The sequence below is a fragment of the Durio zibethinus genome, chromosome 6, assembly GCF_047325235.1.
Source record: "Durio zibethinus cultivar Kanyao isolate XHJ-2024 chromosome 6, ASM4732523v1, whole genome shotgun sequence".
NCBI lineage: Eukaryota > Viridiplantae > Streptophyta > Magnoliopsida > Malvales > Malvaceae > Durio > Durio zibethinus.
In genome coordinates, this window is record NC_143167.1 from 4,381,381 (window position 1) to 4,515,477 (window position 134,097).

Sequence of the window (134,097 nt, forward strand, 5' to 3'; positions counted from 1 at the left end):
ACAAGAAGATTTATAAAAGAAGAATTTTAAGATAAAAGAGATTTTTAATAGGTAAGTTTGACTTATAAGAGAAGAATTTTAAAAAGAAAGATATTCTTAATAGATAAGTTTGACTTACAAGAAAAGAATTCTAAGAGGAAAGGGATTCTTAATGAGCAAGTTTATATGGTTATAAATAGGTGAAGTCTCTATAGGGTTAAGTATGAAAAAAAAAATTATAAGATTTTGTGGGATAGACATCCCATAGAGTATTACGTCTTATGAGTGTGTATGTTTGTTTGTAAGTGGACTAGAGGATACTGAGAGGGTCAACATAGGTATGATGTATGGAAGCATATGAGTACGTATTTGGTTATATTGAAAAGGTGCACAAGGGTTTGGGTTTGTATTTGTTTGAGTTAAGAATATTTCATATGGGTACGTGTTTGGTTATATTGAAAAGGTGCACAAAGGTTTGGGTTTGTATTTGTTTGAGTTGAGAATACTTCATAGGATTAGAAGAGATTGAGAGTGTCTTATAAATTTTAATTATTGAGTGAGATTGATGATTTGATGTATGTTTGTAATTCTTTACAACTAGTGGATCTTATTTTTTATTCGTTGACGTAGGTTGATTGGACCGAACCATATTAAATTATTGTCTTTTGTATGTTTGATTCATTGTTTGATTTTGCTTCCGTTGGTGTGATTGGATTGGAGGCTTTTAGCCCAACAAATGGTATCAGAGCTATGATGTTCCCTAACAAGTAGTATCAGAGTTGAAGGTTCGAAACATGAAAAGAGTTGAAGATTCAAGATGTGAAAAGAGTCGAAAGTTCTAGATGTGGAAGAGCTGAAAGTTCGAGATGTGAGAAGAGCTAAAGGTTTAAGATGTGAAAAGTGTATGATTTGAGACATGAGAAGAAGTAAGTCCAGAAGAACTCGATTCGAAAAAAGAGTTCGAGTTTAAGTTTTGAAAATTGAGGATTAGTTTGTATGAAGCGTGAAAACACAAGAGAATAGAAAATGACTGTGAGACTTTCATTATAGATTGAGCCAAATATGTCTAGCATGAAGAGAGATGATTTGATGAAATTTGAGTTAATGTGAAGATTGTTGAGAATATTGACTTAAATCTCATAAGAGATTTGTTTGAGATTTGTTATATATTACTTGATGGACAAGAAGACTTACAAAAAAAGAATTCTAAGAGAAAGGAGATTCTTAATAGGTAAGTTTGACTTACAAGAGAAGAATTCTAAAAGAAAATGGATTCTTAATAGGTATGTTTGACTTACAAGAGAAGAATTCTAAGAGGAAAGAGATTTTTAATGGACAAGTTTGTATGGTTATAAATACGTGAAGTCTTTACAGAGTTAGATATAAGAAAAATAAGAGAGTTGTAGGGTTTTGTGGGATAGACACCTCATAAGAATATTGGTTTTGTGGGATAGACATCTCATAGGAATATTAAGGCTTTATGTCTTATGAGTATGTATGTTTGTTTATGAGTGGATTAGAGGAGACTTAGAAGCATACATATATGAAAATATATGTGTATGTATTTGATTGTGTTGAAAAGGTACGTAAGGGTTTGGATTTATATTTGTTTGAGTTAAAAATATTTTAAGGACTAAAAGAGATTGAGAGTATCTTATTAATATTGATTATTGAGTGAAATTAATGATTTGATATATATTTATAATTTTTTATAATTAATAAATCTTATTTTTTATTCATAAATATAAATTGATTAAATTAAATTACGTTAAATTATTATCTTTTATATATTTAATTTATTATTTTATTTTATTTTTACTGATATAATTAGATTAAAAATTTTTAACCAAACAATAATATTCACCGAGATGTGTCAGCGCATGCGTCCTTTTGCCCCTGAAATAAGGCATCTCTTGAATAAAGTGCCATATCACCATTGATAGAAACTGGGTACCGATCATTGATTTTGGCATAGACTTATTTGTTTTTCTTTGTTATCTTTTCAAGAATGATATTGGTTCGTACAATTCTTTTGATGTAACCACACAGTTTTGGACCTCCGGAAAAACAAAAGAACTAGTGCCGTTTGTGTGTACGCCATTTAATGTGGGTCCAGCAATAATAAGGCAGCTTTATACGACTATCACATTGGCATTTTCATTTCAATTTCTTCCGATTTCTTCTCTTGCTGTCACTCTTCTTGTTTCAAAGCGTAGTGGAATAAAAGTTAATAATGTCAGTCATTTCAATCCCATTAGGTCTCAGCTTATTTTCCATTGTGTTAGATCTCTGTTTTTGTTAACAAAAAAAGTCTAAGACAATTGTGTTCTGAAAAATAAGATTCCTCAAGTCAAAAAAATTTATTAGTTTGCAATTAAATAAAAAATTTTAAAAATTAAATATTTTGAAACCGTCTTTAAAATTGGCAGGGATCTAATTAGTTGAATGATTGAAAAAAAAAAAGATTGTATAAAAATCATTATTCAATTTTCGCTTAACAGCTTAATCTTTTTTTTATTATATCGTGAAAATAAAATTTTAGTATAAATAAAAAAAAATTTAATTTGAAATTAGATTTTTGATGTCGATTCAAATATTTTTAGTCACTAAATTAAATTTATCTATACTAAATTTATTTTATTTTTATAGTTCTATTTTAAATATGCTAAGTAATTGAATTACTAATAAAGTTTATACTTATAAGTTATTATTCTTTTTGTGTTAATTTTTAGGAAATTTAAGAAAAAATTTTGATTTTAATATATTTAATATTAAAAAAACCCATAAGTTTAAAACATTAAAAAAAAAATTGGAACAAACGGAATATAAGCTTATAACTTAAATTATTTATAAGTAGAAGACAAATTGTTCATCACCACTCACCGAACTGTTAAAGTTTTAAGTCAGATTGTCAATGACATGATCTGTCTGATGCAAAAGTCATTGAAGCAAAAAGTTAGTATCTGCCTGCTAGATTTTGCTTCATTTTGAAGGATGGTGCAATGATTCTCTCACTGTTATTTTGTCGTTGAACATTTCGTTCCACTGCTCAGAAGCATTAAATAAAGCCTACGGAAATTTTTTTTTTCATATTCCAAAAATTAGTCTCTACAATTAATTATTTTTTATTTTTAAATTGGAAATTTTAAAAATATTTTTACTCATTATATCTTTGATTACAATTTTTTATTTTTACTAAATATCCTTGCATCCGTTTTTCCATTTCTTTCTTCATTTTTATTCAATCTCTACCTTCAAACCTATCTCTAATCCCAAAAATTATCCTAAAAACTTCAATTCAAAATTGAAAATCACAGGTTCCAAAATTAATCAAGCCACCAAAGCGTGCAATTTTGTTTGATTTTAATTAAATATTGATTAAATTAAAATATAATATTGATTTTTTTTTTTACGTGAAATGTTACTTCATGATTTATTTTTCAAAAGTTTATAAAATCTTCTGGATTTATAGTTTAGAAAGATTTTTAAAATTTTTAAATTTTCATTTTCTATAGCAAAAACTTTTATAACCTTTTGAATTTATGTTTTTGAAAGCTTTTAAAAATACAAATTAAAAAAAATTTAAAATTTTTCAAAAGTATAAATCTAAAAATTTATGAACCTAAAACGCCAAACTCAAACTCTTCATCTCATGGTTTTTTTTTCATTTATTTTTACAATATATTAGATAATAATTATAATTTTATGATAGGTATGAATTGATGAAAAAAAATATCGGACAAAAAAGGAAGAAGAAAAGAAGAAGAATAAAAAGAAAAAAAAAATAGAAATTAGGGTAGGGCTTATAAAAAACGTTAATTAAATAATTTTATCTAAATATTTTTACAATAAGGTGAAGTGAAAGTGAAATTGTTGTCAAATTTCATCGTTAAACATTGTTTGTACAGTGTTTTTTTTTTTATAGATGTTCGAGCCAGCCACATAATGAAGCGGCAAGTGCGAGTCTGTAGCTCACGCGACATGTCAGATAAGTTTTCGATCAGGGTTCAATCTCCGTCTGAGCTCTAACATTTCAGCCAATCGACCAGAGAACCACTAGAAAACTTCCAGGCGATGGAATCACCCAAACCAGAACTAACCAGTAGATGCCATGTGGTGGCCTTGCCTTATCCCGGTAGAGGCCACATCAATCCGATGATGAACCTTTGCAAGCTGCTATGTTCCAAAAGCCCTGACATTCTCATAACCTTTGTTGTCACTGAAGAATGGTTCTCTTTCATCAGTTCGGAAAACAAGCCGGCCAACGTCCGGTTTAGGACCATCCCCAACGTAATCCCATCTGAACTTGTTCGAGCCAAGGACTTCCCTGCCTTCATCGTAGCTGTGCTCACGAAAATGGAAGCTCCGTTTGAGGAGCTCCTTGATCGGCTGGAGCTCCCAGCAAAGGCCATTATAGTTGATACGTATATGGCTTGGACGGTCGAAGTAGGGAAACGAAGGAATATTCCGGTGGCTTCGCTTTGGACCATGTCGGCATCCGTGTTGTCGATTTTTCTCAATTTCAACCTCCTCGTGGAAAACCAGCATTTCCCAGCTGATTTGTCAGGTATCTCTGTATTCTTGTTGTGTTTTGATTAAAATAATGCAGTTTTCATGCTTTGGCCTTATTTGTCATTGTTAGTTGCACTATGTTCCCAAGAGATCTGCACTGAGATTCGCCTTCAGTATCAAGCAAGCTTAAAATTGAATTCAAGTCACAAAAAACTGGTCTAAGTTTAAATCAATATAAAAGCTATTGTCTGTCAAATGAAGGAAAACCTGGTATCCTTTTAATCACATGAGACATTTTCCCTAATCTTATCTTCCCATGGCAAAACACCCAAATGAGTTTGTATAGCCTGGAATTGGTGGGGAGTATTGAAGTAATAGAGACTGACATTTTGAATGAGGTTTAGATACGAATAATATAAATATCAACCCATAACTTATATGGCATAAAGCTAATTCATCTTTGCCTGATGATCACTGTCTTTCAGTAAAAACTTTAGGATATAATTGTTACTGCCACACTTTCAGTGCAAGGATTTCAAATAGCTCCTTTTTAAGTGACGATGTTAACTTTAGGCTAGTCAAGCAAGCCTTAAAAAGACATAAGGAGCAAGCTTTAAGAAGACATTAGGTTGGGATTCGACCCCAGTCTCTCTCCCCTCTCTTTGTTGTAGGGCTCTGCCCCTTGCAACCAAAAAAAAAAATGTTAACTTTAAGCTAGACTTGACAATTCCTGCATAGGTATTATGTTCATATGTATAAAATATGAAATATTATTATATAAAATTCATGTCCAAACATAAAACATTTTTTTAAAATTTTTGTCATACTGTTATATAATTGACTAAAATTTTAAATCATATTATTTTTATATTATTTTTATATTATTTTCTTATCATGTTTAAAATTATCAGGTACTGTTTAAGTGCGTATAGGCAGCTTATTTGTTTTTGCCTTATCAAGTTACCAAGCTGGAGCTTTGACAATAATAAAATATTAATGGGTGTAATTTGCTCTTATCGCATCCTTTTGTCATATTAGAGCAGGGAAATGAGCTTGTGGATTACATCCCTGGACTTACTCCGATACACCTAGCAGATCTGCCAACAATTTTCTATGGAAATGGCCTCCAAACCTTGCATCTTGCTCTGGATTGTGTTTCATCAGTGCCCAAAGCACAGTATCTTCTCTTCACCTCTGTCTATGAGCTTGAATTCCAAGTCATTGATGCTTTTAAAGCAAAGTTACCTTTTCCTGTCTATGCGATTGGCCCTAGCATACCGTACCTTGACCTGAAAGAAATTTCTTCAACAACTAATAATCCTGATGGTCCTGACTACTTTCAGTGGCTGGATTTGCAACCTAAAGGTTCAGTCCTGTATGTCTCCTTGGGAAGTTTTCTATCAGTTTCTGCTGCCCAAATGGATGAAATTGTAGCTGGGGTGCAAGAGAGTGGTGTTCGGTACTTGTGGGTTTCACGCGGGGACTCTTCACGATTCAAAGACTGCTATGGTGGTCAGGGACTAGTGATTTCTTGGTCTGATCAGCTGAGGGTGCTATGCCATTCTTCTGTGGGAGGATTTTGGACGCATTGTGGGTGGAATTCCACTCTTGAGGCTATATATGCCGGCGTTCCAATGCTGACTTTTCCTATATTTTGGGATCAAATTCCGAATAGTAAGCAAATATTAGAAGATTGGAAGATTGGATGCAGAGTGAAGAAGAACAAGGTAGGTGAACATTTGGTGATGAGAGAAGAAATTGCAGAGCTTGTGCGAAAGTTTATGGATTTTGAGAGCAACGACGGGAAGGAAATGAGAAGAAGGGCTAGAAAAGTTCAAGAAACATGTCAAACAGCAATTGCAAAAGGCGGATCCTCAGATCTTAATTTAGATTCTTTTATCAAGGACATATCGGAAAGGCACACTCATTAGCTATTCTGAGTTCTTTACTGATCTGTTGTTCCAATTATGTAATCACTGCTCGTTAGGTCAAGCGGATTTAATATTTTCCTCAAAAATCCTGGTGGGTAACATTGAATAACAAAAAACACGTGGTTGTGTACACATGGAATTGCCTTCTTTGCTGGTGTAAAGAACTGGGTTGTTTTCTTATACAGTAAGCTTAAGCTAGGGTCATGCTATGGTTCACTAATTTGCGTCTTGAAATGCTAAAACCGATGAACTGAATGATGGCGCTATTTTTTCTCATAAACAAGCAATAAAACCAATTCAATCACCGAATGCTGATCATAGAAATAAACAACCGTCCGTATCCCAATAGTCAAAAAACAAAACTTTTCCAAAAGCCGACGCGACTCACTGAAGATATACAAATGCACCGAATTTCTTGTGGGTCCTGAATCCTGATGAAGCTCACCCCCAGTGATTCTAGCAATAAAACGACAGGCGTCCAAATAATCAGCTGCAAGTCACATTCAAGCTCTGAAACAGGCAATAAATTCCCTGTCAAAAGATCAAAAGCTGGAAGTTTAGCGGCTTCATCCTCTGTTGAAAGTACGATCTGATCAATGGTTTTTTCTTGAGAAAAAAGAAAGGTTTATCATCAGATTCATGCATGGTTGATGAATCTTTGCAAGTTGCTATCTAGGAAAAAAGATGATGTTCCCATAACTATTGTTGATGCCTTCTTCAGGGCTATTTCTAGTCACCTGGCCAATGAAGCATGTTAACGTATTTATATTGGATTTGTTTCATTCAAGGAATTTATGGATAAAAAAGGCTCTAAAATAGCACTTTGAGAATTGGTTTATCAAATTCCTTTGACTGGAAAAAAAAGAAACTGTTTTAGCAAATCACTGCCAGCTTATCAATTATATAAACCTAATTCTTTCCCTCTATTGATACAGATTTAGCGAAAACTGGACAAGTGTTTATGACAAATAAAGCATGCAGATATTTTTGTTCCATGTGTAGAATTTATTTTCCTATTCTTTTCTATCAACTAGGAAGCAGCATTTAAAAGAACCCTTTCACCATCAACAGTATTCAAGTTATTTGTACAAAAAAACTTGTATTAAACTTCTGCAGATAACTAGGTGAAATGGGTAGAAATTTCCTGCAAAATTTTAAACAGCGAACATCCATAACATTTAAAGCAATCATCATATAAAAAGGGCAAGTAGAAAGAAGTTGCCCTCTATAATTAAGTTTTAAAAGTCAAAGTCAATCGAAACAATTTTTGCTTTGGTCCAAATGGTTACCACTTACCACCAAAATAATATGTACAAGATGGATAAGTTCAACCTTAACTTAAAAAAAGTTGTATATATATAGTATAAACCTACAAGTGACAAAAATAAAAAGCTGATTTATTAGGTTTGCATGATTGTTTTCAGAATTCTTCACTATATCTTGCGGTGTTAAAATTTCTGGCATGAATCCCATCCACACGAAACCTATAACCGGCACTCATATAGTGGCAATACCTTATCCTGGTAGAGGCCATATCAATCCCATGATGAACCTGTGCAAGTTACTAGCTTCAAGAAAGCATGATCTTGTGATCACATTCGTCGTTACCAATGAGTGGTCAGACTTCATTGGATCCTGTCCTAAGCCTGATAACATACACTTTGCTTCGATACCAAATGTTATCCCATCTGAGCTAGTTCGAGGTGCTGATTTTCCTGGCTTTTATGAAGCTGTTATGACAAAGATGGAAGCTCCATTTGAGGAGCTCCTTGATTCTCTTCAGCTACCAGTGACTGCTGTCATAGCTGATACTGAGCTGAAATGGGCAATCCGCATCGGAAATAGAAGAAATTTTCCTGTGGCCTCACTCTGCACAATATCAGCGACAGTGTTTTCCATATTGCATAGCATTGGCCTCACTGAAAACTGGCATTCCTTAGTCGATTTATTAGGTACTAATCTACAGTATAATATTTACTGAGTGCTTTATTAGGTACCAAGTTACAGTATAACATTTTTCTTAGTTGATTTATTCATTTTCATACCAACATGTCCCAATTGCTAAATGATGATAGCAATTTATTAATAATTGTGTAACAGAAAAGGGCAGTGAACTTGAGGAGCAGAATCCTGGAATTTCACCATGTCATTTGACAGACCTTCAAGAGATTCTTGGAGGAAATGCGCGGCGAGTTATCCAGCTTACCTTGGAATGTATTTCATGGGTGCTAAAGGCCAAATATCTTCTATTCACTTCAGTCTATGAGCTTGAAGGCCATGTCATTGACACACTAAAAGCAAAATTCAATATTCCCATATACCCAATTGGCCCTGCAATCCCCTACTTTGAACTTCATGAAAACTCCTCGGAGAGTACCTTTCCAAATGTCCCCAATTATCTGCAATGGCTAGATTCCCATCCTCCATGCTCAGTTTTGTACGTCTCCTTAGGTAGTTTCCTCTCAGTTTTAGAAGAACAAATGGGTGAAATTACAGCAGGGCTGCAAGATAGCGGTGTCCCTTACATGTGGGTAGCTCGTGGAGAAACTTCTCGACTGAGGGACAGTTGTGGTGGTATGGGGTTAGTAGTGCCCTGGTGTGATCAATTGAAGGTGCTATGCCATTCTTCTATTGGAGGGTTTCTAACACACTGCGGGTGGAATTCCACTCTTGAAGCTATCTTTGCGGGCGTTCCAATGCTCACCTTTCCTATAATCTTTGATCAAGCTCCAAATAGTAAGAAAATTGTTGAGGACTGGAAGATTGGCTGGAGGGTGAAAGAACAACAAAGAGATGAAAGTTTGGTAACAAGAGCAAGAATTTCAGAGCTTGTCCGAAGTTTCATGGATTCGGAGAACAATGAGGTGAAAAACATGAGAAAATCAGTGAGAGAACTGAAAGACAGTTGCCGAAAAGCAGTTGCAAAAGATGGATCATCTCAGATAAACCTCGATGCTTTCATCAAAGACATCTCACAAGACCATGGCGCCAGGCTCATTGATTAGATTGGTTGTGATGTCAACTTGGAGCTTTGATTTTCTATAACCTTGAATAACTGACTAGAAGATTAATATAAACGGTACGCATTTGTTTTACTTTATTGATTACCAGTTGGCAGCAACATTTTCATCGTATGCTATCTATATGGTTCAGGTTTTAATTTCTACATGAACATGTGTGAACCATAACAAAATAAATGGCAAAAGCTCAATGAACTAATTGAGTTATAATTGCATCTGTAAGTCTAGAACCCAAACAACAAAAAGATTAAAATTTCAATCTCAAAATCCACCAGCCCCCTCAATTTTCCTGAGAAAACATAGCAAATGCCATATCAGCTATTGAAAGGGTTTCATCTACTATTCTGAGGTCCTGACGTGGTCCAGTTGCATAGGCACATCAAAATGCCTAAAATTTGCGTACATTTCGGTTCTATCAGTAAAATATTGATCCCTAGTCAAAAGCAAAAGACAAATTCAATACGAACAAGCCCTTTTCATTTGGTAGCAGACAACAGATAGATTATTGCCGAGTGTTCTTAATCAAACGAATTAAATAATTTTCTGATTAGTAATATTGAGTCATCCCTTACCTCATCTATCAGAATTTTGTTTGCTTTATTTAAATACCTTAGCATGTGATTTTATCAAATAAGGGTCAGAATAAAAAAATCCCTTTGAAAAGAAACGTACGCTCCAAGGCAGGGCGGGTTGCTAGTTGCTGTCAGTTATGACTGATCAGAACAAAACTTGTTTGAAAATTCCTACTTGGCCTTTGGTTTTTCCTAAAGTCCAACAAAAATACGTTACGTTCCACACCAGTTGTTGATTCTTTATGGTTTCAATTACTTCACATGTCATTAGTTTAATCTTATCTCAACCCCGACAAAAGCTTTCAGTCAAACTTTAGCAAATGCTTTTTTGTGAATCTCAATTTGTAAAAGATTTTCTGCGACAAGAAAGTTTAGAAGAGAAATGTAATTTAAATAATTACAATATATATTTTTAATTTTACTAACCTATAGATAACCCCTTTCTCATTTATTGTGTTTTTTATTTTTTTTGTTTTTTTGCTTTTTTAAATTTTCTCAAAATTTTTAAAATTTTATAAATATATATTTAAAAAATTTTAAATTTTCTAAGTGGAATTTATTTTACTAAGCTTTTTTTTAACTATTTTCTTTTTTTTTAATCCATTAAGTTGAATTTTTTTGTTTTGTATTCGTGAATTAGAGACCCAAAGAAAACTTTAACCTTAAATGAAAGATACCGTCCGTCTTAACTCAAAAATATTTATCTACACAAAGTCAATTTATATTTATATATATTATATTAATTGAATTATTATTGTATAATTTAATTTAAGATATTAATATTTTAAATTTAATTTGAATATTCATTTGGAGTCCGACAATCTTTCTTTTTCTTTTTACCTTTTTCTTCTATTATTTTTCATTATTTTTAATTAATTAATGTATTATTTATTACTTTAATTTAATATATTAATATTTTAAACTCAATTAAAATGTTATGTTATACCCCAAGGAACTCTATTTTTCTTTTTTTCTTCTTTTATTTTTATTTTTTGTTTTTCTTTTATGTATTCTTATTTTTTATGGTTTTTAAAGTTAAATTAATGTTGTGAAAAAAAAAGAGACTAATAGAAATATCCACGAGACACCTCAATTGATTTTTTATCTTTCATATTTTTTATTTTTTAATTAAATAAAATTTTTAAAAAAATGTTAATTGATAGAGATGTCAAAAATAATTTATATTCAATGAATTTTGATTCATCTCAATCCAATAGGGATGATTTTTTTAATTGAAATCAAATCGGAATGAGATTGAATTTATTTAGAGAAACGAGATTAGGACATATTCGTGTTTAAGATATTTTGTTTTAATTCATTTTTTAGTATATATATATATTTTAATTTTATTATATTCATTATATTAATAAAATTATTATTTGATAATTTAATTTTAAAATTTAATATTTTAAACTCAATGAAATTATCTATATAGCATCTTTTATAAACTTTTATTTTTATTTTTTTGTTTTTATCCTTTTTATTTTTTTATTTTATGTTTTAATTGCATAAATTTTGTAAGAAAAATGAGACCAATTAAATATCCATGTGTTATTTTTATTTATTTTTATCTTTTGTCATTTTATTTTTTAAAAAAGTAAATTTTATAATAAAAAATTATAAAATGAAAATAACAAAAAAATAACCCCTGGTGTCACGCAAGTATTATGCTAATCTTGTAAACTAGTAGTACAAATCAAATTCAAGTGTGAAAAAAAAAAATCATCCAAAAATAAATAGTACCCTTTTCATGCTCTGTTTCCAGTAAGAAACTAAAGAACTTCGTAGTTGAAAATTGAAAAATATCTTTTTTGGCTACATAAGATAAAATTTTAATACAAATAAAAAAAAAAACCTTAATTCAAAATCAAATCTTTCGTATTCCTTCAAACGTTTTTAATCACTAAGTTAAGTTAAAGACTTGAGACGAAAATTGAAAAATATCACTTCTTCCGAGCTCATCAAATAGTTCAGTCAAGTTTCAGACATGGACTCAACAAATGCCCAACCAACCACATTATGCCACGTGGTTGCCATGCCCTTTCACGGCCGTGGCCACATCAACCTCATGATGAACCTCCGTTGTCAAATAATTAAGTCAAGATATTCTCCTAACTTTTGTTGTCACAGAAGAATGGCTCCACTTCCTCGGCTCGGAACCGAAGCCCGATAACACACGTTTTGAAGCAATCCCGAATGTTATCCCACCAGAGCGGCTTAAAGCCGCCAACTTTTGAGGCTGCAATCTTGATTCCATTTCAGGATTGCTGTGAAAAAAGTAATTTCTGAAGGTGGGTCTTCTGCTGCTAACCTTTATGCGTTCATTAATTCCATTTCAGGAGGAACCCGGCACTGATTATTCTTTTTTCTCATCGTGTAAAATTGTCAAGAGTAGTTGACGGCGATAGACAAGGACTGTTCTTGAAAAACTAATCGTGTTAAACTTTGATTGCAAAATATTCCATTCATAAATAGTAATTACCCATTTGAGCGGCTCCAGCCTCCACCGACTCTTATGAAAAGTTGCTTGGACCGACATGGGGGCTCCATTTGAGCGGCTCCTGGATGAATTTGAGCCTCCACGTACTCTTATTATGGCTGACACTCATCTCTTTTGGGTAGTGTCTGTTGGAATAGGAGGAATATTCCTGTGGCGTCATTTTGGCCCATGTCAAATTTTTACTGGCCAAAAGGAAAGGACAATGTTTTCGGTGTTTCACCATTTTCATTTTTTCCAGTAAAAAGGCCACTTCTCGGTGGATTTGTTAGGTAATGCATATTCTTCTTCGTTGTTCTTAATCCTTCTTTTTTTTTTTTTTTCTAATTTTCTGTTTTCAACTTATCGTTCTTATTGTGTTGCAAATAATTGGAGTGTAAGCATCTAGGTTCCAATACATGTTCAGCACAAGGAGATTTTGAATCCCTGATGACCAAAAGATTTTAGAATGTGAAAAACGAGAAGTTGCACAATCTGCAGTGTAATTTCAAATTAAATGTAGTATTTTAATTGAATTTATTTTGTTTATCTTCAATTGCAAACGAGGTAGAAGACAAGAATGAGCGAGTTGACTACATTCTGGAGGTTTCCTCGACACGTTTGTTGGACCTTCCTGGGTGTAATGGAGGGATCTTCCCGGTTATATTGAAGCAAATCTTGGGCTGTATTTCGTGGGTGCGTAAAGCAGAATATCTGTTGTTTCTTTCAATCTACGAGCTTGAATCTCAATCCATTGATGCTTTAAAGGAAGAATTTTTCCTCCCAATCTACACAATTTTCCCTGCCATAACTTACTTAAAACCTGAAGACAAATCCTCTCCAAGTCCTGACCATGTTGAATCCGACTGCTTACGGTGGCTTTACAGATAACCTGGGCAGATCTGTTTTGTACGTGTCAATGGGAAGTTTTCTCTCAGTTTCAAGTGTCCAAATGGATGAATCATAGCTGCTTTGCAAGAAAGTGGTGTTCGGTTCTTATCTGTGGCTCGAGAGGAGACTTCCAGTCGAAGGATGCTTGTGGTGATCAGGGGCTTGTGGTGCCTTGTTGTGACCAACTGAAGGTGCTATGCCATTGCCATCCTTCCATTGGGGGGTTTTGGACTCATTGCGGATGGATTTCTGTTCGAGAGAGTACATTTGCTGGCATTCCTTTTCTTACCTTTCCTCTATTTGCTGATCAAAACCTGAATAGTAAGCTCATTGTCGAGGACTAGAAGATTGGTGGCGGGTGAAGAAACAACAGTCCACAACAGAGAATTTGGTAGCAAGAGGCGAAATTTCAATTTTAGTTCAAAAGCTTATGGATTTGGAGAGCGATGAAGTGAAACAAATGAGACAAGGACAAGGAGCGAAAGAGCTTCAAGAGAAATATTTACATGCCATTGGGTGGCATGCATCTTCCGAAACCACTATTGACTCCTTCATTCAGAACATTTCAAAATTTAAATGGCCGTTAATCAAATTGTAGTTCCTCAAGCTGGTCTCATTATTTCTTTTCCGAGCCTGAACCTGCGGGTTTTGGACCAATGAAACTACTTTAACTAAAGAGATAACTGCAATCAAGCTGAAGGCATACCATATTGTCAAACCATACCACGCCTTCCAGTTTTCTTGAGAAAATTAAATCAGATAGCAATTAGCAAATACATTAGCAGATTTATGCAGTCCTACAACTCAGCTATCAGGCGCAAACAAATGCGTAAATTTAGATCCAATTTTGTGCTTGCAATTAAAATATGCACTCTTAATTCCAACCAAAGGAAATCCAGGAAGATATAGTCCTATTCAAACAAAATATACGAGTCCCTTTCAAAATCAAAACTGCAAAAAATGGACGTGAAAATCATCCGCAAGTAGTCTAGTTCTATATGGTAAGTTCCAGTTCCATATCCATCTTCCATTTCAGAAGGACGATGAAACTTTTCTTGGTTTTTAATTCTTGTATACATCTATTTTTAGTTGAAATTATTATTGTGATATTATCTCATGTCCAATAAATATATAATTTTTTATAATTTTATATTCAAATTAAATCTTTTTATTTACAATCAATTAATTTTAGATTAAATACTTTATATAATATCAGAGCAATGATTTTTTTTCATTGTATTTTTTAAATCTATCATGTGATATGACTCTATTAAAATTATATTATCATACGTCTGATAAATATATAAATTTTTACTAAAATGGTGTTATCTCACTATTTCTTGTAATCTTATATAAAAATTTATCTTTCTTTGCTGCCCTTTTTAAGATCAATTATTTATCTGTTAAAATAATATTATCATATATCTAACAAATATATAATTTTCAATAATCTTATATAAAAGTTTGTTTTTTCTGAGCCCATTTTCCGAAGTTCCAATTATCTAGTCTTTTCAAAGAAAAAAAAAATTACTGCCATAGACTAATATAATTGACATTTAGATAATAACATGACCGCTTCTTGGATTATTAAACAATAAATTGTCACGCTATTGTAAATCAACGTTGAGCACCGTGCAATTTTCTTACTACTACTATTACAAGTCAATGATACGTAGCATTTTTCTATGATTCATTTTCATTGACAACTACATTCACTCTTTTTTAATTTTTTTCAATTTACTACAAATTTATAATCTCCTTTAAAGAAATCATCTATTACCACTTTCAGTGATCAAGTTAATCATAAAAAGATTATTAAATATTTTCTTTAATTAGATTACTTTATCACCAACAACATAAATTTATTTACCAAATAAGATTGGTCCAAAATAACTTAAATTTTTTAGTATTAAAAAACCGAAACTTAAGCAAATGTCTAAAATCTAAAGTTTGAATCTCTGTGATCCTTATAAACACGAGAAAAAAGAGAAACCTTTTATCTTTTTTTTTTTTTACAAAGAAAACTTTCATCTTTGAATGATGGCATAAGGTCACTTTAATCATTTTAACAGTTCCAACAGCTTTCCTTCTAATATCAGTGTCCCCTTCGTCATTTGTGTTCCAAGTTCCTAAACATTCGAAAAGAATTCAGCTATGAACTCTGCAAGCTTCAGCTCAGATCCAAACACGCTGTGCCACATAGTGGCGATCCCTTACCCTGGTCGAGGCCATATCAACCCCATGATGAATCTTTGCAAATTCATAGCTTCGAAATCCAACGACATACTCATTTCCTTTGTGGTCACTGAAGAGTGGCTCGGCTTCATCGGTTCTGATCCTAAACCTGATACAATCCGCTTCTGCTCGATACCAAACGTTTTGCCATCGGAGCTGGTTCGAGGTAATAACCTGTCTGGATTCATGGAAGCTGTTTGGACAAAGATGGATGCTCCATTTGAATGCCTTTTGGATCAGCTTGAGCCTCCGGCTACTCTTATAATGGCTGATACAATTCTCCTTTGGGCGGTGTCTGCTGGGAACCGGAGAAATATTCCAGTGGTGTCCTTTTGGCCTTTATCAGCTATGACGTTTTCAGTGAATCACCATTTTCATCTTTTACGAGAAAACGGACACTTCCCAATCCCAATGGACCTGTTAGGTAATGTATTTGAGGATATTAATTGCAAGTTCAATGCGGAAATTCGAGTATGGACTTCCTTTACTGTCAGTTCAAGCTTTTATGATTTGTTATATGTTTCTTTCTCTTCGAATACTGACAACTGCATGATTTCCTAGCAAATTTTTGTTTCAATTTATAGATGTTCCAATAGTAAACAATCGGAGTATAAGTATCTAAGTTTCCCTGAACTTTTCAGGTTATCAAAATTAAGAAAACCAACCATTTAATTGAATGCAAAATAGCATTGATTGTATTTATTGTTGTGTTTGTTTTCAATTTTATACATGATAGAAAAGGGTGATGAGCAAGTGGACTACATCCCTGGGGTTTCTTCGACACGTTTATTGGACATTCTTCCCGCAACCTTCAAAGAGGATTCCAATTCGTTTTTCTTGAAGCATATGTTGGATAGTTTTTCATGGGTTCGTAAAGCAAAATATCTTTTGTTGGCTTCAATTTACGAAATTGAAACAAAAACAGTTGACACTCTGAAGGCAGAATTTCCCTTCCCTGTCTGCACTATTGGCCCTGCCATCCCCCTCAAGCTTGGAAACAACTCCGTTTCAAGCCTTGGCGACAGTGAACTCGACTATCTACAGTGGCTTGACAGACAACCAAGGAACTCTGTTCTGTATGTATCACTGGGAAGTTTTCTTTCAGTTTCAAGTGCCCAAATGGATGAAATTGCAGCTGGTTTGAATGATAGTGGTGTTCGGTTCTTGTGGGTAGTCCGCAACGAGACTTCTAGGATGAAGGAAGCTTGTAGTGATCAGGGGTTTGTGGTGCCCTGGTGTGATCAGCTGAGGGTGCTAATGCATCCTTCCACAGGGGGATTTTGGAGTCATTGCGGATGGAATTCTGTTCAAGAAGCTATTTTTGCAGGCATTCCATTTCTTACATTCCCGCTGGCTGCAGATCAGATGATGAATACTAAGCTAGTTGTGGAGGATTGGAAAATTGGTTGGAGGTTGAAAAAGCAGTTCCCAGAAGAGAATTTGGTAGCAAGAGGCGAAATTTCCTGGCTTGTGGAAAAATTTATGGATTTGAAAAGTGCAGAAGTGAAAGAAATGAGGGAAAGAGCTAAAGAGCTTCAAGAGAAATGTCAACATGCCATTGACAGAAATGGCTCATCTGACACCAGTATTACTTCCTTCATCAGTAACATTTCACATATTAGTGGCCATTAATCATATTATTGGTTCTTCAAGCCGTGCCTTTGAAAGTCCTTGGGATTAATTCCATAGATGCTTCTATCATCTTTGGACAGTTTCTTGTGTCAGCTGTTTGTTGCAACACATTTCGACTTGTACTAGAGGAGCCAAGTAAATGCTCTTATCTCTAGTGCCTAAATAAGTTACATTTGACTGATAAAGTAAATTTATGTTGGTAACTGATTTTGAAAATGAATGTTTGGTAAGAGTTTGGTACAACAAAAGATTGAAAAGAAGAAAGAGGAACTGCTTGCAAATGACATTTTTCCTCAACCACAATTTTACAAACTTGGTCTTTCAAAATCAAATTCCAAGATCATTCAGAGACACATGGAAAGCATTGCCCCACAAAGAATGTAAAATGCTATTAAGCTTTACTGTCTGAATTTCAGACAGCAGGCAACACTATGAGGAGGAATACTGGAATAGCAAGGTCCTTAACTGAGAAAAACGGAAAAAAAAAAAAAGAGAGAGAGAGAGAGAAAAGAAAAGACTGGGCCGTCTTTAGGCCGATTTCTGGGATATATGGTTCATATCCAAAATTCCAACCTTGGCCCATTGCATGGCTCAATTAGTTGTCCGATCAAAGTTATTACACGATAGCCGAGATCTGATTGCGATGGATCCCAAATTTCCTACCAAAAAAAAAAAATTTCTTTACATAATAATTCGTCTGTCAAAATATTAAAAAAAAAGTTAAAATTGAGAAGAAACCCCTAGTTCTGGGAACACTGGTGCAGCTTGTCCAACTTCATATCTGGCTTGTAGAAGCTTCAAAGTCTATTATCAGCACCAATAGGAATAACGAGAAACCAAAACAAAAAACCCTCCTCTCGATTTCCATCTCCTTTCAAATATGCAATTTAATCTTAATCTTCGTATTTTAAAGAATAAAACTTTATACGGCTATAACTCCACCGCTAAAGCCATTACAAAATCCTAATTAACCCATTTCTTCATTCCCAAAAAAGCCCAAATTTCCCCCAGTTCTTTATTATTGATGGCAACAGAAGCTACAACAACAAAGTTCCAAAATTCAGACTTCCGACCAGTGCCACAGCCGCCGGATTTCCACCCGGAATTGACAGTGAGTCCCCACGACGGGCTCCACTTTTGGCAGTTCATGGTTGCTGGCTCCATCGCCGGCTGCGTTGAGCACATGGCTATGTTCCCTGTTGACACTGTCAAAACCCATATGCAAGCCCTCGGCTCTTGCCCCATCAAATCGGTGGGTGTAGGTCACGCGCTCCGTTCCATCCTCAAGTCCGAAGGACTCCCGGGCTTATACCGGGGGATCGGGGCCATGGGTCTCGGGGCTGGCCCTGCCCATGCCGTCTACTTTTCTGTATACGAAGTTTGTAAAAAGTATTTTTCGGGTGGGAACCCGAATAATTCGGCGGCTCATGCGGTTTCCGGTGTTTTCGCGACGGTTGCTAGCGACGCCGTTTTTACCCCTATGGATATGGTGAAGCAGAGGTTACAGTTGGGAAATAGTACTGCTTATAGAGGGGTATTGGATTGTATAAAGAAAGTTTTGAAAAAGGAAGGTTTTGGGGCGTTTTATGCTTCCTACAGGACGACGGTGCTCATGAATGCGCCGTTTACGGCTGTTCATTTTGCAACTTATGAGGCGGCGAAAAGGGGTTTGATTGAGATTTCACCAGAGAGTGCAAGTGATGAGCGGGTGATTGTCCATGCCACGGCTGGTGCTCTTGCTGGGGCCTCTGCTGCGGTTGTCACTACGCCGCTTGATGTAGTCAAAACTCAGTTGCAGTGTCAGGTAATTCAAGCTTTGGCTCTGTTTTTTTTTTTTTTTTTTTTCTTGCTTGTTGGATTTTGCTGCAGTGAGCTGAAGCTTTAATCTGTTTATGTTAGCTATATTAAGGAAATTTTGTTTGGTAGATGTAGTAAGTTAACTTCTATGCATTGATGGTAAAAGCGAGCCCTCATATCTTAATGCTTTCCATGTTGAACATAAGTTCTTTTTTTTTTTTTTCTATTTTTTGAAATATCCATGTTGAACATAGTTAATCCTTTGTTATCGTGATTGAAAGCTTGCAAATGCTGACTTGTCTATGTTTCCAGACAGATGATGTAATGAACTAATTTTCCGTTAGGTCAAATACGTCATTATCATTTTGAATTTGCTGCTACCGTCCCTTTTATCTGATCAAATCTTTGAGAAAGTTGTTATTTACAACTAGTAGTTTTTGAATATTCTCAAATGAATTGAATTTATGCAAACCTATAGCTTAAAGGATTTGAATGGTTTTAATTACAATCATCTCCTCCTTTTCGTGTTTCTTTGTATATGATATTATCTCCATTATTTTGTCTGCTGTATCATATAATCTTGTATCTGGAAACCTACATCTTGAATATAATGCTATGAGTCAGAAGATGCAGCATCTAGTCTTAGTTACTGCAACACCTTTAATTTCAATGCGTTGAGAACATCATCATACTTAAAGTAAATTTCCTTCTTTTTCTGTATTTGCTTTTTTGCCTTCATAGTCTAGTTTGTGGCTATCGTAAGTGTTTTTGTTGTTTTCTCTTGTCATAGCTACTCCTTAACACTACCCCAGATGATTGAGATAATCCATTCTCTCAAACTGAATGTTCATAGTATTTTACTGAAGCATGGTTTAATAATCATCTGTATACTTTCCTTCTATTTGATATGTGTGCATTTAAGTCCTTGCTTGTAAAGTCTATATTTTGTTCCATCCTGCTTTGCTTTTAATTTCACATTGGTGGTTTTTGACGAAAACTGGTTTACATATATTCACATCCATTAAGACTTATGTTTATCTTTTAGAGCTAATTATTTACTTGGATAAATTATGCATTTAGCTTCTCTGATTGTTGTATCATTGTTATTAAAAATTCTATCTCAGGGTGTATGTGGATGCGATAGATTTAAGAGTACTTCCATTAGGGACGTGATTAAAACAATAGTGCAAAAAGATGGCTACAAAGGCCTCATGAGGGGATGGATTCCTCGAATGCTCTTTCATGCTCCTGCTGCAGCAATCTGCTGGTCTACATATGAAGCCGCAAAAACTTTGTTCCAAGATCTCAATGGTAGCACTGAAAATGGCACTGTCACCTGAAGTACCATAAGGAAATTCCTGTTAATGTATGCTGCAGCTGCATGACCAACACCTCAAGTGATGGTGGAAAGCTTTTCTTCACATGATGGATGGGTAAGCTAGACATCCTTTCATGGATGTCAACACTCTATTTAATTGGCATCCATAGAATGTATACATTGCTATTTATTGTAATCAATTGCATAATAAATGTTGAGTCAGAATCCCATCAAATCGTCATCTGTCATAAGTTTTGTTTTTGGTTTCATGACAATGTAAGGCAAAATTGCATCAAAAAGTTTTGATTTTTACCCAAAAGAATCAAGTATCGAAAATGTCATTTTCCTAACGCAATTACTGTTTGTTGATTACTTTTCGATATTGTTATCAACTTTCAGATTTTGGATTGTAGATCACTATTCACTAGAATGACTGTAAGTATGGTCATTACGTACGCAGTTTTGTTGTTCTGACTTTTTCTTTCCTCGACTGTGTTTTATGAGGTGAGCATGGAAAACTCCAGCCTGCCAAGTTAAGGAATATTCGATTGGAACCCAGTTATAGTTTTGGAATTGATTATTAATTGTTCAATGTAAAGAAAAAGGGTAAGATTTATAATTTATTGAAAACTAGAATCCCTTGCCTTCAATTATTTATTAAGTCTAAAATGGTGAACTGGGGACATTTTCAACATTTTGAATGTATTCTGTCTTCTCTTTTTTTCCATTACAGTAAAAATAGAAAAATAAAGAGGAAATACCAAAAGAATGGGTCTCTGGAAGTCCTCAGTACAAAAGGACTAAGCCCTTTGGTCCGAATATAGACTGACATAATAAGATATTTGAACTTCACCAATCACGGGTAGTAGTTGCCTAGGAAAAACAGATTTGATAACTAATATGGCAGGGTTTTTGTCGAAGTCTTACGTCCTCCAAAACCCCTTCTTTTACCTGAGCATACGCTGTCTGAGCCTCGTTCAACACACCGATGCTGTCTGTTCCCTCGATCTTCTGCGTCCTTTGAAGCTCGTCCAAGATACCAATACTTTCTGTGCCCTTAACCTCCTCTGTTTTCGTAACCTCATCCAAGATGCCAATGCTGGGTGAGGTTACAACTTGACCCACAATCACAGTGATATCATCAAGCTTTCCACCTACTCAAAAAAAAAAAAAATCGTCAACTGTGGATAAATAGAAATGGAATCATTATCACAGGAAAAATAAAAAGAAACCACGCCTGTTAGCTTCATCCCGAGAATTTTCTTCCAAAAAGGAACATCCAGACCCTGTAAAGAAATTCTAATAAGGCCATATGTTAAATTTCATTAAAGAGAGACATGAAGGCTGTGTCGATTTAACTTATCCTAGTAAATAGTTTTACCTTGGTTCTGGCCTCTAATGAGTAGGGAGACTCGAACCTTGAATCCATCGAATGGTTGCTTGCCAGGTTAGCCAATGCCTTTGCTAGCATTAAAAATTGAAGCAGGGAACATTATGCAATTTAGTCACTATGAGATAATACTAGTCCTTTAACAGACAAGAATAACGAGAAACGCATACCAGCCTCCACAACATCTGTATGTATGGCCAATGTTGAAACAATTTCACGATCAAAAACATTGTCAAACAGCCCATCTGAGCCCATTACTATGGTGTCTCCTTCCGCTACTTCAACACTGCTAAACTGTTTTAACAGAAAACAAAAAATAACCATAACAAGACGGATTTTAAAATCTGAAGCTTGAAATTAACCTTCATAATTTTCCCTAACAAATTCAACTTGTTTTGACATGTTTAGTTGATTTTGATTTTTGTCCTAAATAACAGTGAATGATAGGATAAATGATTCCAATGACAGTTGACAGAAAAACTTAGCACTCATACCATAGCATCAAGATACGTTTGGCCAACCAACTCCGAGCTCAATTGATATGGACAGTCGAAGTAATGTTCTTGTGGAGACGTAGAAAAGATAATCTGCCCTGCAGTAAGTTAATTAGATGACTAAACCTTGCTATTGCTGTATAATCAATGAAAACAAATATAAAATTGAAAAAGAACTACCAGAACAAACAGACAGTATTTGGTAAGTATTTACCTTTGCGGATAACTCTTAATCCACAATCACCTACATTGGCAACCTTCATTCTGCCATTCCTCTCTAGCATCGCAATGATACTGCAAACCAATTGGAAAATCAACGTTAATGACAGTGCCACAAAGTGTAAAAATAATGTGTTCTTAACCTGTGTAAAAAGATGTGGGATGTGAAGAACTCTTCGGAATATGACAACTTACGCAGTAGCCGACCCTTTAGAAGAAGTTGCAGCATGTGCTTTCCTTATGAGGATCCGGGGGTCGTAATTAACCTGGTAAAAGATGAATTCAGATATTAGCCAAAAAATAACTTCATGTATGTGTAAAATTGTTTCAAATATGCCATTAAAATCAAGATCACAAGATGACAATTCCTGAAAGAAATTCTTGTTTCAAATATGCCAATAATACCTCCTCATCCCCCACAAGTGATGAAGCATTAGCCATCAGCTCCTTGGAGAATAATGAAGGATCCACATTTTGTTCAGCCCAACTGGCAAATCATAGAAAAATGGAAATTGTCAAAAACGTCACAGGAAAAAAATACTCTCACAGATACTTTACATCTACACTGCATAGTGACTTTTCAGCTCACGTAATGACACAGTTTGCCTGCTTGAAGAAATCAAAGGCATGTTTTGATATTCAGCACTCCACTTCTTTCTGGGGTAAAAGTATGTTCAAATGGTTTGGTTTGTAAAATTGTCCAAAAACATAGATGTTCTCAGAACAATCTTTTTGAATGTGTTTTCCTGGAATCACCTAAAAGAGACGAACCTTGGCGGTCCTGGAAATAATCTTTTACCTATAACAACAACAAAAGAAGATAAATATGCATAAAACAGGGCTGCCAAGGCAAACTGCAAACATGTCTGAACTTCTTTGGAAGTCAATCACACATCAAATTTTGTTTCAAATAGATTAGCAGACAAAAGACTAGGAACTTCTCAATCTAGAAAAAACAGATTGCTGCTCCAAAATAAGGTATTATACCCAGAAACACCATCAGCAACAGCAATAACTCCCCCATTGAAGTTGCTAACAAAGAAAGCATCTTCTCCTCCTCTCTCCACCTAAAAGAAACATAAAAAACAAGTTTTATTCGCTAACCAATGAAATTGAATTCAAACATGTTAGGTACAAAATTTTCAAACTTGAAACACCTTATTTGGATGAGGAATGAGGTGAGTTCCAATGCAAAAACTCACTTCTGACCTACAATCAAACCAAAATTACATCATCACCCTTCTGTTCAGCTTGCTTAGGATAATAAAGGAAGCGGAAAATTTGATGTTAATGTGCTAACCGGACAGGGTTGAGTTGTGATGAAGCAAAACAGAGCAAGTTACTCTTCTTGGGAACACAATTTCTATTTGATAAACTGGGCTTGAAAAGCAGCTGAGATGGAAGAACCGAAGCCCTGTAAATAGAATCCGCCATTTCCCAATCTCAGATTACAAGGCTGCTAAGCTCTCAATTGGAACGTGTGGTTCAAGTCTTCGATATGAATGCTGCGGCAAAGATGTAATTTTTTCGAAATTATGTTTATTATTTGGCCCGAGTTCGATTCCCGGGCGGTGCATTTCTCTTTTTATTCCCCCTATATATTTTTAATTTTTGGGATTTATTTGATAAATATATTTTTTATTCACGGCCTGTCTTTCCGGATCTCTCTGCACTTGCTTCACAACTAACAATGAACGCCATGGCCACATCTCCAACCGATCTTATTCTAGGTAATGTTTTAAAATTTTTTTGTTAAATTTTTTTTTAAGTGTTGTATAAATTCTCAAACTTTCAAACGGTTTCTTGCCTGCGTGTCCAGAGAGCAATAATGGTAGTGGCAGCGATTCCGACACCAATCACGATGACGCGCCTGAATACTACCAGCCAATCTCAGCCGTGGATGATGATGACGACGAGCATCAAGAAGGTTTGAGTGATCAAGTGGTCAACTCAGATGAAGAACACCACTATGACAACATGTCGAATGGCTATGTCAATCGAGTGGAAAACGGAATCTTGTCTCTTCATGTAGGCGAATTTGCTGCGGAGGAAGAAGAAGAAGAAGAGATGATGAGAGAGGCGTCTGATACGGCGATACGGAGGGCGTTTAGGGAAGACGAGAGCCGAAGAAACGCGCCGTTAACCCCGGAGAATGCTATGAGAGTTAGGGAAGCGATGCGTGGGGTTTCATTTGCGGGATTGACTCCTGATTGGGCCAATCAAGTTCCCGAGGATAGGTGGATCGATCAGCTTCGGAGATTGAGGCAACCGCAACGCCCTTCCGGTACCGTGTAAAACTGATCAAGTTTTCTTAGATGAATTATATAGTTCCAAAAATAAAAAGCATCTTTGTTTGAATTTTTAGCTTTTAATCCCCATTATGAGACAAATAGGTATTGCAACTTGAAAGTGTCTTTGAGTCCCTAGATTTTGGATTAGTTTCTAGCAAATGGCAATGCAATTTTTTTCTCTTTTCTTTTGCACCAAAATTGAAAAAGAAAAACCCATTGCCAAAATGATGAATTTGGGAAAGCTGGAACTTTTATTGAACAAATTATAAAGTTAATTTGGGAAATGCAGGAGAGCATCAATTGACATAGTCCAACAGTAGGTCACCGGAAACAAACTAGTTCAGGTTTGCCATTGCAGGTCAAATAAATTAAAGATGATGAAATGGAAGAGTGAGCTTAGCTATTTCTTCCTGCCTGATGAACTTGGTCTTTTCCTAACTGAAACACGACATTCTGACAAAAACATAAACAACAACCGTCATTACAAACTAGCATCAACGTGGCTAGACAGTCCTCGATCTGGACATAACTGCTCAAAACTTAAACTATCTTTTCTTGGTTTGAACTGAACAACTAAACTCTTCTCTCACCACAAAGTGCTACACCATTTTTTGATATGTTTGTATGAATTAACTCAAGTAGCCACATATAATGACCCCTCAAGCACCAATGTTCTCAATCTCGGCACTTTTATCCATTCTCTTCACAATGCCCGCTATAACCTGATACATGACCCAAACAAATTCAAAACAATGAGAAGGAGAGACAATGTATGACTAGAGAGAAAGAGAAAGAAACATTAATTTAAGCAGTCAATAAGTCTATTACCTTTCCAGGCCCCAACTCATAACTCTTCTTCAGCCCTTTAGTCAGCAAAGTTTTCACTGTTGTTTCCCATTGAACAGGAGAAGTCACCTGCAATTTCGACTACGACGCTTAATTGCTGTTCTTAGCCCATGAGGGAAAGAAACATGTATCAAGTAGCTTACCTGACGTGCTAGTATCTTCTTTATTGTCTCAGAATCTGCATGTGGCTGAGCATCAACGTTTGATATAACAGGTATTCTTGGAGTTCTGATCCGGGTTGCTGCCAATGCAGCTTCCAATCTTGAGACTGCAGGATCCATGAAACTAGTGTGAAAAGCACCAGCAACAGCTAAACGCACCTGTGAAAGGGGAAAAATACATTATCACTAACAGTCACAATATAGCTAAATGGCCATGTTAAAACAAAAAATGAAGCCAAATAGTTTACCATCAATCAAGGTAACACAGAAGGATTAAACTTTTAGATAGAAAATGGAAAAGAGAATTACTGTCATCCGAGCCTTGAATGACTTTGCTTTAGCTTCCACTGCTTCCACTCCCTTCAGACCTCCAGAGACTGCATAATTTCCCTTCCAAAGTAAACACATTTTCAGTGCCAAAGTCAGTGCGTATCAGATTTCTTAATAAGCAAAACATCAGCCATGATTCATTTCAAAAATGAGACAGATAAAAGAGAATATTACAGGACACAAGTAATTTGCAATCTGAACTTTATCAGCTACATCAACTTCTTGGTTGGCAGCATCACATAATTGCTGAACCTTCTCCGAATCAAGTCCTATGATACTGACCATAGCACTTTTAGCAGCATCAGAAGCTTCCTAAAGGCAGAAAAGAATGAGGATTAGCAACAGGAATCATGATTCATGAAATTATCTACACTACAAGACATTATCAGACAGATACAGATTGTACCTGCATTGCTTCTCCTCTTAGCTTAACCAGCTTGAGTCCATCCTCAAAGCTTTATACGTGAAATCAAATTCACAGGGGAAAGAAGAACATTATCAGTCATATTATGCTTCTAGTTTTACCTACTAACTCAAACAGTAGCAGACAAATTGAATAATGGATGACGGTAACTTCTGTATGCTTTAAATATGGAAATGCAGCCTCTGTGGATGATTTAATTAGTCATTAAGCTATAGATAAACAACGACTATATAAGTACAAGTTACATCAAGATAATAGTTCAATAATTGGTGTTCAAAGGACTCACCTAAAAGCCCCGGCAAATGCTAATGCAGTATATTCTCCCAAGCTGAGGCCACAGGTGACATCAACAGAATCAATAATCTGCTGGCCTCCATCGCGAGCACGAAGCAGCTCCACAGCAGCTAGACTTGTGACATAAATAGCAGGCTGCAGAGATGCAAAGTCACAGGCTAATTTATTAATTCTGCTCAATGGGATAAACCATAGTAACAAATCATTGAAAAAATAACATCATTAAAGGGCAAAGAAAAAAGGCAAGGAAATAAGCAATAGAAGGTACCTGGCTTATGACAGTTGAATCTAATTTTTCCTTAGGACCGTTGATGCAAACATCCAGAAGATCAAAACTGCAAGCAGTTGAGACATAGACTATAAAAACAATTTCAAAATAAGATTATAGCAATTTTTCAATTTCTGCGTTAAACCATTGTCAATGGGTCGTTAATCTAAAATCAAATATACTAAAAATTAATTAAAAAAAAAGAGGAAAATTCGTTTGGGGGGCATTACCCTAATATATCATTTGCCTTGTTATACAATTCGGCAGCAGCAGGCACACTCTGTGCTTCTTTTCCCATTCCAATCGCCTGTGCGCCCTGAAATTTTTATTTTATATATTGAATTATTGAAATCGATACAGAACAGATTCATCCAGAATAAAGCAAAAGCTTTTATAATAGCTTTAGTTAGGTAGAGCTTAAAATTGTCCAAAATTGATGGAACGAAGAACTACCTGACCAGGAAAAAGGAAAGCGGAGGCAGGCTTGTAATCGGCGAACAAGGCATCATCGACAACAGGTTGGGATCCAATAGAGACGCTCATGAAAACCCGAGACCGAGAGAGATTGTTGATGCGGAAGCATCGAGGTGAAACAGCTCCATCGGAGCGGAGCGAAGAAAGAGAAGAAGGGAGAGCGAGAGAGGCCGTAGCAGCAGACATTGCCAAGAGAGAGTGGGAACTAGAGGAAGAAGCAAGGCGCAGGTGAAGGAGAGTATGCATGCCAAGTTTGATTTTATGACATTAGGTATAATAATTAGCTGTCTTGGCGGAGATCACGAAGGAAGGTAGGCGTTGGAGATTGGCTTGAAAACCGAAGAAACCGGCCATCTGCCAACTCACCAACAAAATTACTTCAATACAAAAATATGGGTATACCTGTAAACAAAATTTTACTTATTAAAATTAAGTAATTATCTAAACTTTTGTTTTTTTTTTTTTTTGTTTTATTACGATGAATTAAATTTTAAAATATTTATTTTTATTAATTAAAATTGTTTAAAATAAAAATTAGTTAATCATTGAAACTTATTTTAACCTAATCGAATGTTCAATTAAATAAAAATATGTATTTAAAAATTTAATTGATGAAAATAAATATTTAAATTTTTAATTGAATAAGAATAAATATTTAATATTTAAATTTATTATAATAAAACGATAAGAACTTGAATATATTTAAACATTTTTTTATATTTAAGCTAAAAATATACCACTACTATTAGTATTTAACAATAATAAATAAATATGTTTAAGTATATTTAAAACATTTTCATATTGATATTAAAAATTGATTGACATTTTATAATGAATGTATTTTATTAAATACTAGTAATTTTAAATTCAAAATTTAATTAATTTATATAATTTAAATTAATAATTTTAAATTTCAATTCGTGAAACCCCTTTTTATATCTTAGATTGCAATATCATTTATAAAAAGAAATACTGATATTTTAACAAAAGCCATGAATTTTTTGTTGATTTTCATTCAGATTTATCTTAATTTTATAAGTATTAAATAATTTAAATTTTTTATTATATATAATTTTTAGTCCTAATATCTTTAAGGGTTATATTTTTTCACTACAATTTATCTCATCACCACTACTTTTTTTTTCATCCAAACACACATCTCACCGTTAATTTTAATCTCATTTATATAATAATCAATCTCATTTTTACAATTATTTTTAATTTCATTATAATTAATTTTATCGTTCATCAAAAAACATTCTAGTAACTAAAAAGTTCTTTTTAAGACTTTTTACTTAATCATGATGTAAAGACACAAGAAGAACAATCAGAAAGAAATATTGCTTGTATACTGTCTCACTCAAAATCAAATAATCACTCAAAAAATGATTAGACATTAAAGCCAGGTTCCAGAATCAACTTCAGCTTCCCAGCATGATTTGAAGAGAGTACTTGGCACCTTCCTCTGTCTGTTGATTTACAAAAATTATCTTTGTTTTTTTGTTGTTGTTGAACATAATTCTTACAGAGCAAACTATGCTGCAGACGGATGGATAGATGGATGATGATGATTCAAGGAAGTTATAAAGAATCCTGTAAACAAGGAAAAAAACATATAGGAAACAGTCATCATTGCCTCGTTTCTAGACTACCAAGTTTTTTTCATCATGGGAGTAAATTTGTTAACATGATGGCAATTGGCAATGTTTTGTCGAATTCAGTTGGTACAAGGCTTCCTGGAAATTTGCAGTGAAATGGTCTAAATTTCAAGTTTGCTAAAGAACTTAGGCTGCAAGTATCAAAAGTAAAACATGTAGAGAAAACTGTCACAATCTAAATTTGAAGTCTCAAGTCTCAACCACTCATCCGTAGCAGTTAGTCGCAGGCTTGCAGCATTGAGGTAAAGCTAAGCTTGAATAAAACAAGCAGAAAAAAAGGGGATGGAGAGAAAGATCATTAAAGCACAATGACTAATGCATCTCAAACCTCATGTAATCACAGAAACAAGGGAAGTAATCATACCTGATTATTTACTTCCTGTAGCTAGCTATATATAGTCAACAATCTGATGCTTCCTGAACGTGTCCTTTTTGCTCCTTATTACCCTCGTTTTATCATCTCTTATTTCTAGAACCTGGTGAACATATGTCCCAAAGAATTTCTCTCTCAACATTGCATTTATAGAAAAAATAAAATAAAATTGACAAAAACACATGGATGGATATGTACATCACAAATGGATTCCCGTTTCTATGCTAACATTATAAACCAAGAGGCCAATAAATTCACAAGGTTTATGCAATCTCAAGCAATATGCAATCAAAGAACAAGAACATGCGCTTGGATGTTGTTGAGAATTCTAGAAGAGTGGCCTGTATTGATTCATTAAGATCGTTTTTCCTTTTCTTTTGTCAGTTTCTGGAGAGGGTCAGGGATGGTGTCAGGATTTGATTCATAAGACTTAAGCTCTACATTTCTCAGACAGTATAAAATACTAGTATATATTGTCACCTCTGGTCTTGAATTTAGAACTCCACTGGACATTCCCACATCAACCCGCCATATGCTGCAATTGTACTCACTGCAGGCAGGGCTGAAAGTTAATAACTACATGTAGAATAGATAAATTTCTAGCATATAAAGACTGGATCCTTAATAGTTTAAAAAATATGTTCAACAAAGTTTGCATACCAATTTGCCCCGGAGTATTGAGGCGTGTGTCCTACCACCATTGCCTTAGCTCCTACTGCTTGCAGTGTCTCTTCAACAATATCATTTATCTGCTATGAGCAAGTAATTTTAGTTCCTAAAGGCACGAGTATAAAACATAGTAGTAGTTATTATACGTGCCTGGTTAATCTGATAATCCTCTAAGTCTGAAACATCTCTAGAGTATAAGCGGTTCCAAACAACACTATCATAGCCTTTGGTGGCTATGAAGGGCATGTGAGGACTACTATCCTCCCCGATGAGACCTTTCATCCATTGAGATACTTCCATGTTCATCCTCTGTATGCCATAAGCAACTGCAGAAGTATGAAGACTCCAATCAGACATTTCAAACAAAAGAATAAAAGAAAAACTTCTACATATAATTTGATGAATGATAATTATTCTACTAAACTGGTTCATGCAAAATGAAGTTAATAATTTTACCATGGTGAGGAAGGAGGCCACCATGACAGAAGATCCAGTCATTAACCTTAAGAACTACGGCATGTCGTGCCAACTCACACGCAAGTGGACCACCCGGTCTAAACAGAACCGATCTGGCAGTCACCCCCTTTTGTCTCTGTTCTAATAATTTGAGATCTTTATCAGCAAGGCTTTTTTCTTTTTATAAATGGAGAGGGCATAAAAACAGTATCTTCACCCTATATTCTGGGATTATACAAGTAACTAACAAGAAGCACTATAATACGAGGATAAATGAAATAGGAAATGCCTTCATATTTATGATCAATGAACTTTATTGAGAACAAGAAGAAACATATTAGTTTAGTAGACTGACAGCACTGAGAACTCTAGTACCTTTACTAGATTCCAAGAGCCCCAATTGTTTCTAGAAATTCTCCTTTCATCTTTCCACCTCTTAGACATGCTACACCAACGGACAAATGCTTCCTCCCAGTCATGTTCGTAGTCATTCAAGTATTCGAGGAAATTAGCACACTCGTCAAAAGCGCCGGATTCTACATATCTAAAATCCCCTTCCACATTTATTGTCTCATGATTTCCATTGACCTGTAACAAGAAGACTATCAGCATTCTAATTTGGCAAAAATTGTAGAAATCGACCAGAAGTAATCCTTCCAATAAGATTTCTTAAAGTCTAAGTTTGTGACACTCCAATCTTAGAAGAATTTAAGAATACGATATGATATATATGTAGAGATTTAAATTTATATTTTTGAAATACTTTTTATGGGACAAAACCATGAAATTTTTGGATCAAAATGGATAATATCTTGTAGGTCAGAGCGGTCATTGGTCAGATGGGAAATAAGTGCTACATCTTGAGAAAGTTAAATGCTATACAGTGGAAGCTACCTCTAAAATTCTAATGTCTAGTGTGATTTAGATTTTGTGGTTTTGTGTGTGCGTTATATGGTTTTATATTTGTTTTGTGTTAGACTTGACGAGAATATTAAATTTTAACAAGAGACAAAACCGTGAGACTTGATCAAAGTGAACAATACCTCCACATCTTTAAAAGGGAATTCAGAAGGTTTTGCTAGAACCACTAGTCATATGAAGATGTGGCATTAACTCCTAAAAAATCAGGCATTCTTCCGATGCAAACTAGATTATTGATTTGTCTCATGCACCCAAACTGTTCTACTTTTAGCACCACAAACCTGGAAAACAGCTCCACCTTTAGCCTTTGCTTGTATATCTAATGATCTCAACAAGGATAAAATGGCTATTTCATCTTCTCCTCGATCAAGTACATCTCCAAGCTGAATCAATACCTACTTTCTCAAACATTAACATAGGCATCAGATGGTATTCAGATTAGAGAAACAATTCCATACAAAGAAGAAGTTATCTACAGAAATAATAATGCTAAATTTGGGTGTAGTTCTAGCATCCATTAGGATGATAAGAAATCCATTGCAAGAAAACTGCAAAACTAGCTATTAGCTCAATTCTTTCAAACTAGGAAATCGCGAATACAAGTTCAGGAGTGACTGCAGAACTTTAGCAATGGAGATTTCTGTGACTAAAACAAAACCGAACTTTCTGCTTAATGTTATCAACAAAAGAAGAAGAAGAATACCGCATCTTCTCCCGTCCATATGTCTTCACCATCAGAACTCAAGACACCAGCCATCTCAAGTGCACATCTTGCTTGGTCAAGGTCTCCATGAAGATCTCCAACTATACATGGAAGCATATAAAGATATAGATTACTTCAAAAAGTGATGAACAGAATAAACAGTACCCAAAATTCAGTGGCATCCCTGAAAACCAAAGCATAAATTTCCTCAAGACATTGTTCAATGTTCATCAGTCAGACAAAACACTAATGAGCATAGAGTCCTTTTACAACTTCAAATATTCATTCTATTGTTTATTGTCAGTTAATCAACAAGATTTCCGAAAGCTACAGAAATCAAACATTGAACAAACCAGAAAACTTTAGCATGTAATTCAAAATTAATTACATGGAGTTATGACAAAAAAAAAAAAAAAAACCTACAAAGTAAAAGCAAAAGAACCTGCTATAATACGGCGACCCGGAGCAGAAACAAAAGTGGGAGGATTTCCACTGACAACAATGGGCTTCAAGGCTGTTCCTATACTACCATTACTGAAAGAAGAGGATGACAAGGAAGTTTCAGTAAGCTTTTTGGGGTATGAAGAAGGTGGCAGTGGCAATGAATTCAAGCATAGTGAAACCATTGCCCTGCTCAGTTTTCTCTGTTTAAGAAGAAGGGTGTTGTTTTCTTTGCTTAGAATTACCAAACCAAAGAAAGTTTCTCAACCAAGTATTTGGTTTTATCTTTGCTTTTTATTGCTTTCTTCATATTTTTTCTGGTTGTGGATGGATATTGGAGCTTATTTGGTACTTTTTATTTTGTCTAATTGTAACGACCACCGAAGCAGTTGATAATTGACCACAAAATGTCCGAACTCCTAACATAAACGATACCGTTTGCTCTTTCTTGACGTCATTCATCATTGGCGCTTGGCAACAATAGCAAACAAGCCTTGTCCTTGTGTCTTTCAACATCGCTAAGGGATCATTTGGATGCAACCGAACCTCCGGTGGGGGACGGTTTGCTTCAAAAGTTATGAAAAACACATTGAACATATACTAGGATGTTCAAATTGTGGCGTGAATTACACTGGTCAGTCATTAGAGTTTTTTGTTCTAGAGGAAAATTGCAGTCTCATTATTTCCATTTTTATCCCTCAAGTTAAATTATAAAAACAAAAATGTCATTATAATTTAATTTTTTATTTTGATTTTTATTTAAAATTTATAAAACAAGTTTTATTATTTTAATATAATAAATAAGTTTATATTATTATATAATAAAGAAATAAATTTATTATTATATAATAAACTAATAAATAAATAAATTTTAATTATTAATTAACAAAATTATTATTTGACTTAAAATAACTTAATAAATATCTATTATTTATTAATTTTATGCATATTAACTAATTTAAAATTTTATTACATTCAATTTTTAATCTAATATTTTTAATAATAATTTTGTACACTCATTATAATTCACCTTATTATCATTACTATTTTTACATTTTAATATATATTTTATTATTAATTTTAATATCACAATTATAATAATTAATTTTATTTTCATAATTATTTTTTATCTCATCAAAATTAATTTTATCGTCTATCAAAATAAATTTAATTTTAAAAAAATCCTTGTCACTATTCAAAATTGAAAGCTTATTAAAAAAAATGCTTACAAAGTTACAATTTTCAAAATTCTGTTCATTGAAGGGAAGCTACAAAACAGAATCATTCTTCGTGTTTTGATCATAGATTGCCGGTCACTCACTATGTCAATTCAGTAAATAAAAAAAAATTTATCAAAGTTGGAGATAATAAATTTACCAAAAAAAAAAAAATTCAAAGTTGAAGATCTCAGAAACGTTCATTGCCTTTGTTGTCATCTTTTGATATGATGAAAGTGGTCAGGTTTCAACTTTTAATATCAAGTTTTTGGATAAATTGAAAATCTAACTTCTAAGTATTTACTGTTAATTGAATTTTCCATCAAAACGGTCGAAATGAAATTTGCTTTGCTCACAAGCTCTAAACTCAACCAACCCAATTAGCCCGATTAATGCCTGCTTAAGAAATCCCTCCACAATTGGGTTACAACTTACAAACCAACATAGACGAGTTCACAGGCTTATTTTCCCATCACAAAACTATGGGCCATTGGCTGAGCTATTGACTAGCCCTTCCAAGATTATGTCCCTGGCTGTTCTAATTTGCCTTTCCATTTCCACCATGAAAAAAAAAAGAAGGCATCATTTTCCGATGGGAAATATCTACCAATTTCAAACTTGGGTCAGCAATTTGTGACAAACCACCAACCCATGTCGGATCTTCTTATATTGTTCCTAAAATGAAAATTTTGTGCAATTAGTTACCTTGCCTCAAATCAGCATTAGATACGGTCCAAGATCCTTATACCAAATCAATCTTACGTGATATACAATTGTAGGGTCTCAGCTTTTTTTTTTTTTTTGGCCAAAGGGTTTCAACTTATTGGATTGTTGGATTTTCAACTTTAAAGGAGATTCCATTGATATCCTTTGATCTACTCTATTTGTTCATTATTGCAATCATTCTTTCTTATAAAACCTTTGCACTGATGTCCATTTATTATTAGAAGAAATCTTTGAATAATGAATAATTCATTACATTATCAATAAGAAAAATACTATGAAGAAAGAGTGACAGTCCATTTAAGAGAACCAGCTATTGATTGTTCTTATCTGATTCCAAAATTTATCAAGAAAGAGTGATTGCAGTAGCATCCTATATATAATAAAGAAGCTTCAAGTTGCCATTTCCTCAGGAGCTAGAAGTGTATGTCTGGTCCTCATTCCACAACAAATATTATATAAGAAGAAAAGAAAACATCTTGGTGCTGAAGCACATGGAGACTACTCAGGTATAGGCTCCAACATGACATGAAGTTGAAATGAAAGAGCTACAGTAGTACTGGAAGCGCAATGAAAGGCTTGAAGGGGGCTGCAAAGCTGTCCAGTCAAGACTCGAAGAGAGAAGGATATTGGAAGAAATGATAGACTAGGTTTCATTGGATCCCTAAACAAATATATAAATAGCCGCAAGTTGGATCCTGAAAGCAAGACCTGTGACGTTATTTTTGAGTCCCCTACCAGTATTTGATCATCTTTCTTACATTTGTCAGTTGTACCTCCTAAGTTCAGCAAAAACATGCCTATGTTAAATCTTTCTATGTTTAGAACGTACTCATCAACTATGAAGTCTAGCTATCAGCTGGAGGAGTGTGTCAGTGATGGACAAAGAAAATTCATAAAGATGTTCTTGAGCCTTGACCTTGGTAAATGCGTGGGAACCCATTTTGCTGATCAATTTCATATTTCCGATATATTTTACTTGGCCACTGCTGGAATGCAAGCTTTTGGAGGAATATGAGTCTTCAAATATAATATATAGTATCTTGTACCAATATATAAATATAAATATATATATATCAGCTTTTTCTTCTTTGGTGACCACCATAATGAGATCCCATGAGATCCAGCTTGCTTTTAACCATTAGATATGGCTGGGTAATTCAGAACCATTAGATTTCTCTTTTTGCTGAGTGATCAAAAGTCGGAAGGAATTTGGAAAAGGAATATTACAAAAAGGACAGTGAATTAAAAGTGTATTTATATGGACGATTAAATTGATTTAGATAAAATTAAAAATAATAATAATGATGAAATTAATTATTATAATGATAAAATTTAATATTATAATAATAAAATTAAAATTAATGATGAAATAGATATTTAAATGTAAACGTAATGGTGATAATAAAATAAAAATAAAATGATTATTAGAAACATTAATCAAAAAGTAATTTAAAATTTTATTTTAATGCATATTGTAATTTTATTTAACATTTAAAATATTAAAAATTAATTATTTAAGAGTATAAAAAAATAAAATATATATAATATGAGTAGAAATAAAATATTAGTTTTAAATTTACTTCTAATTATTTTAATCTTAATAAAATTATATATATATATATGAATAAAATTGAATTAAAAAATATATACGAGGACAAAAATGTCCAAAGTGAGTTGCGGTGGCTCACCGTTACTTTCCCCATCAATGAAAAATTTTCATCTCACTAATATCATATAGGCACAACTGCAACGTAGCTGTGTAATCCAAACAATTAATTGTTGTGGAATTGCACTAAAAAGCTATGTCATCGCATTGTAACATGAGTGTGATTGAATCTAAATGAGCTCTAAGAATATTTTGACTTCGTTGATATAGAATTAACTTTTAACTAAGAAAAATGATAAATTTAACAATTATTGGCCAGGAAATTGTAATTATTTAAAATTTTCTTTTCTTTATACATGAAAATTTTCATGTTATTTACTCCCTCCCTTGTATAATAATTATTCTATTGACTTTTTGTCAAAGTAATTCTACTTTGATCTTATTTTTTGAAATATACTATTAAATTAAAATTTTAAAAATATATTTTTAAAAATTTGAAATTCAAAATTTATAAATCTTATTTTTAAAATTTTTTAAAATTTTATTATTTTTGTTAAAATTAATAGTCAAAATTGAGTTAATTTGATTAAAAAAGTCAAAGGAACAATAATTTTGGGATAGAAGGAGTACTTGATTATTAGTCGATTTTTGAATTTATAATTAATAATTATATAATTAATTAAATAAACATAATACAAAATAAATTTCTTGTTTTATATAAACAATTATAAGCAAAAAAACTATAAAAATGAAAATTAATTTTAGATTAACAATACTAAAAAATCTCAATACTACATTTAATTTTTAAATTAATTTTCATCAATTTTCATCTCCAGACAAGAAAAAACAAAACTATTAGAGTTCTTGCTCGATAAATCTTGGAATTGTTATTTTTTATAAAGCTATGAGTGATACCCATAATTATAAAAAGAAAAAATCGTTTAAGGTGTCGGATTTTTTTAATAAATGGTTCAATAGTTAAATTAATTGAATCAATTATTAGATTAATAAAAATATTTAAAATTTTAAATTAATTATATAATAAATAAATTATTAATTTAATAATATTAAATTTGATTTTATAATTAAAGATCATGAATTTAAATTTTTATAGTAACCCAAAAAAAAAATTATACACCTCCCATTCCTCAATACAAGAGAGTTGAGAATTAATTTAGAGCAATTCTATGTATCTTTGACTTTGAATTTGAGCATTTGATTAGCTATTTAATTTGCTTGTTTATTAATTAAGTTAAAAGAATGCCGACAAATAAATTGAAAAATAGAACAAATGCTTCCTTTTGTTTCCTTTAATTATGGTTGTATGCTATTTGGATTAAAGTTGGCGTAAGTCTCCACCGAAGGAGGGATGCTGTTATACGAAACAGAGGATCCTTTGCACTTACTTTTGATGTTTTACAAAAATTTAGATATAATTAAAAAGACATAAAATTTCAGCCGTCAAGGATGGTGTACATACGGTCGATCCAAGTGCAATAATTTGCAAACTTGCCATCATGAAAACCGAGGCTGGGGCCTGAAGCCGGATCCGGCTCTGCCGTTGGTTGTATTGGTACAATTTGGACAAGTGGGAGAGCCAATGTGAGGAGACTGTCGGGCCGGGCCCCACTGAAGATGTTTTGTTAGAACGAAGGAAAATTGTGGTGTTGAGTAAGAAAAAAAAATTAAAGAACCGAGGAAAGTTATTTTTTATTTATTATTTTAACTACAAATGATAGAAAATAGAAAAAAAGTATAAACAGAAAAGAAATAAAAAATATGATTTTTATTTTATTTTTTACAAATATAGAAAACAGAAGAAAAAAATTGAAGATAAAACTATAAATAAAAATAATAATTTAAGTTGAGTGAATTTTTTTTTACATTTAAAAGGGTTTGATTTTGAAAAATATATATATATATATATATACGTATTATTTTTTTTACCAAACAAACAATAAAAAAAAACATTTTCCTTCCTTTTCCACTTCTTAACAAAGACAATATGAAGCCATAACGGCATAGCTTGAGGGGCATGGCCGCAAGGGCTAAATCTCAAATCCTTGTAACATTCAAAAAAACAAAGATTATCCCATAAATTCTTTTAATACTATGTGGTTGGTTCTAGTCTTTGAAACTAATCTTGTTTTGTTCTTTTCCGAAAAAGAAAGAAAAATAAAAAGTGGGTGCATTACAATTTAATTACTCCACAAGGGCGTTTATGGGGAACGGTTGGGAAACGGGAACAGAGGGCCATATTGAGGAGTGAAGCCTCTGCCTCCACGTGTAAACTTGTTATGACAACCTGATTGACAGTGACACATATAAAAATGGTCTCAAAATGATGGTGCCGTCAGGCTAAAGCTTGATTGCTCATCACTGGGATCGGGCCGGTGATCGCCCCAAAACGTTACCTCTGTAACTTGCCTAGCGGGTTTTCCTGCCTGTCCTACCCTACACCCCAAACGTAGCTTACCACTCCCAGTCATTCACAAATTTCTCTCTCTCTTGCAATTATTTGATAAAATTTTAATTAAAAAAAAAGGCCCAAATGAATTTTTTTGGGGTGTAAAAACACTTTCATGTTTCATCTTTTTAAGCGTAAATCGTATGTGGTTGGGACAATGTCTTACTCGTATACTTTTCAAAAACGATGACAGTGCGACGTGTCATTTTGATTAGATATATCTCGAAAATGAATAAAAAGCGTAATTTTATATTATTAAATTAAGCATTGACAGCTATGCATTAGTTTTTTATATTAACATAAGAACCCATGATCTCCATAACAGGCCAGAAAGGATCAAAGGTGGATATCAACTTTTCGTCAGAGAATCAGACTGGGGACGCAGGAGAAGAAAGTCCAAGAAAAGGAATAAAAGGAAGAAATATGACCAAAATGACCAGATTTTGGTTTTTCCCAATGGAGAAAATGAAGCACAATTTAAAAATAACGACAGGGGAATTGATGTGCTGCTGAAAGAAGTCAGAACAGAAGCTGTTGGGGAGGGGGCATTAATGTCCTTTAATGTAGTGTCCCAAATTTTAATAAATGAAATCCCAGAGATAGAAAAAGAAAGAATGGCTAACCCCAAAGGCAAAGGCCCCTCTCCTCGAAGTTGGAGAACGGAGATATTGAGAGTCTAGAGCTGGACCTGAATGCCTGAACCTGGGGACCTGAGACTCTGTTACCTTTCTCTGACACTATACTGAAACACACAAAAAGAGGGAAGGAAAGAGAAATAAGAGAGTTCTGCCAATGGCTATAGGTTCTAAAAGTCTAAACTCTAAGCTATGAAATCTAATCTAAAGAAAAGGGTTGAGGTTGGGGGGTGTTGATGCTAAAGGATACATGGTGCAAGTGCCGAGGCATCTCCTCCCTCTAACTCAGAGAAACATGGCATTGGAATGACCAGGGCCCAAGGCACATTTTCCGTTCTTCCGCACTTCTTTGCCCCTCAACTCGTTTACTATTCTTATACTCCATTTGACAGCTTTCTTTTTGGGTTCCTTGAATTTCTCAAAGTTTTTTTTTTACTGTACCAACTCTTAACCAAGATTAATTTCTACTTTATTATGCTGAATTTAATTTTTTATAAATTTATCAAATTTGATGTAAATAAATATATTTGAATGAATTTAAAGAATATATTAAATGAAATTTAAAAATTTTTCATCGTTATTTAAATAAACATGAAAGTGTTTGTTCTTTAAGCTAACATTTTTAATACTACTATGATACCGAAACTCCTAGCACAAGCACATAGAAATTAAATATGGAATCAATTATCAATGTTTTTGTTGCTTTTACCTGCAACGTGTGTTTGTATACGATAACCTAATATGGACTAGTGGCTTAAATTCAAATGCATATTATCATGAACCAGAAAAATGCTACACCTTTGGGTACATTCTTGACTAGTGGCTTACTATCGACACCTCTGATTGACAGAGAAAGGTTAAAGAAAGAAAAAAAAATTAAGTTCTTTTAAAACACTCAAAATTGAGTTAATTGATAAGAACTCTGATTTGGGAATGAGCATTTGATATCCGAATATATTTGACAGATTATATTTAATTTTTAAAAATATTTTATATATGTGGATGATCAAATTTCATATTCATATTCAAATTTACATCGAACACGTATATTGAAAAAAATCGAAGATTATAGGGTAAGAGTGTCGAAGAAATTCTTGACTGAAATGAAAGGCGAGATGGTGATTCACATTTGCCGACTGCAATGGGGATTATTAACTAATGATGATTTCATTGAAGAATGTGGGGGATGGGGATTCCAAAATGGTTAACTCACAAGTGATGTTGGGGTGGTGAAGGGCATTCCGTGGACCTTTGGAGCAATGATGATTGACCCACCTGTTTAATTAAATATAAAAGTAATCACTTTTCCTTAGTTTTTTTCAACTACCATTGCCGCAAAACTAAAAACAGGACACCCAACTACTATTTAGTTTACGACTTGCAACATTATCTCTCTCTTAGTCTTGGATGCATCAGATCTGATCAGATTCATGGTGTATGCTGCAAACTTTGCTATTTTTATTTAAAATTATTAAATATTATATTTTTAATTACTTAAATTTAAATTTTTTTGTTAGAGGTATTTTTAAATTTAAAAGATAAAATAAATTTTTTATTAGTATAAGTTAATAGACAGCAAAAATATTTTAAATTTTTTAATTGAATTAATATATCAAATATATTTGAATTCACGAATTTATATTAGTTTGATTATCTTATTAAATTAATGTGTGAGATTTTTAAAACATTGATATGATATATTTTAAGTGAAGAATTAATTATCAAGTCTATCAGATCATCCTTAATCTTTGTGATTAATTTCGCACGATTTAAATTGCCTATAACCTTCATCTTACATGTATAAATAATACTTTTTAAATACCTTTCAATCATCTTATTTTTTTATATTAATTGTTTTTTCTTTTCTTTTTTTTTTTCCAGTTCAATAATTGATGTGAGGGTTAAAATATAAATATTGAGATTACTCTAATCTTTGTTTTTAATTTTTTTTTAATGATTACATATTTTTATTTTATAAACAGTTCAACATAAATAATTTTATTAACAAATCATGTGATTATTTATATTAAAAATTTTGTTTTAAATTGAATGTAATTAAATCAAAAGGTAATGTCAAGGAATTTGGATAATATTGATAAACTTTATTAACTTTTTTACCAAAAAAATCAATATACTACTAATTTCGTAGTAGTAATAATACATATAGCAAAATAAATTATATTAGTAAATATATACTCTTATATCAAGTGAATTCATAGCTTCTAAATAGTTGTAATGTGACATTAAAATTTTCAATCAATATTCTCAAAAGAAAAAAAGTATGGCCATCATTATATTTTTTTAATTATTGATTTTAATAAATTAAAAAGATGATATTAAAATTTTTTATTTTTTATTAAAATTTTTGATCTTTTCGATCTATTAAAATTTATATCTATTTTTATATATTTATATATCAACCATTTTTAATTAAGATATGGTTAATTAGTAATTAAGGTCATGTTTGATAAAAAATTATAATAAAATAAGATAAGATGATATTATAAATAAAATAAAATTAAATAATATCATCATATTTTTTATTAGATATATGAAAAAATTAAAATAAAATTATTTATTTATTTTTTAAAATTATTTTTTAAAAAAATTATATAATTTAAATTATTAATATAATATTTAAAGATATAATTGAATATGTAATTTAATATTATAAATTAAAAATAATCTTTTTCATTTTAAAAGAAATCGAATAATTTTATATTAAAAAATTATTAATTTTTCTTATAATTTTTATCATTCTCTTTATATATAAAACCAAATATAATATAAAAAATTATTATTTTATCTATCAATAATTATATAAATCAATCATACCTCAAGTATATATTTTGACAATCTAAATTCCAATAGAATATTATATAAATTCAGGAGTCTGTACAGGGGTTGCCCTGCGACTTTCCTCATTGTAACTTTTACTCTATAATTAGGGTTTGCCCTCGGCATAGCTGCAAAAGTGGGAGAAAATCGTGGTTTTTTTTTTGGTCATGTATAATCCTTTACGCTTAATGCATTACGTAGTCGGCAGCGTATAAACTAAGAAAAATTGATGCATAATTAAAAAATAATTAAATTTATTCTCTTTTCAAATGGCAACAAAGAAATGTAAAAATTAGCCGTCCCTCCACAAAACCTACTTCATTTTACCTGGTCTTGGTTAAGAAATACTTACTGATACTGTTTGTTAATTTCATGCTCCAATAGGCAATAGGGAGTCATGACTCATGCTCATGCCCTATGTCCTCTCCTTCCTATAAATACTGCCAAATCCCCATCTCTCCTTCATTGCCATGTGAGTTCTGAGATGTATTCCACAGCCTAGCTGCATAGCCAATCTGAGCTCGAGACGTATTGAAAAAGAGCTTGTGTAGTAGCTTTACCGGCTTTTCATGGAGGCCTGAGCTTTTTCCGTGCTATGAACAGAAGTATGGGATAATCTGTAAAGCTCAGGAGGGATAGCGCCATCTCAAGGAGTTTTTCAACTACCATCTGTGGCGCTATCCATCCTGAGTTTCATGGGTTCTTCCTGCTATGTATATCTGGTGCAGCTTCAGCTTCATGAATGATGCATATTTGGTATCTATATGCTAATTTTGGGTATTTTTCTTTATTTAAACTTCCCCCGCAAGTTGATTCTATTTTCTTGGTTAAGTTCCAAGGATTTTTCTGTTCAATATTTGAGTAGCGCGAATTCTAAGTATATAACCAGGTGACTAATCTTCTCTGCGTTGTAGTTTGCTTTGTCAGCTTCTTTGTTCGTGGCTTTCAGGCAGCTGGGACCTGTGTCTTTTGTACTTTTTGGTTGTAGATGGACTTAGCCGCAGGTTTTCCCTTGCTCCATGGGATCTATGAATTATTCACTCATCCAAGACCCAAGGGAGCTTTTTTCTTGTAGGATAAGAAAGGGTAAGTGACCTTAGGAATCCTCTTCCGAGTACACAGCTGACGATGATTTTTCAAAAAAAAAAAGGGAGGGTTTTTTATTGGATTTTCTTTTAACTTATCCTCGTCTGTCCAAGAATTTCTCAGATGGATTTTGTTTTATCCAAAGCTGGCTCTTGTTTTCTTTTACCAGCATCTGGAGATTTTGTACCATACTGCTATGTATTCTTTCTAGGTTACAACCAAGACGTCTTTATAAAGACACAATCAAAGTAGTTCTTCCTATTATCTGACCGTATTTCCGAAGACAGTTTTGGCAAGATCTACTTTGTAATTTTTGGTCCTCCTTCACCGTTATCTTTTGACGTTATTGAGATGCATCTTTAATTATTTTAAGGTTCTTAATTTCTCTCCTTTCTTGCATTCAATTTGCTTCTGTCTCTTCTTTTACAATTTTCCATCCTAAATATAGTATATTATTGCGGTAAGATATTTTTGGGACTTAATTTCCGAGGTGAATATCCTAATATGCATTACATTTACTAAGTACTACTACTTGATATTGTTTGTAAGTTTCAGTGCATGAGTCTTTGTGAAAGACAAAACCAAAACTAATGAAGTACTTTACTACTATGTTCTTGTTTGTTAACAGTGAAATAACCATGACAAGACAAGGAAACCTCTATGGATCTCCACTGCTGCTCCATCTTCATCCTCCTACCCTTTCAATTTGCTTTGATGATTTGTTTATTTGCCGCCAAGTTTTCATGATAACAGAGATCCAGGGCTTTTCCTTCCTGCTGCTGCTAGAATCAAGCCAAAACTCTGTTACCCAGAAGCTCTAGTGCTGATCTCCAGTAAGCCGGCGTCTGACTACGTCACAGAAGTGCCTGGCTGGTCTGGCTAGGGTTTTATACTTTGACTTAAATTGTATGCAGGCTTTTAGTATCTGTGGATGTTGACTCCTTTCCGACATCGTTTAGATCACGGTCTCGTCGCTTTCTTTCCCACAATTTGTTTCCTTTTCAATTACTAATTTCTTCATGATCATCGTTATCTCTCTAACAAAAGCAAATGTGATGCAATTAATAATTATAATAATATTTTCATGCAAATGCCATACTAGTAATAAAATTTTCAATTCCGATGGAGTATGATGGTGAGGTTGACTTTTAAAATTCGACTTGTTTTATGTATTGTAGCTATCCCTTCCCTGTTGAGATGCAATAGAGATCATGCGGTTGGCCATTACTGGCCAAGTGTAGGACTGGGATGATTTAATTCTAGGTTCAGTGGGAGTTTTGAGAAATTTGATCTTACTTTAGGGTACAAGGTGTATCTAACTGTACGGGAACAAAGGAACCAGATCATGCCAACAATCCCGAGGATTGTTGATATTTTTAATTCTAACTATAAAAAAAAAGTTTCAATTCAAATTTTAATAATTCGTAAGTATAAAAAAATAAGCTGCTAAAGTGTAGGAATTTTTAATTTTAATGGTAACTTTTAAATTTTAATAATTTTAAAATATATATATATAAAAAATGCAAATTGTCTGTTATCGTCCTCACTATTATAACCTATCAAATGCAATCTTCTTCGTCATATCAATGTGGACAATGTGCTTCAACAGGAACACCCACCTCTCTACAGTTTTTTGGAGTTTAATCACTCCTTTTATCATCTTGGGTAAAAGATCTTGTATATAATAAAACATATACGCTCATCATTGCAATATATATTTCTATTGTCCACTACAATTTTGCTTTATAAGGTGACAAGAAATTCCAACCTGAAGTCCAATTTGGCAAAGAAGTTTTGGATCATTTTTATTTTTATATATGGAGAGAGAAGTCTATGTATAACTTACTCCATTGGCAATAATAAGCAAGTTGTTGATTTATGATTTTTTTTTTAAATTCCAAAGTTTTCAAAGTGGCCATGTACTTTAATTTTTGGGGGATGGAGATGGCTTTGCGAAGGTGGAAGAAATAATGAAGCCCATAGTTAATTCGATTCACTATGCTTCATTAATTAATTGTTAATGCAAAGCTCAATTAATCTATTTGATATAATCTAAAATTCATATTTATCATTAATTTGTTTTAATAAATTATATAAATAACAAACAATACATTTACTATATATTAATTTTATAAAATAATTAACTATATAGTCTTAACGCTTCAATTATTTGTATTTCACAAAATGATCCAAGGAATTCATAAATTAAAAAAAATATATATTCAAACGAGAGACATATTAAAGCATTAATACTTATTTAATATTTTATTAAAAAGTCTTTTATTGGTAGATATTTTAGGGTTTGAGAGTTTTACTATAAATAATATTATTTTCTTTAGGGTTTCAATCAGAGGTTAATTAAGAGGCTATGAGATTGAGAATTGAATGTGGCTTTGTGCATAGCAGTAACGGTTTGAAGTTTAAAAAAAAAAAAAAAAGGGTTTTGATAGATCAAAATTGCAGGTACATAGACGTAGCTTTCAAAGTATAGTAGGTCCGGAGAACCTGACAGGACTTGAATTTCCTTGCCGTGACAGTGGACCTCATAGATCCAGAAGGTGCTTTCGATGGCAATACAACGCCTCAGAGCAACTACATGGATGAATTTATTCTCCCATATTTATTCACTCTGACTCTCTGAGTTTTGGACACACCTTAGGAGGAATATATGTCCTCCTGATGAGAATCAGGGGGCCCTGGACAAGGGTCACGCTCCTTCAAATTTTTTTTTACTTCTTTTGTTATATAATAATCAATTTAATCTAATTATTACTTTCATTTTTTTCTTTAAAATTATTATTTGACTCCTCATTTATTAATTTTTTACTTTTGCCTCTGATGAGAATGATCTGCCTCTTCAGAGCCAACAAATTTTCATTTGAATGTTTCAGAAAAATATATAGGTGCATGTATATATACACCATGAATGTAGGTAAAATTTCAGGTTTTGTCATTATTTTTTCTCTGGCACAAAGGAGATTGTTGCATGAAGATAAAAAATGATTGCAGGAATCCAGGTTCGACTTTAGATTCGTTGAATGTCATTTTTTTTGTAATGACTACATAAATTAACTAAGCTAGCTTCGGTTCTACTAATTGGCACCTAATTATCAACTTTAGTTCTTATAACTGTGTGATAAGAATCAATGCACTACACGTTGCTGACATTTTTTCTTTGGAAAAAGATTGAAGATACAATAACAGAGGTCAAGTTTGAGAGGCAATTTCAAGTTTCGACGCAGGGGAGGGGAAAGGGGCGATGGGCTTCAATCCATATGTTAGATGCGGCGTTTTCTTCTTCAGTTTTGTACTCTGACAAGTGGCGGCTATGTCGCAGCTGATCAATTCACAAAGCAGAATCATAACAGACGCCTCATTTTTAGCTGCTCCGCCTCTCTGCCTTTAATTTCTCTTCTCCTCTAAATTCCAATTATGAGCCCAGAGCCATTGCTTCCTCTTGCGGTATCCATGGTACCCCATCCACGGCAAAATAGCAAAAATATCAGTTCATGAATTTCAAACACAAAAGTAAAAATAAATAAATAAACAAAATTTGTGGGAAGAATAATTACTGGTATAATATATTTGGACTATTTACATTCTGTAACATTCCAAAAGAAATTGCCTGAGTCCTCCTAACAAAATATAATACTAGCAGCGCTGTGGTTGAATAGGAAAGTAACACTTGAGACTTCATTTTATTTAATATTGTTTAGAATAAGGAAAGAAATAAAAGAACATTAACCTGCATGTGAATGCGAAGAAGCAACAATGTCAACATGAAATCGATCTCCTTTTGAGCCCCATTTTAGTGTACGTCGACATCTCTCTGCGTCCCTCTCCAATTTGTTGCGTGATAGATAGTGCTAGGTTTCTTAGGTACTCTTTTTGCATGGTTAGGGCTTTCCCTGCTCGTCACCCTTTCACGCCTCATGGATGGCAAGGCCATTCACAAGGCTACCAGCAGCCTACAATGGGAATTAGAGGCGCTAAGTTCCAGACCTCCAACCGTGGAACTGCAGCATTTCCACTGGTGTGTGTGAGAACAAAAGAACCTCATTCCTTTGGCATTTTCTATGGCCATAACCCATTGATGTTCTCTTTCAATGTCATCCTTGTTGGTCTAATCTTGATCAATTTGATCACTCGGACCTTTCGCTTTCTTCTCAAGCCTCTCAGACAGCCTAGGTTGGTTTCTGAGTTAATTGTAAGTATCTTTTCCCTTTTTTTTTTTTTTTTTGGATTCTCCTTCATCTTCATGATCAATATAATTAATTACTACTATGTTTTTTGGTTTTCTTTGATGATTAAATGAATTTCAAGGCCGGCATTATCATTGGACCCTCTCTTCTGGGGCAGAGCAAGAGCTTTACCAATATCGTGTTTCCCCTTAATGCCAAATTCGTGCTGAGAAACGTAGGAGTGATGGGATTTATGTTATTTGTTTTCGTAAGTGGAGTAAAAATGGATCTAGGCATGTTAAAACGATCGGGAAAAAAACACTTGTTTATTGCCTTGATAAGCGTTTTTGGACCTCTCATAATAGTGATTATTGTTGCATGGTGTAATCGAAAATCAATGGACAAAGAACTTGGAAGACTTTCTTCAATTGGAACAATTGCCTCATCTCTGTCGATAACAGGATTTCCCATTCACTATGCTGTACTTCAAGAATTAAACCTTCTTAGCTCCGAGGTTGGAAGTATGGCCTTGTCCATAGCATTAATTAGCGATAGCATTGGGATGAACTTTTTAGTGGCATTTCAGGCAATGAAACAAGGGGAAGTATCCAATGAAGATGCTCTTTGGTATATAATTTCCTTGGTGGTTCTTTTAGCTTTCTTGGTTACTGCCTTCCGACGAGCAATGTTGTGGATTATCGAAAAAACCCCTGTGGGAGAACCGGTGGATCAGTTATATGTGGTTGCCATTTTGTTGGGAGTGTTTGTGACTGGCTTTTTGACAGACATGTTCGGTATAGCCATTGCTAACGGCCCATTCTGGCTAGGATTGGTGATTCCAAACGGGCCGCCGCTAGGCGCAACCTTGGTGGAGAGAAGCGAGACAATCATGATGGAAATAATTATGCCATGTTCATTTGCGTTTGTCGGCCTCAACACGGATTTTTCTGAAATGACTGAAGCTGGCTGGTCTTCCTTGGGACCGCTATTTGCCTTGTTTATTTCAGGTTACTTGTCAAAATTCCTCTCAACTCTTATCGGTGCCAAGATGGTAGATGTGCCATGGAGAGACAGTCTTGCTCTCAGCCTTGTTTTGAGCTTGAGGGGTCAAGTGGAGCTTATTCTATACGTCCATTGGGTGGACAAAAATGTATGTTTTCTACTTTCATCTCTATCAGTTACGATAGCTAGAAAACTAATGCGCTACTCATCTCATTTCATTTGTGTTTTGAATGTTTACAAGCAGATAATACGGATACCAAGTTTTTCAATGCTGATATTTCTAACAACGGTTTTAACCGGAATTCTTACACCTTTGATTAGCATTTTGTATGATCCCACAAAGCCTTACATGGTAAACAAGAGGAGGACCATTCAACATACCGCTCCGGGTGAAGAACTTAAGATACTACTCTGCATCCAGGACAAAATAAACGTGCCCAGCCTTGTTAACCTTCTTGAAGTCTCTTATCCTACTGTTGACAACCCTTTCTCCGTTTACGCTTTCCACCTTGTCGAGCTCATCGGTCGTGCTAACCCTTTGTTCATAGACCACCAAAATCAGGAAGTGGAAGACCTTTTCAGCAGGTTCCCGGACTCTGAAACAATCCACAATGCTCTAAAGCTCTATCATCAAAGGAGAGATGAATGCGTAGAGCTCCATTTTTTCACAGCTTTAACAGCAAAAAGAACAATGTATCAGGATGTGTGCAAGCTTGCTTTGATAAGCAAGGCTACTATCATCATTTTGCCTTTGGAGAAGGAATGCGATGGCGAGATCGTAACAAAGCATTGGGGTAGTGGGCATCGGTCTTTGACCACCGAAGTCTTAGCCCATGCACCTTGCTCCGTTGGAATTCTTATTGACAAGGCCGATCGATGGCACCTCCCCTTATCTCGCTCCTTCGGAGGCGCTACGCACAGCTTTATTGTACTATTCCTAGGAGGACCAGATTCTAGAGAGGCTCTTGCTTATGCAGATCGGATGGTTGGCAACCCGAGTGTGTCCCTAACTGTAATAAGGTTCCTTTCTTCAAACTCTGAAGGAGATGATGAAATGCAAAAGAAACTTGATGATGGGCTAGTGACTTGGTTCTGGGTCAAGAACGAAACGAACGAAAGAGTGATTTACAAGGAGGTAGTGGTAAGAAATGGAGAAGACACAGCTTCAGCAATTCTGGCCATGGCTGAAGAGCATTATTATCATCTCTGGATAGTGGGAAGGAAACAAGGGATAAATCCTAGTCTTTTGGAGGGATTGTCAACCTGGACAGAAAATAAAGAAGAGCTTGGGATTATTGGGGATTATATTTCATCTTCTGATTGTGTTAACGCGGATTCTGTGTTGGTGGTTCAGAAGCAAGTTTTGAGAGGGCAAGAGAACAACAATACATCTCGTTCACCAAGTTTTATGCGGTGCTTGTTTTGCTCATGATATATACTGCTACATATATATATATATATATATATATATAGATATATGTATATTTGCGTAGGATTCAATTCAATATTCAATGTAAAGGGGTTCTAAATTATAATCTTATTGCACTACATGATCACAAATATAAGAAATGCTCGATTTCTTTTGATACTTGAAACTTATCAACAGACAATGGCCTCTAGTTTAGATGTTGGGGTAATTAATTTTAGGGCTTTAATTATGAACTTGTATTTGATATATATATAAAAAATTTATATATATAATGTAATAGCTAGTACATGCATTTCGTGATTTTTTTTTTTCCTTTGTTGAGATTTATGTTTAGCTTTATCACCCTTCCATGTTTTTGAGTCAAACCTATTCTAAAATTAGGGAATCAGAGTACTTATAATCTCATGTATTTTTCCCACTGGAAGAAGGTGTTGGATCAAATTCAATTCCCAGTTCCCATATTCATCAATAAAACTGGACATCTTCATATGCAAAATATCCGAACCAACTTAATCTGTCACAAACTGAATTAAAGGTGCTTCACCAATCCTTCACCAATCTTCCCAAAAGCTTATATTTCTACTACCACCCACTAACCATTTTCGGCCAAGCCACAAAACTTTCCTACATTTTAAGATTGCTTTCCACGTAGAAGAATCATAAAATGCAAGCGGCACTTAGACAAAATCATAAACCATAATTAAACCCATGCATATTCAATATGAATTCGTAGAACATGTATTAATTTCATGCACTTTACTGTACTTAAATTAGTAATTAATCGGCTTATAAAACTACAAAGTGAACTCCACACAACTGATCTTTCCAATAATTAGATAGGCTTACTCTTCTTTTTTATTTTTATTTTAATTTTTAATGGTAAAACTTAAAAAGGGAGTCAAACATAAATTAGGAAATGTGTGACCGTGGCCGAAAAAGAAAAAGGCTATAAAGATTGAATTGATAGCCCAAAAAGCCTATGAAGTGGGCCCAATTTTGATTGAAGGAATATCCAGAATCCATGCATACATACAAAAGAAAGAGAAAATTGCATATGCGGTGAGCGTGGATCGAACACGCGACCTTCAGATCTTCAGTCTGACGCTCTCCCAACTGAGCTATCCCCGCAAGCGTTGCAGTGTTTCAGTTTACAAATATAACAAATCGTTTTCCTTTTTTTAAAAAGAAAAAATTCATTTTTCCATTCAAATTTAGCGGCAAACATCTTAGCTTTACAGAATGTATTCCCTCTTTAGACTAATTTATATAATTTATTTACATAAAACTTAGTAAATTTATAAAAAAAGATTACTTTTTTATAATATTTCAATGAATTCAAACTCATGTAATAAATATAAGAGCATTTTTTTTATTATATATGAGTTATTTTTTATTTATTCAAATAAAAAAAAAATCTTGAAATTATATATATATTTTTAAATAGATTGAGATTCAAAATTTATTGTCGATTTGACAAGTAGATTATATATGTGAAAAAAGCTAAAAGGAAATATAGTAGTAACCTAAATTTCAATAAAATGTTGAAAATGTCATAAACTAGTGTTATAATTTAATGCTTGAATCATAACACATATGATATATATATATATATTTTTTGTTCTTAGACCGCGATTATTTTAATTAAAAAAAAATCCAATTTTCTTCATCAATGAGTCCAGGAAACATTATCGTTAAGTGGAGTTGCCATAAAAATCACAATCCTAAACGTGAAATTAGAATTGGGTTGAGCCCATTATTATTTAGTAGGCTTTTGTGCTGCCAGCCAGCCTTATTTAAAATTTCTATTATTTTACTAAATTGCTACTATACGCCTGTACCCTTTTCTGGTTCCGACGGTCGCCGACTTCTTCCGTCCTTCCCAGAACCGTCGTCCTCCACCTCTTGTTTCTGTCGTTGGCCACTACTTCCCCTTAGGTCTCTCTCTCTCTCTCTTTGTTCATAGAAATTTTAAATCCTGATTATTTTTTCAGCTATGGATGACGACAATTCGAACGCATTTCGGAGAATGTCGAGCCGCACTCGTAAAGTGGCTCCTAAAATGGCTGCAGCACTTGGCAGTTCTGATAATCGAACACAGGTTTCTTCCTTTTTTTCCTTTAAATTTTAATTTTTTTTTAATAATTTTTGCTATGAAATATTGGGAATTAATTAGTGGGATTTAAATATTTTGAAAAAAAAAGGCAGCTTTGGCTCGTCTTGAAGCTTTGGAGAATGATAACACAGGGATTGAAGCAGTTGAAATGAACGATGATGATGAAGCTTCACTCGACGACGATGATCAAGGTTTTATTGTATCTCTCTTTCTTATCATGTCGAAGTTTATGTAAATTTATTTACTAGGACAAAAGTTTATGTAAATTCGAAGTGAGCTGCTAATGCTATGTTGATAATATCTCACCTGTGAAACCGCAAAGCAAAAATTCAGTCTTTTGGTAGTTGAATTTTGTGTTGGTGAGAGTAAGTAATATTAATTAGGAGGAAGTTTGTTTCAACCATCATAAACCTACCAGAGAAAATGGAAATATGAATTACTTTTGTCTTCTTAGATTCAGAATTATGTTATCATTGTTAAAGTCTCAGGCCATGCATTTTTTTGGGATTTAGATTCTTTTTACTACAATCTTGTAATTAACCAATCATGATTTTGCAGGGAGACACCACTTACAAGGTTCCGCGTAATACTTTCATGAACCTTACATAATTTTTAATTCTGACTGGATTAATTGTAGTGCAATAATTGTAGATCATACGCACTCCTTTTTGGGGAGATTGGTTTTGTTCAGAGCTTTATTAATAGACATGGTGATCATAGCTCATACTCATAGATATAATAGCTTTTGTTGAAAGGGAGTTTCACTAGAAGTTATAGCATAACTAATATTCCGGTCTTTGATCTTTTGCTGCCTCAGTTTTGTTTATGAACCTTTTCTATATATTTTCTGATGCTAATTCTTTGATGATTCTTCATTGTCAAATTTGGACAACTGCATGAAGGAAAATACTACTACTATGTCTTTGTTGCTTCAAAGTAGTTGGGCATTGTCTAATCTAATATGATTTCCACCTTCAAGATCTGCTTTATTGAACCATGAATTAAAAGGGCAGTAGTTGTGTGAAGTTGATTAGGAAATGTAACTGTCTTTGAAATTTATCTTCTAATGCTAATTATAGAAAGCTGTTTTATTCTTTTCAAAATATTTGTGTTTCCTTGTTTTAACACTTGCTTGTTTTTCACTTTCTCCTTTTTCGACTTCCAATTGCAGCATACATGCAAAAGAGATTCAAGGGCACAAAACGTAAAACTCGGCAGGCAAAAGCACTTGAAAATGCTAGGAAGGCTCCAAGAACATTTCTTGAGCTTTTACATGAGGTAAAAAGGGCAATGATGTTTCTATTCTTCCTGATTTTATTGCTTCACTTTGCTGAACTAAATAATTCCTCTTCTTAAGGCAAACCTGGAGTCTTTGCCTCCTCATGTTCCATCCTATTTGAGGGCAGCAGTGGGACCTCCAAGCTCTACCTCCCGTCGGCATTTCTGCAGCGTTTGTGGATTTACTGCAAGCTATACATGCGTGACATGTGGAATGCGCTTTTGTTCGTGCCGTTGCCAAAATATACATAATGATACTCGATGCATGAAATTTGTTGCTTGAGTGGTGAGACAGGAACCATTTTTTTTTTGTTTTGATGGGTAGTTAGGAAACAAAAATTTTGTAACTCATCAAATGCCAAAAATATTCTATGGATGTTGTTATGAATTTGTCAAATGTAGTCTTAAGAAATCACGACTTTCTGTGCTACTGTTTCTTGGTAGAGTTTGTAAAGCAAGGGCAAAAGAGAAATAAAAGAGGAAGAAACCATTTTCTTTTGTTTAAATTGATTCTCCTCTGGTTCTCAGATCTCGACGGTGTATGTTCAGGTACTTCACTTGCTCAGAGCTAATCTTTTAATTTTTAGCAGGCTTATTACGTCATACTGATTAATGATTATCACCAATTAAAAAAGATAAAAAGTTGAGTTAAATCAAGATTGTATCAAAGAAGCTAAATTTTCTTTATAAATCAAACCAGTTAAAGAATTATCTACAATTCCTAGCTGGTCATGCAGGCTGTCCCCCACTCGGTGTTCACACATCCTCTTCTAGAAGTGATTGATGGTCTATAGTCAGAAAAGTTCCATTGAAGGTATTTGGGGACAACTACGAAATGATAGGTTGTTATAGTTTTGTGGTTTTCAAAAGCTATATCCAAGAACAAGCTTCTTTACTGGGAAGATTTAACTAAAACAGACTTGCCACTCAAGCAGTGCCAGTTTCACGGAGCACAAGGACTGCATAGAGCAGATTGTTTTCATTGTTAATGAATGGAGAGAGATCATCTGTAATTTTATTAGAAACAAAACATTTAATCATGTCAAATCGGTTGCTTATTAATAGTCCAAGTCAGGACGTACAACATTAACAGAAACAAAGCTGAAAAATCCTTGAAAACAAATTCAGCTAATAAATATCTAAAGACTCGAGTAAACAGCAAATACTGGAACACGTAATATAAATGTTTATGGCTAGTGATATTGTCCTTAACATTGGGGCAGATCAAGAGGTGGAGGCTGTACCGTCTGCAATATCCCAACTCCATTCTCAACCAGGAAAGATGTGGCCAAGCCCCAAGTTAGATGGGAGTCTATATGACAATGGAGCAGCCAGATTCCTGTTTTGGACCAGTTCAGTAAATGACAAGCATCAAAATATGGAAATTGTCTAATATTGAATTAATGTACTTATATGTAAGTTTGGCATGTTACCTGGATTATCAGCCACAAACCGAATGGCTACCCATCCACCCGGAGGTGTTCCAATGGTATTTCTCTTGGGCGGATCGAAAAGGTTGAATTTGGCTGGATCATTTCTGGGATCAAAGTTACCAAAACCACTTCCAACAACATAGAATTGGAAACCATGGAGATGCATCGGATGATCGTCAACTGAGACAATATTTGTATCCTGAAACACAATTTGTACCTTGGAACCAAATTTCAGTTTAAAGAGCTTTGTTCCCTTCATAGGTTGCCAGAGGCCTCGGCTCACATTGCCTGTATAATCAAATTGAATGGGAGGAACAGGCGGAAAGTCTGTGGTGAAGATACCAGGTTGACCTTGGTAGTAGGCCTGCATTAAGGAGTTCCTTCTTGGGAGTACAAACGAGACATTGTTGATGCTGGCAGTGAAACGAGTTCCGTTGGGGCCTTGACATCGAGGGCTATTAGGATTTGAGCAGTTGATTAGTCCTACCCCCACTGTAAAAAAGAGGCTCTGATCAATCTCAATGGGAACTTTGACCTGGGAAAGACTCGTAAACTGGGCAGTGAATGCAGTTGTGGTAGCTGTGTCATTGAACCCCGGTAGCTGTGGTAAGATTGGTTTCAAAGATTGCCCTTTTTTTGCGCTGCAAGGAGCAGATTTATATTCAAGGATTGCTGTTGTGGTGGTATTGTCAAAGGGTGCATTGGCGCTCTGGTAGGCATGTGCAGCCATGTAGTAACGAGCTGGAGGCTGATCAGCGGTAAGAAGGACATCGGTTGTCTGACCAGGAGTTATCATGATGACATTAGTTGTGAAAGGTTTAGTGTAGGCAGCGTCAGCAGCAACAACGGTTAGTTTGTGGTTGGCCACATTAAAGAAGAGTTCTGCATTCATCGCAGAGCTGATGATCCTCAGAAGAATTGTCTCACCCGCCTCCACAGGAAATATGGCAGTTTCTGCATTTGCAATTAATAGTTACTATATCATCTTCTCAATGATGTTCCTATTTTGCAAGGAAGCAAAGTAGTTTCATATGACTTCAATTATTTTACCTACTCGAATTTCTCAATCAGGACCCTGAAGTAGATAAATGGTGAAAGCATACCTTCGCTAGAGCATCTATACAAGTCCCCTGGTTGACCATTAATTGTAAATGCATCTGATACATTTGGAGGAGCTCCTGTGAAAAGTGCCAGCCTAAGAACATCCATCGGATTTCTATCCCACCATTCTCCTGTTTATCATCATAATAATTCATTTGTGTTATGCTATATATACTGAAAAGGAAGCCCTAACGACGTACAACGATGTAAGACATAGGGTTACCAAGAAGAATAGGAATTTCTCTCTTGGGCATTGGGAAGGGGTATGGAGAACCCAACTTAGGATATATGATGAGAGCTCCATAAACTGTGGCTCTAAGCCATCTGCTATGAGCATGCCACCACAAAGTCCCCTCCTGGTTTTGGATGGTGAATTGGTATGTGTAAGACCTCCCTGGTTGGATAGGACACTGTGTCACATACTCAGGCCCATCTGCCCATGGATTTCGTAATTGTCGTAACCCATGCCTGATCAATGAAAGGCAGAAAATGATACCAGAAATACTATCACCATTTCAGTCTAGTTTACACTTCATTTCTTTGCACGCTTACACAATTTGCAAAATCAAAATTTAACCTTTTGAATGATGCAATGAATTTAGTATCTACTTCTCAAGTTTTGCTAGGCTAAGTTGGTTTTGTAATGCATAGTAGTATAAAAATTACCAGTGGAGGGTGATATTGTATCTGGCACTGTTTATAGCTTTGATCACCAGGGAATCTCCATCTCGCACTTCCAATGTTGGTCCTGGAAATTGCCCATTCACTGTCACAATGCTATGAGTTCTGCACAGCCTCTTCACTGGCTTGGCTTCAATCTGTTTCAATTCAAAGGCCAAAACAGGAAGATTAAAAAAAAAAAAAGGAAAGAAAAAAAAAAAGGATTAAAATTATGCTATGAAGAAGTCATACAACAAATTCATGGTAATGAATTGCTGCATCTGCAAAGGATGCGAGAAAAGCAAATATTAAAAGAATGCCAAAGAATAAATAAGAGTTGCATGGCTTGGCCCTGAGTGTGTGATGTTCCATTGCTCTCTCTCAGCGTTTGGTTGAGGGAGTGATTTGTGAGCTTGGACTTCAGGGAGAGCAACTATTTATGCTAGGAATAAGCGGGAAAAGACAAGAATTTAACTGTTTCTTTATATTGAAAAGAAAAATGTTTTGCCAAAATTAGGTTTCATGTCAACATGAGAACTTAAATTTTAGGACATCATTATTCTAACCATACAGAGGGTTTGGTGCACCCACTAGCGGCATTCATCTATCGGACAAGAAAAAAAAAATCAATTAACAAAGGGAGATTCTGCACTCTTAATTCTCGAATGACTAGTTATAATCTCTCTACTGGGGCAGTTGCAAGCTTGTCATCAATATATAGTTCCATGATTATTAACTCGAATCTTTCAATCTTGCATAAAATTCAGTGCTGAAGGGCCCAACAAGGGAGAATCAATGATTTTATTATTATGAAAGATGGATCAAATTCAATAGTGTATTCCCTATCTTCACTCTTAGCAAAGTTATATTTGGTTCTCGACCGGACCAAGATTATTCCTAATTTGATTTTCTTCATAATCGGAGAGCAAAAGTGTGCAGACTCATGATTTACTCTATTTAAGTTTGATGCTTTGCAGTCATATTTAATCCTGACGACTATTAGAAATAAAACATCTTGTGAAGATGTTGTTTAAGTTTTATCTCTTGGTTAGTAAATAAAACAAGTAAAGGATCAACAGTTAGCTAAACAATTTGTGATTCTGCCCTAACAACGTAGACCAACCATTTTTCAACCTGTCCTCTGCTCACTGAATGACTGTCTATGTACTTCTTCGTCAGGTATTAATGTCTTTTCTCTATCTGTATCTCTTAACTTCTTTACTTTTACTTTTACTTTTAAACATACATAGGTTTTGATTTTTCGTTTCATTACTAATAAATAATTACAAGGCAATCATTATCATAGGACAGCAGGGGTGAGGTTGAATTTTGATTGGATTTGGTAAAGCAAGAAGAAGAGCTATATTATATCCAGATTTATTTGACTATTTTGGTTAAATATGCATGAAAGACGTCAGAATTAGGCTATGGTATTGACAAAGCCGATCCTCAGGCAGTTTAAGGTTAAAAGAAGATGCCAGAATTAGTCTATAGTCTTGACAAGGTCGATCCTCAGGCAGTTTAAGTTTAAAAGAATAAGTCAGAACTCAGAATTAGTCTGTGGTCTTGACAAAGTCGATCCTCAGGCAATTTAAGGTTATGGTTTATAGTAACAAGTCGTCAGCTGCATTATCTTTGATGAAAAGTTTTCAACTCATTCTATGGACTAAAGTTTATACGCCCAAAGAGGAGTTTTGACAATTTTGCTTTGAATGAATCGACATTTTTTTTCAAGTATTGATTTAAGATCATATCTTCACATTGAATTTTGACTTTCTTGTGCTTACACTAAATCCTTCCTTTTTCGATGGATTCCTCAGTTTTTCAACATGATAATAATAATAATAATAATAATAATAATAATAATAATAATAATAATAATAACAAGATCAACTTTCTTACTGTCATCAACACTTTCTTTTTTTAAGTGAAAATTTTCCTCATGATTATCGGTACTGTGAATCAGATAAAGTGCAGAATAATGCTGATGAAGAAATGTTAAACCTGCAAATATCTTCAACACGGTAATATTACCTTCTTTAATTTCAACATAAATTAAAGATCATGTAAACATCAATCAAGGTACCGACTCAACAAGCAAAAGGTTATTTTCTTCTATAGTAGGTGATTAATATTGAAATGAAGCAGGTTTGACAGGTCTACTCCCCATTATTTTCTATGTAAACTAGAAGATCAATGTTTTTCAACAGTTTGTTACAATGCAGATTACAATAATGAAGTAGGTAGCCTACCAACTGACTTCAGATTAAAAAAACATAGAATGAATTTACTAAATATTTTCAGGCATGCTAAACCTGCACAATTTCTGTCGGGACCTTTAAGTAATCAATTGAACCGTCAACAGAAATGTTGGTCTCTGACTCTGTCTTTAACAGTCTACCGTCATGGCATTGACAGTAGAAACCAACAGTCCAATGGCAATGCTTGTCTTCGTATTCCCTTTCTACTAACTTTGCTTCTCAAATACATACGGCTACCAACCCTCTTATTCAATTTAAACATCGTTGAAATGCCACGATATGCTTGACAAAATACAATAACTTAATGAGTAAAAGATAATGGCAAGAAAAATGAACGAATAACGATTCAAAAGTTCATGGTTTCGTTTACTATGTTCACATTCATGACAAGGAGGATGAACGTTGCAACATGGCAATGCCATTTGTGTTTTCCAAATAAACGTTACAGGATGCCAACAAAAGAAAAAGCCGATTTAAATATTGGAGGTTCTGCTTGAAGTAATATTTTTGTGCTATAATGGCCTGTTTAGATCCGTTTTCCCAATCACCTGTTGTGTATCGACAAGACAACAAACCAAGTCAAATTCCAAGAGTTTCCAACTTCCTACAGAAAAGAACCATTTTCCTAGGAGAAGAGACGAAAGCTTTTCAATTTAGATTTGGATACCAGTTATTTGGGTGTTACATTGCAAGAATCTAAAATACGAATATGAAACTACAATTAAAAAGAAATTCAAAAAAGCATGAGAATAAAGGGAGGGAATTTATTTAGTGTACACACTCCAACAAGAAAACCTACATTGAATTCCAAAACTGTGGAAAGGCCATCTGTCAAATCACAAACTAACATTTATCTGGTATCAAAATCAGCAGATAAAAAAGGGGAAAAGAACAAATCATGAATAACAGGACCCAAAACATCAATTCCTTCAACCTCTTTCTGTGAGAGGTACAACGTTGGATCGGCTAACATTCCCAAGATTAAAGGGGGGAAAAAAGATCAGGCCTAACACATGCTTCAATGTTGCTTCCATAAATCCCTCTCTTCAGACCTGAGCTATCTGCTGCTTCAAAGTTTTTAATGACTTTATTTTTGATTCACAAATACGCCAAAATTCAGAGAGTACTGTACACTGTCCGGATACTATTTTTCTTGCCACATCAACAGGACTCCAATCCCGTAAAGCTTGGGAGATCCGATTCCCAAGTTCTGTCTCATTTGGGGAAGATACCAAAGTTTCAAAAATATGGAAAACCTGTCCAGGTCCTTCATCCTGTCCATTTCTCCGAAGAGGGGACACCAAAATGTCTATCTTATTGTCCTCTGGGCTGTTGATCTGATCTTGTGACCATTTTGCAACCTCTTCTAATATGCCACATAAAGACTGTATAGCATCCCGAATTGCATGAGTTAACAAAGAGAGAGACTGATCCATAGATCCACTCTTCTTCTTCTTCTTTCCAGATGGAAGGCAAGACCGGACACAAGACTGAATTACAAGGCCATGCCAAGCCAATGGTTCAGTAACCAGTTGGACTAATATAGGTAAATCACCCTGTGGAGATTGAATCAGAGGCTCCATGGATCTGACCTTTCCCAAAATGTAGCTTTCCAGAAGAGAATTTACAAGATGCCAACTACCAGGAGTACATTCACCTCCATGTTGTCCAAATTCATGAGAATTCAAGTTCCAAGCATTAAAAAATACAGCAAAGTTCAACCAGTCAATTATGTCTGAACCAAAAGCCTGTATAAAACCTCAAAATTAATTTTGCAGAAGGTAATTAACATTATATGATACTTAAGCAGTATAGGCATCAATATCTACCTACCAAATCTACGAAAACTGCCATCACCAACCTTTTGATAATATCAATGAAGGCATATAAGCATCTGTTCTATGAGTAAGAGAAAAATGTAGACCATAATATTCCCCCAATTGTTTTAGCAACATGCAACATACAAAACTAGAGACAATGTGATTAAATATTCAAATTACCTAATTTTAACTACTTCCTAACATGTATTGACTTCTGAGGAACAATGTGTAAATCTTTACATCTCTAAGATCGGAGCATAACTTGACAAGCACAACAATATTCAGTACATGATCTCATCAGCCAGCATATTAAACTGTATAACCAAATACAAGACCCTGCAACAATTAGAATGCATGAGAATGTACTAATTGAGGATACGCAAACAGTCACAGTACCTCATAAGACTTTAGCCCATGGGAAACTCCCACAACCACATCTACTGCATCATTTAAGGAAAATCCCAACATTTTTGCATAGCGTTCAAGCAAAGTCTTCAGCTCTGAGGATATTTTAGGATCAGCTAGAGAACCATTGATTTCACTGCTATCCTTTTGTAAGACTGATGCACTTTGAATAGACAAATATATCATCCGAGGAAGAAGAGACTTCCTCTCAACGATTCCCCGTACATTTGCTTCCCTTTCCTTTGTCTAAATTTGATCAACAAGAAAAGAAACTCCCAATTAGATAACCAATAAAAAGATAGAAGATGCAAGGCATAATTGTCAAGAGAAAACCATGGAAAATAAATTCTTTCCACAACAAACATTACACAAACTACAAGTCTACAAGAAATTGGGGACAGAGTTTAGTACCAAATTTTCTTTAGGATAGTATGAGATTCCTTCAAATGGACCTGAAGCAGCAAAAGTTTCAAAATGGTTCAAGGAAAATAACCAGAGGAATAGTTCAAGGATTAAAGAGAAAGACCTCAAAAAACATCAACAAGATAATGAATAATAAACCAATCAGGTATTGCTATGCATCATGCTATACAGACCTAAAAGATAGTTTTTCTCTTTAGTTGGCGTCCACCAAGGTCGTGACTGGAAATCTTCATTGAACGTCAGCGATTTTGACCCAATCTCATTAGAGAGCTCTACAAAGTCAATCCCGCATTTCAAGCTCTCAAGAATACTCTAGATGAAAAAATAGTAATGTTACATGCATTCCCCAATACAGCAAAACATTATTGGCGTTAATTACTCAAGGATTTCAAATACACTTACCTCTTCTTCTTCAATATTGTCTGCACTTTGCTTTAGCTGCAGAATTGGTGATTCAACCCTTGCCACCAAATATTGATTTGAATGTTGCAACCGCTCTTTGAACTGAACAAATTCTATTACCTGGAGTACAAGGTAACGAATATTCCTCAGTTCACATACTCAAGACCTAAATCTCATTCCAACAATTAATTTATCTTTGTTTTCCCTGTTAGCCGGTAACATCTACTGGCTACAATGATAGAGCCCAACAGTCAGTTTTACATTGTTGGAAAATTTATATATTCAACATGGACAGGGCAATGAAGCAATAGGAAATTAAGATATGCTTGCCATGGAATAAACTGCTTATGAAGGCAAAATTAAGAAGCTTGTTCACTGAGCAAGCAAATCAAGCTCAGAATTCACTTAAGTTTCAAGGTGAAGAGTCAAGCATGTTTCAGCACCACTATATGGAGTCCATCATTCTGGAACCGAAAAAGTTCACACATGGCATAAAAAGGAAAAGAGAGAAAATATTCAAGGGAAATAACAGTTTGCCAATATTTTATTTTCTGCAAAAAGACAACTCCAAGGATAGCTTCCTTTAAGCTGGCCAATTCAAACTTCAAGAATCCCCTCCTATTTAGTTTAAGTTCATTATTGTCATCCCTTCTCATCAAGTATTCAAGATATAAAAAAAAAATCCTGAAATACAAGCACTTTTATCAGGTTTAACAGTATAGTGAAGGGACTAGTACTCCATTGTACCCTAAACTATACCTCCTCCAAAAAGTAATAAAAAGAAATTGTATATATACTCTTCGTGTAAAGATTCTTTAATTGGCTTTTCAGGCAAGAAAACAGCTACACAAGGATTTGATCAGCTGATAGAAAAGCTGACCAGAAAGTTAAATTAAGACAACAAATGTATAGGACCTAGTGTTTTCTTTCCATGAGAGTAAGTAAAAAGGATTTCCTTCATCCAGCAGGCATAAAGTTTTTATTTATTTTACCATGTTACTCTTGCAACGACAATATTATACATCTTTTTGTTAGTCTCTTTTTCTGTTTCTAATTTTAAATATAACATCAATAATTAATATTAAGTATTTTCACCAAAAACACGGACACACAAGTAGCGGTAACTTAAGTTATTCCTCAGAGAGAGATTATAGAGAAACAAACTTCTTTCCTCATTTTGTGGATAAAAGTGAAAGAAGGGAACTATTGTAGTTTTGAAAGGAGTATCTAAAAAGGTAAAATACATACTTTAGAGTAATTTCTATGGCGATAAGCCAGAAATGTAAGATCTGCAGATTCTCTGAAGTGATCATCCATAAACTTAAGGTAATCTTTTATCAGATTGCTTAAATCTGCCCACAGGGGAGATGCCAACATCTGGGGCAACATGTGATGTGAAACAGTTTCCATCAAGATATTCTTCACATCCAATGATTTATACCTAAAAAGGAGAAACAAAAAAAAGAGTAAATTTCGTACCTAGAGAAGAGGATGATGACATTTAGAGGAGCTAGAAACATGTCAGAAAAGTGATTAGCATTGTTTACTTTGATACAAAAGTAATGTTTTCAGTATTAATCACATAATCCCACTTACCTTTCATATGCCAAGGAAAGGGCACCAAAGTGTGAATATAAGTGCAACAATAAGATTTTGTACTGCCATACATATCTGCCAAAATGAGCACACGGGGACAGATGTTATCTCCAAGAATAAGAATTTCACTAGCAAAACAAAGAGCTTTCAAACAGAAAGCAGAAAATTTTAGCCAAAAGTTATTTTAACGCACTAACACTATCAACCAGCCACCACACATGGTCATCTCATTAACCAATATCAATTTCTCGAACCAATAAGTCAAATTAAGCAAACAGTGATTTTCAATTAAAATTAATTATTTATTAGACGCTGAAAAGCCAAGTGAGAAAATAAGCATTTCCTAACCTTCGGATGGTTAATCCAAACTCCAAAACCATAATCGCCTCAACGAAATAGCCAAGATTTCTCGTTCGCCAAAATAACTAAATCCAAAAAGAAATTTATCTTAAGCGAATATTAACCTTAGAGATATAAATAAGGTAGTTGCTGGAAAAATAAAAGACATCTCAATAACTTGTCCGGTAAAATCATATGCAGCACAAACCAGAACCAAAAACAACATGACATAACAGGAAAACATGCACCCACAAAGTAAAATGTACATTCTTCTATCCAGTTATGCAGATATTAGCAAGCAGAGGAAACATAAGAGGGAAGATATATATCCTGCTGGCCGATTAGAGTTCATAGCGAGGTAACTCTAAATCAAAGACTATCTGAGAGAACATACCTCTTCAGCCCTTTGAGAAATGAGGTAATCATGACATCAGACAGGCACTGAAGTCCACCTCAGAGATCCACAAATTTCAACAACAGACACTTCTACCTATCTCTTTTAAGGTAATTCTAATGTAGCTAATTCCTATCAAATTTACAATCGTTACTAGCGGATGAGACATTATGCTCCATCCCTTATATCTTATATAATATACAACAACAACAACAAACTAAGCCTTATATCCCACAACTCTGGAGTCGGCTGATATCTTATATAATATGAAAGTTCTAACTATCAGAACCCTATTTATTTTTCCTCACATGGTAAGCAGATCAAACTTATTTCAATTTATTTAGTTTATCTTCGTATTGTAGTAAAAAACCAACCTAAGATAAAAGGTGTCAAAACTGCACACTGAAACAAAGTTGATTACAAGCAACCTTATAGTCCTTTTCCACTCCACCAAAACCAGTCCTAACATAACTTACACAACGCATTTATCATCACTCTAAGATGTTTCTTTGATGGAAACTGTGGATGCACCACAAGAACAAGAATCAAGCATATATTATAAACCACAACCCAAAAAAGAAAGAAGTACTGAGAACCTAAATAGTGAAAACACTAATTGTAGAATGCCCAGATGGAAGAAATACAAACTACAATTTAACAAAGCAATTTGAAAAAAAAAAGTAGCAGACTTGAATGGCGAAAGAAAAAAAAAAGCAAGTGCACCTGAACCAACACATTGCAGACAATCGATAACAGCTCTTCACCATGCATACTCTCTTGCGGATCCAATTCCTTGGAAAGTGGAAGGTTTTTACGGTACAACTCAGCCATTTGTACAGCAGACCCTTCAAGTTCTGGGAATGAGAGTTATATAATAGATCTTTAATTAAAAATATAACAGTGCAACTGAAGGTAAAGTAACATAATACACCATTGCACAATCCTCATATTAGTCACTAGATGTGTGATGAGACTCACCACCCACAGAAAGCCTGAACATGTTTCCAATCAGTTCTTGTGTTTTCAAAAGTGTTATTGACTGCCCCAGTGCTTTAGTCGGCACTGCTGAAAGGGAGTTTGAGTTTTTCATTAACTTGTCCAGAAACTCCATCTTCTTTTCTGGTGATACTACTTGAAGAAAGGCCTCAACATCAGAAGTGAAGCAAGCAAGGTGTCCAAACCTGTACTTAGCAAACAAAAGCTCTATTGTTAATAAAAAGTTAATCATGTGTATTTGTCTTCCTAGAAGTGAACGTGCAACCAATGCAAATAGCATAAGATTCACAGCATCATTGCTGCAGATAATTTTGGCAACAACAAACTTAATCAATCAAACAGCAGGAAAAGAAAGCAACAGAAACAGGAGTATTAGCAAGTTAATAAATTCACAACTCTATCAAAATCGATAAAAACCAATTGAAAAGCAACCCATTAGCAGGAAAAATGTTGTATGAACAGACCACAATAAGATAAACCCAAAGCTCAGGCTAAATAATTACCAGATACATGAAAGATAGAACAGTACATAATAACTCAGTAAAAAACTTTAATTGAAGGCCAAGGCATACCTTGAATAATATTGCAAAAGGGCTTCTATAAGATCATCATCGTTGTTCTTTCCAAATAGGAATTTCCTCCTTTCAATTTCAAGATGTGCCAAGTATGGATTTCTTAAAGAATCATTACTAGCTTCTGCTCGTAACTTTTGTACAAATGCTGAAGCATTTGATATGCGAGAATCAAACTGCAGATTGACCAGATTGAATTTTCAATACAATATTGTTGCATAGCACTACATGAGAGCTGACACATAAAACTTAGCAAGTAATATTCAAAAGTTATTAATAATATACCACTTCATCCGTCAAGTGTGTAAGCTTGCATTCCACAAATTTTGGGGGATGAATTGGAGCATTGATTGTTTCATTGGACCAACAGCTGTCATCCTCAAATAAACAGCCTAGATAATGTAGGAAAGCCTCCCAATCATCCGCACTATTAGTAACAGAAAAAGAAAAGAAAAAACCAGACTGTTAGAGATGGTATGTTCAGGAGTAAAAAATTCAACTTAGAACCTAAGTACATGCTAGTAACCTGCCATAGTTACTGATGCATAGTTTTGCTATAAATATCTGTAACATCCATAAGCATACCATAGTTCTAAGATTTTCTGGTATACATTGGCAGCAGTGGCATAGTCACCTGCCCGAGCAAGAAGCTTCCCCTGTCAACTTAAAGTCAAAGAACATAATTTGATAAGAAAAGAAAAGCAGAACAGCAACTCCCCATGAAAATAATGTGCAATCTTACACATCACAATGAATTTTAATGATGAATTCCAGGTAATTTACATCTAAGTCCAGGATATATAAAACATGCATTTTCAATAGGTGAAGAGTATGTGCAAAAGATATTTCCAATATCAACATTTATATACTATTAACAAGTAGGAAATGTAAGCTTCAGAAAGTACCTGTATCCGTAGCTTATCAACTTCAATCATCAGAAGGGATCCTAATTTCCCCGTGAGAATTTCCAAAGCATCACTATATTTTTCTTGTTGCTCCAATATTGAAAAGTAGACAATAAGAGCTGTACAGATGTAGGATTGAATATCATATGTACATGAGAACACAAGAGCTGCTCTCCAGGTCGCCTGCCAAGGAAAAGAGATGGAAACAGAAATTTACCTTCAGGCTCATGCAAGCTATGAGAAGCAACATGCTTCTTAAGTAAACCCTCAGCTAAGAGTAACAGCTTCTCTCCACCATTGCCACAAAGAACCTGACAGAAGTTCAGACCCCACAAAGTAAGCAGTTGAAGTAGACAAATTATATGTTATAGGTAATTAGTTATTCTCCTTGAAAATGATGAGGGAGTCATCTATAACACTCTTGTAGAGTGCATTCCAGTATAAAGTTCCATGAGACAATCAAGTAGGACTATAAATTCATTCTAAAAATAGGATAAACCAAGCAAATCTGTAATTAGTTCCTTGAAAACCTTTTCAGTTATGCCAATAACACCAACAAGGCAACAATAACCCTTCTGCCAATATTACATAGTATGAATTAATACATAAAGGACAAAAGGCAAGAGTATTTGACATCTATTTCCTATGAACATGTCTGGCTATTGTTTTTGTTGTTGGATGATTAAAAAAATAAGAATATTTTATGAACTATATATCTCTTTAGAAGAAATGTTAATCAATAGTCTTCTATTGTTCTACAAACAAGTGGAACTATCAAATCAGAGATCTTTTTTTTAATGGACCTAAACAAACTTATCAGAAGGAATTGAAATTTGAATTCAAACTGAAGAAATAGGATTTTTGAAAAACTTTTGTAACAAACGACTAAATCACAGCAGCCTTTTGAAGCCTGACACCGCCTTAGCACTTTCAGTACATATTTTATACTTCTGAAAAGCCTAGACCAATTCTATGTATTTTCATAGCAGCTGGCATCTCAAGAGGTAAACCTCATGACCCTAAATGACACTGTTCTTAACATCCCCTTTACAGAAAGGACTGCAACATTTTCAAACCTGAAACCAGATCGGACTGTTGAGCCGCTGCAACCATCAACAGGTTCGATCTTGGGTTTGAAGACAGCAAGTTTTTGGAGCAACCCAACTGCATATAAAATATTTTCTTTCAAGATAGTTTTATTAGAAAATATGCTTTATTTAAAACATTTTGACTTGATTAGATTATTTTCAATATGTTTATTTTTTGCATGTTTAGTCACGGCCTTGCCTGGTAGAAACACTGTGCAAAACTTCAGTCGGGACCAACCAAGAAGAGATGGTAGTTTACATTCAATTCCATAGATTGGAAACAATCTTCCACCAAAAATTGTTAATTCCATTGCGCCAGCTTGTTAAAACTTTTTTATTCTAGTTATGAAGAACACACTAACATCGAGTTATTTTTAACGACCACTACCATCAATGACATGTTCAACAAATTTGAGAAAGTGCAGCTTGGAAAACTGGCAGAACCTGCAACTGGATGCTACAAACTGCCCAGAGCAAAAACCTTTCTTCACCAACAAGCTTATACATTTTGATGGCAGTCTGGCAGAAAATAAAAGCCCCGATAAGTTACATCAATTACGAGCTTGTCCTCATCAAAACAGAAGCCCAAAAAATTCCTATAATATAAAAACAACATAAAAGAAATGGAAACACAAACCTGTTGCTGCTTAACAAACGAATACTCTCGAACATAACAGTTGAAAAGCCCCATCATTAGTTCCAAATTGTTTGGGAATTTCCCACAGGCATGCTCGTAACAGCTAGTAGCCAAATCCACTGATAATTACCAAAAACAAAAATCATAGAGAGAGACACTTACCGACTATCAACAATTAAAAAACTAAACAAATTAATGCGTTGATCAATTGAGCCAAAAATAAAAAAAACTTACAATGATCGAGTCGTTGGAAAACAATTTGCAGCGTGCTAAGAGTGAGATCATCCATTAACAGAGACTCATCCCTACACAAAAGCTCTTTCGCATTTAAACAAACAGATAGTGCTTCGTCGGATTTTCCCATCCTTTCCAATATCAAAGCCTTGAGAGCCTGCAAATAATCAAGATTCAAAATAATTTAAGCCATCAAAATAAGACTAGTTATCGAAGCTTAAAATCGAATATTGACTTACAAGAGCGTAAGGAGAATGCGGATGTTTGGAAAGAAGAGTGGTAGTGATTTTGAGAGCAGTTTTGAACTGTCGAGAATCGATGGCGTCCCAAATGGGTCGGACCCGCCGCTCGGGAATTCCACCAGCTAAGCCGAACTTGGAAGCCATTTTCTGGTTAATTTTTGGGGTTCGAGTCTTAGGATTGGGATCAAAGATTCGTTATCTCTATCTCACTGTGTTACTGGCTTCGTTGCGAGCATAAAAGCTAAGGAATGAATGAAATGAAGGAAGCCGAAGTAAGATGTGGGAAACCTAATCAGAGTGCCTGCCTGTTTGGAAGCGGGTTTAAGTGTTGGATTTTTATGATAACGGTACCGTTCGAATCCGATGAAATTCGATCTGATTTATTTAAATAATATATAATATAATAAAATTTTAAAATTTTATTTGAATTTCAATCAAATTTTTATTTAATTTAAATTAAATTTATCAGTTTGATTCCGTAAATTGATCTTTATTTTTTTATTTTTTTTATTTTACATATTATTTTAATATATTTAAATAAATTTTGATATAAATTTATTATTTTTATTTTATAATAATTTAAAAATATATAAAATTTTAAAAAAATATTTAATTTAATTCAATTTAATTTTTTATATTTTTAATTAAAATTTAATTTAATTTTAATATATATTTAATATTTAAATTTAATTCGAATAAAAAATAATTTAAATTAAATTAAAATATTATAATTTCAAATCAATTTTTAAATTTTGTTTCTCACTCCTCCTGATTTTTACCCTTACCAAGATCGCGTTGCATCGGGTTCAAGGGTTGTATTTGGACGTTAAACTCCTTTTAGTTTTTACGTTTATTTTACTCGAATGGACCGACCCACCCAAGTTTCACTTTTATATCTTTTTCGAGCTTTTTTTTTTATTAATTATTATTTTTTAAAATCAATAAATTAATTGTTTCTTTTAAAATCATTAACTAAAGGTACTATTATTCTTTTGAAATTGAACCATCCACACACACCATTAAATAGTTTTTAATGTTTTGGTGAAGCATTTATTCATTAAGATGTGAATGGGAATACTACTTCAAATATAAATTTGAAAATCATTGAATAAATAACTTTTATACATATTCTTTAAAACTTAAGAACCTTCAACTTATACATATTCTTTAAAACTTAAGAACCTTCAACATTGGTATTCACTTATTTATCCTATAAAACATTGGTCTCACTTAAAATAAATTGTGCATATTTATTTTATTAAAAATAAAAAAAAATATTTTAAAAAAAGTGTTAAGCCCTTCTATAAATTTTTTTTATTTAAGTTTTTAAATTAATTGTTTCACAACTTAGAAAATACTAGTATTTATTTACCATAGATATTCATTAGATCAATATTTGATGTGTTTCAATTTCCAAATTATTTTTTAATTATATTATAATTCATGCGACGTACAAAATAATTTCATATATTATAAATATAAATTAGTATTCTTTTTAAAATATATTCAAATATTTCAAATTTATAACATATATAAAATTTTATATTTGACTAATTTATCATATAAAATAAATTTTAAAAAAAGCAACAATAAAATGATATGTCTTCACTTTGCACCGTCGTTATCTACAATAATATTTATATACCTAAATTTTGTATCAAATAAAAATAAATTACATGTATTTCTTAAAAAAATAAAAATTTATATTATTGAATGATAAATTAAATAATAAAAGAATATAGACATATTTTTACTTTTGTAATATTATTGAAATTACTATATAAAATAAGAAAAAAATGTTAGGAGACATCTGAAAAGAAATTGCAAAAAATATTAATGTTCATGAGAACAAACTTAGTAATAGAATATACTTTGAAAAAAAGAAATATGTCAACCAAAAAATAAATAACAATAGTAATGGAATTCAAAACAGTTGCAAAGTGAAAAACAAAAATAATAATATAACATATTACATTTATAGTTTTTAATTTGTAAAATAATTCTTTGATGACAATTAAGATTGAATAGATAAATTTTCAAATGATATTTTACAAAAACTAAAGGAATATAATAAGTGATAAAAATTAAATAAAAAATTTTGCCTATTTTTTAAATATAAAATTAATAATTAAAGTTAAGATAGATATATGTCTTATTATGTAGAGATTTAATATGAAAAGACTATTTAAATTTTGAATATCTTAAGTAAAATTTAAAATATATATGTTTTGTTTTATACAAATTAAAATAAAAGCATTTAGTGAATTTTTTGAAAGATTTGGATAAACTTAATTTTTATAATTTTAAAACATATTGAAAATTTTTCATAATTAAATAATTTATTAAATAAGATTATTTGGTAAAAAATTAAATTTTTTTAGATAAAATTAATATTATATATATTTTTAAACATATTTTTAGATTAATTTGATTTATAATTATAATTTAAATAAATTTTATATTTAAATAAATTTAAGTTTATTTAATTTGTAATTAAGAGAGGTTATATACTTAAATGTATATATCATATATGTCATTTAAAAAAATTGTCCATGTTCATGTAATTCAAGTTTATATAATTTATAATTAAAAGAGACTATATTCTCAAATATATATATATATATATATATATATCATGCATACCATTTAAAAAAGTTGTTCACATAGACATCTATGTGATAAACTTTATTAGGTGTCTCTCTATATTATAATATAATAATAAACTAGATTGTGATCCATATGCTGTATAGTATAAATTTACTTATTTCATGTATGTATATATATATATATATTTAAATTAGTATTTGTTTTAATTATTTTTTGAATTTTCAAATTTATTACATATAAAATTTTTTTTATCTGACTAACTTATCATAAAAAAATTTTAAAAAACAAGAAGAAAATGATTTATTTTCATATTATACCATATTTATTTGCAATAATATTTATATACCTAAAAGTTATATCAAATAAAAATAAATTACATGCTTTTCTTAAAAAAATAAAAAATATATATATTATCGAACAATGAATTAAATAATAAAAAATTATAAATATGCTTTCACTTTTGTAATCTTATTCAAAATACTATTTAAAATGTGAAAAATGTTACGAAACGCATGAAAAAAATCAAATGAAAAAATATTAATTTTCATAAAAACAAACTTGTAATAGTGGTAAAATATACATTGAAAAAAAAAAAGATGCAAACCAAAAAATAAATAAATTGTAATAGCAATAGAATTTCAAAAAGTTGCAAATAAAAAAAAAAAAATATAACACATTACATATATAATCTTTAGTTTCTAAAATAACTCTTGTATGACATTTAAAATTGAGTAGATAATTGTTAAATTGATATTTAAAAAAATTAAAAAGGATATAATAAGTGATAAAATTAAATCAAAATTTTTATCTATTTAAATTAAATTAAATTAAATTTATCAGTTTGATTCCGTAAATTGATCTTTATTTTTTTATTTTTTTTATTTTACATATTATTTTAATATATTTAAATAAATTTTGATATAAATTTATTATTTTTATTTTATAATAATTTAAAAATATATAAAATTTTAAAAAAATATTTAATTTAATTCGATTTAATTTTTTTATATTTTTAATTAAAATCTAATTTAATTTAATTTTAATATATATTTAATATTTAAATTTAATTCGAATAAAAAATAATTTAAATTAAATTAAAATATTATAATTTCAAATCAATTTTTAAATTTTGTTTCTCACTCCTCCTGATTTTTACCATTACCAAGATCGCGTTGCATCGGGTTCAAGGGTTGTATTTGGAAGTTAGACTCCTTTTAGTTTTTACGTTTATTTTACTCGAATGGACCGACCCACCCAAGTTTCACTTTTATATCTTTTTCGAGCTTTTTTTTTTATTAATTATTATTTTTTAAAATCAATAAATTAATTGTTTCTTTTAAAATCATTAACTAAAGGTACTATTATTCTTTTGAAATTGAACCATCCACACACACCATTAAATAGTTTTTAATGTTTTGGTGAAGCATTTATTCATTAAGATGTGAATGGGAATACTACTTCAAATATAAATTTGAAAATCATTGAATAAATAACTTGTATACATATTCTTTAAAACTTAAGAACCTTCAACATTGGTATTCACTTATTTATCCTAGAAAACATTGGTCTTACTTAAAATAAATTGTGCATATTTATTTTATTAAAAATGAAAAAAATATATTAAAAAAAGGGTTAAAACCTTCTATAATTTTTTTTATTTAATTTTTTAAATTAATTGTTTCACAACTTAAAAAATACTAGTATTTATTTACTATAGATATTCATTATATCAATATTTGATGTGTTTCAATTTCTAATTTATTTTTTAATTATATTGTAATTCATGCGACGCACAAAATAATTTCATATATTATAAATATAAATTAGTATTCTTTTTAAAATTATATTCAAATATTTCAAATTTATAACATATATAAAATTTTATATTTGACTAATTTATCATAGAAAAATAAATTTTTAAAAAAGCAACAATAAAATGATATGTCTTCACTTTGCACCATCGTTATCTACAATAATATTTATATACCTAAATTTTGTATCAAATAAAAATAAATTATATGTATTTCTTAAAAAAATAAAAATATATATTATTGAATGATAAATTAAATAATAAAAGAATATAGACATATATTTACTTTTGTAATATTATTGAAATTACTATATAAAATAAGAAAAAAAGTTAGGAGACATCTGAAAAGAAATTGCAAAAAATATTAATGTTTATGAGAACAAACTTAGTAATAGAATATACTTTGAAAAACAAGAAATATGTCAACCAAAAAATAAATAACAATAGTAATGGAATTCAAAAAAGTTGCAAAGTGAAAAATAAAAATAATAATATAACACATTACATTTATAGTTTTTAATTTGTAAAATAATTCTTTGATGACAATTAAGATTGAATAGATAATTTTTCAAATGATGTTTTACAAAAACTAAAGGAATATAATAAGTGATAAAAATTAAATAAAAAAATTTACCTATTTTTTAAATATAAAATTAATAATTAAAGTTAAGATAGATATATGTCTTATTATGTAGAGATTTAATATGAAAAGACTATTTAAATTTTGAATACCTTAAGTAAAATTTAAAATATATATGTTTTGTTTGATACAAATTAAAATAAAAGCATGTAGTGAATTTTTTGAAAGATTTGGATAAACTTAATTTTTATAATTTTAAAACATATTGAAAATTTTTCATAATTAAATAATTTATTAAATAAGATTATTTGGTAAAAAATTAAATTTTTGTAGATAAAATTAATATTATATATATATATTTTTAAACATATTTTTAGATTAATTTGATTTATAATTATAATTTAAATAAATTTTATATTTAAATAAATTTAAGTTTATTTAATTTGTAATTAAGAGAGGTTATATACTTAAATGTATATATCATATATGTCATTTAAAAAAATTGTCCATGTTCATGTAATTCAAGTTTATATAATTTATAATTAAAAGAGACTATATTCTCAAATATATATATATATATATTTATATATCATGCATGCCATTTAAAAAAGTTGTTCACATAGACATCTATGTGATAAACTTTATTAGGTGTCTCTCTATATTATAATATAATAATAAACTAGATTGGGATCCATATGCTGTATAGTATAAATTTACTTATTTCATGTATGTACATATATATATATTTAAATTAGTATTTGTTTTAATTATTTTTTGAATTTTCAAATTTATTACATATAAAAAATTTTTTATCTGACTAACTTATCATAAAAAAATTTTAAAAAACAAGAAGAAAATGATTTATTTTCATATTATACCATATTTATTTGCAATAATATTTATATACCTAAAAGTTATATCAAATAAAAATAAATTACATGCTTTTCTTAAAAAAATAAAAAATATATATATTATCGAACAATGAATTAAATAATAAAAAATTATAAATATGCTTTCACTTTTGTAATCTTATTCAAAATACTATTTAAAATGTGAAAAATGTTACGAAACGCATGAAAAAAATCAAATGAAAAAATATTAATTTTCATAAAAACAAACTTGTAATAGTGGTAAAATATACATTGAAAAAAAAAAAGATGCAAACCAAAAAATAAATAAATTGTAATAGCAATAGAATTTCAAAAAGTTGCAAATAAAAAAAAAATAATATAACACATTACATATATAATCTTTAGTTTCTAAAATAACTCTTGTATGACATTTAAAATTGAGTAGATAATTGTTAAATTGATATTTAAAAAAATTAAAAAGGATATAATAAGTGATAAAATTAAATCAAAATTTTTATCTATTTTTTTTAAATATAAAATTGATAGCTAGATTTAAGATTGACATAGATCCTATTATTTAAAGATTTAATATAAAAAGACTATTTGAATTTCAATATTTTAGGTGAAATTTTGAAAAGATAATTTTTTATATATAAATTAAGATAAAAGAATAAAGTGCATTTTTGAAATATTATAATATTTTTAGTTTTAAAACATGTTGAAAATTTTCATAAATAAATAATTTATAAAATAAGGTTAACTGGTAAAAAATTAAAATTACATGGATAAAATCCATATTTCAAAAATTTAATTAAAAATATATCTAGATTAATTTGATTTGCAATTATATTTTGAATATTTTTAAATTTTGAATAAATTCAAAATTATTCAATTTGTAATTAAAATAAAATATATTATTTAAAAAAATTATCTTACATATCATTTAAATAAGTTATTTATATAAATATCTATATGATAAATCTTATCAGGTGTTTATAACTATTGTAATATAATAATATATATAATATGATACGATTGGGATCCATAAAAAATATGTTTAAATCTTAAGATAATATTTGATATCATTTTTAAAAGTATCAAGATAATTTAATTATCAAATTTATTTTATCATTTATGATTTGAAATTATTTTATTTATTTAACATTTATTTATTTTTTAAAATTAAAATATTATATTTAATATTATTAAAAATTAAATAATTATACAAATTAATAATTTTAATTAGATCCATGAGATTCCGACTTCCAAACTATTGCTTCAACAGGAAAGCTAACAGCAATCTCTTGCACCCACTTTCTAACACTTGTGTTATTAAAGAGCCACGTCATCTCTCAATTAAAACACGAAAACAAAAAACTTATGATAACAGATTGTTTCTTGATTTTTTTTTTCTCTCTATCGTGCAGAATTAGAGAAAAAAAAAATCAACTTTTGAGCTGTCAAACTGTAGCCATTTAATGCAACTCCCCTGCCTTCAAAATCATTTTTTATAGTAACCCCACAAATTCTCAAACAGTATATTTTTCTTCACTTTGAGTATAAAATCAGCATGAAATAACACATCAAGATAATAATTAATGTTTGTTAGCCCGAATGATAATTTTTTTAAGTAAAATTTTAAATTTAAATTTTGTGAATGAAAAAAATAAATATTAAAAAAAATTATCTTTTAAATTTTGATTTGATTCTATAAATTAATCAAAATTTAAAATAATTATTGAATATTAAAAGATCTCAAACAAAATAAAACAAAATAAAACACATCAAAATAATACATAAATACATCGTTGGATCCTATGTCCAGTGATGATAAAAAAAATTCCAACACAAGATAAAAATAAAATTCCTTAATCACATCTTGACAAAACACCCCTCAAGCATAACTATTTGCTTAGATAAAATAAGAACTGAATATGCAAGGTTTCATCCTAACTATTTACTTAGGTAAAATAAGTATTGAATATGCAAGATTGCATCCCAACTTGACAACATGTCTCAATAACCCAATTAACAAGCTCCATCAACCAAAAGTTTACCGCAGCCCACAAGCAAAAAGAAGAACCAAAAAGGGGAAAAAAGAGCAAAACAGGAAGACAAAAAACCATCAAAACAAAGAAACAAGATTTTGAGGTCTCTTAACACCCATTTTTCATTAAAGACCAAAATATGTTCACATTTAACTCATCTAGTAGATTATTTTCATAAAACTATTTTAATCTAAGAATGGAAGTATTGTCTGTACCAAATTAAAGGGAGGATCTGTAAAAAAAAAAAAAAGATAATGAAATTTATTTAAATATTAGGAACCATGTTTCAAATTTAATGGAAGAGGAGACGTGGCTTGTCATGTACAATGGGGGTGTTGGGGGACTGTTCCCAGCATTTCCCTTGCTTCAATTTGGTTTTGGACGGAAATAACATTTTTAGACCTAAAAACTTTTTTTAAGATAATAGAGAATAAATCTCAAGTTGAACATATACGTAACGGATTTGAGGTGATCTTGGAGGCACCGTATCACTGAAAAAAATCCAACCATGATTCCAAAGTCCAGATCCATATTCATTGCAAACCCGAAAACGGGCCCATCAGCAGTTGAAGAAACCCTGACGAAAAACCAAAAAACGAGCCGGTTGTCGTTTGGTTTCTTATCTTTTCTGCTTATCCACACCTTTTTCACATTTTTCCATGCCCCCGACGCTCAAGCCACGTGCGAGTGCGACCTTTCCCTCGATCTTCTTCTCCCACATAGCACCCCGGCGTACTGCGCACCCTTGCCCACCACACACATGTCGATGATATCGAAAACCCTGACGCGCCCTTTTTGATAAGCTGATTCCAACTCATTTAATTTTTTGTTTTTTGTTCTTTTTCTTGTCCTGGGAAATATCTACTAATTCAAGAAGATGATGGGCTCTGAGAACCAGGGCTTCGAAGAAGCTCACCTCTTCGCTTCCCGTGAAGAAATGGAAAATCTCGTTCTTGACGAGCCTCTCAGCAACCATAACAACCATCAGAACAATAATTCCTACTCTAGTTATCGAAGCGCCACGTCATCAATCTCCGACACGACGCACCACCCGCTGTCCCCGCCGATCCTTGCGACTCCAGCCGACTCCGATCCCTTGCTTTCCCCTCCACTCTATCGTAACCTTAACGCATCTGATAATAACTCCTACATCGAGCCTCCTTCCTACTCTGATGTCATCTTCAGTCCTTTCGATGAGAACTCAGTCAACGAAATCAACGGCCTCGATTCGCCTTCTAAGAATCCAGAATCTTCATTGACGCTTTCCAGATCGCCATCGTCCAGCTCAGATTACGTCAAAATTACGGTTTCCAACCCCAAAAAAGAGCAAGAGACCGCGAATTCACTCGTGCCCGGAGGTAATACTTATTACACTTATTTAATTACGACGAGAACGAATATTCCAGAATTTGGATCCTCCGAATTTAGTGTCAGGAGAAGGTTTAGGGATGTAGTCACGTTATCGGATCGGTTAGCGGAAGCTTACCGTGGATATTTTATTCCGCCGAGGCCGGATAAAAATGTGGTGGAATCTCAGGTGATGCAGAAACAAGAATTCGTTGAGCAAAGAAGGGTTGCATTGGAGAAATATTTGAGGAGGCTGGCGGAGCATCCGGTCATTGGATTAAGCGATGAATTGAAGGTGTTTTTGCAAGTGGAAGGGAGGCTTCCATTGGCGACAAGCACTGATGTGGCTTCACGGATGCTTGATGGCGCTGTGAAGTTACCGAAGCAGTTGTTTGGGGAAAGTACTGCGGTGGTGGCGCCTCACGAGGTGGTGCAGCCTGCAAAAGGCGGGAGGGATTTGTTGCGGTTGTTTAAGGAATTGAAACAGTCTGTAGCAAATGATTGGGGTGGTTCTAAACCGCCTGTAGTAGAGGAGGATAAGTTGTTTATGGAGAAGAAAGAGTGGATTCATGATCTTGAGCAGCAACTCAGCAATGCTTCTCAGCAGGTAATTTTAGTGGTTTTTCAGGAGTTTGAAATGTACATTTGAATCTTGGATAAAGTTTTTGATTATGGTTTTTGTTTGGGATGTTGTTAAATTTCATTTAGGCTGAGGCACTTGTTAAAGCACAGCAAGATATGGGGGAGACAATGGGAGAATTAGGTTTGGCATTTATTAAGTTGACTAAGTTTGAGAACGAGGAGGCTATTTTCAATCCTCAAAGAGTACGGGCTGCTGACATGAAGTGTTTGGCAACTGCAGCAGTCAAAGCTAGCAGATTTTACCGAGAACTGAACGCGCAGACTGTCAAGCATTTGGTAATATGCAAAAAAACTGCACCTCATTTTACTTTTTGAACTTAAAAACATGGATTTGAGATGTCTACAAGTATTCATTTGTCGGCAATTTGTTTTGAACAAGAATATGAGTTTGCAATGTGACAAATCTCTAGTAATCAGTAAGTTTGGTAATTGACAACTTTAAGAGGTCTGAAGCTATGTTGAATAGCTGGCTTGTTGATTAGCTTAGAAGCTAGTTATTGTTGTTAGTGCATGCATTACTCGAAATTCAAGGAATTATGCTGGTGATTGCTATTTCTGTTGAGGTTTCTATACTTGAAAAGGGAAGTTCATAATTATTTATAATGCACTTTGTTTTTTGTGCCTTTTAGGATACGCTTCATGAATATCTTGGGCTTATGTTAGCCGTGCATGGTGCATTTTCTGATCGATCAAGTGCTTTATTGACGGTACAAACTCTCCTATCAGAACTATCTACATTGCATTCGAGGGCTGAAAAACTTGAAGCTGCATCATCAAAAATATTTGGTGGTGACAAATCAAGGGTACGCAAGATAGAGGAGTTGAAAGAGACTATAAGGGTTACTGAAGATGCTAAAAATGTTGCCATAAGAGAATATGAGCGGATCAAGGTAAGTAATTTTTATAATATGTTTTCTCTTTATCTGAATTTGAGGATAATTTTTCCCCTTTGTTGTTGATATATGGAATTTGTCTTGTGTTCATGCTATGATTGTTAATATATATGCTTTGTATTTTCATTGCATGTTTTTATCACATAAATATTGGCTCAATGCTAGATATCCAAGAAGTTGTCTGTGATAAAGATAGTTCACTGCTAATTTATTGAGGTTTCCCTCTATGAACAAAGGTTCATAACCACACAACTGATTGAGGTATAACTAGTTTTGCCAATCTATTCTGCCGAATAGCTGGTTTTAGATGGTAGCACTTGTTCAGTCATGTCTATGTGGCTTTCCCACTGTTTTGACTGTTTCAGTTTCCTGTATTTCTTTTATTATTTTTAGGCTGACCCTTATTGACATTTCAGTGCATGCAAGCATGATGCTAGGCAATAAGCATACCTACTCTTTAAACAGCTCTTAGGTCACAGCCTTTATTAAATCTTGAATAAAGCTACTAACACAGGATTTGAAAGAGCAACTGAAGATTTGATAGGATTAACTTAAAGGGAAATAATAATGGTATTAGTAAAACTACGTTACTAGCCATGCAATGCCCCTTACTGCCAGTTCTTTCTCTCTTTATCTTTTCAACTTTCATGTGATAATTTAGAAGAAAAGAAGGGTGCACAACTATACTTAGTTCATGTGCTTTACAAAGATGATCAAGTCGCTTTGAGCTGTGTCTTTTGCGCCAAGCAAATGTACATTGTTGGGTCCTTTTATTGTAGGTTTTTTAGGTACTGATATGATTTGATTTGTGTTTACATTTGCTAGTACATGATCTGCATTTTTATGGTTATCTTCGTCATTTTCTAAGTTTGTTTCATGATGATGTAATTGCAGGAAAATAACAGGTGTGAACTTGAAAGGCTTGACAATGAAAGACGTGCTGACTTCTTGAACATGTTGAAGGGGTTCGTTGTAAATCAGGTAATTTTGATTTTTGTTTTCCTGTCCATGTTGGATGATCTTATCGTGTGGTCAGAGCTTTGATTAACTTGGTTTGAGTATACTTAGTCTACCCATTTGCAAACTTGTTTGATTGAAATTTTAGTATCCTGTGCATAAAATTTATTCGATAAAACTTGTGTTTTCTTTGCTGAAAGCTACATTACTCACTGAACTTTATGTAATCAAGCCTGTTCCTATTGTCTTTGCTTTATAAACCAATGTAGTTGATTTGCTTTTAGATGTATTCGGTTGTCAGTTTCTGACCCTAGTTACTCTTCGTTAAAAGATGGTCCCATGTCACTTTATGGTCACTTCATTGATCATGGGGCTTTCTTGCTTTTACAAGAGGTCCTTGTGGATTTTGTTTGCTACCCTTCTCAAAATGCAATTTGAACAGTTTTAGTTTCCCCTATTTCTACTTTACTATGGGTTGTGGCTATAAAAGGTATAACTAGTGTATTGAATCAATTGAACTCTGTTCCTCCCCCCCCCCCCCCTCTTAAAAAGGGCCATAGATTCCTGTGTGTTAAGGCTGCTTGTCTGTAACGGGTGGTTCAATTTCTGTTGTCAAAATATTGTTATGTACTTGAGCTTGTACTTACGAATTAAAAAAAGAAAAAATCGACAATGAAGAGAATGCAGTTGAAGCTTTCAACATATTAACTATTTATGCATTCAACATTTTGTTTCTTAGCGACATTTCTTACAAAAATGTAACAGGTGGGATATGCTGAGAAAATTTCAAATGTGTGGGCAAAGGTTGCAGAGGAGACGAGTGGATATGCAAAAGATAGTTCTTAAATGTTTGGATGTATATTCAAATCCTCAGCCTTCACTTTCTCCTTTCCTTTTTATATTTTTGGTTATTGCCCCCTCCCTACTAGGCGATAGTTTTACATTAGTAATAATGAAGAAAATGGAGCGCTTTGGTTAGTTGTTTTTTTTAGCGCATAACTTTTTCCCTCTTTAATTTGTATCTCAGAGAAAGGTTGTAGCACGACTGTTGCATTTGATTTGATCCTGGAAATTGTTTGTTACAACTTATTTGATATTCTGGCATGGCCTGGCCAGTGACTAAAATTCCTGATTTCTTGATAAATAGTGGTATGGTGGCCCAATAAATAACAATTTTTATATAGTTTCATTAATACAATTCTCAATGTAAAAGTAAAGAATGAAGAATCCACATTTCAAAAAAAACAAAAAAAGAAAAAACGCCATAGATCCATATGTTCTCACGACGCTGGATCTACAATACTAATTCCTTGAAAGAACAGAATCAATGAATCATAAAATAAAGAACCCCATAAATCAAAATGCTCAGACGCGCGATACAATAGCGGGAGCTGCCGCGGCGGTGGCGGCGGCAACAGACGAAGCAGCCCAACTTACAAACCAGAACAATCCCGACCCCAACGGCTCCTGTTCATCAAGAAACAGATCCTTCGGCATCCTATATGCACCGTAAGCACACACAATACCCAGCCCTATCATGATTCCCGATATCAAAAGTGATCCCACGCTCGTCAAAAATTTCACCACCACAGTTAATGCCACCAATATCGCCAGCGTTTCTCTATCCGAGTGCGTTCGGCCCCATATCACCAGCGGCTGGTCCGACGGCCGCAGCGCGTAGAGGAAAAGCCAAGCTGAGATTAGTGACATCAGGATTATTAGAGAGAAAGGGTGGGAGATAAGGGAGAACGCAAGTACACCCGCGAGTACGGTAAGATAATTCGATCGGAAGTAGGAGAAATTCTTGCGTACTCGCGAGGTGGTATCGGAGAAGGAGGCTGGTTTTGGCGAAGGCAGTGCGGTCGATGAGCTCGGTCCAGGGACGGCAGTGAGAGAGAGCGTGGCGGATAGAGCGAGAGATGCGCGTGAGGATGGACGGGAGATTAGGGGTTGTGATGGAAGGTGTAGATTCGGCGTTGGGCTCCGAAGTTGAGACTGGGAGCACTGGATTCGAAGACATTGGTTTGGTGGTGATGAAAGAGAAATTCAAAGAAATCTGAGAGACGGTTGGAAGAAATTTGGTTGAGTATGCTTTGAGCGGAGGAAGAAGACAGGAGACAGTTGGAGAGACTTGATTTGAGAAGCTTACATAAACGGTTTCTGGGATTATTTTGGTGGGGTTTGAAACCGTTGATGGGATAAACGGTTCTGATCGCGTTCTTTTAAATCTAAAGATTCCCCTTTTGCTGGCATTATCGGTCAGTAACGACTGGGTCTGGGGAAGCAGCATTTTTCAAGTAAATTCCTTTATTTTCCGAAATTAATCTTTGGATGGATAATTTAAAAGAGAGAATCAGGCCCATTGATGAAGGCGTCGTCTAAATCCAGTAGGCTCAAAAGATATAAAACAACTACTTAGTGCCAACGGTAAGGCCCGTTGGTAAAGGCTCTGTTTAATTTTGGAAACGCACTAGTAATGAAAAAGAAAATGGTTAGACTTTGTCAACGGAGAGACTTTATGGCAAACTCAACTGAACTCATTATTATTATTATATAGAGTAGTTGGGATGAACTTCTTTCCTCCCTCTTTTTTATATAGTTTGTTGCTCAATATTAAAGTCATTTAACTGTTTTTTTTTCCCGGATATTTAAAATTCTCTTAGGCTAGAGGCTCTCCTCTCCTAACTTCATCAAGAGTCAAAATAAACATTTTAAACCTATGATTAGAAGGAATATAAAAAATAATCTTCAGGGATTATTTTGTTGGTATGGAATTGGAAACCGTTTCGTTGTTTTTGTTTTTAGTTTGAATTTGCGTCTCCAGTCCACCTTCACTCATTCTAAAACCAATTCAGTCTTCCAATATATTACCATCCATAACTATAAGCCAATTTCACTTTCTCTTTTCTTCTTTTTCCATTCAACTCGCTTTATCTGGCTCTTTTTTTTCTTTTAACAAACCGCGTTTCCCAAGGTCTTTTCCGTCATATCACTTTCACTCTCCCTCCATTCCCTCCATCTCAAAACCCATCTCCCTTCATCACTTCCCCTCACGTCTTTCCCTCAAAACTTCTAATTATATTCAACCAAGAGGAAAACGCGGCTGAGAATAGTGTTTTCATGAGCTAAAGTAGAAGCAACCAGAGTTAGAGAGAAGAAACGGTTGACTGTTTTGCACGATGGCTGAGAACGGTGAAGAGAAGCTGTTAGCGGTGGCCAGGCACATAGCCAAGACGCTGGGCCAAAACGACACCATGGCGGACGATATTTTGCAGATCTTTTCAAACTTCGACGGCAGATTTTCTCGCGATAAGTTGTCTGAGAAAATGGTCGACGAGGACCCTCGTGGACGCGCCACGCTCGAGCGGACCCTTAATTCCTTCGATCGTCAGATCTCCCATTACGTGGCGTTTGACCACCCCATCTGGGCTGACATGGCTGATTCTTCTGCCTTCCTTGACGCTATTGACGAGTTAATTGGAACGATCAGGGACTGGAGCCCCATGGCCGCTGAGAAATCCTTCGGCGCTTGTCTTGTACGCGCCGACGACTTGATGCAACAGGCCATGTTCCGCCTCGAGGATGAGTTCAAGTCTCTGGTGGAGCGAGGTGCAGAGTCGTTTGAAGTGAGTCGAAACAACCACGAGTCAACAGGGAACTTATCGTTCGATTCAGACGACGAAAATGAAGAAAACGAAGAAGGTATTCTTCACAACGGTGCGGATCTTGATCACCAGATCCCAATAGCTCAACCGATAACGGACTACGATATCGTAATCGACGCGCTTCCATCAGGAACTATAAACGATCTTCACGAGATCTCCAAGCGCATGGTAGCCGCAGGGTTTGGTAAAGAATGCTCTCACGTTTACAGCACGTGCCGAAGAGAGTTCCTCGAAGAGAGCATCTCGAGGCTAGGGTTACAAAAGCTGAGCATCGACGAAGTCCAAAAGATGCCATGGCAAGAGCTCGAAGACGAGATTGAACGCTGGATCAAAGCCGCAAACGTCGCGCTTCGCATCCTCTTCCCGAGCGAACGCCGGTTATGCGATCGCGTCTTCTTCGGATTCTCCTCCGCTGCTGATCTTTCCTTCATGGAAGTCTGCCGTGGCTCCACCATTCAGTTACTTAATTTCGCTGACGCCATTGCTATTGGAAGCCGATCACCGGAGAGACTTTTCAAAGTTCTCGATGTGTTCGAGACATTGCGTGACTTGATGCCTGAATTTGATTATGTTTTTTCGGATCAGTACTGTTTGGTTCTTAGAAACGAAGCGATTACTATTTGGAAGAGATTAGGAGAAGCAATTCGAGGGATATTCATGGAATTAGAGAATTTGATTCGGCGGGACCCAGCTAAGGCAGCTGTTCCTGGTGGCGGACTTCATCCAATTACACGTTATGTTATGAATTATCTCCGTGCTGCGTGTCGTTCCCGACAGACATTAGAACAAGTTTTTGACGAAAGTAATGTGGTTGTTCCATCTAATAAGCTTGATGATAGAGGTTCGTCTTCGTCTTCAATGTCGGTTCAGATGGCATGGATTATGGAGCTTTTGGAGAGTAATTTGGAGGTAAAGTCCAAGATTTATAGAGACTCTGCTTTGTGTTCTGTTTTTATGATGAATAATGGAAGATATATTGTACAAAAAGTGAAGGACAGTGAGTTGGGGTCACTTTTGGGTGATGATTGGATCCGAAAACACACTGCAAAAGTCAGGCAGTATTGTACGAATTATCAAAGAAGTTCATGGAATAAGATTTTGGGAACTTTAAAGCTTGACAATTCCTCCTTGGCTTCAAATGCGATTGCCAAGTCTATGAAAGAGAAGATTAAGTCATTCAATTTGCAATTTGAGGAGGTATGTAAAACTCAGTCTACTTGGGTTGTATTCGATGAGCAGCTGAGAGAAGAGTTGAGGATTTCAGTGTCTAGGCTTTTGTCACCAGCCTATATAAACTTCATTGGGAGGCTCCAATGTATCCCTGAACTTGGGAGGAACGCTGACAGGCTTATTAGGTATGGCCCAGAAGATATTGAGGCTAGGATTAATGAGTTGTTTGAGGGAGCAAGCGGATCATCCGGTGGCAGGAAGTAAAGGTAACCTGCAGCTAGTGCAAGTTCAAGGATTCTTTTTGTGTCGAGTGAATGGTAGTCTAAAATGATTTGCAGTTTGGTACTAGGTGTTTGTTATGCATTTAGCACAAATTTTCCTCTTCCTTTGTGAATTAAAATCATGGATATTTGCCTGTATTAATCAGAATGTATTCTGGTATTAAGGTGAATTATAATCTTGCACCGTTTTCTTCATCTGTATATAGGAAATCTAATCATACATGATATATTATCATTTATTATATGAGGAATTCTTATTACTGGTTTTTTATTTATGGTAGTACATTATTTTTCTAAGCTGCTATTTGATTTGGTAGGATTTAGATAAACATGAAGTCCTAGTTTCACTTTTTAGTTACTCGGGTGGATAATTGGATACAGCAACTTTATGACTTACCCATCTAATATTCAAATTGTAAAAGCTAATCCATAAGTGTTGTTTCGTTGGGTAGGATCTGTTAAATTGGGAAGTTTCCTTGTCTTTGCTGGGCAATTAACACAAATCGTTTGTACATCTGTTGTAGGCAATTTTGTAATGAAAATGCCATTTGGGCATAGTTGCTTTCAAGAATTGTTAAAGTCCTGTGCATGCTTCTTCTATATGGTAGATGCTACAACTTGATTAGTACGAGATTCATTTGTATGGATTTAGCCTATAGAAATAGAAGTTGCATTCGGCCAATAAATAAAGTTTTGAGATTGACCATTTTCTGCACATATGCTAAAGCGTATAACCTTACCAAAATTACTCCTTTCCAGATCATGCTCGGATGGGCCAACACAAGAATGATTTCTTCCCCAGAATTAGCATTTTATCCCATTGGAATAATGAATGAGTCATTCCTTTCTGTCTTCACCCAATCTATTTTATACTTGATCTAAAATATCCCAAGCCATGATTACTTTCAAGCATTCTGAGTTCAACATTTTCATGCAGCTTCTTGTGCCTATCAAAACAACATTCCTTTTATGGTTGTGAGTTGATATTATTCTCATCCCTGATTGAGCTAGATTCAAATTAATTCATTTGACTTGGGCTTTTTTTTATTTATTCCTTCACTCTGGCTGTATCGACTTAAGAATGATAATTACGTGGTATGGCAAAGAATGACATTTTTTTTTTTTAATTCTGGATAAATGGATACAAAAAAGAAAAGAAATACTATCAGGAGATTGTAGACTTTCTTTTTTTGGCCAAAGGAGATTGTGGATTGAAATTGAATAGATCTGGATCAGGTGACAAAAGACGCGAAAAAACATCAGGGATGTTTTCTGCTTTTTAGGTTCCTTGAGTCAAAATGTTGTGCCTTGTAATTTGGTATATCGTGGGTCCAATGTCTTTCTCTTTCAATTGAAAAAGATTTTGACAAGCTGAAATTGATTGAAAATATAGGAAAAGCATTAAAAGCACAGAATAAAATACTCTATTTTCCATCCTATGACCTGATCCAATCCAACAACATGTCAATAGATAAATCAAGGTGAAAGCTATGGCCTGTGGAAGGGTTATTTAGCAACCAAGAGATTAAAGAAAAAAGAAAGAAAGAAAGCTATGCGTAATGCATTTTGTTCCACTAAAAACTTTGATCACCGGATGCTTTGAACAAGCTGGTTTTCTAAGAAGTTAGCCAGGGCTCTGTAAGCTGCCTCGCTCGGGTGAAAGCTATCCCAAAATAAGAACTGAGAAAGCTTTCCGCATGCAGGAGTCTTTGGATTGCACAAGAATGCCGCTTCCACTAATCCAGTCCGGCAGCATCCTCTTTTTGTGGTTGTGAAACCTACGTCACACCTTACAGAAATCATTCCTCAATTTGCTTCCCATGAAATATACCAACAGTTCCAAGTTAAATACATATTGTGTTACCATATTTTTGTGGATTATTGGCCATTTCCAGAAATCGTGTATATACGTCAGCATGTATAATTGTGCTGCCTGGAAGCGACGCCCGCAGCTGAGAGGTAACAAGTTCTCAAGCTTTTGATTGTAAGACTGAGCGTCTGCATTCTCATCCTCCAAACATGTCCGATTAAGCGGGTGCTTAAGTAGTCTTGCCGTGATTAGAACGGGAAGACAACCCATTGGAGGAAGCCCTGCTATAGCTCTTGTGCGACAGCCCTGATTGTATAGTTCCTGCAAACAACTGGAAGTTACCCTGTTAAAAACAAAACCTAGAGGCTATTAAATTGCTTTTTGGTGAGACTTTTGATATAACCTTGACATAGTCTTGTATTGCTTTTTGGCAGAAAATCTTGAAAGTGGCTAACGTCAAGCTGCGCTCAACGAAAAGGCAAGAGGGAGAGTAATTGAAACCAAAGTCGTTAGTTCCTGCACTGACAACTACCAAAGAATTTTATATGATATTTTTATCTTCCGTGTTACCAACAATTCTACTAAGCTTTGCTGTATAACTCTTAAATTGATCAAGTTGCTTGGACACTGGAATGGCTCGCCTGTTTACACTGGGATGACTCGCCTGTTGCAACAGTGGTAAGATCGTCATATCGTTAACCAGCATGATGCAAAACTAACACCAGTTCGAAGGTCACCAATTTGAGAGATTTGGGTCTAGAAAAAGGAGGGACAGTCTGTTTTATGCCTAGAAAACTGGTAACAAAGTCTGGAATGAGTTTTCCATTTGAAAACATACTCGTAGGGATGTGACTTGAGAAATTTTCCTTTAAAAATCGTACAAATAAAATTGTTGTTCCCAGTACCAACCACGGAGTCACCAAAGATGAGAATGGAGGTGAAATTTGGCACAATTGCAGCCCTCATGAAACTGCATGCTTTGGTGATGATTTGCACCAGTATTAATAGGAGTGTAAGAGCCATTTTTAACTCTCTTTGGAACGATGACTTGGTATTTACATATAAGGTAATGCTTGTATTTAACTCTCAATCTGATATCCAAATCTCAGAAGTTATAATAAAGAGAGCAGCTAGCTCGGAAGAAGAACAATAAAAATTAATTGGTAATTAAATAAATTTAAACAATAAAAATTAATGAGTAGAACAAATTGAAATTCTTAATGACCAAGTAGTAAAAAGTATTTTAAATATATTTAACCAAGAGATATACTAATAAGTAGAAGTTCTTTGTAAATCAAAATTTTTGATGACCCACTAATAGGACTCTTGTAAATTTGGAATTATTAAAATTATGAGTCTATGTGATCTCTAATGAAAGATGGTTTTCTCTAATGTAAGGGTTTTACAAAATTGTAGGGACTTAAAAGATTTGAAAAATATATGCAGGACCATTTGTGAGCTGCAAGAAAAGCAAGTGAAATTTTCTCTAAAAGTAAGACTTTTGATAATAGCCGCCATACTCGGCCACAGTGTTCTTGGAAGCAGGATAATTTGAAGGAGATGCTCAGATGCAATATGAGATTTGTAACCATCTACCAGATTGAAAGTGTGTTCTAAGTGTAAAACTACCAACAAAAAGGTAAGAAACATAATAATATTCGATTGTTCATTCCACTGATTCAATGAATCAGTGGCGCTGATCACACAGAAATTCAGGAAAGAATTCCTTCTTTACGAATTTGGCAACGTTTTGGTCGGTGGCTTGGCCAGGATGAACACTGTCCCAATATAAGAACTGTGAAGCATTTTCACATGTTGGAGTCAACGGATTGCACAAGAATGAAGCCTCCACAAGTCCTGTCCCGCAGCACCATGATCTGTCTGTTACCCCAAATCCTGTCATGCTTTAAATTGTCAGTTCATTCTCAATCAATAATCGAAGCTCTATTTAACAAAATCTAGTTCATCATTTGCTACAATAACTGTAAGGTTTCTCCATTTGTGACTCGGAGGTTGGGAGCTTAATTTGCGCTGACAAATACTAGCTTATCATATTTTTTAAGGTGATTTATCTGTTAGGAAAATGAGGTCCAACCCCATGCAATTAGTTTTGGACCAATCAAAAGCTATAGGTCTTGATCTTTCTTTTTACACAGAGCCCTAGCTGCTTAATAAAAAAGAGGTAGGGTTGTTTTAAGATGGTATCGAAAACCAAGAAGAGAAAAGAAGAAAGCCAGGAAAAGTAGAGAGAAAAAAAAGAAGGGAGAGTTGGTTGAACGGAAGTTGATCCATGGTCCGATTGAGCTGAAACTTTGTCAGCAAGTTTATGATTCAGAGTTCTACATTCTGAACGGTGAAGATTGGGTTTGAAGCTCTCTAGGAATAAATTCGTGGTATATTTGTTGAATTATCTATTTGGTGAGATTTCTTTAATTGTCTCTCTAGTTGTTGATTAGCTCTAGTTTTAGCTAGAGAAGAACTTTGTATATCCATTATTTGATAGTGGAGATTTTTCTGGTGGTCCGTGGTTTTTTTCTCTACATTGAAAAATTTTTCATGTAAATCTTGGTGTGCTTTATTTTTTTGATTGTTGTTTATTATTGTGGGTTTATTACGATATATTACTTCTGTGTTATTGTGTTTATTGCTTCAGGCATAACAAGTGGTATTAGAGCAAGGTTATTTTGAGACAACGATATAGAAGTAGCCCACAACAAAAGTAAATTCTATTTGAGATCATGGAGGGTGATACATGTTGTATTATAAAATTGACAGCATCAAATTATTTAATTTAGAAGCTTATGATGAAGGATCATTTACATTGCAAAGATTTGTATGAGTCGGTATTGAGTGATTCGGCTAAACCAGTAGATATGAAAGATGAAAATTGAAAGAAGTTAGGCAGAAAGACACTGACTGTAATAAAAAAATGAATTGATATCAACGTATTGCATCATGTAGTGCATGAGACAGATGCCTACATTGTTTGAAAAAAATTGGCAGCATTGTATCAAAGAAAAATAGGTATGAATAAAATTATGCCTGTTAAAAAGCTTGCAACTTTATAGTACATGGATGGACGATCGATTACAAAGCACTTGAGTGCTTTTCAAGACATATTTAATCTGATGACTACTATGAAACTTAAGATGGATGATGAAATGAAGGCATTGTTTCTTTTGGGTTCATTGTCAGATAGCTGAAATACTCTAGTTGTGACTGTTTTTAATTTAGCTCATGATTATAAGGTAATATTGGAGATCGTAAAGGACAATATGTTTAATGAAGAAGTAAGGTAAAAAGATATAGACCCTGAGAATCAAGCTCTGGTCACAGAGAATAGGGATAGAAACATCAACAGAGATTATAATTCAAAAGGCCATAGTAAGTCTAAACATAGATGTAAGTCCAGAGATAAAATGAAGTATTTTCATTGTGGTAAAACAGCTCATATAAAATGACACTGTAAAATCTTGAAGCAAGAGTGAAACGATGAGAAAGGTAAGAGTTTAGATGATGGTAATGTTACAGTAGTGAATTCAGATAGTGATTGAGTTATTTTGATTTGTACACATGATAATTATAATCATGTTGGTGATCCAAATATTTAGTGAATAATTGACACAGAAGCGACATATCATTGTGTTTCTAAGAGAGAGTTATTTACAACTTACAAAGTATGAGACTTTGGTTGCACTAAGATGAGAAACAATGGTGTGTTGCAGATTGTTGAGATTGGTGATATTATTATACAAATTAGTACATGTTGCATGTTGACTTTGAGGGATGTTAAACACATTTCAAATATGAGAATGAACTTGCTTGCTATTAATGTCCTTGATAAAGAGGGATATGAGAGTCGACAAAAGAATGGGCAGTGAAAGCTTCTCAAAAGATATATGATAATTACAAGAAAAAAATTATGCTGCATAATGTACAAGACATTGATGCAATTGAATGGCAACCAGGAAAATGTCGTTGAGAATAATGCTACAGCAAACTTGTGGCATAAGAGGTTGGCACACATGAGCAAGAAAAGGTTACAAGTTTTGACAAGACAGTCTCTCATTCCCTTAACCAAAGGTATGTCTTTCGATTCATGTGATCATTGTTTGTTTGATAAGCATTGTAGAGTTTCTTTACATAAGAGTTCTTAAAGAAAAAATAGATTAGAATTGATTTATTTTGACGTATGTGGTCCCACTAAGGTTGAGTTATTAGGTAGTAGCAGGTATTTTATTACTTTTATTGATGATGCTTCATGTAAGATTTGGGTATATATGTTGAAATACAAAAGTCTGATACTACAGTATTTTCAAAAATTTTATGCAATGGTGAAAAAGATGACAGGATTATCCTTGAAGTATATTCGGACTGATAATGGTGGGGAATACACATCCAAAGCTTTGAAAAGTACTGTTTAAAGTATGAGATCAAGCATGAGATGACAAAACTTGGAACACCCCAGTATAATGGTGTAGCTGAAAGGATGAATCATACCATTATGAAAAAAGTTAAATGTATGTTGAGGATGACAAAATTACTAAAGCCATTTTGGGGTGAAGTAGTCAACACAGCTTGTTATTTGCTTAACAGATCACCATCAATTCTTTTGGGTTTTGACATTCCAGAAAGAGTATGGACAGGAAAATATGCTTCATACTCTCATTTAAAAGTTTTTCGGATGTAAAACATTTATGCATGTATCGAAAGAGTAGAGGTCAAAGTTTGACAGTAAAGCTACATAGTGTATGTTTATGGGATATGGTGATGAGAAATTTAGCTATAGGGTATGAGATCCAGTGAAGAGAAAGACAGTCAGAAGCAGAGATATAATTTTTCATGAAAAAAAACTATAACAAACCTTGAGAAAAATGATAAGACTACATGGGTTACTGTTAAGTGTGATGTTTTAACACTGACAGAAGTTTCACAGGAAAGAGCCACAGATAGTAGAAATGAGCAAGAAATAGAACTTGGGGATATGAATAAGTCAACCACAGTTAGTGATGAGCCAGATGCAATTAGTTTTAAATAGGAAGAGCAATCCTCTCTACCTGAAAGTATCGAGTAAAGTGAGCTACCTTCGACATTAGGTGATGTAGAGTTTCAACCTAAGAGATCTACTAAAGAGCGCAAGCCATCTACTAGGTATCCAAGTTCAGATTTTATTTTAGTTACCAGTGAGGGAGAGCTAGAGAACTTTCAAGATGTGCAGGCTATTCCGGATAGAAAGCACTGGTTAAAAGTAATGAAAAAAAGATGGAGTTATTACGAAAAAATGGTACTTATGATCTTGTTAAACTTCTGAAAGAGAATGGACTGTTGAAAAATAAATGAGTGTTCAAGTTGAAAAATGATGATGACAAGCTAGTGAGGTACAAAACTTGATTGATGGTGAAAAGTTTTTTTCAAAAATCAAGTATCGATTTTGATGAGATCTTATTTTCAGTTGTGAAGATGAGTTCCATTCGAGTGGTATTAAGATTAACAATTAGTTTGAATTTTAAGCTTGAGCAACTTGATGTTAAAACTGCATTCTTGCATGGTGATTTATAGGAAGACATTTATATGAATCAATCTAAGGGTTTTGAAGTGAAAGGGAAAGAGCATTTAATATGTAAATTGAAGAAAAACTTGTATGGCTTGAAATAAGCTCTGTGATAGCGGTACAAAAAGTTTGATTCTTTTATAGTAAGTCACAACTATAAAAGAACGATAATGGATCCTTGTGTGTATGTCAAAAAATTTTTTGATAGTAGCTTTATTATTCTCTTATTATATGTTGATGATATATTGATTGTGTGATAAGATGCTAGTATGGTTTACAGGTTAAAAGAACAATTGTCTAAGTCCTTTGATATGAAAGATTTAGGTCTAGAAAAGTAGATTCTCAGTATGGATATTATCCGAGATATGAGAGCTAAAAAGCTGTGGTTGTCACAGGAAAAGTATGTTGAACGAGTGCTTAGTAGATTCAACATATAACATGCTAAATCAGTTAGCAGTCTACTTGCCAATCATTTTCATCTGAGTAAGAAATATTATCTGATATCTAAAGAAGAGTAACTAGCTATGTCTAATATTCTTTATTCTTTTACAGTCGGTTCTTTAATGTATTTTATAGTTTGTACATGGCCTGACATTGTTCGTGCAGTTGGTGTAGTGAGCATATTTCTTTCTAATCCAGAAAAGATTCACTGGGAAGCATAAAATAGATTTTTAGATATTTAAGGGTACCTAAAAAATATGCTTAAGTTATAGAGTTTCACAACCAGTTTTAAAAGGGTTTACTGATGCTGACATGGCATGCGATCTTGATGATAGAAAATCTACTTCAGGGTATTTGTTCACTTTTGTAGAAAGAGCTGTGTCTTGGCAATCTAAGATGCAAAAATGTGTGGCTTTGTCAACTACAGAGGCTGAGTTTATTGCAGCAATTGAAGTAGGTAAAGAAATGTTTTGGATGAAATATTTTTTTCTTGAATTGGGGTTAAATAAAAAAAAGTATGTGGTGTTTTGTGATAGCCAGAGTGCTTTAGATTTGAGTAAAAATATCATATACCATATTAGAACAAAGCACATTGATGTTAGATATTATTGGTTACGTTCAGTGATTAAAGAATAGCAGATGTTGTTGAAGAAAATTCATACTGATGAGAATGTAAGGGATATATTAACTAAGACACTTCCCAGGAAGAAGCTTGAGCTTTGCAGTAACTTGGATGGAATAAGTTCCTTGGCTAAGGTAAATTTCAAATGAAACTGTTATGGTTATGAATCTCTTCCTAATGGGGTTGGAGGGGGAGATTGTTAGGAAAATGGGGTCCAACCCCATGTAATTGGACCAACCAAAGGTCATGGGCCTTGGTCTTTCTTTTTACACAGAGCCCTAGCTGTTTAATAAAAAAAAGGTCGAGTTGTTTTAAGGTAGTGTTGAAAATCAAGAAGAGAAAAGAAGAAAAGCCAGGAAAAAAAGAGAGAAAAAAGAGAAATGAGAATTGGTTGAACGGAAGTCGATCCATGGTCTGATTGAGCTAAAACTTTGTCAGCAGATTTATGATTTAGAGTTCTACATTCTGAATGGTGAAGATCGGGTTTGAAGCTCTCTAAGAATAAATTCGGATTGTATTTGTTGAGTCACCTATTTGGTGAGATTTCTCTAATTATCTCTCTAGTTGTTGATTAGTTCTAGTTTCAGCTAGAAAAGAACTTTGTATATCCCTTATTTGATAGTGAGGATTTTTTTGGTAGTCCGTGGTTTTTTCCTCTACACTAGAGGGTTTTTCACGTAAATCTTGGTGTGTTTTATTTTTCCTGCGTTATTGATTATTGTCTATTACTGTAGATTTATTGTGATATATTGCTTCTGTATTATTATATTTATTGCTTCAAGCGTAACATTATCATGTCAACCAATGGCTCATACACTCCTACATAGACAATTTTGCTCCCCGGCTGCAGCTTCCCAATTGAGGTAACAACTTCGCAATCTTGCCATTATAATCTTGTGCATCCGAATTTTGATCTTCCAGGCATCCTCGATTCATGGGATTTCAAAGCTTGATCATGTGAAATGGAAGGCAACCAATTGGAGGAAGACCACCTATCACCATGTTTCGGAATCCAAGATCATACAGTTCCTATAAGTAGACTTTTCTGTATCAGTACATAGTTCAAGTATTTGTTTGGTGAACATGTGTCTTGTAAGTGAAGATCAGAGAGAATTGTATTTACCATGACAATTTTTTCTAGACTTTGCTGCAAAAAGGTTTGGTACTCGCTAATGTTGAACTGCAATCTCCGCGTAGGTATATCATAGAAATTGAAAATAAAGTCATTAGTTCCTGCAATATTCACCACCACAGCCCCACCAATTATCGTCTTAGCCTTTTCTTCACCCACAGTTACCTCAAGCTTCTCTAGGTAACTCCTAAATAGCTCAATTTGCTCAGACAAGGGTATAGAACTAGAAAGTTTACTAGTTAAATCGTCATATCCTGATCCAGCAGATGCAAAGTTAACACCTGTACGATGATAATTATCTGATAGATTTGGATTCAGGAAAGGATGGATTGTGTCTTTGATCCCCAGAGAGGAAGCCAAATAGTCAGGAACAAATTTTCCATTTGAAAACCAACCTGTAGGAATGTGACCGGAGAAATCTAGGCCATATGGGGGATAATTGCCCTTAAGATATGTGTTGATGTAGTTGTTGTTGCCGGTATCCACTGTTGAATCACCAAAGATGAAAATTGCAGTGAATTTTGGCAGTGTTGAGGGCTTCATTATGTGGCTTGTGCTGATGCAGTTCATCCAAGTGTGCAGCAGGGAAATAATGAAGAGTGTGCTGGTTGCCATTTTTATCTTATTCTAATTAGACGACTTGGTGATTAATGATGATTATTTATAAAGAAACAAGTCAGGGAATGGTTGATATACTTGTAGCTAGAATTTCCATGAGTAAATATTGGCGGATAAGTATGAAAAACTCTATATTTGAGTGAGCCAACCTGCTTATTGAAGCATTACTAGTTTTGGAGGTGGGAATTAATGTTGGAGTTGTTGTTTTCTTGCTCAAATGCCTTGGACTTAAGTTTCTTGCTTCTGTTGATACCTAATTACGAACAATTGTATGCTGAATCTAAACCAAAAGTTAAAACTTGAGCTGGTAATGTCAACATGTAAAAATTATCTATAAATAGATAGGTAAAACTTTGTGTTACCGAGACTTTAATTAGTACACAAAATATGCATTATTTCGATAAAAAATGATGCATTAGAAATGCCTGTTAGTACAATCTTGTTCGAACTTAGAAAATTTTTTTTCTTTAAATCAGAATGATTTTAATTTTATCATCAAATTCAAATAAAGACGTATAAACGAAATAAGATTAACAACAAATTATATAATTTTTATGTATATAACATAACGAATGGTTCTAAAAACTCAATTTATGATAAATGATAGTTTTCTTAAATAAAAGTTGGAGATCAATATAAGAATAGGTCAAATTCATTCTAAAACTTCCTAAATAAAAATTTATAAAGGTTAGAATATAAATTGTTTTCCTAAGCCAAAAAAGGCAATACAAAGAAATCAAGCCAGAAGTTCTTCACTTGTCTCGGGTTCTATGTAGCAGTCTATAGTAACTGCGGAAAAATTTCCTTCTCAAGGTATTTGGCAAGGTTCCGGTAGACTTCTTGGGTGGGATGAACACTATCCCAAAATATAAACTGTGAAGGTTTTGGACACATTGGTGTCAATGGATTACACAAGAATGAAGCTTCCAGAAGTCCGGTGCCACAGCAACCTCTCTTTGTTTCCACAAATCCTGTTTTGCCATACAAAACAGTTAAAAATTGGTTTAATAACGTAAGTAATATTACTTCAAGAAAACAGCAGTAAGATAATTTATAATTACCATATTGCTGAGGATGACTTATCATGTCAATCAATGACTTGTAAGTGTCTGCATACAAAATTTTGCTCCTTGGCAGCTTTGCTTGTATTTCAGGCAACAATTTCGCAAGCTTCATGTTATAAGATTGCGCTTCTGAGTTCTGATCGTCCAAACATCGTCGATTTCTTGGAAACTCAAGTCTGGCTGTCATTTGAATGGGTAGACAACCAATTGGTGGTACACCAGCTACAATCATTTTTCGGCATCCGAGATCATATAATTCCTATAAATTCAAGCATAAGTAATGTATAAATATTGAATACTATAATTTAATTTAAGTCTTGCTTTGGATCAAAAAATTAGTGATTGCTGGTTATAGGTTCAAATCCTCCTGTCTACTTGATATCAAGCACATCCAAATTGAAATTTCTATTGCTACGGGCATTAAATAGACGGTAGGTTAAAGAAAAGCACAGAAAATAGAGAAAAACAGCAGTTCATATCTATTTTCTTTTTTGTTGCTCTCAGAGGTAATAAAGTAAGACATTAGCAAACATGTAATAATTTGAAGTGTAGATAATTAGTTGTGTTTACCTTAACAAAGTCTTCTACCCTCCGCAGCAGAAAATCTTCGTACCCGTTATTGCCGAACTCCAATCGTCTTGTTGGTATGTCGAAGAAATTGAAAACAAAGTCATTAGTTCCTGCACTGATTATAACCAGAGCCTTACCAATGATGTTCTTGGCCTCCTCTTCTCCTACAATTCCCTTAAGCTTCTCTATGTAACTCTTAAAGAGCTCAACTTGCCTTGAAACTGGGATCACATTGGATAATGTAGTAGTTAAATCATCATATCCCGATCCAGCAGAGGCAAAGCTAACACCCGTGCGAAGTTCATCTTCAGATAGATTTGGTTGCAGAAAAGGAGGTACAGCCTCTTTGATCCCCATAGAAGAGGCCACAAAGTCTGGAACAAGTTTTCCATCTGTAAACCTCCCTGTGGGAATATGGCCTGGATAATTTTCTCCATATGGGGGTATGTTAGCTTTAAACAATGTGCCGATATAATTGTTATTACCGGAATCGACTGTTGAATCGCCAAAGATGATAATGGCAGGGAACTTTGGCGTTGTTGTGGGCTTGCCGGGGCTGGAAGTGTTGATGAAGGTCATTGAAACGAGTACTACGACAATAACGAAGAGTTTGGAGGTTGCCATCTCGACTTCTTAAGGGGCAAAGAGAAGCGCTTTTGCTAATGAGATATATTGAGAATTCATAGTGATTAAATGACTATTTATATTTATAATCTTTGCTGATATTAATTAAATTCTAATTAATTCAATACCAATTTGGATTTGAATGGAATTGGTTAAAAAATTAATTGGTAATTAAATATATTTAAACAATAAAAATTAATGATTTGAACTAATTGAAATTCTTAATGACCAAGTAATAAAAATTATTTTAAATATATTTAACCAAGAGATATATTAATAAGTAGAAGTTCTTTGTAAATCAAAATTTTTGATGACCAAATAATAGGACTCTTGTAAATTTGGAATTAGTAAAATTATGAGTCTATATGATCTCTAATGAAAGGGTTTTACAAAATTGTAGGGATTTAAAAGATTTGGAAAATATATGCAGGACCATTTGTGATCTGCAACAAAAGCAAGTGAAATTTTCTCTAAAAGTAAGACTGTTGATAATAGCCGCCATGCTTGGCCACAGTGTTCTTAAAAAGCATAATAATTTGAAGGAGATGCTCAGATGCGATGTGAGATTTGTAACCGTCTACCAGATTGAAAGTGTGTTCTAAGTGTAAAACTACCAACAAAAAGGTAAGAAGCATAATAATATTCGATTGTTCATTCCTCTGATTCAATGAATCAGTAGACCTGATCACATAGAAATTCAGGAAAGACTTCTCAACGAATTTGGCAACATTTTGGTCGGTGGCATGGCTAGGATGAACACTGTCCCAATGTAAGAACTATGAAGCATTTTCACACGTTGGAGTCAAAGGATTGCACAAGAATGAAGCCTCCACAAGTCCTGTCCCAAAGCACCCTGATCTGTCTGTTACCTCAAATCCTGTCATGCTCTAAATTGTTAGTTCATTCTCAATCAATAGTCGAAGCTCTATTTAACAAAATCTAGTTCATCATTTGCTACAATTACTGTAAGGTTGCTCCATTTGTGACTCGGAGGTTAGAAGCTTAATTTGCGCTAACAAATATTAGCTTACCATATATTTTAGGGTGATTTATCATGTCAACCAATAGCTCATACGCTCCGACATAGACTATTTTGCTACCTGGCAGCAGCTTCTGCAATTGAGGTAACAACTTCTCAAGCTTGCCATTATAATCTTGTGCAACCGAATTTTGATCTTCCGGGCATCCTCTTCAAGGGATTTCCAAGCTTGATCATGTGAAATGGAACATGTTTCGGAATCCAAGATCATACAGTTCCTATATGTAGACTTTTCTGTATCAGTAAATAGTTCCAAGTATTTGTTTGGTGAACATGTATATTGTAAGTAAAGATCAGAGAGAATTGTATTTACCGTGACAATTTTTTTTATACTTTGCTGCAAAATGTTTTGGTACTCGCTAATGTTGAACTGCAATCTCCTTGTAGGTATATCTTAGAAATTGAAAAAAAAGTCATCAGGTCCTGCAATATTCACCACCACAGCCCCACCAATCATCGTCTTAGCCTTTTCTTCACCCACAGTTCCCTCAAGCTTCTCTAGGTAACACCTAAATAGCTCAATTTGCCCGGACAAGGGGATAGAACCAGATAGTTTGCTAGTTAAATCATCGTATCCTGATCCAGCGGATGTAAAGTTAACACCTGTACGAAGATCATTATCTGATAGATTCGGATTCAGGAAAGGAGGGATTGTGTCTTTGATCCCCTGAGAGGAAGCCAAATAGTCAGGAACAAGTTTTCCATTTGAAAACTCCCTGTAGGAATGTGACGGAAAAATGTTGGCCATATGGGCGATAATTGGCCTTAAGATATGTGTTGATGTAGTTTTTGTTACCGTTTCCACTGTTGAATCACCAAAGATGAAAATTGCAGTGAATTTTGGCAGTGTTGAGGGCTTCATTATGTGGCTTGTGCTGATGCAGTTCATCCAAGTGTGCAGCAGGGAAATAATGAAGAGTGTGGTGGTTGCCATTGTTATCTTAGTCTAATTAGACGACTTGGTGATTAATGATGGTTATTTATAAAGAAACAAGTCAGGGAATGGCTGATATGAGTAATATTGGCAGATAAGCATGAAAAACTCTATATTTGAGTGAGGCAACCTGCTCATTGAAGGATTACTACTTTTGGAGGTGGGAGTTAATGTTGGATTTGTTGTTTTCTTGCTCAAATGCCTTGGACTTAATTTTTATTGCTTCTATTGATACCTAATTACGAACAATGCTGTGCTGAATCTAAACCAAAAGCCAAAACTTGAGCTGGTAATGTCAACATTAAAAATTATCTACAAATAGATAGGTAAAACTTTGTGTTACCAAGACATTAATTAGTACACAAAATATGCATCATTTCGATAAAAAATGATGCATTAGAAATACTTGCTAGTACAATCTTGTTCTAACTTAGAAGGTTTTTTTTTTTTTTTTAAATTAGAATGATTTTAATTTTGTCTTGAAATTCGAATAAAGACATATAAATACAATAAAACTAACAGTAAATTATACAATTTTTTTGTATATAATGTAACGTATGATTTTGAAAACTCAATTTATAATAAAAGAAAGTTTTCTTATATAAATGTTAGAGATCAATGTCATATTAATCTTAGTTGAAAATGAATTTATGAGATCAATTTATGAATTTATGTGGTGGGGCGGGTCGAACTTCTCAAGTTGGTTAAAGTCTAAACACGGGGTTCAACTTTAAACAAATTGAGCCCAGAAAGCCCAAAAATTTGAGGAGGATTCAAGCCGAAATGGTTTCAACCACAAATCCCTTAGAAGGTTAGAGGAAAAGTTCAAACCTCCCGAGCCCCAATCAATGGAAATTGGTTTCGAGCCCAAAAGATTGTTTCAGCTTTCACAATAGAGGCAGAAGACAGCCCAGCACAGTCTAACCAACTGAGCTACACAAAAGCCAATTTCATCATAATAATATATCAATTGAACTACAAGCTTTGGTTGGGTCAACTACCAACCCATCATTTTGATATGTTTCTATGCTATGCGTGCGCCAATATATACATATATATATATATATATGATTTATAATTAAGAAGAAAAGCAAGGATTGGAATAAGAAAATTCGATAACAAGGTAGTGAAAATCTTGAATTTAATGTCAAATTGATCAAAGCCCAAGACGAAGACCTTTCACTATCAAAATCAAAAGCATTAATAATTGAATATACAAATACAAAATACTAAATGAATTCATGGGTTATCGTGTTTTATATTTGTTTTAATGGTTTTTAAACACAAATAAATCTCTCATGAAATCCTACTCGATGTCCGCAAACATGAAGCAAAATATAAATAGTATTAATTTTCTTCAAAGTAGGCAGAAAGGACACGCTTGAGTTTAATTAGTTTGTAACATGCTGAAGCAGAACCAAACATATAGAATATTGACCAGAGACACTAATATCTCAACCACTTCTGATTTATCCATTGAAAATTCTGCGAAGATTTCGCCGAAGATGTGCAAAATCTTAATAAGTTCAGCATCCATTGTTCGTAGTCGAAGAGGGGGAACATAGTTCAAGGAACTTGAACAACCAAACATGGAGAGTTGCGCTGTCCCAAAAGACTTTGGTTGGTGCTTTCGTATCTATGAAATCTCATGTTTTAGCAGGTTATTGATATAGTCGAGGCATGAGTTTCTTAATATATGTCTCATTTATTACTTACTAAATTAATTAAATTAATTACATTAACTTAATTTAATTGATTCATACAATCAATAACATTTAATAAATTGAAAATACTTTTTCCTCTATTCTTGAACTGTAATATTTATATATATATATATATTTTGAAATACCACTGCTACATTAATTATTAATTCCATTAGGAAAAACCTACAATTAATTCAATCATGTACCAAGAAAAGAAAGTATTGAAAAAGACGAACCTTGAGGAATGGTGTCTAGAAAGACTTCGTGGAGCTTTGATATCCACTTTTTATGCAGCTGATCAATTAAGGCATGGCATTTCCAGCTTGGGTCATTAACATGTGTTGGCCCTTTTTTCTATTTTCTTTTTATCTATATATGTTTTTAATTCGATGTCTCCATGCAATTTCTTAGTTTATCTTGCTTTTGTGATTCGACTGGTGTGCGCGTGTGCAACATATATAGATTTTTATTGATGCTTTCGCCCACCTGTCCAAGTTTCGTTTCCCATCTTTGCAATTCTTATAACTATGTTAATGGAATCAATGAATAGTTACTTTCTTCCCAATATTGAAGAGTGACAAAGCCGAATACAAGGGAACATATATCTTCGTCTCTAACAACCAATAATTCTTCATCACACCACAAATTCTAGTTCGGGTCCATTGATAAAGATAAGCCATATGGGTCGTTTGTTTTTAACTTATTGGCCTTTGTTTCGATATTCGACCATACCAACAAGCCATGATTTAGACGGTGCGCAAAATCTTTCAAGTCCATCGTTACATGTGTAGTTTTGAGCAGCTTGACCTTTCACCAATTTTTTTTTTTTGGTTTATCTAGGGGTGTAAACGAATCGAGTTGAGTCGAATAGTGAGAAGTTCGAGCTCGAGCTCGACTCATAATTCGGGGCTCGATACTCGGTTCAAGCTCGATCGAGTTTTATTTTTCAAGTTTGAGTTTGATTCGTGATCGAATTCGAGCTACTCGAGCTCGCTCGATTAAGTTCGATTAATATGTAAAAATAAGCTCAATTCGTATACTCGATAATAGTTCGATTATTCATGCTCGAATTCGAACTCGAAATATTTTATTAATTAAAATAATAAAAATATATTTAAATATAAAAGCTCGATTAAGCTCGCGAGTTACTCGAGTCAGATATAAGAATACTCGAATTCGGCTCGATCGATAAGTCGAGCTACTCGAGCTCGAGCTTGATTCGATAATAATCGAACCGAATTCGAGTTTTTTTCAAATCGAACCCGAGTAGTTTGTGAGTACTAATGTATCATTTACACCTCTAAGTCATCCATTGATTTATAGACAAATATATATATATATATATATTCTGATTTCACAGGCCAATAATAACTTTCATATCTATGATCCATCTTATATAACGAAGTAAAAATTTTAAACTGATCTTAAGTTTGTTTAAAATATATGCATATATAGTACTAAACCTTCTTGTCTCTAATTAATCATTTATTTTGAATTGGTAAACTTTGAATTCTACAACATTTAATTTGTGCTTTGGTTTTAGAACCGTAACTTTAATCTCTTTCATGCCAAATCTGTTGGCAGAATCCGTGAGCTATTATTTTAATGCTGTATATATATATACAGCTAATTTTGATTCAGTGAACCAGAATGAAAAAGCAGCTGCTAACCCCAGGCAAATCCGATGAAGCATGCGTACATGAAACTTAGGATATATATATATATATATATATATCTGAACCTAGAGATGATAAGACAAAAATACAAATTATTAAACAAATGGTGAGACGATTCCCATAAGAAAAAAAGTACTACGGTATAAGTTACAACTTCTTCAATCATACTTTAAGACCAATGCAAATGATCGATAATGTTTATGCATCAAACTGACATTAATTAATTGGGGTTTCCACCTTGGCCTTAGCGTGAAGACAGACTTGACTCACGTTCTTCAACAAATGGATAGTTTTTTTTTCCCTCTTTTTGTTTAGATTGAATCTTAATTTACGAATCTTTTGGCAGTGAGCAGCAGGCCTCGTGCGTGCGTAGCTACCTTCTAAACCATTGTTGTCGGTTAGTTGATTAAGCTTTTTCAAGGGCTATGGTCGGTGAGCAAAACCTCGGTGCCATGAAGCTTCGTTCCCTAATATTGTATATCATTTTGATGGATTGATTATGGTTACCTATATATATATATATAAGCTAGAGGACAAAATATTAATCGTACCTTAGGATTCCATTCCATTTGAATTGATTAGTTTCCAACTTTCCATGTTCAATCAAGGGGAAATCTTAATAATTAATGATTTGGGATGTAGAAATTAGTAGCTAAATTATTACATATGAAACTGTTTGTAGTACCCCAAATCATCCTTGCATATATCCATGCCATGGTAATTAGATTTCTTACCAAAAACATATATGTTTATGATCATTCAAGGGTATGCTATCACTTTGCAATCTCTACTAAGATGAAGTGATCAGCAATCAAAGTGACAAAATTTTGAAATTCAAACTTAACTCAGTTTATTATGATTTATGTCGTTAACCTTAAAAATGATACACAATAAGTTTAGATTTCAAATCTCAATATTTATAGATTTTTTTAATCAAGCTAAAATATTAGTACATATTATCTTTTTATGTACGTATCATGTTTTTTTGGTTTGAATTTAGTATTTTTCAATGCATAAAACAATTAATATATATTGCCTAATTAATTTGCAATCTCTCCTCAATAAAAAAGCATACAAATTGACTACAAATATCTTTGCTAATTTGAGATTATGATTTATTATATCAGTGCCCCCTCTCTTCTTACGCAACCTTAGTTCATAGGTCCTTTAACATGTAGCTATAAGTTAGTAATGTATTGAGTAATAATTTGTAAAACTTAGAAGTCATAAATTAAGTAAAATTAATATATATATATATATGTATGTATATGTTTGCATGTAATATTTTGCTTTTTTGGCGATCATCAAAATTAAAAGAATATGATCATCAAAAATCAAACTAAAATAATATTTATGAGACAGGAAATATTGTTATTTCATCACGAGACAAACTTTATCAATTTCAAAAAGAAAAAGAAAGTTATATGTATATGTATTACTATTTCAATTGATATAGAAAATTGTTATTTTTAGAGATATTGATTTGACTAGTATTTTAGCATAGCAGGGCAAAGAGAGAAATGTCCATTTTTCCTTTGCTTTTCCTTTAGATATATAGCTAGTTGAGAAAAAAAATGGTGCTAAATATCGTTATATATAATTTTTTTTCTTTGTTTTCAGGTGTAACATTTATATTTTTAGTATCAAATAATTAGTTAGTGGTACGAATACTTTTTCTTTTTATTTCCAAATAAAAAGAAAAAAAAAATTGTCCTTCATTGAAGTCCAATCAGTAACTAGCTGGCTAGCCAAGTTCACGGGGGTCCGAAACAACTCTCAAAGGGCCCATATGTTCATGGCCAGACTGGTCCAATGATTCATGGCCGTGACCAGTGACACCCCTTCTGTTGGCAGCTCACCGCCGGTGAACAGATCACTAACAACAAAATTAAATACAAGTATATAACGTGTACTCTTGAATTTTCATTCCGTAGCTAATAATATTTACTTTAATTTAGTCCAACTCCAACTCCAACTCCAACTCCAACTCCAAAGCCAATTATTTATTTATTTAAAACTTAAAGACTATTGATTTTTGTTCTATCCCAACCTCTGCCTATATTCGCGATATAGCCCTCGTGGGGCATGCTGTTGTAGGACCCATCGTTTGCCCATAATGTTATTATTTTTATTCACAGTATTCTTTAAGATTAGGTATTAGTTTAAAACTTAATCCTCTATAGTTTCCCAAAAAAATCCTTTTTGTGTTGATTTTTCGATAATTTAAAGTATCAAGAAGTAAATTCAAACATTGTTAGTTTGTTACCTGAGATTATGAGTGAGAGTTAAGGTAGTTTTGTTTATACAAATTGGTGTAATTAAGAATTAGATTAAATCGGTTAATTAAATATTAACTCAGATGACATATATGTTAGTTAAATTTTTTTAAAATTATTGGTTTAAGAAGAATTAAACTCATAATTTATCTTAATTTTTTTATTATGGGGTTTGTGTCAATTTAAAATAATACTTAAGCAGGAAATTAATTAATTAAACTCAAAATCATTTACTTCTAAGTTTCTTTAACTTTCAGCATCAACTCTTTTTTTTTTTAATCGAAAAGCATCAGGTCGTTTTAATTATTAGTTAAGTTTGTGAAGATAATTTTGCTAATTTCTTATGTAGATTTCGACGGCCAAATTTCTAAGAGCAAGCTATAAGCAAACATATTTAAAGCAATGGGGATTATCCCTTTGCCTTTCCATAATTACAACATGATAACTTAAAGCCTAACCCCAATTTACTTGTTCTTACAATTACAGCACAAGGCGGCTTAAGTTAATTACAAGGCAATCATACGAGCACCCTTAATTAGGAAGACCAGACTTCAACATTAAGATTAATTAATTAATTAATTAATTAATAAAACCTACTCATATATCTATATATAGTCATATTATTATAGGAGTAGGAGTAGGACATTTTCGTAATTTAGAATAAGGCATAAAATATAGTAATATTCTATACTTTTCTGCATATGAGTACGGTTGATGCTATATAACAGTGTCCACCCTTGATCACAATTCAGTCCAAGAAAGAGGAGAACAAAAAAAAAAAAAAGTTTGAAAACTTGAGAGAAGTGGCCTGAAGAGTTGATTCCAAAGACATGGGCAATAGTTTAAGGTGTTGTTTGGCTTGTGTTCTTCCTTGTGGGGCTCTAGACTTGATCCGTATAGTCCATTTGAATGGGTATGTAGAAGAAATTACGCGTCCGGTCACGGCTGGTGAGATTCTCAAGGCCAACCCTAATCATGTCCTAAGCAAACCATGCTCTCAAGGTGTTGTACGTAAAATTTTGATCCTCTCTCCGGAATCCGAGCTCAAAAGAGGCAGCATATACTTTTTGATCCCATCGTCTTCGCTACCGGAGAAGAAAAAGTGCGGTATGCACCATAAAAATTCCTCCAAGAAGAGCAAAAAATGCAACAATGATGACGTTGTTTCATATTGCAATCGTTACATATCAAACGTCAATATTTCAGAGAAGAAACATTCTTCACGTAAGGATCGCCAGCACGGTCGTGTCGGAGTATGGCGGCCTCATCTCGCAAGCATCTCCGAAGACTAACAATTTCTTCTTTTCCGTGCCGTGATCTGATCACATCTCCATAGATAACCGCGCAGTGGTTCAATCATGCAATGGGGACGGTTTTTTTTTTTTTTTTCTTATACGTGAGGTGTTGGTTTTGTGGATATGATATACTTCAATTCCCTTTTCTCTGTTTTTTTGGGTCTGCTTACAATAATGGCAGATCCGGAATTCCACCATTTGCATCATGATGGAAACTATATGATCACTGGGAAAAGAATGAGAGAGAAATATTTGTACTAATGGTATTATATTTACACCCTCAAGATGTAAGTAAAAAATGCTTCATTTTTACATTTTTTACCTCTTCTTTCAAAGTACTGTTATGTTCTCAAATTAATAATTTGTTGCTTGATATATTTGTTTCATGAAATTGATCATTGTGATAGTTTCTTTTAATTTGTATGTGTATAATTTGATCGATTTTGAATCATTTTCAGAAGATGAATCCCTTCATTTCTTTGATTTTCATTCACAAAAGGTTTGATAAAGTATTACATTGAATTTGCATTATAATTCAATAAATTTACACAGTTCATATATAGTTGCAGGGTTAATCACATTGATATGTATGAGATAGCAAGCTTACTATTTCTTTTTCGATGGCAACAAGCTTAAAATTGATATGTATCAGCTTAATTAATTAATTAATCATCCGACTTGTTCAATTTTTATTAGTTCAAGAGCCGTTAATGGGCATTTTTATCATATGTTATTTATCATTGCAAAGTGACAAACCACTCACAATGATATCAGATGTGATTAATTGAATGAAGAACAATGACTTCCGATTAGTTGCACGTCGTGGGTTTTTTTGCTTTTTCCTTTTTTAATTAATGCTTAATAGTACATGCACATTAAGAAATGTTCTATGTAATATATAATTATTATGTGCAACGATCAAGGTCCAAATATGCTTAATCAAATAACACAATTTGTTAGTAAACAAAAGGAGGGACATCTCTTTAAATTATTATCAAAAGCAATAGATTAAAGTTTAAGGTTAATGATTGTGAGCTTTACATTTATTCTTTAAGCTTGGGAAGAGTTGAACTATCCATTCTCAAAGAAAAGATTAGTTTAATTTATATCATCAAGTTGTAAATTATTGCCAGCTCCTTTCATCTTACAACTGGTAACTTGGTTTTTGCCATCTATGGCAAACTCCTTATATGATTAGTTGACCCTCTCTCTTTTTATTTATTTTTTCTTCTTCTTTGATCTTTTTCAAAAAAAAAAAAAAAAGGGAAACAACTCAATCTTTACTTTGGGTTCGGTTAAATGACGACATAAACTCATATTTTAATTTTCATTTTGGATCGATACAAGAAAAATGAAAGTTAATTTTCAGTTTTTGACTGAAAATTAGAAAAGGGGTTGATGGATTGAAGGACAAGATCGAGTATAGCTGTTGGATTGAGAAGACAAAAGCTCAAACCCTTGTATAATAAATTTGCTTTATCTTAATTAAAAAAAAAATCATAAAGTTGATAAATAGCGACAACTCCACGCTACATATAAATATAATTGGAAAACAAGCTGGCAAATCCCCTTAAACATTTATCATATATATAATTCGGTCCTCACATGGAAATTGGATTCCCCCATAAATATATATTGGACAAAACTTACACATCCCTTTATCAAACTCTACACTTCTAATTATTTAAATGTTTTGGACCACACAAAGACTTTTCTTGGTTTTAGTTTTGCAGATCATAGATTTCCCCTTCTTGGAGTTTATGATTTTTTAAACTGATTCTGCTTTAACTTAAAAAGAGAAGCACATGGATTCACCTCTGTTGTTACATTCTCAAGCTAGCCATATATATGTATTTAACTGCTTTTTTTACCAACAATTCATCACACACAAATAAACCCAATTTTATGATATGGTTGATTGATTAATAATAATACTCTAAATTAAGTTGGGAGATCCCCATGAACCATGCGTCGAGCCCATAGTGCAGCGTTGGCGACGACAAAATTGGTAACCAAGGCTGAGTTCACGCGCTCAGTCGCCAATTCCAAGAGGAGAACATTGCGGATTTTCTCTAGATTGGAGACATAATTAAGGTCATATATACAAAACTTATGCTAGCTATAGCCCATATGGGAAGTGAGTTTTAATAATATATATCTCTAGTCAAATGGCATCTTATGTATGCGAGCCTATAATAAAATCTAAAATATGCTGAAGTTGTCAATCCCAATTGAAGTTAATTTTTTTTACAATGCAGGAAATAGCTTGAAGATAAGAGAAAGATTTTCATGTGTAATCTTATTTGAATTTTAAATATAATATTGAATAATATTTTTTAAAGGTAATTTATAAATCAATTAGATTAATTTTCGGATTCAATTGAAATTAATTTGAGCTATTGAGTATGTTGATAATGTCCCTTTCACCAAGATAATATAATTAACCTCGTATCATATGGGGATTAAAGGGATTTGGGTTTAACTTGAAAAAAAGCTTGGTATCGTCCAGCATCAACTATATCTTAAATTTAGGAGGATTTTGCTTTGATATTGGTAAATCAGTTTTATTAAAAAAAAAAAAAGGAATTTAGACATGGTAAAGTGCTATTTTAAGAAAGAAAATACCATTTCTCATGTAATTAGATGCAACAATCACTTATCAAATGTTATAATTCTAATATATTAAGGGAAAATGTTTTTTAAAATTATTAATTTAGAACGTTTACTAACAATTAGACCCTAAAAAACTGTACAAACAATTTTATTTTATATATTTAGAAGTCCATTGAACTTAAACTAGGCATAGAGATTGAGATAATTCTTGTTCAATATACCATAATTACCACATTAATTTCCTTTTGTACAAACTTATTGTTTTACGTACATATCCAAAAAAAAAAAATGCAATAAGGACCGCATATCTTAAAATGGTATTTAAAATTTTTTGTTTTTAATTATAGTTCTGTCATTTCTCAATTTTATATCAAAATTATTTTTATTTATTTACATTTAGAAACCTCACAAAATTTGATGATGTAACAATCTTTGACAGCCGTTTTTTATTGGGTGCATTCTTTTCTTATTTGGATATTTTCTTCTGCTTCTAGGCCTCTATCCATATAGCCCAATAGTCTGCAAACTCATAGGGCCTATGGCTCGCAAAATGTGACCAGTGCTTATTGGGCTTTGTTGGGAGTCATAACATTACTCAATAGTCACCAAGTCTACAATATATATATATATATAGTGTCTGATAAAATAGGAATTCATGTAAACATTCAATTCAAAAGAGAAATCCAATGATATTTTCAATTGATAGTTGCTTATGTAAGATTTCAACAGTTTCCTTGTTGACGATGTTTTTGGATTTTCTTAACTGAAAAGAAAGAAGTGAGGTTGAAGGAAGAACAGTTTGAATTTGTAGCTAATAAAATTATTAAAAGTAACATAGTTATTATTTCAAAAGAGTGTTTTGATACTCAAGTCAGCAAGATACTTGAGATAAAGAAGGAAGGAATGAAAGAAAGAGATGAAAGTGGTGAAGTGTGTGAAAAAAACTTCAATGGAAGTGAGTTAGAGTGTGTAGAAGGGTTCTCTCTCACGTATTTGGTCTTCTAATTATCTTATGTATGAGATTAAGAGGTGGTAATCTAACTTGAGACATTGATAGCTAATAAGATGTTTGTATGTAGTTTGAAAAGGATTCATGCGAATAGATATAAGTTACATTTAATAATTTTAGATAGATATAAATTGTATTTAATAATTTTAGACAAATTAAATATCAAGTGATCAGATTGAAGTGATTGTCTTGATATATTATTAATAGGATCTTAGGCGAGTCGTCAAGTGATGTGATTATCTTGCCGTGCTTTATTTGAAAGATCCTAAAGTATGATTATGTTGATCTTGATCAAATTGCCTATGGTCAATTAACTTAGGAATAAGACTCTGAAAAAGACTATGTGAAAGTTGAGGTATAAGCTAACAAAATTAGATTTGTTGCAGTATTTTTTATTTTTTGTTTTGTTTTGTTTTTTTTTTTTTAACGTTGAAGACCGATATTTGCTTTTTGAATTTTGGAATAAATTCATTATTTATCCAAGAAAAAAGAAATTCCATGTTATTATCTTTTGTCATAACAATGAAAAGATTAAGAATATCAATTTTATCCATAATCAACAAATATTTTAATTTTTTATCATAATGAAATTGAGTATTATATTGTGAGTATGATAAGGAAGTTATATATGATTTTAAAATTTTATTAGATATATGAATAAGAATAGATAATAAAATATTCATCTCGTATCTATATCTTATATGTATTTATATATATTTAGTAAATAAATTTTTTATTAAATAATATAAATTATTATTTTAAATTAATTGAAATATATCTTTTGAAAAAAATATATTAATATATATTTATAAAAAATTATTTAAATATATAAGATAAAAATAAAAAAACTAAAAGATAAATTTTTATTTTTATTTTTTAAAAAATTTTGAAAATAAAAATTATCTGTACTCTTTAAATACTTAAAAATAAAAATAAAAAAATAAATTTAAAATACTTATTAAATATAAATATTAAAATAAATATAATATAAACATTTAAAAAAAAAAAAAAAAAACTCTAAACTTCTTATATGGTATCATTGGTTTCGATGCAAAGGATGTGTGTTTACCATTAGAAGCAAGCTTTGGTTCATTAACGGCAGCTTTGCTTCAGTACTAGCATTAAACAGTCATAAGTACTGGACATGTGGTATGATTAGAATGCAGGCACCAAGCAAGGCAGCGAAAGGGGCAGAGGACAGATGTTCAAAAAAACCTGGAAAAAATGGAAAAAAAAAAAAACTGTAAAAACTATTATTAAGTATACATCAAGATGAATAAAAACAAGTTATGTTAGATAAAGAAATTACAAATATTTCAAATTTGACATATATTGATATTTACAGTTGCATCCATCTCTAATTAATAATATATTCTTCCATTTTGTGCGCGGGTATCTTTTCAACAATTTTTTTTTTAAAACATTAGAAATTAATTCCGACGAAATCAGCAGAACATATACATGGAATGGAAAAAGTCGATAAAACCAATAATCTTTGATAAGTTAAAAAAGAAGAAGGAAGAACCCTATATAAATGCAACAGAACAGAGCAATATATTGGAACTTGATGTTGGAAAATGCAATGATATACAAACTATACAGACAGAGAGAGAAAAGAAAAAAAAAAAGAAAGAAAAATATATATATGTATAGGATTTAAATGGTTGCATTCTAATTAATTAGTAGGTTAAAATAATAAAAGATCCTTAAATTTTATAATTTTATTTAGATAAATCTTTTATATTTTTATTGTTTTCTAAGGAAATTTTTAATCTTTAATTTACAAGTACTAATTTCTAAACTCTGGGAACACTCTATTAACCTTGTTGGGCGCATGAATCCTCCATCAGGAAATTAGAGCTGCCAGTTTTAGTCTTTCTTGCAAATGTTTGCTGTTGCACCACCAGCGCAGAGACTTGACAACCGGAGTCTGATGAGGCTAACATGTCCCCTACAAATCCTAGCTCCGGAAACTCATTCCACTCTGTAAACCCCATGAACAATGGCGAATTATTGTCATGGCGTCTTCCCACCAAAATGAGATCATAACTATTCTCCATGGATCGGATTACCCTAATCGTTTCCACGCTATCACACACCAATTCCTCCTTGTAGACGTGATGTTTTTTCCCCACATGCGCGATCCTAAAGTCGTTCACAATGTGCTCATCTAGTTCCTGATGATGGGTGCTGCCTTCTCTTTTTTTCTTGTTAGAATCAACCAAACGGGTCACCGTGATTCTTATGCTGGGGCCTTCTCCCATGCGCATGACGTATGCTAATGCTTCCCGATCATGGGGGCCTTCCACAAAGATCATTCCAATGTTGTATGAACTTTTACTTGACAAGGAACTACTGCCAGTCGATATGCCACGGTCCACCAAGATCCCGACAGAACAGGGGGCTTTTCGGAGGATTTGTTGATTCACTGATCTGACTGGCGGTGGCAATTCTTCCATTTGAGTGCTTGTTCTCCATTGCTTGTGGAATGGGATAATCACAAACGAAACTCTCTTTTCCAAGGCAAGACTGTATATTTCATCATGCATTGTGACATAAGGTGAAACGGCTGTGAATAAGTTGACAACAACAGAACCCTCATTACTCTCCTCGTACAATCTGAATGCGTTTAAGATGCGCTCGGACTGCACTTGAAAAGAACTCTTTCTATTTCCCTCTGGCTGATGAAATATGAGAAGTGGAGCTGATCGGCCAATGAGCTCCAGGAGGTGAACCGCACGTAGAAGCAAGTGGGGCTTTTTACAGTTGGATTTGATAATTCGAGAAGATTAACAATAGAAGGAGTCTGATATTGGCAGTAAATATCGGCCATCATTCGGAGCTCTGCCTCTGGATGTGTGTGTTGAATGGACCTTTTCTTACGGGAAATGTGTCAGATGGCTTGTAAAGAAATTTCACTAGGGGTGTAACGATTCCAGTCATCAAAACCAATGATATCGACATCACGGTATATGATTCTGGGTCAATGAGCTGCCAAAAACAAAAAAGGCATGTTGGCACGGCGCACTAATCTGATTGCATTTTGGTCTGACAGAAACTCACGGGGACACAAAGAAAATAAAAGAACCGGCATTACTTGAACAAATATATTAACCATGGAAAAGATGTCGAGGATCATTATAGCTCTTATATCACTTATTAGGAATAAAATGTTTCAATTTAATCTCATCAACGAAAGTCAAATCAAACGATCAAATAATCACATAATAGATAATAATTTAACATAGTTCGATCTAATTAACTTATGTCTACGGATGAGAAATAAAATTCATTAGTTGTAGAGAATTATAAACATACAAATTAAATCATCAACCTCACTTAACAATCAATACTCATAATACACTCTCAATCTCCTCTAGTTTTATGAAATATTCTCAACCCAAACAAATACATACTCATGTGCACTCTTTTAACACAACCAAACATATATCCATATGCACTCATACATCATACCTATGTGGCCTTTCAGTCTCCTCTAGTTCACTCTCAAATATTCAAACACACACCCCTATAGAACATAAATCTCCAGTACTCCTATAGAGTATTTATCCCATAAAATCTTATAACTCTTTTACATTTTTTTCTTATACCTAATCATATAGAGACTTCACTTATTTATAACCATACAAATTTACCTATTAAGAATCCTTTTCCTCTTAGAATTCTTCTACTGCAAGTCAAACTTGACTATTAATAATTCTTTTTCCCTTAGAATTATTCTTTTATAAGTTTTCTTGTCCATTAAGTAATATTTGACTAATCCCAAAATAATCTCTAACAAATCCCAAATAGATCTCTTATAAGATTTGAGTCATTATTCCTAACGATCTCCATATTGACTCAAATTTCATCAATCATATGTCTTTATATTAAACATGCTTGGCTCTACTTGCGATGTAAGTCTCACAATCATCTTCTCTTGTGTGTCTTTACGCTTTACGCCAACCGATCTTTAATCCTCAAAGTATGAACTTGAACTCTTCTCTTGAATCGAGCTTCTCTGAACTTGTCTCTTCCCATGTCTCGAACCATGATTTTCTCACATCTCAAAGCTTCAATTTTTTTCATGTCTTGAACCTTCCGCTCTGATACTACTTGTTGAGAATCACCATAGTTATGATACCACTTGTTAGGAATAGAAGGCCTCAATCTAATCATACCAGCGAAAGTTGAATCAAACGATCAAACAATCACACAAGAGACAATAATTTAACGTGGTTCGGTTCAATTGACTTACGTCCACGGATAAAAAATAAAATCCACTAGTTGTAGAGAATTACAAATATACAAATCAAATTATCAACCTCACTCAACAATCAATACTCATAAAACACTCACAATCTCCTCTAGTCCTATGGAGTATTCTCAACCCAAATAAATACATATCCATGTGTACCATTTTAACACAATCAAATATATACCCATATGCACCCATACATCATATCTATGTGGACCTTTTCAGTCTCCTCTAGTTCACTCTCAAACATTCAAACACACACCCTAACAGAAACATTCAAACACACACCCTAATAGAACGTAAATCTCCAGTACTCCTATGGGGTGTCTATCCTACAAAATCCTTCAACTCTGTTACATCTTTTTATCATACCTAATCCAATAGAGACTTCACTTATTTATAACTATACAAACTTGCTTATTAAGAATCCCTTTCCTCTTAGAATTCTTTTCCTATAAGTCAAACTTGCCTATTAAGAATCCTCTTTCCCTTATAATTCTTTTTTTGCAAGTCTTATTGTCCATCAAATAATATTTGGCAAATCCCAAAAAAATCTCTAACAAATCTCAAACAGATATCTTATAGGATTTAAGTCATTATTCCTAACAAAAGGTATTGTATTATTTACGTACTTCAAGGCTCAATCCCTGCTGTAGAACCAAGACATCGGTGTTGCCCTGGGCACTCATGATAAGCCCTAAGGAAAGAGCATCAAGAGGGAGCATCTTGCGGTAGAGTGAAGGCAAGACGGTTTCCGAAAGCTTGGCAATAAAGTTACAAACAGCCATAAACTCGATGATAACCACAGACTGTGAATGTACATTTAGGATGTTTATGCCATTTCCGGTTAGTGCGAAATAGCTTGGTAGGAGAATAGAGGAAACGTAAGAATCAAGTTTGTTAACCAGTGCTGATCCTAAAGGCGTCCTTCTGGGGTTGCCATGCCCAAAAACATTGGCCTCATGATCATATGATGCCCAATTATTTCGCTTACGAATAAACACCCTAAAACCGTTATGAAGATAGCCAAGATATGATCCTCTTTCACAGATTTTCCTTCATTTGTACTCCCAACCATGGCCAACATCACAAGCCGCAAGATGTATGCTATGAACATCACCACGGCGGCAAGAGATAGGAACATCCATATGAGTTTCCTGTTTTCCTACGTGACATTGCATAAATGTGAAGATTACAATTATCCAACACCTAGAAAGCATGCCACTAACCAAAGAAGAAGACGTGGCTAACCGGCCGAGCTCTGAGTTGAGTAGATTCAGATCAGTTAGAAGGCAGACTACGACATGAAAGGAATTTAAAGCAAGAAATGCTGCGACGAAATATATGGATTTCTGTATTTCTGGATGCATTTTAACATTATGCTTCAAAATAGCAGCAAGGATTGTGTTCAGAGTAATGGGCAACGCAAAAGATAGAAGGCCAATGATCACTGCAATGATCACTGCTTTCTTTCCTGTTTTCTTAACCATGCTTAAATCCGTTTTTACTCCAACTAAAAACGGAAACAGCGTGCACCCAAAAATGGCAAATGTTTAGTTGACATAAAGATTTGAGTCGGGATAAAATGGCTTTCATGATAGGATTGTTCTGCCCACAAAATGTAGGTCCCGTTACAATACCGGTCTGTAGTAGGTTGCATTAAACATCAAAACCTTAGAAATTAGCAATTACTTGGGTGGAAAATGAAAAAAAAAATTAAGGAAGAATTTAAAGAATGAATTAGTGCTTACCAACATCTGTGAGAAAAATGCAAGCCCACCAAGAGGGTCGAAAAATAACTTGAATATGGCAGTGAGTAGAGCTGAAATAGAAAGTTGAATAAAAAGGATAGGAGTTGAAAAGTTGAGTGGATTTCCTCCGAGGAAGATACTTTTTGTTCCTGCCTCGTCATTTCCCTGGCACATCCACTTTTTAATATTTGTTATATTAGACATTGTAGCAGCAGCCAGTGGTAGAAACTTGCAATTCCGTCAGCATGTTATTGCCAATTCACCGGAGAAAAATTCCACGTTTTCCATCGCTATAGATAGAGAAAGAGAGATTGACATTTATGCTTGCATGGTTGGGAAAAATGTATTGATCAGATGCTTCGGAAGGTTAGAAAAACTGAATGGGCGTTCAGGAGAATCGTGCGGGGTTGCAATAACCTATAATATTTCTCAAGCACCCACTTTTTAAATAACTACATAAATGCACAGCCACTCTCTGAGTGAAAGAAAAAAGAATTATGTGAAAAAAAAAAATGTATTTTGAAAGGAAAAAGAAGTTATGTATGGTAGATGTTTAAGAAAGAAGTTGGTGATTTTTTTAAAAATAATATTATATTAAAAATTGAAAGACATGAATATGTACCCTTGTTATATTATTTGGTATTACGATTTATTTCAATTTGTGTTACATCAATTCAATCAGAAATTTTAATATTAGTATAGATAATAATATTTTTAAAAATTAATATTATTAATAACAGAATAAAAATAATTATTTTAAAATATTAAATTTTAATGGTTAAAATAATAATAATATAAAAGTTATATTAATAAAAAATAATTAAATTGATAATTTTAAGAGGTATTGTAGTAATTTTACATAGATTTACTCTTTATATATAATTATAAATTTAGGATCTATTTGAATGGACGATAAAATTGATTATGATAAGATCAAAAATAACGATTAAAGTAAGATTATTTATTATAACGATAATATTAAAATTAATGACAAAATATATATTTGAATACAAAAATAATAGTTACGTTGAGAAGAATTATAATGAGAAAAAAATGACTACTAAAAACATTGACTAAAAATTGTATGTAATAAAAATTTTAAAATATTTAATATTTATAAAATTAATAAATTATTAAAAAATTAAATTATTTTTATATTAAATAATATTTTTGTTAATAAATAATTCAAATTTATTTATTAGTTTGTTATATAATAAATTTTTTTATTTATTATATAATAAAATTTATTTTATATTAAATTAGAAAACTTACTTTATAATTTTTAAATAGAAATCAAAATGAAAAAATAAAGAAAAGAAATGTGAAGTTGCTAACTTTATTATCGGAGAAAAAAGGAAACAAAAAAAACTAAATCAAGTGTGATGGGTGAATGGAACCTTTAATCTTCAATGATAAATCGGAGTAAAAACACATTGATTCGTAATGTTATTTAGATTTAAAAACTGTAAAGAGTATAAAATTTTATAACAATTGCACCCTAATGGAGGATGCATTTGCATCCAAACGAAACGTTAATTAAAGTATGGATAGGGAAACTTTTCTTATTTTTGTTGTAGTTTATTTGTTTTTTTTTTTTTTTAATTTTTTGTGAAAATTTTGAATTAATATTAGGATGCTTATTATCTATTTTTATTATGATTACTAAACAAAAATAAAATTAATATTATTATGCTTATTATTTATTTTTATTATGATTGTCAAATAAAAGTAATTAAAAAAATGCCATGTGACAAGCAAACTAACTCATCACCTGTCAATTGAAAAACCGCTTTGAAGTTTACTTGTAACATGTTTGGTTATATTTGAATCATAATCAGTATTGTCTTTAATTACGATTTGTTTTAATATTTTTATTTTTTGACCATGTTTGATTACATTTTGTTTTGCATCTAGGCTATTTGTTGTTAGTGATGCTGCGTGATGTTTCTGCTTAAGTTTCATATTTAGCATGAATGGTGTTATTGTTGCAAAACATTCTTGAGACTTACACAAGTCTTGAGTCTGCTATCTTATGGCTACAAAAGGGATTTCCTTTTCTGTTCCATTTATATTCAACTATCATTTTGATTAACACAGATGTTAGTTTCATATATTGTTTTATACATTTATTGTTTTTGTTTTGACTATTCTTTGAGCCGTTTCTTCCTCATATATTTTAAAATCTGAACTCTTCTCTGGCATGACCAATATTGGTAATTATGATGGGCGAGAACACAGATTCAGGACTCCAGAAAGATTAGGGTTGAGAATAGGTCGATTCAATAATGTATCTGCTGCTGTTGTTGATAGATTAAGGCGATTAAATATCCATAGATGTAGGAGATTGCGGCGACAAAAATGTTGTTATTCAGAGATAAATCTACAAATCTGAGTGCACCAAGTTCTGATCCATCACGGGAACTTAACAATCTGTTGGTTAATTCATTTTCTCATAGGATTCATCCTATTAGGAATCACACTATATATATTATGGATAAATGGAGTCAGATAATACATATTATGTCATATCGTCTATATCTGAGGATCTATCGCTAGACATTGACTTGTAGGAATCGTCACCAATTTTTTTTATTTAGGTACGATTGGTCACCTAAAGAATTTATCTTTTTAAGGAACACCTAAACTTAAGGGTTCTTAAATGAATAAGTTTAGATCTACTAACTAGAACATGGTTCGGGAGTACGGTTACGTGTGAGAAAAGTTATAGCACCCTCACAACGCCCATCGAAAGATGATACCAGCTTAATTTTATGTTATTCAATAAGCCTTAAAAATTTACCAAGTAATTAATTATTGAAAATTATTCTCAATTGACTCTAATACTTTTAGCAAAAAATTGAAAAAATTTTCTCACCTCAAGAGTATGCAAGGAGACTACTGTTTCACTTGCAGAGACTCTATCGTTCGATTATTTAACATTAAAGAAAATTCAAAAAGGAAAAGAAATAAAATGAAAAAAAAAGAATAATGATTCAGCTTTAGATATAAATCATTTTCTCTTCAAAAATTCATTGCTTTTGTACAAAAAAAATTGATACTTTCAGCTTTTTTTCAAAATATTTTTCTGAAATTTTAATTTCGAGAAAAATTGATACTTTCAACTTTTCCTCAAAAATTTTTTTTTGAAAACTTATTTTCAAGGAAAATTAATAGTTTCAACTTTTTCTCAAAAATATTTTTTAGAAAACTTATTTTCAAAGAAAATTGATACTTTCAACTTTTCCTTAAAAATATTTTTTTTGGAATTTATTTAAAGAAAATAAAAAAATAAAAAAATAAAAAAGAAATACTAAATAATTCTAATCTAATCAATAAATAATAATAATAAATAAATAAATAAATATAAAAAAAAACCTTTTGAACGGCTCGGCTTAAGACAGAAACGACGGCTCGAAGACACGGCTCGGAGACGTTGGCTCGGCTTGGCTTGGCTCCAAGGGTCAGCTAGCACTTAGGTCAACGCGGGTCAGATGCAGGTTAGCGCTTAGGTCGGGTCACCCGATTTCAAAACGGGCGGATCCTAGGATTTTCTTAAGCTCAAGACGACGTCGTTTTGAGGAGCTATAAAAGGCTAATTTCAACCTTTTCCAGCAGAATCCTCTTTCTCCCTCTCTCTTTACTTCTTTTTTTCTCTCTCTCTTTCTCTCTCTACCTTCTCAAGAACACCAATTGATATTTAATCAAATTTTGAAAATTCTCGCCAGAATCTAGGTTTCTTGCCGAAAAGTCATCGAAAAGTTGGTTGGTTTCTGGAAAATTATGCCAAAAACTGGGCAACTTGTCGAAAAGTTCAAAATTGACTGGAATTTCACCGAAAAACTTGAATATCACCGAAAAATTTCATCGAATTCTGAAAAATTTCTACAAATTTTCTAGAAAAAAACTTCAAAAATTCAAAAATTTTTTTTCACAAATTCCTAAAGCTATTATAACGCACCAGAACCCTTTTTTAGCTTCTGTTTCCTCTCTCTCTGTGTTTCTGTGTCTTCTGTTCTTTCTGATTTTTGGATTTATTTATAGGGATTGATCAGAAGAGTTTTTGGTCAATCTTAACTCCATCTTGGATTGTGATTCAACCTTTGAATCCAATCTAAACTCTAATTGAGTCCTAAATTCAAGGTAGAATTTTAATTTTTTATCCTAATCCCAGTCGAAAATCAATTAAGAAAAAGATAAAAATAATAATATATATATTAATAGATATATGGATAGATAAATAATAAAAAAATATATTAATAGATAAATAATAAAATATGTTAATAGATTAATAATAAAAAATATATTAATAAATAATAATAGTAATAATAAATAAATAAATAAATAAAAAATTAAAATTAAAAAAATACAAATGGGCTTACCCATTTGGACTAGGCCTGGATCAAATTGGGTGTCTACAGTTGTCCCTCTTTGCACATTTTCTGTGAAACAAAAATTGTGCAAGACGTAGACACCCATTCAAGACTCCACCCGATCTCTTTTTTTTTTTATCAAAGCTCCTCTAAACAGAGGTTCAACAACTTTGAGAAACATAAACAAAGCTCTTCTAATCAGAGGCATTATAACTTTGAAAAATAAATAGCTCTTCTAAACAGAGGCTCAACGACTTTTGAAAAGTAAATGGCTCTTCTAAACAGAGGCAACCACGACTTTTAAAAAATAAATTGCTCCTCTAAACAGAGACACGACAACTTTTGAAAAATAAATTGCTCCTTTAAACAGAAGTATCACAACTTTAAAAAATAAATTGCTCCTTTAAACAGATGCACCACAACTTTGAGAGTAAATTGCTCCTTTAATCAGAGGCATCACAACTTTGAAAGTAAATTGCCCCTTGACAATCATGTCCAAAAGAGTTAAAAATCGTGTTTGAAGGAATTTGAGGAGATTATGCCCAAAGGTCTTACAAATTAACCCTGATACCAAGAGATATCCTATTTCAATGATTAGAAACTTACTTGATAAGCTTTTTCTCAAATTCGAATATGTCTTCACATCTGTCTTCTTCATGTGAGATTTTGAAATACCCATGCTTATTGAATTTATGCACTATATTTCCTTGAATGTGGTATATGCTATGCAATACGTGTGAAATTCAATGCATGCTATGCAAATGTTGGCTAATTAATTCCTATGCAATTGTAGTACTCAAGTTTCTCAATCTCTTTTCTTAGACCTCGAACTCTTGATTCTTCAAAGACCAAGTTACGCTATTCTTATAAAATCGAGCCAGTGTAACTCTTAATCATCTCTTCCATTTAGTTCTTACATTCTTTTTGTAAGAAAATCTCTTTTCAAATTCAATGTCCTTATCAAGAACTGAACATCTCAATTCTGCCTTTATCACTCTTGACTTCTTCAATGTAAATTAAAAATCTTTCATGCCATTATTCATTTATCAATCATTATTTCAAACTCAAAAAGTAAGAATGCATTTGCACATTTCTCTCATTGTAGGGTATTAAAAAGAATAAAAATGGTTAGGAAACAGTCAACAGAAGAGGCAAACAAAGAGTGAAATAAAATGTCTTTTATTAGCAAAATATTGGCAAACTTTGGCTAAGAAAGAATTATAAGAATAAGTATGGGGGGATAATGTCCAAAAATGAACAATCGGACAATCATGATAACACATCTCAAGGCTTTTCTAAAAACCTGATCATCTGATGCATTTAACAACTTAGAGCTCCTCTAAATTTGCTAGCCTTCATGCTAATGGATTCTTAAATTTGATGCTATATTCTCTTTATCTAAGTTATCTTTTCAGGTTTTTAACTTAAATAAACCCCTTATGACTCAAACCGCCTTTTTAAGGTTTTTGCCTTGAGTCCTCATTTTTCATTCATTTTTTTTTCTATTTTTTTCATTTCATTTTTTCTTTATTTTTTTCAAGCATAGTACTTATTCACAGCATTAGAATTTATAGGATGGGGTAAATTATTTTCATTTATCTCAGTCAGTATCAGTGCTCTACCCGAGAAAGCTCGTTTCACCACATACGATTCTTTCCAATTCGGAGTCCATTTTTCTCTATTATCGTACTGGGTTAGAAGGATTCTCTTTAAGACCAACTCTTATTCTCGAAAGCAACGGGGTCAAACTTTTTTGTCATGAGCCCTCATCATTCTTTTTTAATATAGCTGACTATGGCATAATGCAATCAATCTCTTTTTTTTTTTTATGAAATTTAACTGTTCATAGCGTTCTCGAATCCATTTAGCTTCTTTCAATTCAACTTCTTTTAGAACCCTTAAGGATGGAATATCCACTTTCACTAGTAGTACAGCTTCCATCCTATAAACCAAAAAAAATGGGGTTGCCCCAATATAGGTGCGCACTGACGTTCGATATGCATGCAATGCAAACGGTAACTTCTCATGTCAATCTTTGTAAGTCTTAGTCATCTTCTCAAGAATTTTTTTGATATTCTTGTTAGTTACTTCAACTGCCCATTCATTTTCGGACGGTAAGGTACCGAGTTATGTGCTTGATCTTGTATTGAGCACATATTTTTTGCATTATCTTACTATTTAAATTCTTGGCATTGTCTAAAATAATTCTCTTTGAAAGCTTATATCTACAGATGATCTCTTTTTTTATGAACTTGTAAACCACAGATCGTGTTACATTTGTATATGATGCTGCCTCCACTCATTTTGTGAAGTAATCTATCATCACAAAAATAAATCTATACCCATTAGAAGCCTTTGGAGTGATAAGACCAATGATATCCATGCCTCATATTGAGAATGGCCAAGGTGGTACCAAAACATGTAAAGCAGATGGCGGAGCATGGATCTTATCAGCATATATCTGGCATTTATAACATTTACGAGCACAGTCAATGCAATCACTCTCCATTGTCAACCAGTATTATCCTGCTTTCATGATCTGTTTCACCATTATATGTCTACTGACATGTGCCCCACATATTTCATCTTGCACCTCTTCAATGATTTTTCTTGCTTCAGCCTTAGTTACACATCTTAATAATACTTGATCGCGGCTTTTTTTGTATAGAACATTCTCATCTAAAAAAAAGCTCATAGTTAATCTTCGGATTACCCTTTTATTGTTCTCTGTTGCTTGAACTGGGTATTATTGATCCTTAATATACTATAAGATATCATAATACCAGGGCTTCCCATCCCCCTCTTTTTCTACATTGGAGCAATGAGTTGGTATATCTTGAACATCTAGCTTGATGGATTAAATGTCAGTATTGTCATTAATTCGAATCATTGTAGCCAGAGTAGCCAAGGCATCGACAATCAAATTTTTTTTTCGAGGTAAATGGTCAAACTGAATATCTTCAAATTACTTTATCAACTTTAAAATATACTTATAATATGGAATGAGTTTTGAATCTCTCGTCTCTCATTCTCCTTTCAACTAATATATAATTAGAGTTGAGTCCTCAAACACTTTTAATGCTTTCACTCTTTTATCTATAGCAGCTTGTAAACCCATGACACATGCCTCATATTTAGTGATATTATTTATGCAATTAAAATTTAACCTCATTGTTATAGGACAGTATTGTTCTTCTGGAGAGATCAGAATCACCTCAATTTCATATCCTAAGGCATTGACAGCTCCATCAAAATACATTCTCTAATATTTTTCTTCATACTTCCCCTTTTCTAGTTGGAAAATAGTCATTAGATCTTCATAAAAGAATTTCAATCTCATTGGTTCATATTCTTCAGTAGCACGACCTGCAATGAACTCAACTATAACACTTATTTTTATTACGTTTTAGCTTACATATATAATATCATATTTCGAAAGTATTACTTACCATCTAGCAATTCTTTCAAACAAAAAAGGCTTCTCGAAGATGTATTTAATTAGATTCAATTTTTCTATGAGCCATATGGTATAATAGAGCATATACTGTTTGAGTCTTTTGGCAGTCCACTTAATGCACAACATATTTTTTTCAATGAGGAATACTTGGATTCATATTCTGTGAATTTTTTACTCAGATAATAAATAGCTCTTTCCTTTCGGTTGACTCATCTTGCTGCCCAAGCACACATCCCATTAAATTCTCATACACTGTCAAATATAGAATTAAGGTTTTTCTTGAAACATGTGGCATCAACACTAGAAGATTTGACAAGTATTGCTTAATTTTATCAAAAGCCATTTGGCATTCTTCGTTCCATTCTCTAGGATTATTATTATGAAAGAGCTTAAATATGGGATTACATTTGTAGGTGAGCTGAGAGATGAATCGAGCAATGTAATTCAATCTTCCCAGAAAACTTCAAACTTTCTTTGGTGTACTCGGAGGTGACAAATTTTGAATAGTCCGTATCTTATCTGGATCGACTTCAATCCTTTTTTCACTGACCACAAAGCCTAGTAACCTTCTTGACTTTACCCCAAAGGTGCACTTGGCTAGATTTAACTTGAGCTGAAATCTTTTCAATATCTCAAATAACCTTTTAAGGTTGGTGATATGATCTTCATCTTCATGAGATTTCACAATCATATCATCCACGTATACCTCAATCTTTTTGTGCATCATGTCATGAAAAAGCATCATCATGGCCTTTTGGTATGTTGTTCAAGCATTCTTTAACCCAAAAGACATGATTTTGTAACAAAAAATTCTTCACATAGTCACAAAAGTAGTTTTTTTCATATCATCTGCAGCCATTTTTATCTGATTATACCTTGAAAACACATCCATAAAGGAGAAAATTGAATGTCTAGCCGTGTTATCTATCAGTGTGTCGATATAAGGCAAAGAAAAGTTATCCTTTAGATTAGCCCTATTTAAATCACGATAGTCTACATATATTCGTACCTTTTTATCTTTTTTAAGAACTGGTACTATGTTACCACCCACTCTAGATATATAGCCACTTGTAGAAAATCTGTATCAAACTATTTCTTCACCTCTTCTTTGATCTTTAGTAGTATTTCAGGCTTCATTCACTTTAATTTCTACTGGACTAACTTACATTCTGGCTTTAGGAGTAATCTGTGCTCTACTATCTCCTTACTCAGCTCTGGTATATCCTGATAAGACTAAACAAACACATATATGAATTCTCAAAGTAGATCTACCAAACATTGCCTATCTCTTGATGAAAGTGAAGTGCCAATTCTGACATCTTTCTTATTCTCTTCATCTCTCAAATTCACTAAGTTAACTATCTCCTGATGAGGCTCAATTGACTTATTTTCTTGTTCAATCAATCTTATTAGGTCCGGAGGCATAACATATTCCTGAAAATTTTCTTCATTGTCAAGCTCATCAGTGTTAATTGAATTCTCAAAACTAACCTCTTGATTATTATCATAATTATCTTCATGTTCATTTAAAGACCTGAAATTGAATGAAATGGGATATGTTGGCAAGATGTATTTGAAAAAAATGACAACAATGAAGACACAAGAAGAAATGAATGAAAATGCATCATTCATGATCTTTATTAGAATAATAAAATAAGAAAGATCACCTCAATGTCTTGGGCAATAATTATTATGATGTACAATTACATTGAATTAGTTTCAAAGGTCAAAGGCATTTCAATGGCATTCCAATTGTTTAGCTCATAATTTGACGGATAAAGACGGACCCACCTTTCTTGATTAAGCCCTACTTTATCTTCAATAGCATGGATGGTTAACTGGGTAAAAGTTTTTTTCATGTTTTTTCCTGTATCTAGGTATATGAATCCTTTAAGCTTGAAAGTCTTGTACATATGTGAGATAATCATTAGTCTTACTGTTTTACCTGTTGGCCTTCTCTTGATCTCCTATTCTATTACTTCATAGCCTAGGCCTAGCCTTTCACTATTGTCTACCACTATCGGGAGTTCCCTTATTCCTTGTAAGTTTTTACCCAGCTATAATCTTGGATATCAGCCCTTATTGATGACTTGACTCATCATTATCCTTGAAAAGGGTTAATTTTTAAATCCTTCACCTATAGAATTAACTAGTTCAAAAGATCGATAGGAGCATTCTATTGCTTCTTCGACAGCCTCTACATATAGAGTATTCAACGGTTGGGTCACTAACATGTCTTCCTCTCCAATTACCACCACCAATTGACCTTCTACATTAAACTTGATTTTTTGGTGCAAGATAAAGGGCACAGCACCTGTCATGTGAATCTATGACCTTCTCAGTAAATAACTGTAAGATGGAAATATATCCATCACTTGAAACTTTACATTAAAAGTGCACGACCCAATTCATAAGGGCATCTTGATATCTCTTAAGACTTTTTTTCTAGTCTCATCAAAAGTTTTACGATCATTTGACTGCTTTTCATATGAGAGTAGTCAATGGTTAACCTTGCCAAAGTTGACATAGGCATGACATTGATAACGGAGCCATTATTAATAAGGACCTTGGTTATGATATGGATCTTACACTTGACCGTGATATGCAAAGCCTTGGTATTTCTTCTTTTCTTCGAGGAAATCTCATCGTCGTTGAATGAAATGTAATTCGACATAACTAGATTTTCTGCCTGGTGGTTCATATATTCAATAGATACATTATGTGCCATATATGTCTGGTTCAATACTTTCAACAGGGTATTTTGATGTGGCTTCGAATTTAATAGCAATGATAATAATGAGATTCATGTTGACATTTTGTTCAACTGTTCAACAACTAAATACTCACTATGTTTTACCAATTTCAGGAATTCACAAGCTTCTTTTTCTGACATCGACTTCGGACGATCTTTTTCAAGGTTATTTCGTTCTTTTCCTACTTTAATTTTTTCTCTTCTAGCCTTTTTCACTATTTTTGAAGTGTAGCATCTTTCACTTCGAGTAATGCCTCTTACATCAGTTATATTGGAGGTGTTAGCTTTAGAGGCATTCCCTTCTTGCCCCTGAACTATTGTATCGCAGCCATATTTTTAAGGTACAACTTTATCATCCTTATATGGGAATGGAGTTGAAACTTTAAAAGTTATCGACCTGGGAATGAGCTTATTTAGGACTGACTTTGGCTTATTCTCACAATGAATCATTACCAACTTTGGAAACAACTTTGCAGGTTTATCCGTCATGGATACTTTAACATTTTTTAAAACTTCTCCCTTTTCATAAACTTTCAACTAATATAAATCTAAGAGTTTTTGCATCTCTTGACAAAACTGCTCACAAGTTTCGATAGGGTGACCATCTGTCCCATTATGATATTTACAACTAGTGCCTATTATATGTACTCCCTGATAGCTGTGTAGACTCACTGGTTGTATCATGTCAGCTTTTCATAAAATATCAAACAGCTGACTAAGAGGTGTCTTAATATCTACCACTTTTTTTTTAGATAACACTCTTGTTCATTACTCAGGTTATTCACATTATGATTAGGCAAATGATTGCCACTAACATTTGGTGCAGTTACCCCTCCTGTATCAAAACTAATCATTTTATCCTTGATCAGTCATTGCACTTTATATTTCAAGGTAGTATAATTTTCAGTGAGGTGACCAGTGATCCCATAGTGATAGTCACAATAAGTTGTGGGATCATACCACTTAGGGTAAGGTGGTTTGAGTGGCTCTAATTTACTAGAAGTAATCAGATGACTATTGTAAAGCTCACGATATAACTCTATATAGGTTATAGGGATTGGGTCAAATACAAGCTTTTCACAAGTGGTTCGTTGCTCCCGAGAACCTCTTATTGGGCTGGCTAGACGGGTCTGGGGTCTTAAGATAGGTTAAGTGTTGGGACTGTATGTGGCATTCTGAGGTCTAAAAAAAAGTTGGTATGTTTAGGGGTATGATGGTTGTGGGATGGGTTAGTATGGATAAGGAGAGGTGTTATTCATATCAGGATAATATGAGAGGTATCCTTATGATGGGTAGGATTGATAACCCTTGAATTGTTGCCTATCAAAGCTCACAACTTGAGCTTCAGCCTCTTTCTTCTTCGGGGCCTTTTTAGTGGATGCCTCTCATCCTTTTAGTTTGTCATGCTTGATGGCACTCTCAATAATTTCTCTTGAAATCATCATGTTGATGAAATTCTTGGTTACATTCCCTATCATCTTTTCATAATAGAGAGATTTTAGAGTGCTGACGAACAACACTGTAGTTTTTTTTTCGATTAAAAAATGTTGTACTTGAGAGGCTACATCTTTCCATCTCTGAGCATATTCTTTGAATGACTCGTTTGCCTTTTTTTCAGGTTCTGTAAAGACAAACGATCAAGAGCCAAATCCATAATATGACGATATTGACTGATGAAGTTATGGGCCATATCGCTCTAGAAATGGATGCAAGTTCTATCCAGCTGAACATACTATCTAGCAGCAGAGCTTGTAAGATTATCTTGAAAAACATGCATTAATAATTTTTTATTATGAGCATTGGCTACCATCTTTCAACAATATATGGTGATATGAGTCTTTGGACACTTTGTACCATCATATTTTTTAAATTTTGATACTTTAAATTTTAGTAAAATAACCACATCTGGACTAAGCACAACTCAATAGTATCAATAGAGCCATAAAATCCAATTCTTTTTACAGCTCGTAGCCTTTGTTCTAACATACTGATTTTAGAGTCTTCTTGAGCCTCGACTTTTGCCTTTTTTTTTTTTTCATGTTATCCAGATCAGGAACTTGAATTGATTCAACTACCTTTTCAGTAAAGACAGGATTCACATAGTTATAATAACGCCCTGGATTAGAGGCTGATAGCATTCCAGGATATATAGGATATGCGAAGTGTTACGGTGGAACTCTTGTGTAAACCGGGCTTGAGGTGGATCAAAACTTGGAGGATACAAAGGGTTGATCACTTCTTGTGATGGAGGGCCTTGTTGGCTTGTATTTTTTTTATATTTCTTTTCTCTTGTTCAGTTTATTAAGAACATCTAGAATCTTGCTCAACTCATTCTCAATCTTTTTCTGTGCTTTTTTTAGTTTTTCAAATCTGTGAGAGTTTTTTTGCTCTATTTGTCTGGCTCTGGCTCTTGTGTTGTATTGATGGATAAGATTCTCACTAGATAGAGCTATCCTTGAACCTTGAATACCATATCTTAGAATTAAAAAATTTATATGACTATCTCATGGTTACTTTGTTAAGTGTAATGAGTGAGAATGCAATGAAAGAAAATGCATGTATACAAAGAACATTTACCTTAAGACGGTGCTTAACTAAAAGATTTCATTTATTCCAAAGAACTTTTATTTACATTGAGTTTATCATCTTAGAGTTATAATCATAAAATCGCTTGATCTGCTCATACTGGGCATTGGCTTCTTCGATGAAGTTTAATAGATGCTGCCCATGCTTTCCTACTGGGGCTACCACTTGTTTTAATGCTTCTGCCTCTTCTACTATCTCTTTTGTCTTGCATATCACTTTACAAATTTAGGTCATTAGGTGCTCAATGTATTTTTGTCTTCCTAAGTTCTTTTTTTTACAACATCAGACTTGATATTATAACTCTCTATGCTCTCTAACCAATGCAGCAATATGATCTTCTTGTTCATTTAACTTTTATTTCAACCTGTTTAGGTAACTATTCAACATGTTATTCTCTATCTGTTCTTGGGTACTTTTTTCTTTCAATTCAACATATTCTTGTCTCAATATTGCAGTTTCTTAAGTCAGCTTAACAATTGTTATCTCTTTGGCCATTTTTTCACACATAACCTCTTATGTTCTTGGTGTAGCTCTGCTAAGTCTTCATCAGCTGTATCACGTTCTCTAGCAATCTTGCAACCTCTGGCTTCATGTCTTTTAGCTTTATCTTTTCACTGATCTTTTTTTTCTCGAAGCTTCTGGATTTCTTGTTTTAACCTATCCTTTTTAGACTCAAATTCTTTTATTGCTAACTTTAATTTTGATGGTGTCTCTTCAAGCTTTTCTCTTGTTGGTGGTTGAAAGCTTTCATAAGTGAATACCATTTTCTGTCTTCGTCTTACTCTTCAAAGTAAATACCCTAGAGTGGCTTTATCAGTGAATGGTCCATGACTTACTTTTCGAGGATTTTTCTATGCTTTAATCATCTCATTCATCATCTGAAATGCTTTTAGCTCACTGTAAGAGAAATCTAACTAATGAAGCTCATGCATCATAGGAATGAATTGTTCCACCTCAAACTTTCTTCTCACTAGAAGTGGTGCATAACTTGTTACTCCTCATAAACTCAAAAGTGGGATTACAGTATTATCCTTACACTGATATAACATAGGTTCACGATTCATCCATGGGACCAACCATCTTACTTCGGTACTGGTTAATTTTTATAGGAAAGCTATCCACTTCTGTTTAGACTTTTGTTTTGACCACTCACTTTCATAAAATTCCTTAATCGACGCTCGATTACAGACATAAAGCTTCAAGAAAGCACTTTTTTTCCATTCGAAGTGGCTTTTCATCCATAAATATAACAACTGTATGCAGCCTATAAAATGCCCTTCATTCTAACGACAGTAACTCAAAGATTTGATAGTCTCTGCTAATATTACCATTGAAGGGTTACAACAATTGATCACACTTTTGAAGAAGTCAACCACTGCTATCTCATATAATCCAAATCCTTTGAAAATATCACCATTTCGTATATAGCTAAAGTAAATACATCTAATCTATGTTCTTCATTGGCATGTTGCACTAGAAACTCATGAAAAAACTTCAAGGTAGGCAAACCTGTTCTTGTTTTTTCTTTATATGAAAATCCACAACTTTTTTGTCTATCATCATGAGTCGAGCCAAACCTTTACGAAATTTTGACTTGTGTTTTTTGACATATATCTTATCAAGAGCCTTGAGGTGCAAACCTAACAAAGTCAAATATTCTTCAATGGTTGGTGTCATATTAGCTTTATTGAAGATGAAACACTTATATGCAAGATCTCAAAATTAGGCAGTAACTCTGATTAGTTGATCGTCGACAGCTACTGCGAGAAGGTGTGCTATATGCCCATGTCTCTGACAAAACTGCTCTTGTCTTGACGGACTCATCTTCTTCTATATATCAATAAAATCTCTTAGATTATTTTGTTTGAGGAGGATAGATGCTTCTTGAGATAAAATAAAATCGTATCCGATTGGTAAACAATCTCTCATCTTCAGTTGAATATTTTTTGACTGGACACTTACTTCGTTGGGTGACTTGCAATGAGTTAATATAGATGAAGAACAAACTAGTCATTCTGTGAGTCCATGAAAAATTTTTGTTGAAGATCGTCTTTCAAGCAAATGTTCTTTATGCAACTTTATGATATGAATATGAACCAATGCAAAAAAATGAGAGAAAAGGTTAGTATGCCCAAAAAAAGAATAAATAAACAACTAAATAAATTAAAATATCACACAAAATAAAAAGAATGAACCCTATGCTTTTGGTCAATTCTAAAAGGGAAGGATGATGGCTCTATCTATAGGTTAGGCACTCTTAAGGTTCACTATATGTGGTTTGAGGTTAAAGTCTAAAGGTTCCCAAATTGTTCCTTACATCATTGTTCATCACAGACTAGTAAGGCACCCTAATCTTCACCCATTACAGGCTACAAGCGAAAAAGATTCAATTTGAGTGAGAGTATTTCGCTAGTCACTGCGGAGGCATTAAACCTCACGAAAGTAATAGGTACTTTACTCCCTCCTAGAAGGACGGAGCTCGGGTATAGAGCTCATGTTATGTATATGCATATAGATGACATAATTAATAAAGTAAATAAACATGAATGAATAAAAAATCTATACAAAAGGTTCAATTTTATTATGTTTTTGGATAACACAAATTTATTTGCTGGCCTGACTCTCGATTTACTCCTAGTGGAGTCATCAAACTGTCATAACGTCTAGATCTAGGGATCCATCGCTAGACATTGACTTGGAGTTGTCACCAATTTTTTTTATCTAGGTGCGATTGGTCACCTAAGGAATCTATCATTTTAAGGAACACCTAAGCCTAAGGGTCCCTAAAAGAATAAGTTCAGGTTTACTAACCAGAACATGGTTCAGGAGTATGATTACGTGTAAGGAAGGTTGTAGCACCCTTACAACGCCCATCGAAAGATGGTACCGACTTAAGTTTGTGTTATGCAATAAGCCTTAAAAATTTATCAAGTAATTAATTATTAAAAATTATTCTCAATTGACTCTAATACTTTTAGTAAAAAATTGAGAAAATTTTCTCACCTCAAGAGTATGCAGGAGACTACTGTTTCACTTGCAGAAACTCTATCGTTGGATTATTTAACATTAAAGAAAATTCAAAAAGAAAAAGAAATAAAATAAAAAAAAAGAATAATGATTCAGCTTTAGATATAAATCTTTTTCTCTTCAGAAACTCATTGCTTTTGTATAAGAAAAATTGATACTTTTAATTTTTTCCCAAAATATTTTTCTGAAACTTTAATTTTGAGAAAAAATGATACTTTCAACTTTTCCTTAAAAATATTTTTTAGAAAACTTATTTTCAAGAAAAATTGATACTTTCAACTTTTTCTCAAAAATATTTTTCTTGGAATTTATTTAAAGAAAATAAAATAAAAAAATAAAATAAAATAAGAAATACTAAATAATTTTAGTCTAATCAATAAATAATAATAATAAAAATAATAAAAATATAAAATATAAAAATATAAAAAAAAAAGAAAAAAAATCTTTTGAACGACTCGGCTCGTCTGGGAAACGACTCAACTCGGTTGGAAAACGGCTCGGCTCAAGACAGAAAATGGTAGCTCGAAGACGTGGCTCGGGGACTTCAGCTTGGCTCGACTTGGCTCCAAGGTTCGGCTAGCACTCAGGTCAACACGGGTCCAACGTGAGTTGGCGCTCGAGTCGGGTCATCTGATTTCAAAATACGCGGATCCTGAGATTTTCTTAAGCTCAAAACGACGTTGTTTTGGGGAGCTATAAAGGCTAATTTCAGCCTTTCCCAACAGAATCCTCTTCCTTCCTCTCTCTTTCTACTTCTACTTTTCTCTCCCTCTCTCTCTACCCCCTCAAGAACACTGATTGATATTTAACCAGATTTTAAAAATTCTTGTCGGAATATGGGTTTTTCACCAGAAAGTCACTGAAAAGTTGGTCGATTTTCTGGGAAGTTATGTCAAAAACTGGGTAACTTGTCAGAAAGTTCAAAGTTGGCCGGAATCTCGTCGGAAAACTTGAATATCACCGAAAAATTTCGTCGGATTCTGAAAAATTTTCAAAAACTTTTCAGAAAAAAACTTCAAAAATTCTAAAAAAAATTCCCACAAATTTCTAAAGCTGTTCTAACACATCAGAAACCTTTTTTAGCTTCTGTTTCCTCTCTCTCTGTGTTTTTGTGTCTTCTATTCTTTGTGATTTCCGGATCTATTTATAAAGATTGATCAGAAGAGTTTCTGATCAATCCCAACTCCATATTGGATTGGAATTCAAC

The 134,097-nt window shown here is 33.2% G+C and overlaps 18 protein-coding genes, 1 non-coding gene and 3 pseudogenes across 28 annotated transcripts; 11 read left to right on the plus strand and 11 right to left on the minus strand.

Annotated features, from left to right (window-relative positions):
* The first annotated feature begins 3,931 nt into the window (after window positions 1-3,931).
* On the plus strand, window positions 3,932-6,602 carry LOC111286551 (UDP-glycosyltransferase 87A1-like). Its single transcript, XM_022876569.2, has 2 exons — window positions 3,932-4,546; window positions 5,530-6,602. The coding sequence occupies exons 1-2, from the start codon at window positions 4,054-4,056 to the stop codon at window positions 6,420-6,422; spliced, it is 1,386 nt and encodes a 461-aa protein (XP_022732304.1). The 5' UTR covers window positions 3,932-4,053; the 3' UTR covers window positions 6,423-6,602.
* A 1,202-nt stretch (window positions 6,603-7,804) lies between these two features.
* Window positions 7,805-9,588, plus strand: LOC111285577 (UDP-glycosyltransferase 87A1-like). The gene is made up of 2 exons (XM_022875093.2): window positions 7,805-8,374; window positions 8,523-9,588. The coding sequence occupies exons 1-2, from the start codon at window positions 7,885-7,887 to the stop codon at window positions 9,425-9,427; spliced, it is 1,395 nt and encodes a 464-aa protein (XP_022730828.2). The 5' UTR covers window positions 7,805-7,884; the 3' UTR covers window positions 9,428-9,588.
* A 3,433-nt stretch (window positions 9,589-13,021) lies between these two features.
* On the plus strand, window positions 13,022-14,526 carry LOC111284245 (UDP-glycosyltransferase 87A2 pseudogene; annotated as a pseudogene).
* An 810-nt stretch (window positions 14,527-15,336) lies between these two features.
* LOC111285575 (UDP-glycosyltransferase 87A1-like) lies at window positions 15,337-17,545 on the plus strand. The gene is made up of 2 exons (XM_022875091.2): window positions 15,337-16,040; window positions 16,353-17,545. Exons 1-2 carry the CDS (start codon window positions 15,536-15,538, stop codon window positions 17,246-17,248), a joined length of 1,401 nt encoding a protein of 466 aa, XP_022730826.2. The 5' UTR covers window positions 15,337-15,535; the 3' UTR covers window positions 17,249-17,545.
* A 242-nt stretch (window positions 17,546-17,787) lies between these two features.
* Window positions 17,788-20,718, plus strand: LOC111284708 (uncharacterized). Its single transcript, XM_022873572.2, has 2 exons — window positions 17,788-19,052; window positions 20,170-20,718. The coding sequence occupies exons 1-2, from the start codon at window positions 18,273-18,275 to the stop codon at window positions 20,383-20,385; spliced, it is 996 nt and encodes a 331-aa protein (XP_022729307.1). The 5' UTR covers window positions 17,788-18,272; the 3' UTR covers window positions 20,386-20,718.
* Window positions 20,719-21,057: 339 nt separating this feature from the next.
* On the minus strand, window positions 21,058-23,931 carry PBCP (Protein phosphatase 2C family protein). Of its 4 annotated transcripts, XM_089761906.1 has the most exons (12): window positions 23,767-23,852; window positions 23,624-23,675; window positions 23,454-23,533; window positions 23,238-23,265; window positions 22,872-22,953; window positions 22,662-22,732; window positions 22,462-22,541; window positions 22,248-22,345; window positions 21,924-22,047; window positions 21,745-21,827; window positions 21,601-21,649; window positions 21,058-21,517 (listed from the first exon to the last, which is right to left on the minus strand). In XM_089761906.1, exons 3-12 carry the CDS (start codon window positions 23,512-23,514, stop codon window positions 21,237-21,239), a joined length of 957 nt encoding a protein of 318 aa, XP_089618032.1. In that variant the 5' UTR covers window positions 23,515-23,533; window positions 23,624-23,675; window positions 23,767-23,852; the 3' UTR covers window positions 21,058-21,236. The 4 variants fall into 4 exon arrangements, with proteins under 4 accessions (XP_089618032.1, XP_022729305.2, XP_089618033.1 ...); XM_022873570.2 differs by lacking the exon at window positions 23,238-23,265 and having other exon boundaries at window positions 23,767-23,931; XM_089761908.1 differs by lacking the exon at window positions 23,238-23,265 and having other exon boundaries at window positions 21,363-21,517; window positions 21,601-21,662; window positions 23,767-23,931.
* Window positions 23,932-24,069: 138 nt separating this feature from the next.
* Window positions 24,070-24,936, plus strand: LOC111284709 (uncharacterized). The gene is made up of 2 exons (XM_022873573.2): window positions 24,070-24,196; window positions 24,286-24,936. The coding sequence occupies exons 1-2, from the start codon at window positions 24,157-24,159 to the stop codon at window positions 24,759-24,761; spliced, it is 516 nt and encodes a 171-aa protein (XP_022729308.2). The 5' UTR covers window positions 24,070-24,156; the 3' UTR covers window positions 24,762-24,936.
* A 53-nt stretch (window positions 24,937-24,989) lies between these two features.
* On the minus strand, window positions 24,990-27,957 carry EMB3147 (Acyl-carrier-protein S-malonyltransferase). Its single transcript, XM_022873569.2, has 10 exons — window positions 27,534-27,957; window positions 27,311-27,396; window positions 27,081-27,147; window positions 26,805-26,947; window positions 26,501-26,549; window positions 26,269-26,406; window positions 26,074-26,154; window positions 25,747-25,923; window positions 25,586-25,672; window positions 24,990-25,479 (listed from the first exon to the last, which is right to left on the minus strand). The coding sequence occupies exons 1-10, from the start codon at window positions 27,798-27,800 to the stop codon at window positions 25,417-25,419; spliced, it is 1,158 nt and encodes a 385-aa protein (XP_022729304.2). The 5' UTR covers window positions 27,801-27,957; the 3' UTR covers window positions 24,990-25,416.
* A 924-nt stretch (window positions 27,958-28,881) lies between these two features.
* SLP1 (Calcineurin-like metallo-phosphoesterase superfamily protein) lies at window positions 28,882-33,085 on the minus strand. 3 transcript variants are annotated; one of them, XM_022875162.2, is made up of 10 exons: window positions 32,777-33,084; window positions 32,335-32,435; window positions 31,913-32,026; window positions 31,086-31,298; window positions 30,711-30,846; window positions 30,405-30,580; window positions 30,246-30,334; window positions 30,066-30,135; window positions 29,577-29,688; window positions 28,882-29,147 (listed from the first exon to the last, which is right to left on the minus strand). In XM_022875162.2, exons 1-9 carry the CDS (start codon window positions 32,958-32,960, stop codon window positions 29,602-29,604), a joined length of 1,170 nt encoding a protein of 389 aa, XP_022730897.1. In that variant the 5' UTR covers window positions 32,961-33,084; the 3' UTR covers window positions 28,882-29,147; window positions 29,577-29,601. The 3 variants fall into 3 exon arrangements, with proteins under 3 accessions (XP_022730897.1, XP_022730899.1, XP_022730898.1); XM_022875164.2 differs by lacking the exon at window positions 28,882-29,147 and adding an exon at window positions 29,176-29,460 and having other exon boundaries at window positions 32,777-33,085; XM_022875163.2 differs by lacking the exon at window positions 28,882-29,147 and adding an exon at window positions 29,176-29,465 and having other exon boundaries at window positions 32,777-33,085.
* A 13,945-nt stretch (window positions 33,086-47,030) lies between these two features.
* On the plus strand, window positions 47,031-50,120 carry LOC111284246 (cation/H(+) antiporter 24-like). Its single transcript, XM_022872970.2, has 3 exons — window positions 47,031-47,557; window positions 47,674-48,681; window positions 48,778-50,120. Exons 1-3 carry the CDS (start codon window positions 47,243-47,245, stop codon window positions 49,963-49,965), a joined length of 2,511 nt encoding a protein of 836 aa, XP_022728705.1. The 5' UTR covers window positions 47,031-47,242; the 3' UTR covers window positions 49,966-50,120.
* An 897-nt stretch (window positions 50,121-51,017) lies between these two features.
* Window positions 51,018-51,090, minus strand: TRNAF-GAA (transfer RNA phenylalanine (anticodon GAA)). Its single transcript has one exon. It is a non-coding gene; the product is annotated as a tRNA-Phe (tRNA).
* A 698-nt stretch (window positions 51,091-51,788) lies between these two features.
* On the plus strand, window positions 51,789-53,859 carry LOC111286402 (SWR1 complex subunit 6-like). Its single transcript, XM_022876334.2, has 4 exons — window positions 51,789-52,060; window positions 52,164-52,266; window positions 53,247-53,353; window positions 53,433-53,859. The coding sequence occupies exons 1-4, from the start codon at window positions 51,956-51,958 to the stop codon at window positions 53,634-53,636; spliced, it is 519 nt and encodes a 172-aa protein (XP_022732069.1). The 5' UTR covers window positions 51,789-51,955; the 3' UTR covers window positions 53,637-53,859.
* A 514-nt stretch (window positions 53,860-54,373) lies between these two features.
* On the minus strand, window positions 54,374-56,988 carry LAC3 (laccase 3). The gene is made up of 6 exons (XM_022876332.2): window positions 56,800-56,988; window positions 56,554-56,705; window positions 56,111-56,355; window positions 55,890-56,018; window positions 54,787-55,740; window positions 54,374-54,692 (listed from the first exon to the last, which is right to left on the minus strand). The coding sequence occupies exons 1-6, from the start codon at window positions 56,917-56,919 to the stop codon at window positions 54,562-54,564; spliced, it is 1,731 nt and encodes a 576-aa protein (XP_022732067.2). The 5' UTR covers window positions 56,920-56,988; the 3' UTR covers window positions 54,374-54,561.
* Window positions 56,989-59,552: 2,564 nt separating this feature from the next.
* LOC111284740 (N-terminal acetyltransferase B complex auxiliary subunit NAA25-like) lies at window positions 59,553-69,168 on the minus strand. Of its 3 annotated transcripts, XM_022873623.2 has the most exons (19): window positions 68,859-69,168; window positions 68,620-68,776; window positions 68,386-68,504; window positions 68,193-68,267; window positions 66,878-66,971; window positions 66,661-66,779; window positions 66,341-66,411; window positions 66,041-66,182; window positions 65,756-65,931; window positions 65,166-65,368; window positions 64,911-65,041; window positions 63,803-63,879; window positions 63,455-63,529; window positions 63,107-63,299; window positions 61,859-61,978; window positions 61,630-61,768; window positions 61,445-61,485; window positions 61,025-61,279; window positions 59,553-60,556 (listed from the first exon to the last, which is right to left on the minus strand). In XM_022873623.2, exons 1-19 carry the CDS (start codon window positions 69,003-69,005, stop codon window positions 59,855-59,857), a joined length of 3,036 nt encoding a protein of 1,011 aa, XP_022729358.1. In that variant the 5' UTR covers window positions 69,006-69,168; the 3' UTR covers window positions 59,553-59,854. The 3 variants fall into 3 exon arrangements, with proteins under 3 accessions (XP_022729358.1, XP_022729359.1, XP_022729360.1); XM_022873624.2 differs by lacking the exon at window positions 68,193-68,267; XM_022873625.2 differs by lacking the exons at window positions 68,193-68,267; window positions 68,386-68,504; window positions 68,620-68,776; window positions 68,859-69,168 and adding an exon at window positions 68,137-68,163.
* Window positions 69,169-77,418: 8,250 nt separating this feature from the next.
* LOC111285255 (sorting nexin 2A-like) lies at window positions 77,419-81,740 on the plus strand. Its single transcript, XM_022874596.2, has 5 exons — window positions 77,419-78,711; window positions 78,813-79,022; window positions 79,376-79,636; window positions 80,534-80,620; window positions 81,362-81,740. The coding sequence occupies exons 1-5, from the start codon at window positions 77,635-77,637 to the stop codon at window positions 81,440-81,442; spliced, it is 1,716 nt and encodes a 571-aa protein (XP_022730331.1). The 5' UTR covers window positions 77,419-77,634; the 3' UTR covers window positions 81,443-81,740.
* An 11-nt stretch (window positions 81,741-81,751) lies between these two features.
* On the minus strand, window positions 81,752-82,886 carry LOC111285256 (PRA1 family protein B1 pseudogene; annotated as a pseudogene).
* Window positions 82,887-83,016: 130 nt separating this feature from the next.
* Window positions 83,017-90,060, plus strand: EXO70B2 (exocyst subunit exo70 family protein B2). Of its 3 annotated transcripts, XR_016342720.1 has the most exons (3): window positions 83,017-85,697; window positions 87,957-88,200; window positions 88,969-90,060. XR_016342720.1 is itself a non-coding variant. In XM_089761909.1 (2 exons), the coding sequence occupies exon 1, from the start codon at window positions 83,776-83,778 to the stop codon at window positions 85,693-85,695; it is 1,920 nt and encodes a 639-aa protein (XP_089618035.1). In that variant the 5' UTR covers window positions 83,017-83,775; the 3' UTR covers window positions 85,696-85,697; window positions 87,957-88,355. The 3 variants fall into 3 exon arrangements, 2 of the variants coding, with proteins under 2 accessions (XP_089618035.1, XP_022730330.1); XM_089761909.1 differs by lacking the exon at window positions 88,969-90,060 and having other exon boundaries at window positions 87,957-88,355; XM_022874595.2 differs by lacking the exons at window positions 87,957-88,200; window positions 88,969-90,060 and adding an exon at window positions 86,472-86,763.
* Window positions 90,061-94,948: 4,888 nt separating this feature from the next.
* LOC111284247 (GDSL esterase/lipase At1g06990-like) lies at window positions 94,949-95,948 on the minus strand. The gene is made up of 2 exons (XM_022872972.2): window positions 95,260-95,948; window positions 94,949-95,165 (listed from the first exon to the last, which is right to left on the minus strand). The coding sequence occupies exons 1-2, from the start codon at window positions 95,881-95,883 to the stop codon at window positions 95,079-95,081; spliced, it is 711 nt and encodes a 236-aa protein (XP_022728707.2). The 5' UTR covers window positions 95,884-95,948; the 3' UTR covers window positions 94,949-95,078.
* A 509-nt stretch (window positions 95,949-96,457) lies between these two features.
* LOC111286222 (GDSL esterase/lipase At2g30310-like) lies at window positions 96,458-98,281 on the minus strand. The gene is made up of 3 exons (XM_022876092.2): window positions 97,521-98,281; window positions 96,948-97,209; window positions 96,458-96,857 (listed from the first exon to the last, which is right to left on the minus strand). Exons 1-3 carry the CDS (start codon window positions 98,142-98,144, stop codon window positions 96,667-96,669), a joined length of 1,077 nt encoding a protein of 358 aa, XP_022731827.2. The 5' UTR covers window positions 98,145-98,281; the 3' UTR covers window positions 96,458-96,666.
* A 901-nt stretch (window positions 98,282-99,182) lies between these two features.
* On the minus strand, window positions 99,183-100,198 carry LOC111284248 (GDSL esterase/lipase At1g06990-like; annotated as a pseudogene).
* Window positions 100,199-106,495: 6,297 nt separating this feature from the next.
* On the plus strand, window positions 106,496-107,518 carry LOC111285728 (6,7-dimethyl-8-ribityllumazine synthase). The gene has a single exon (XM_022875309.2). The coding sequence runs from the start codon at window positions 106,603-106,605 to the stop codon at window positions 107,062-107,064; it is 462 nt and encodes a 153-aa protein (XP_022731044.1). The 5' UTR covers window positions 106,496-106,602; the 3' UTR covers window positions 107,065-107,518.
* A 3,422-nt stretch (window positions 107,519-110,940) lies between these two features.
* On the minus strand, window positions 110,941-116,437 carry LOC111284249 (cation/H(+) antiporter 15-like). The gene is made up of 10 exons (XM_089761549.1): window positions 116,016-116,437; window positions 115,580-115,952; window positions 115,132-115,188; window positions 114,905-114,972; window positions 114,651-114,860; window positions 113,787-113,844; window positions 113,573-113,680; window positions 112,512-113,445; window positions 111,829-111,904; window positions 110,941-111,028 (listed from the first exon to the last, which is right to left on the minus strand). Exons 1-10 carry the CDS (start codon window positions 116,435-116,437, stop codon window positions 110,941-110,943), a joined length of 2,394 nt encoding a protein of 797 aa, XP_089617675.1.
* Between the last annotated feature and the right edge of the window lie 17,660 nt (window positions 116,438-134,097).

Coding starts and splice junctions, on each gene's coding strand:
- LOC111285255 (XM_022874596.2), top strand. CDS start 77,635: ATGATGGGCTCTGAGAACCAGGGCTTCGAAGAAGCTCACCTCTTCGCT. Junction 79,023..79,375: donor CGCAGACTGTCAAGCATTTG/GTAATATGCAAA, acceptor TGTGCCTTTTAG/GATACGCTTCATGAATATCT. Junction 79,637..80,533: donor GAGAATATGAGCGGATCAAG/GTAAGTAATTTT, acceptor ATGTAATTGCAG/GAAAATAACAGGTGTGAACT.
- LOC111285575 (XM_022875091.2), top strand. CDS start 15,536: ATGAACTCTGCAAGCTTCAGCTCAGATCCAAACACGCTGTGCCACATA. Junction 16,041..16,352: donor AATCCCAATGGACCTGTTAG/GTAATGTATTTG, acceptor TATACATGATAG/AAAAGGGTGATGAGCAAGTG.
- LOC111286402 (XM_022876334.2), top strand. CDS start 51,956: ATGGATGACGACAATTCGAACGCATTTCGGAGAATGTCGAGCCGCACT. Junction 52,061..52,163: donor GTTCTGATAATCGAACACAG/GTTTCTTCCTTT, acceptor TGAAAAAAAAAG/GCAGCTTTGGCTCGTCTTGA. Junction 53,354..53,432: donor TTCTTGAGCTTTTACATGAG/GTAAAAAGGGCA, acceptor CCTCTTCTTAAG/GCAAACCTGGAGTCTTTGCC.
- LOC111284247 (XM_022872972.2), bottom strand. CDS start 95,883: ATGGCAACCAGCACACTCTTCATTATTTCCCTGCTGCACACTTGGATG. Junction 95,166..95,259: donor GTCTAGAAAAAATTGTCATG/GTAAATACAATT, acceptor GTCTACTTATAG/GAACTGTATGATCTTGGATT.
- LOC111284708 (XM_022873572.2), top strand. CDS start 18,273: ATGGCAACAGAAGCTACAACAACAAAGTTCCAAAATTCAGACTTCCGA. Junction 19,053..20,169: donor AAACTCAGTTGCAGTGTCAG/GTAATTCAAGCT, acceptor ATTCTATCTCAG/GGTGTATGTGGATGCGATAG.
- EXO70B2 (XM_089761909.1), top strand. CDS start 83,776: ATGGCTGAGAACGGTGAAGAGAAGCTGTTAGCGGTGGCCAGGCACATA.
- LOC111284709 (XM_022873573.2), top strand. CDS start 24,157: ATGAACGCCATGGCCACATCTCCAACCGATCTTATTCTAG. Junction 24,197..24,285: donor TCCAACCGATCTTATTCTAG/GTAATGTTTTAA, acceptor CTGCGTGTCCAG/AGAGCAATAATGGTAGTGGC.
- LOC111284249 (XM_089761549.1), bottom strand. CDS start 116,437: ATGGTTAAGAAAACAGGAAAGAAAGCAGTGATCATTGCAGTGATCATT. Junction 114,973..115,131: donor TGATGTATGGGTGCATATGG/GTATATATTTGA, acceptor CTCTACAACTAG/TGGATTTTATTTTTTATCCG. Junction 113,681..113,786: donor TGGTTAATATATTTGTTCAA/GTAATGCCGGTT, acceptor TGTTTTTGGCAG/CTCATTGACCCAGAATCATA.
- LOC111285728 (XM_022875309.2), top strand. CDS start 106,603: ATGGGCAATAGTTTAAGGTGTTGTTTGGCTTGTGTTCTTCCTTGTGGG.
- PBCP (XM_022873570.2), bottom strand. CDS start 23,900: ATGGCGGATTCTATTTACAGGGCTTCGGTTCTTCCATCTCAGCTGCTT. Junction 23,534..23,623: donor TCATTCCTCATCCAAATAAG/GTGTTTCAAGTT, acceptor TGTTTCTTTTAG/GTGGAGAGAGGAGGAGAAGA. Junction 22,733..22,871: donor CACTTGTGGGGGATGAGGAG/GTATTATTGGCA, acceptor ATCTTTTACCAG/GTTAATTACGACCCCCGGAT.
- LOC111285577 (XM_022875093.2), top strand. CDS start 7,885: ATGAATCCCATCCACACGAAACCTATAACCGGCACTCATATAGTGGCA. Junction 8,375..8,522: donor TTCCTTAGTCGATTTATTAG/GTACTAATCTAC, acceptor ATTGTGTAACAG/AAAAGGGCAGTGAACTTGAG.
- LOC111286551 (XM_022876569.2), top strand. CDS start 4,054: ATGGAATCACCCAAACCAGAACTAACCAGTAGATGCCATGTGGTGGCC. Junction 4,547..5,529: donor TTTCCCAGCTGATTTGTCAG/GTATCTCTGTAT, acceptor TTGTCATATTAG/AGCAGGGAAATGAGCTTGTG.
- LOC111286222 (XM_022876092.2), bottom strand. CDS start 98,144: ATGGCAACCTCCAAACTCTTCGTTATTGTCGTAGTACTCGTTTCAATG. Junction 97,210..97,520: donor GGGTAGAAGACTTTGTTAAG/GTAAACACAACT, acceptor TTGAATTTATAG/GAATTATATGATCTCGGATG. Junction 96,858..96,947: donor AAGTCATCCTCAGCAATATG/GTAATTATAAAT, acceptor ATGGCAAAACAG/GATTTGTGGAAACAAAGAGA.
- LOC111284740 (XM_022873623.2), bottom strand. CDS start 69,005: ATGGCTTCCAAGTTCGGCTTAGCTGGTGGAATTCCCGAGCGGCGGGTC. Junction 68,777..68,858: donor CGCATTCTCCTTACGCTCTT/GTAAGTCAATAT, acceptor GATTATTTGCAG/GCTCTCAAGGCTTTGATATT. Junction 65,369..65,755: donor CTTTTGCAATATTATTCAAG/GTATGCCTTGGC, acceptor TGCTAAGTACAG/GTTTGGACACCTTGCTTGCT.
- SLP1 (XM_022875162.2), bottom strand. CDS start 32,960: ATGGTTTCACTATGCTTGAATTCATTGCCACTGCCACCTTCTTCATAC. Junction 32,027..32,334: donor TATGGACGGGAGAAGATGCG/GTATTCTTCTTC, acceptor TTGAGAAAGTAG/GTATTGATTCAGCTTGGAGA. Junction 29,689..30,065: donor TTCTAAATTCAAGACCAGAG/GTGACAATATAT, acceptor TATGTTCACCAG/GTTCTAGAAATAAGAGATGA.
- LOC111284246 (XM_022872970.2), top strand. CDS start 47,243: ATGGTTAGGGCTTTCCCTGCTCGTCACCCTTTCACGCCTCATGGATGG. Junction 47,558..47,673: donor GGTTGGTTTCTGAGTTAATT/GTAAGTATCTTT, acceptor ATGAATTTCAAG/GCCGGCATTATCATTGGACC. Junction 48,682..48,777: donor TCCATTGGGTGGACAAAAAT/GTATGTTTTCTA, acceptor GTTTACAAGCAG/ATAATACGGATACCAAGTTT.
- EMB3147 (XM_022873569.2), bottom strand. CDS start 27,800: ATGCATACTCTCCTTCACCTGCGCCTTGCTTCTTCCTCTAGTTCCCAC. Junction 26,948..27,080: donor ATTCAACTGTCATAAGCCAG/GTACCTTCTATT, acceptor GCATCTCTGCAG/CCTGCTATTTATGTCACAAG. Junction 26,155..26,268: donor TTGCAAATTACTTGTGTCCT/GTAATATTCTCT, acceptor TTACTTTGGAAG/GGAAATTATGCAGTCTCTGG.
- LAC3 (XM_022876332.2), bottom strand. CDS start 56,919: ATGGAACATCACACACTCAGGGCCAAGCCATGCAACTCTTATTTATTC. Junction 56,706..56,799: donor TTCATTACCATGAATTTGTT/GTATGACTTCTT, acceptor GAATTGAAACAG/ATTGAAGCCAAGCCAGTGAA. Junction 54,693..54,786: donor GTTTGTGGCTGATAATCCAG/GTAACATGCCAA, acceptor GGTCCAAAACAG/GAATCTGGCTGCTCCATTGT.